This window comes from Phyllostomus discolor, chromosome 10 (assembly GCF_004126475.2).
Source record: "Phyllostomus discolor isolate MPI-MPIP mPhyDis1 chromosome 10, mPhyDis1.pri.v3, whole genome shotgun sequence".
Classification (NCBI taxonomy): Eukaryota; Metazoa; Chordata; class Mammalia; order Chiroptera; family Phyllostomidae; genus Phyllostomus; species Phyllostomus discolor.
In genome coordinates, this window is record NC_040912.2 from 94,778,999 (window position 1) to 94,913,363 (window position 134,365).

The 134,365-nt window shown below is 60.6% G+C and overlaps 1 protein-coding gene across 1 annotated transcript; it reads left to right on the top strand.

The window, feature by feature from the left end:
- Positions 1-42,882: 42,882 nt before the first annotated feature.
- UBE3C (ubiquitin protein ligase E3C) lies at positions 42,883-111,060 on the top strand. The gene is given in 24 exon segments (XM_028525670.2): positions 42,883-43,278; positions 54,250-54,303; positions 55,561-55,635; positions 56,318-56,464; positions 59,693-59,808; positions 62,203-62,360; positions 67,072-67,225; positions 67,700-67,872; positions 67,875-67,919; positions 68,340-68,494; positions 69,616-69,803; positions 75,230-75,316; positions 79,356-79,513; positions 79,650-79,882; positions 83,533-83,637; positions 85,612-85,699; positions 85,852-85,949; positions 86,969-87,101; positions 89,035-89,282; positions 99,746-99,958; positions 101,336-101,524; positions 101,611-101,677; positions 106,830-106,960; positions 109,566-111,060. Coding segments are annotated over 24 exon segments (3,252 nt in total). The 5' UTR covers positions 42,883-43,212; the 3' UTR covers positions 109,737-111,060.
- Positions 111,061-134,365: the final 23,305 nt, after the last annotated feature.

Consider the following 134,365-nt stretch of genomic DNA (forward strand, 5'->3'; position numbering starts at 1 on the left):
CGGACGGCCTGCCCACACGGGGACCCTCTGCTGGGCCTGGTAAAGGCCGGGGAGGCCACACGATTTCAATGAGTAAAAACCCAGCAACCCGACAGGCCGCCTATTTTTAGAAAATTACTCCAGATACGAAACGTTTTTGCTTTATGCTCAGCCCCTGGGCGGCCTGATCTCCCCGGAGTCTGGGCCTGGTGTGGGGGCCTCGCGGCCGGGCCCTGCAGGCAGGGAGCTGAGCTGGCGAGTTCCCGTCAGTTCATCCACAGCTTTCCTTCCGGCCTGGGACTCTCCGAGCCTCTCCAGCCGGGTTCCCCCCGGGGTGGGGGGAACACCCCCCTGCCCCCACCCGCAAGGACTCAGGCAGCAAGGGGCCGCTTGTCCGAACCCCTTCAAGCACGTTGTGGGGCAACCGCCCTCAACGGGGAGAGAGGACACCTCTGGGAGAAGACGGTCACTTTGTTGGAGGGGTTCGATGGCATTTCATTTCGTTCCTGCAGGTCCGTCCTGTCATCCAAACGAGGTTTACAACGCCCGGCCCAGGCCGGCTTCTTCCGCAGCTGCAGCCCGAGGGCCGTCTGGGAACCGGAACCAGCCCGGCTGTGACCTGCGGTTCCCGGTGAGTGAGACTCCCCCCCGCCCCCAGCCGAGGTGGTGGGGGGGTCTTATTTTAAGGCCGAGGCCCCTGCACAGCGGGACGTGTCTCCTCATCCAGGGGGGCTCTCTTTCTAAGGGCTCCGCGTAGCTGGGCAGGTGGGCGGCTTCGGCCGAGGCTGCGCGGGCCCCTTCTCGGCCCCCTCCCCCACCCCGGCAGGGGGCGGCGAGGGCCACCTGGCCGCTGGCCCCAGCTGGGGCGGGTCCTCGGGGAACGGACACAAATAACAACAGACACGGCGCCGACGCCTCCGCGCTCCGCCGCGTGAACTTTTTAGTGCCGTCGGCCGCGAAATTATGGCTGGATAGTCGCGCTAATGTACAACTCCACGGCGGGTAATGGCAGGAAGTCGTCACTAATTGGTCTATTTAGCAGTTGCTGAGGTGGCAGAAGCTGTGGCTGCGGAGGGGAGGGGGGTGGGGGAGGGGGAGAGAGACAGAGAGAGGACGAGAACGCCCGAGAGTGGTCTGCGTCTCCTCCCGAGGCGGCAAACCGTGCCTGCGGTCAAGTTCACCTCTTCCAAGCCCGCCCCCGCCTCCTCCCGCAGGTGCGTGTTGGAGGCCCAGGGACAGAGCGCAGGCTTGGGGCAGGCTTGGGGCTGGGGTCCTGTGTGCACATTTCGTCTGTTTTGCGGGGGGGGGGCCTTGCTCCCCCTGGGGCTGGTGGGGGTGGGGTCTGCGGGAGAGAGGGCGGCAGCTGCGTTAGGAGCCCCGCCCACCCTGCCCACCGTTTGAACTGCGGGGGCTCCTCCCTTCCTCCCGCGGGAAGAGGGGACCCTGCGCGCCCACCCTGACACTCACAGCAGCCCCAGGGACCCCCAGGCTGCCCCAAGCCGGTCCCCGTGTTCGGTCGCCCTTCCGTGCAGGGCCGTGCCGCGGCCCTGTCGGCCGTGAGCGGCACACTGGTGTCCCCTCCCGCAGACGCACCCTACACCCGGGCCCTGAGGAACCCAGGCCCTGTGCCCGCGACCCCTCCGCCGAAGGCCCGCAGGCTCCGGCTCAGGTCCGCTGCTGCTGAGCCCCAGTCCCCTCCACGGCCCTTGACCCTGCCGGGCTCCTCCCCGCGGAGCCACAGGTGGCGGGGAGGCGGGCGCCGAGATTGCGGCGTCTGGGGCTCCCTCTCCTGCCTGACACCCTTTTCCTGCAGGCGGCCCCTCCGGGGTTGGGGGCTGAGAGAGCGGAGGGGGAGGGGGAGGGGGGCAGGGAGGACCCCGTCGCCCGCCCTGCCCCCTCCTTCTCCAGGCCCGCGGCCTCGGGCAGTATCATTTGGCTAATGAACTCATCAGAGGGCCCCTGGTGACCCGCCGGGCCTCCCCTCAGCCCGTCTGGGAAATCCCCCTGAAAGGCCGGACGGGCTGCGGCCTCCGCCGTCTGTCGTGCAACAGGGCGCGGACCGGCGGCGGGGCCCTTCCATTACACTGATTACGGAGGAACAGGTGGCCGGCTCCCAGCAGCCGCGCGCATCTGGGCCTCGGAGCCCCGGCCACCAGGGGAGGACGGCGGCTGCCCAGGAGAGGGAAGGTCAGGCCTCCCACCCTCGGAGCCGCGGAGGGTGGAGAGAGGCCCTCTGGGAGGCGGGCTATCCCGGGAGGCCTGGACGGCGCCCAGCGAGACCGCGTGCCCCGCGAGGAGTGCAGCTGAGTGGACTGCGGCTGCCCGAGCTCCTGGGCGGGGGCGGGGGAGGGGTGCAGGGCAGATCCTCGAACTCCCAACCGGCAGGCTCCGAGGTCCGAGCGAACCCTGACACTGGGCCTCTGGCCAGGGCCACACGAGGGAGGGAGGGAGCTGGGGCGTGAGCGCCAGTGTGACCGGCCGTGAGAGTCTTGCGTGTGTGCATGCGTGTGGGCGTGTGGCGGCTCCCAACCGTCCCGGCTGGCCACCCGGGAAGCGTCCCCCAGCTCCGGTCCTCAGCTGCCCCCATGCCCGGGCCGGGGGCCGGGGTGGGGGGCGAGGGAGGCGGGAGGCCCCCGCTGGGCCGCGACAAAGAGCCGCAGCCCAGGCGCCGGGCCAAGCCTATTGCCAAAAACACGCATTACGCTGCGACATTCTGTAAATGGGATTATGATACATAAACCCGGGTGACAGATGTGACACGCCCGGTGTCTTCTCTAAATGAGCTGCTCGCACCGACTGCTAATAATGGGGAGTTTATGAAAGCAATTTCAGGGCAGGACGCGAGAGGGTCTTCCCACTCCAATCAGCCTGCCGCGCTTAATGGATGAGCGGGTCGGGCCGGGAATTATTGACACGCCCGCGCCCTTAACCTGTTTCCCAATAAAGCTGATTAGTTTTTGTCAATTCATCAGCTAACCACTCCGGCTGGAACTGCATCAAAGCCTTATTTGCTCAGGGGAAATCAACAAGTCACAAGATCAGCTCCATTAAGGGGCTGCGGGGCCGGGATGATCCTGGGGCCTGGGGGTCCCCCAGGGACGCCCCAGGGACCTCGTGCGCCCCCCCAAACTGCAACAGGATTGGATATGGCAAAGCTCCTGGGTCTGAAGACATCCCCCCCTTTCTCTGAGGACCGAGGAGTGGCCTCGGGAGCCCAGGCTTTGGGGTGATGGTCCGGGGCCCTGGTGGTCCCGGGCTGTTCCCGGCCACCTTCAAGGTGAACTCAGGACGGAGAGCCCAGCGGGGTGTTGCAGGGGCAGACGGAGGGGGCAGCGAGGGCCCTGGGGCCCCACGAAGTGTCCGTCCAAGAACACCTGTTCTGCACATGTCCCCGCCAGGCCCCGAGGGGAGAGGGACACAGGCCCTGACCCTCCCCAGGCAGCTGGGGCCTGAGCGGTGACCGGAGGCAGCACCGCACCTGCGCCCAGGTGGCCTGACCTTGAGTGACCTCAGCCGGCGTGGGAGAGGGCACGGGCAGCCCTGGGCTGGGGCTCTGGAGTCGCCGCCCCCACGGGCCGGCCGGGCCTTGGGCTCCCGAAGGCGGGAGCTGCGGCGGGCGGGCGGGCGGGCGGTGGAGGTGACCTGGCTGCGGGCCCTCCCCGGGGTGCGGTGGGGGGAGGACTGTGGGCACCGTCCCTTTAAGCCCCGGCCACCGCCACCTCCCGGCCCCATCCCCCCTCAATTTAATTTCATTAAAACAGAGCATGAATATTTCTATTAAACCTAAAATGAAATATGAAGCCATTTAGACTCTGCCTGCACCAATCACCCAGATTTATGACTTTTATTCATCACATCAAGAGCTTGGAAAAATGAATTTTCTTCACCCAGGAAGGAAATAAAACCTCAGGCTTGGTCATTTCCAGAAAGCTGTTAATTTGACCGTGTGGTAATTACTTTCACAATTAACTAAAATACAAATCAAATTGACAAATCGGGCTAGTTTATATATTAATTAGCCCGCTTAAATTTATTCATTATGAAAAGACAATTTAAGGGGACCTGCGGTGTCTGTTTTATTGCAATAAATTATTGTTAGGAAATGGGTCTAATAAAATATCTTAATATTTAAGGATATTGTATCTGCGGGGGGGGGCTACTTTATTGACAATTTCATTTTCCAATTAGTGATTTTTGTTGTAATGTATCTGCGAAACCCGGGGAGGCCGGGACTCAGCGACGGGGCACCCTGGGGCCTGGGGCGCGGGCCTTGGCCGGCCTGAGCGGTGGGCAGGGGGACAGCCAGTCCTGGGGACCCCCGAGGGACTGGCTGGTGGAGGGGCAACCCCCCCCCCCCCCCCGGGCCGGCGGACGCTGGGCCTGCCTCCTCCTCCCCCCTCCGGGGCCCGGGGGCTGATTTAATAGCATGTCGATAGAATCATTCGATGCCTTTTAGCTTGTGATCTTTATAAATGTCCCTCTATTAAATTAGAAAATGATTCTGTTCTCGTTTAATTGTATTCTTTCGTTTCTTATTTCCAATTAATTAGTCCCATCGACGTTGCCATATTTTAAGTGACTCCAGTCCGTTTCCAGATAGAATATATGGGTCAGCACATGCAATTTTATACCCGGCAGAACTGTATAATGTGGGTTTTAACTACTGGTTCTCATCCGTCTTCAACTTCGGGCGGGATGCGCGCCGGCCGCCCCTCCGGGAGCGTGCGGGGGCGCCACCGGGGCCCTGTCCGCGGGGCCCTCCCACCGCCCCGGCCTGTGTTTACGGAGCTTCCTTCTGTTTAAAGTCGTGCCCCCGCAGGGGGCTCTGGGTCAGGAGGCCCCTCTGAGGAGCCCCGCGAGGTGCTGCCCCGCGAGGCCAGGGGGTGGGGCCCTCGAGTTTCCAGCTGGGCATCACTGTCCGTCCCCCCTCAGGTGGGGCGCAGGGGCGCAGGGGGCGCAGGGGAGGGAGGGCGGTCCGCAGCGCCTGTCCACTCGCCTGCCCCCGGCCTCGCCCCTTCGCCGCCGTTCAGTCACGTCTAGGGAAGGTGGCTTCCACCCAGTGTCCCCCTCCCCCTGCGCTTTGGGGTCCTCGGGGTGGACACCGGTTTCCCCATAACCCCGGGCCCGGAGTCCAGCTTAACCCGGGGCTGGGCCCTCTTTTCCCTGATTAATGGGCCCGTTAGCTAATCCCTTCCCGGAAGATTTATAGGGCTGCTGCTTGGGCCAGCGCCCCCACCCCCTTGGGGGAGCCCGCCCCGCCCCTCCCCCGCCTGTGGGCCCCACCCCCTGCTCGCCCCGCCCCCAGCCTGTCGTGGTCCCGCCCCTGCCCCAGCCCCCCTCCACCTGCAGAGCAACAGGTTGGGGCGGGGGGAGGTGGGGATGGGGGCGGGGTCCACGCCCTTTCCAACCCCGGGTCCCCGGTCCCTGCTCCTCTGTCCGGCTCATTTGTCCCGAGGGCGAGTGGCTGGGCCCCGCTGACCAAGGTGGCAGGTGGACGGTCAGAACCTGACGGGTGATTCGCTTCTGACCCTTCCCTGCGTCTGGAGGCGTGAGCGGCGCCCTCCTGGCGCGCCCGCCCGCCCCTCGAGCCACCCACCGGGCTCACGGGTGGCTGTTCCAGAAGCCGGCAGGCCTCCCTTCCGCCCAGCGTCCCCGGAGCTCCTCCCTCCCAGGAACCGAAGGGGCGAACCTCTCCTGCGCGTCTCCGCGTCGCTGACCCTTCCCTCCCAGCGTCTCCCCCGCCCCCTGGTGGGAAAGCCTCCCCCCGAACAGGGACGGCTGAGGACCCGTGCGCGGCGCCCCCTCCCCCGGAAACCCGGCCCCCTCTCCTCCTCAGCCGGTCCCCTCGCTGATGCGGGCCCGAGGCTTGGGGAGGGAGGGCCGGGAAGCGTTAGCATTCCAAGTCCGGACCTTCGAGGCCGTGGGAAGCTGGGAAGCGAGGGAGGGCCTTGCCCAGGGCCGGGGGAGAGCCTGCTGGCCGGCTCCCAGCCAGGGCGCCTGTGTAAACGGCTTCTGCTCAGAGAACACCTGCGCGACACCTGCTCCCGGGAGAGCCGGCAGCTGGGCAGGTGGGGAGTCCGCGCAACGGCAGAGGCGAGCGGAGAGGATCTCGGGCCGATGCAGCGGGCAGCCCCTTCCCTCTGCACCGGCGCCGCCGGCCGTCGGAGGGGCGGCCAAGTGCGCTGAGTGATGCCGCGCCTCCTAAACGCCCCGCCGGCCCTGGCCGGGTGGCCCAGTGGGTGGGAGTGTCGTGCCTGCACAGAGAGGCTGTGGGTTCGATCCCCGGTCAGGGCACATACCTAGGGTGTGGGTTTGACCCTAGGTTGTGGCTCGTGCAGGAGGCAACCGGTCGATGTTTCTGTCTCTCTCTCAGCAATAAACATAACCTCGGGTGAAGATTAATAATAATAACAATACACACGTCTCTGAGACTGACCATAGCCCTTTGGGGGGGGCGGGTGTAAAGGACAGGCTGGCTCCTTCCTCGCCCGAGCCCCCTGCTGGGTCCAACCCAAGGGGTGCACCTCTTCTCTCCGGCCTGCCAGGCCAGGGCTGTCTGGAGGCAGGCGACGGGGGTGGGGAGGGTCCTGGGCAGTGCGCCCCCTGCGGCCAGGGCTCTGCCTGCGGGGACATGGGGGGGCTCTCTCTCCACCTCCAACGTGCAGCCTGCGTGTGCTCGGAGCGCCGGCCCGACACAGACTGGCCACGGCCGCCCCCCCCCCCCCCGGCCTCCCTCGGTGGGCCGTCGGCCAGACGCGTGAGTGGTGGAGCGGTGACGGGCCCCTGGAACACGGCGTGAGGGCGCGTCACCCGCGGCTGGCGAGGAGAACCCGGGGTCCCCTCCTCCACTCGGATGCACATCCTCTGGTCTCCTGGTCCGGAGCAGGCTGCCGTCTCTCGGGGTCCGAGTCCGCATGCACTCACTGAGCCGCTCTGCACCGTACGGAAGGGAAAGGGAGTTACTTAAAGGGCCGCTCAGTGCTCCTGGGTGTGAACTCCTGGGGTGGGGGCAGGCACACGTGGAGCAGAGCGCACAGTCGGGCCACGCACGCTCGGGCACGGGGAGGAGGGCGAGGCGGCTCTTCGTGGGGGTCGGATGTGCAGCCCAAGGTCGGTATGACGAGAACGGTTAGCGCCACATCAAATGTGACCCGGCAGCCGAGGAGCGTGCACTGGAATGCACATGTGTGAACCGTGACGACCTCACTGTACTGGTCAGTGGGGGCGGTAGACACTGTGGAGTGAGCGTGTGCACTGTGTGGCCGTCACATTCAAAGTGAGTGAGCAGAGCAACGAATCTGCATCCAATTTTGTGTTAAACTTGAACCTTCCTCCACAGAAACTATTTCCGTGACTCAGAAGGCCACAGCTGTGGGCAACTGGTGATGGGCAGCTTCCTCACAACAATGCACCAGCTCATGCATCACGTCTCGTGCAGAGTGTTTTGGAGAAAACACCAAATCGCCCGGTGATCAGCCCCACTACAGCCCAGATTCGGCTCCCCGAGATTTCTGGCTTTTCCCCAAACTAAATTCACCTGTGAAAGGGAAGCGATTTCAGACAGTTGATGAGATTCAGGAAAATATGACGGGGCAGCTGATGGCGACTGGGAGGACTGTGTGAGGCCTCAAGGTGCCTCCTTTGAAGGGGACTGAGGTGTCATTGTCCTGTGTGCAGTGTTTCTTGTATCTTCTTCAATAAACGTCTCTGTTTTTCATAGCACATGGCTGGATGCCTTCTGGACAGACTTCATATGTTAGCCATAAAGACAATTAAAGATAACATTTAAAAAGCTAAAATGAAAACTACACACATGTGACCCGAGGAAAATCATAGCCAACCACGGGGAAAAGACAGGTGCAATGAGATCTTCGAAGTCCTCCTCTGGCCACGCCTCAGGTGGACCCCAAGTGGGGGCCGGCGGCTGTGGGCCCCAGCCTGTCTGTTCCCCACTCGGGCATTCCCCCTCCAGGGCCCCTCCAAGCTTGGGGGAGGTCGTCCCCCCCCCTACCGCGGTGAGAGGGGTGCTCACAGAGGAACGGACTTAGACAAGAGCTAGTGAAACCTGAGAGGGGGAGGGGGTTGGCTGTCCAGCAGCGGGGGGAGGGGCCCGGGGAGGCGGGGCCTGGGGAATTGTGGAATGCTGCCCCAGGCAGGAGGAGGAGCGGCCACGTTCGCCTGGTGGATGTTACCACGCTGTGAATCATTGACGAGAAGCCAAACAGTGCAGGATCTATACGGCAATTTGAACCCATATTGCTCCGAGTAAAATCAAATTAGAAGCCTTGCCTCAATTAGATTATGCAAACGCGGACACGGCGTGCAGACCGCTCGGGTGCCGACCCGCCCCGGGGCTGTGTCAACACCGTCCCCGTAGATAATGAACAGGACTCGCCCAGCGCCCCGCTTTTAATTGCGTCGATAATCCGGGATTAACCCCCAAGCCAGCCTCCACTGTTGCAATTAAATGTCCTCAAATAAATGGTTTCCTCAATAAACAAATGGAAGGAGCTCTGTTTGCCCTGGATAATAACAGGTGTAATATTTTACCGGCTACAGTTAACTATTAAGTGGAATCCCTCGCCGGCCCTGATTTATTTGGTGAGATCGGAAAGTCATTTTTCATCCGTCGCCGCCGTCCTGTGTAAACAGCTGCCCGTGCACGAAGCCAGCCTGGCGTGACCTTGCCTTTCGCCCAAGGCCACCAGGCCTCCCCAGCCCGGCCTGGAGGCTTCGGGAGCGAGCCAGGGACTCAGAGCTGCGCTGGAGACTCGTCTCCAGCGTCTAGGACTCCAAGCCCCGAGTCGTGTGAGAGCCCACGGGGCCACGAAACAGTCCAGTGGCTCGCTCCATCCAGTAGCTCCCTGTGGACCCACGCTCATTTAGATTTCTGGTTGTCGCAGAATGAGCTAGAAGGTTTATTCAGGGGCGGTAATCACGGGCCGATGGCCTTGGCGTCTGTGCCGAGGGGGACCGCCTCCCACAGCCCGGCCCCCTCACAGGTGAAACTGCACAGAAAGTTCTGGAAGCTGGCCCTAGCCAGGTAGCTCAGCTGGTTAGAGCGTTGTCCTGATATACCAAGGTTGTGGGTTCGATTCCTGATCAGGGCACATATAAGAAGCAATCAATGAATGCATCAATCAGTGGAACAATAGATCAGCCTCTCTCTCTCTCTGTGCCTTCCTCTCTCTCTCTTTAAAAATCAGTAAATTAAAAAAAAAAGTTCTGGAAGCTGCTCTGTCTCCTTCGTCACAGAACGCCCAGCTCATTCCTGACCTGCCGGTGGACCAGCGGAAAGCGGGAAGGCGGATGCCCCTCTCTCTGTGTCTCCTCCTACTTTTAAGGCAGCCAGGAAGGTGGGGGACGGCCACACGTCTGGGAGGCTGGGGGTGAGATTCCACTGGCCCCCAGTGCCAGGAGCCCGCCCGTCTTCTAGGACAGAGCGGCTGCCTTCTCCATGACGGAACGGCAAGAGATGCTTCGTTAGAACAGGGACCACCCCGCTGGACCAGCTGCTGGCCACCCCTGGTGTCTGGTCCTTGGGAATGTGTGTGCTCCTCTCCTCTGGTTCCCTAACCAAATCCCTACCTACGAGAATTTGTAATCTGAGTGTTTGGGTGGTGTTCATTAGCAATCTGGTTTCACGGATTTATGTGTACATAATCTTCCTGTGATTTATTTAATCTCTTGCTTCTTCTTCTTTCTTCTTCTTCTTCTTTTTTAAATTCTCACCCATGGATATGTTTATTGATGTCCAGGGACTGAACCCACATTGTAGGCATGTGCTCTGACTGGGATTTGAACCTGTAACCTTTTGGCATACAGGAAGAGGCTCCAACCAACTGAGCCACCTGGCCAGGACTGGTCTCTTGCTTCTTGAACTTTGCCACGTGAGAACTCCCGCTCATCTCTCCCTGCAAACCTCATCCTTGCACACCACACTGTATTTAAAACAGCACCCTGCTTTTTATTCCAGTTCGTCAAGTGCGTAGTGAGCTTCTGGGCCACAGGAGCATGAAAATGAGCTGAGAAAATCAGCTCCAACCAGAGTGTACAAGCCCTCCCTTGAGGCAGCCACATGGGGAGGAAAGGCAAGATTTCTGCCCAACTCTCACTGCGGCGAAAGGGTCAGAAAGGCATGCCCTCGTCTCCCTGCGGCTCCCTCCTTAGTGCCTGGACACCCGGAGATTCTAGGCTGGGGTTTACTGACTTCGTTCGTTCGAGAGCAATCGAAGGCTCATCGTGTTGATGGTCTCATCATCCCAGTGCCATCACCCTGACCTTTTCCACTTTCCCCACATCCTTCGAAATGATCAGCCAGCCACACTCACGCCCTGGCGGGAGCACAGGGACAAATGCCTGCTTGGGCTCCTGCACAGAGGAAACGTGCACAGGAACGTTGGCCTACCTTAAATACATGAATATGGCCACCCTGGCTGGTGTGGCTCAGTGGGTTGAGCACCAGCCTGCGAAGCAGAGGGTCACCGGTTCGATTCCCAGTCAGGGCACTTGCCTGGGTTGTGGGCCAGGTCCCCAGTAGGGGGCGCACGGGAGGCAACCACACATTGATGTTTCTCTCCTCCTCTTTCTCCCTCCCTTTGCCTCTCTCTCTAAAAATAAATAAATAAAATCTTTAATAAAAAATAAAATATACATGTTATTCTGCCGAACCAGAGCCCTGTGGCTAAGAGCTAAAGAGAATACGGTCTTCCCAAATGGCTATAAAACCCCTTTCAGAGACGGAGGCTCTCGGATGCAGAGGATGAATCACGCAGCACCATGCAGCACCCAGGACCTCACTCAGAACACGGATCTACCTGCGGATGATTGCGGGCTCCCAGGAAGACGTGATGGGGAATATATTGATAATGCAATTTTTCTCTTGAAAGGGGTTGTAATGATTGCAAAGCTGGTTAAATAATTAAATGAAGAAGGACGATCTGATTCAAACGTGGGCCTTTTAACGATATACGTCTTATGATAATATCGGCTAATAGTACCTGCCTCGCCAAGTAAAGAGGTTTTAAGAGACCGTGTGGGGCCGTGCCTACCCACCCTGTATTAGTGTGGCGGTGACCTTTGGATTCGAATGCATTTAGACGTCGTCTCAAGACACTGAACACACAACGAGTGGGAAACAGTCCCTGGCAGGGTCCTTGTGCTACCGTTGTAGACGAACCCTGTCATGTAACTAACCGGCTGGGGAAGAGGGTTTTTCACGTTTCAGGCGTCCGTGGCGCAATCGAGAGGCGAGCCCCAGATCTGCGATAAAGCATCTCAGAGTCCGGTGTCCCGGCCAGCGACACGTACGTTGGGGAGTCGGGTCTGAAAACCTCCCGTGTGAGGAGTGTGCGTGGCCGTCGGTGCCCGGGAGGCGGGCGGTCCCTGAGGAGGGGCCTGGCTTCGGGGTGCCCCCCGCCCTGAGCATTGCATTGTGGGAGCGTCACTCCCGCTCAGCCACAGCTCCCCGAGCTTGTCGGCAACCTGGGGCCGAGGACACCTGTGCGTCCTGGCGAGGACACTGGGACTGTCGGTGATGGGACCCCGAGAGGCTGCGGCGCACAGTAGGCCCTGCGTGGCCCGTGCGGGCCCCCTGGGACATGTGATGTTTGACGCTGACCACTGTGGCCCGTGGTGCCGGGGGGGGGGGTGGGCGAGGCTGCGAGCACCTGTCGTGGGCGGGGTGCCCTGTGCCCCCGACACCCGTGCTGAGGCCCTGGCCCTGGTGTGAGGTGGTGGAGGGAGCCCGTGGGAGGTCAAGCCTCCCAGGGCAGCGTCCTTCAGAGGTTCGGGCTGACTTTGGACGGTAGCAGGTGCCCTGGGGGAGCTGGGGGGAGGGGACAGCTCTGGGGGCAGGGCTGAGCCTCCCCTTCCTTGCTGTGGCCACTCCCGTGCGACCTCAAGGTGACCCTGTGTCTCTGTCCTCATTGGGGTCTTAGGGGTTCTTTCAGGCACTCCAGGTGCCAGGGCGGCGTCTCTTCAGGAAGTGAACCACGGGTCATGACCTTTCACCCCAAAGGAGTGGCATGGGGGGCTGACTGGTCCAGGCCACAAGGGCTGCTGAGTGGCAGAGCTGGGACGAGAGAGGGTGTGTACGCAGCACGGCCTTCCCGGTCCCAGGCCGGGCCCGGGTCCCCAGGGCGGCGTGGGGAGCGAGTGCTGGATCCGGGTGTCCAAGCCCCGGCTGGAAGGACGGCCGACGCCAGCGGGGGCTCACTGTCCGGGAGCTGGTGCCAAACGCCTGACAACATCCCCGGTGCCCACATCCACGTGGGACTCAGCGTCTTCCTATCCCTGCTTTCGAGAAGCGCAAACGGAGAACCCACCCCAAGAGCAGAGTCAGCAGGCGGCCCAGCGGGGTCCCCCCCCCACGCGGGTCCCACCGGTGAGGGCCCGGCTCTGACCCCCGCTGATCCGGGCTGGGGACCCGTGATGTGGCTGGGGTGGCCGTGACCCTCGGGGTCCCCGGGGCTCAGGCAGGGGCTGGGTTTAGGGCAGCAAGGCCTGCTCCAGGTCCCGCTGGCCAGGGCAGGGCTTCAGGTGTCCTCTGATGGTGTCACTCTGGCCCGGCCAGCCGGAATCTTCAGGTTAACAGATGCAGGGCGTGTCAACCACGAACCAAGGCTCCGGGAGCTCTGAGCAGGGGCCTCCCTCAGTGCGCCTGCTGGGGTCCCACCCTCCCTCCGCCTGCTTGCCCAGGGTGACCCCAGGTGTGAGCCCGGTGCTCTCTGCACTTGTCCAGGGATGTGCCACCCCGCGCTGAGGTGACGAGGACTGGACAGCGGGGTACGGCTGTGCGCAGCCGTGGCCGTGGGGAGTCAGGCCAGGAGGGCGTTTGACAGAGGGGGACAGAGCCAGGATCTGGGAGCCCGGCCAAGGAGGGGCCAGCAGGGGGCCCACGTGTGCGGGTCCAGTTGTTTCTTCCCCGGGGCTCCGGTCCCCGGGGCTCTGAGGAGCGGCCAGAGGACTTTCCGGGCACCTGCTGACACCCGGGGCTCAGCCTGGGCTGGGAGAACCCCTGAGGGTCGTCTGAAGGGGGCCACACCTTGTGTGTTTTGCAGCAACCAGAGGGGGCCGTGTGGCTCAGGGAGGGGTGGCAACCTCCCAGGTGTCGTGACTCTGTCCCGGGGCCCTGCCACCTTTAGAGGACTTCCTAACACTAAATGCAATTTATTAAAAAGCGTTTTGTAAGAATATTAATTTCCCAAGAGGCTTCCCTATATTACTCTAATTACTTTCCCTCGACTGGCTAATTTTTTAAGTCGCCGTTTCACGAGGCAAAGCCCCGGCAGCCCCAGACGAGAAGCTCGTCCGGGGGAGCCCGGCGTTCCGAGACGTCGGTGATCCCTCCGTCTGGGCTTATATATATATATAACCCTGCTATTGACACGGGTTTTTGATTAATATTGTGTGTAACATTCCTTAATGCATCAGCAGAATTAATTATGCAGAAACATTCAGGCCGCGCAGACGCAATATTGATGAAATGACGTTTTATTGACAAAATGACAGTTTAATACCGAGCTTTCCCGAAGCCACGGAGCTGATCGATGGCCTCGCTTCTGTGAGTGAACCTTCCCCGCCGCCCCCATGAGAGTGAGGTCCGTCTGTCTGGCCCTGGGCCGTCCTCAGGGGTCGGCCGGGGTCCGAGGCCCCTGCCCAGCACATTTCTGGACAACGGGGAGTCGGGTTAGCCTTCGTGTGACACTGTAGCCTGTTCCAGCCCAGCGTGAAAAGCGTCTGGGTCGTAGGTGTTGTGTGTCTTCTGTAAAAGTCTGCAGTTTGCACCATAGCCTGGCTCAGGCGTGCTCTGCTCTGGTTTGTGGTTTGCACTGGCTCCGATAAAAAGGAGTATGTTACAACCCTAGCCCCCAGGCCCTCAGCGTGTGACCTTCCTTAGAAAGTGGGCCCTGGCTGGTGCGGCTCTATGGATTGAGCACCGGCCTGAGAACAAAAGGGTCACCGGTTCGATTCCCAGTCAGGGCACATGCCTGGGTTGCAGGCCAGGTCCCCAGTAGGGGGCGCATGGGAGGCAACCACACACTGATGTTTCTCTCCCTCTCTCTCTCCCTTCCTTTCACTCTGTCTAAAAATAAATAAAATCTTTGAGAAAAAGAAAAAGGAAGCGGGATTTACAGCCGGTCAAGGGAAGATCAGTCAATAGGGAGGGTCCCGAATGACCCCTGTGACTGGTGTCCTCCTGGAAAGGGGACATCTGGGCACCGCCACGCCCACAGGGGGCAGCCACTCCAGGACTGGGGTCCTGCTGCCACAGATGAAGGGGCCGCTGGACGTCGGGGGAGAGGCTGGAGGTGGCCCGGCCCCTGGCTGACCCCGTGACCTTGCACCTGTGGCCCCAGAGGTGCGAAGCAATAAACGTTTGGGCTGAAGCCACTCAGTCTGGGGTGGTTGATCCCAGCAGCCCCGGAAGACGACCACCCCAGGTTCCAGAGCACCAGGTTTCCTCTGGGGGTGTGCACTTGGAGACCCGGAGCCCAGGGCTGTGTGGGAGGGGCGGCCGTGTGGGCTTCGCTGTGGTGGGTGCCCTGTGACCCCGGTGGCTCCGGTGTTTGTGGGCTGAAGCTGGTGGTTCGACGCGGGGGGTGGGGGTCTGGGGCTGAAGGGTCGCACCCCCGCCAGCACAGGAGACCCCTTCCCCCGTGTCCCCGTGACGTCTGAGGCCGTGGGGGCCAGGCCTGGGCCTTCCCAGGAGGCCCCAGTTGCACGCCCGCCCCTGCCCCGGGGGCACGTCCTCGCACACTCGCAGCGTGCACAGTGCTCGGAGGGAGGCTGGGGCCGGTGACTGCCGGGTGCCGAAGTGCCCGCCCCGCCGCCCGCGAGGCCGGGCCAGCGTGGACGCGAGCGAGCCTGGCAGTCCCGGCGCAGCCCCGCGCTGCTCCTCGGGGTCAGGAGCCGGTCAGGAGCTGCTGCGCGTGGGCATCTGGCAGGACACGCCGGTTCCCGGCCTCGCTGGGAGCACTCTGCTGATTGGCAATCTCGGCGGAGAGGCCTCGGAGCCAGTGAGGGCCGGTCTGCACTCCGGCCGCGGCCGCCCTGGGCCACAAGCATCCATTACACGGGCCACACGCGTGTTCACCGTCACTGGTGAGGCTGCCCACGGCCCCCTGCCATTTCCCCGTTGTCCGGGTCGACGGCCGTGCTGGCGGGTCATCGCTGCCGTGGCCTCCGTCCCCGCTTCTCCCAGCTCCCAGCTGAGCTCCCAGCCTGGCACCCGCCCTGGTGGGGGGAGGGGTGGGCCCTCCAGGGGCCACTGTGCCCCTCTGCTCCCACAGGTGTGCCCTGGGCCCTCCGGGCAGGGCCAGACCTGCTGCCTGGGGTAGCTCCAGTCCTGGGAAAACCGCCCGGCCGGGCCGGGGCCTCGTCTCAATGCCCTCGCGACCCGGAACGGCGGCCGCGCCTGCGCTGGGGTGGCTGTTCTTCTGGGACGTCGTTGCGTGACGGGGGGTGCTGCTGCCCACGGCGTCCTCGCTGCTTCCTGGACGGTGGCGGGGAGGTGCCAGGCGGCGGCGACCTTTCGTTCCTCGCTTCAGCGCGGGCTGCTGGCCTGACGGTGGTCGGCGTCCCCCTCAGATGCCCTCGCTCCGCGTCTGGGGTTCCTGACCCGATGCCGGAGCCCCCCAGGGCGGCCTCGGTGCCTGCCCCTGGGGCGGGCCACCGTGCAGCCCCCTCCCCTCCCGGCCCCCGGGCCCAGGCTGCCGCGGTGGCCGAGCTGAGCCTCGTGCAGGCGGCACAGTGACAAGGGACGGGCCCCAGTGCAGTCACAGAGCCGCATGCGAGGTGGGGTGACAGGCAGCCCAGCCTGCCCCTGCCCCTCCCACTTCCTGCCCGTCTCTGCGCCCACCTGGGGCCCCCGCTTGTCCCACCAGCCGTCTGACAAGTTACTTCCCATGAGCTCCCTTCCCGCTCTGCTAGCCAAAGCCCCTGTCTCTCGTGGCCAGAGCCTCCAGGTGCCTGGCTGCTGTGTGAGGGAGCGACGAGAGGCGGCCAAGGACTGCAGAGAAGAGGAGCTGTGTCGTTTTTGTAAATGTTCATTTGTAGTTTTCTATTGATCTCTTTTGTGTCTTTAATTTTTTTCTTAATCCTCACCCAAGGACATTTTTTTTCATGCCTCTTAGAGAAAGAGGGAGGGAGAGGGGGGGAGGGAGAGAGAGAGAGAGACGGAGAGACAGAGGGAGAGAGAGAGAGAGGAAGGGAAACATCGATGTGAGAGAGAAACATGGACTGGCTGCCTCCTGCACGTGCCCCAGCCGGGAATCAAACCTGTGACGTTTTGGTCCACAGGACGTTGTTCCAACCCACTGAGCCACACCAGCCAGGGCGAGCTGTGCGTTTAAGGAGCCCAGTGACCCTCGGCAGCTGGACACTTCGAGCAGTGTCCCTGGGCCAAGGCTGGTAGGGCACACGGGGACCCTGGACCCTGCTCTCTCTCGGTCGGCAGGTGGCAGGGCTTGCCCAGGGCCACCCAGCGAGGGACAGTGTCGTCAGGTCCCCCCGCTCTCTGCTTTGACCCCTTCCCCTGCCCGACGGCCTCCATGACGAGACTGCAGAAGCCGCACGTCTGTCGAGGGCCTGCCTGAGGCCAGGCGGGCGAGGAGCCCTGGACCAAGAAGCAGCTGGCAGTAGAGCTGGATGGACACCCGGGTTGGGGGACGGACAGACACCCCCAGGGGGGCGTCTCGGCCCGTGGCCACAGGACCTCTGCAGAGGGTCCCTGGATCGGGGGGCATGCCCATCGAGAGTGTTGGAATCTGATCATTCCAAACGGCACTCAGAGGAAACTCCCCGGTTCATGCTGCAGCATCGGCCGAGGGTGAAGGGCTCGTTTCTCAGGGGGACCCCCGCCCCGCTCTGCCCGCCCCCCCCGATGGCGTCTTCACCAGCAGGCAGGTGGGACGCAGCATCTCGGTTCACGAGGAAGCTGCACTTACATTTCTTGAACCCGGGAGGCGGGGGTCTTCTCACCGGCGTGGAGCCCTGCGGGCCTCCTCGGGCAGGTGGCCCGATCCCTGGGCTTCGCTCTTTCACCCGTGAAGCGGTGACAGCGACAGCTCAGTCAGGACACTCAGCGCACGTCGCTTGCCTGGGGTCTGACTGCGGACTGTTCAGAGGCCGGGGGTCCCTGAAACTGGCCCGGGAGAAGGCCGGAAGACGCAGAGTGTCCCTGCAGGGGCGGGGCCGGAAGCTCTGGTGGGTGGGAGAGGGCAGGCCCGTGCGTCCCCCTGAGGACCGCGAGGCAGTGGACGAGCTAAGGGGCCTTTCTCTTAGACCGGGGGAACCTGAGGGTCCACCCTGGAGAACCCAGCAGTCGTGTGCTTCTTGTGAGGGTCCCCACTGGGCACAGGTGGGCCGTCTCCCCCGGGGCCCCATCACCATCCCTGCTGCCCCTGGATGCTGGGACACCTGATGCTGTTGCCGCTCCTGTCCACAACTCTTTCTCTGCTTGAGCACCCACCTGTCTCCCTGCATCTCTTACCTGTCTCCCTGCATCTCTCACCTGTCTCCCTGCATCTCTCACCTGTCTCCCTGCAGGGCTCACCTGTCTCCCTGCATCTCTTACCTGTCTCCCTGCATCTCTTACCTGTCTCCCTGCAGGGCTCACCTGTCTCCCTGCATCTCTCACCTGTTTCCCTGCATCTCTCACCTGTCTCCCTGCATCTCTCACCTGTCTCCCTGCGTCTCTCACCTGTCTCCCTGCAGGGCTCACCTGTCTCCCTGCATCTCTCACCTGTCTCCCTGCGTCTCTTACCTGCCTCCCTGCGTCTCTCACCTGTCTCCCTGCAGGGCTCACCTGTCTCCCTGCAGGGCTCACCTGTCTCCCTGCGTCTCTCACCTGTCTCCCTGCAGGGCTCACCTGTCTCCCTGCATCTCTCACCTGTCTCCCTACGTCTCTTACCTGCCTCCCTGCGTCTCTCACCTGTCTCCCTGCGTCTCTCACCTGTCTCCCTGCGTCTCTCACCTGTCTCCCTGCAGGGCTCACTTGTCTCCCTGCATCTCTTATTTGTCTCCCTGCATCTCTCACCTGTCTCCCTGCATCTCTCACCTGCCTCCCTGTGTCTCTCACCTGTCTCCCTGCAGGGCTCACCTGTCTCCCTGCATCTCTCACCTGTCTCCCTGCATCTCTCACCTGCCTCCCTGTGTCTCTCACCTGTCTCCCTGCAGGGCTCACCTGTCTCCCTGCATCTCTTATCTGTCTCCCTGCAGGGCTCACCTGTCTCCCTGCAGCTTCCTTCCCACAACCCCCCGAGACTCCTCAGAACCAGGGAGCCCAGCCAGCCCCTCTGCCCCTCCCATGCACCCTCTGTGTCCAGGCTCCACCTTCGGAAAGAAGCAGGTTCCTTCCGGTCCCACCTGCAAGGCAGCACTTGGGTTAGGCTGAGACTGTTTAGGACAGCCACTCCTCGGGCGACTAGGGCAAGGCCACTTCTGGGGAGGGGGGGCCGTGGGGCACCTGCTGCACGGGGGGTTCCCTCCTGTGACGGCCGGCCGGCCGGAGCTCAGTGCCAGCTCCTGTGTCTTCCTCCGCATGGGTCTCCGGGACCCATGGGGAAAGCGCCCCACAAGACGCAAGGACCCCTCCGGAGCTGTCGCTGCGTCTCCTGGGCTCTCCGGGGAAGGCACTCTGCCTGCTTGGAGCCTCCCGTCCGGTCCCCTGGAACAGGCTCTCCGTCCCTTCCTCCTCGGCGTGTGGGGCCACCCACGGCCTCTCATCCGAGGTCGTTTACCTGCCCGGACGGCAGTAACCTCCCTGGACAATGAGGGGGGCGGGGGGGGGGGGGTTGCTTATCAGAGGCCAGATCTGCCTCCGCCGCAGCCACCGGCAGGTGCTTCACAAGGAGGCGGCCGGGCGCACAAAGACGGCCATAAATCACGGGGGCTCAGCCGCCAGCGCGCCGGGAGAGATTCATGACACGTCTCGGCTGAGGGGCTGCTGTCTCCGGGCCGGGGGCTCCCACCTTGGGGGGCATCAAACGTCGTGTCAACACCCGGCCTGTCCGTAGGGAGCACTGCACCTGTGGGGGGCCCCGGGGAAGAGCCCAGCCCACCCCCAACAGGGAAGAGTGTTCTTGTAAGATTTCCTGGGGCCACCGGTGCAGGAAGGAGACTTTATACACATCTTTCAACCCTTGGCAAGACTTCAGCGTAATTCGCTGGGGCTCCTTCTGCAAGGGGGGTGTGTCCCCAAGTCTCTGCGGAGTGACAAAGAAGAAAGGAGAGGCCGCCTGTAGGCACACACGAATCCACGGCCCCCCTCCACATGCCACTCTCCACACGAACCAGCGGGTCTGCCCCCCAGACCGGCCGGTGCGCGGGGCTGGGGGTCTGGAGAGGCCGCAGCTCGCTCGCTCCCAGCCGCCCCAGGCCTCCCGGGCGCCCAAGGTCAGCCGCCTTGCTGAAACCCTTCCCTCTGGAAAGGAAAACGCTGATGCATCCAGGCTCAGCCCTCATTTGATTTCCATTTGCAAATGAACGGGAATGATTCCTTCCACTTACCCTTGGTGATTAACCGCTGGCCGTCAACCCGCACAAACAAATGAGCCTGCCCCAGTTTCCCACTCCATAAATCGGGCACTTGGCCGTGCCGCCCCCGGGGCTCCGGGCCGCAGGGGACACGCTCAGGTAGTTAAACCTCGGGGGTGGGGTCCAGGCTGGTTGTCACCGCGAGTCTCTTCCACGGTTAGACCTGTCTGGGTTCTTCCAAGTGGGGAGTCGCTATGCAGAGTGGTTTTTGCAAAGGATGTGGTGGGCCGGCCTGGGGGTGGGGGGGAGTTGGGGTACCCCACGTCTGTGCCAGAATCAGGACACCTCACAGACCATCCGGGAAGCTGGCCCTCCCCTGCTGACCTCGGAATTGTCGGGGCAGTTTCTGGCTGGTCTCAGGGTGGCCCCCCTCCCCGGAAGCACCTCTGGGCTGCTCCCCACTTCTCTCAGAGCTTCCTCGGGCTCCAGCTGAGCACCCCAGGGACATGTGTCTGTGAGAGAGAAAGGGACACCCACCTCCAGGTCCACGTAGTCCACATTCTCCACGAATGTGACCTTGGGAAGGCCATTAGCAATGTTCAGGCTGGTCCCCCAAGGGACAAGGGGAGGGCTGGGGGCAGACGTGAGGTCGGCGGGAGAGGGTCAGAGAAAGGGAGGTCCCCAGACTGTATTCCACAGGGCTGTGCCAGTTCCCAGGGGTGAGGGCGGTTGGGGACGGGACAGCAGGTGTCCAAGTGCCACATACCCATTTTCACACAATCTGTCCGAGCAATACAGAGGCGGCCCGCAAGTAGTCACAGCTGCTTCGTTTGTAGCAGCAGCCGGACTCCGGAACCTCCCCAGAGCCCCTTCTGCTGGGGAACCGCCACTCTGCTGGTGGTGGGTCCCAAGCAACAGCATTTAGTAACAAAGAGAAACAAAGTATCGATACACAGGAGGACCTGGGCGGACCTCAGGAAACTATGTTGCAAGCAGCGGACACACTGTGAGGCGACATACCCAACGGATTCGTGCTTTCCAAGGGCTGGGGAGGGGGAGGGGTCCTGCAGTGAGGATGCTGCTAAATACTCGATGGTGGTGGTTGCGGGAAGCTCCACGCGTGATCAAATCACAGACACATGTGTGCAGACACGCGAGTGCAGGTGTGACTGGTGGAATCTGAGTAAGCCCCGTGGGTTGTGCCACCGCCCGGGTCCTGGCTCCGATACTGTGCTGCAGCGAGCCATGTAAGCTGTTCACACGGGGGGCGCTGGGCGGGGGCGCTGGGACCCCCGTACACTTGTGTGCCCTCCGTCTCATCGGGCTGAGCCCGGGGGCGAGCACGAGCGTGGTGCTGTGCGCCGCTGTGGGTGCTGAGGGGCAGGGCGGGCGGGGGCCCCGCAGACCCGGAGGAGGGGGCGGGAGCCGGCCTGGCTCCGGCTCCGGCCTGAGGTCACCCCTGCCCGGTCCTGCCAAGACTGGGCTTCTGCCTCTGCCGCTAGCCCACCTCTTACCTCATTGTCATTGTGCTAAATCTGACCCCGCTCTTTTTATTTTTTGAAAATCGTAGTTCTGTGTCTAGACAGAGGAGGCCACGGGGAACGGAGGTTAGAGGTTAGGGGGCACACGAAGGCCCGTGAACCAGAAAGTCAGAGTGCCGTTGAAAGAAGGCGGAATGTCTCCAGGAGCATTGCTTTTGGGGGAAAGTCGGTCACTCAGTTGGGGACCGGGTGGTGTTACTGGGACCCCTGAGTGCCAGTGTCCAGCAGACCCGGAGGCCGAGCCCGGGAAAGTCAGTCTGGAAGCATCTGGAGGCATCCTCAGGCCCTGCCCCCGCTCCCCCACCCCCGGTCAAGCCCCCCCTGCCCGGCCACCCCCTGGGGGCCAGCCCCAACACCTGGTGCCCCCCCCCCCCCCCCCCCCCCCCGTGCGGGGCACACAGGAGGCGCCGCAGGAGCGCTGCTGCAGAGGGACCGGGACTGCACCCAGGATGCGCCCACAGGCGGGAGTGTGAAGTTGCTGAAAGTAGGGCCTGGCAGCATTCTCGTGCTTTTTTTCCAGGCCGGTGGGAAGAAGAGGCTGAGGGCTTCCAACGTGCCAGAGTGGCCGGGGCTTCTTGGCACCTAGGGCATGCCTGAGCCGCGGCGCCCTGCGGTCCCCGGGGCGGTGGGGGGGGCCCACGGGGAGGGGGGGCCTCAGCACCGTCCTGAGCAGCCTCAGTCCCGGGGGGGGGCGGGGTGTGGGTTGGTGCAGGGCTACACCCCACACCCCCCCTCCAGCCTCCTGTTAATTAACTGTGGTCTGGCAACCCTAAATAGCCCGGTAATTGGCTTGGTGTCAGGGCACGTTTTTTGCTGAGGGAGGCGCAGCCCAGAGGAAATGAGGCTTGGAGGTGGCGAGTCCCTTCTTCAGGGCCACGGGGCGGGTCCAGGGCGCTGCGGCGGGGGGGACACCTTTGCGCCTTGGGTCCTGAAGTGGGGGCCCCTGAGCACCCCGGCGTCTGAGCACCGGCCCTGCCGGGACGCGTGCCCCGTCCCTGCGCCGTGCCCTCGCCAGACAAGATTGACTGAAGTCGAGTGAACCTTGGTTCAACCTTGTCCTCGGGTTCCAGGCGGTCGTTTCATTTAAGACATTTAACTAAAAGCCCTTTCCAGAGAGCCGACTCCTGCCGGCAGGCTGCCAGCAATTAATGAAAGATGATAAAATAATAAAAGAAGTAATACATTAACTATATTATCCTTGCACATTTGGGCCGTCCTTTTCATTATATCCTCCTTATGGACCGCCTCCAGAAGCATTTGAGCGGCTGCTTTATTGCTGTTCTGCCGTTGCTTCCAGACATCAGCCGGCCGCCGAAATGCTAATGCAGCCCCCTGGGGGGGCGGCTTTGCTGCAGATGCTGAGGGTGGGGGGTGGGTTGGGGGGGGATGTGACACCCATGCTTTTCCCTCTTTGCACGGGGAGTAAGCTGAGAGAGAACTTGGCGTGACAGATGTCACTTCTGGACTCTTAGCCTCTGCAAGAGATTGGTTTGCTAATTAAGAAAAATGATGCAATTGGGCCTCCATCTCTAATTTGCTTAAGGAACAATTTGATCCAGAAGCGAAGCGTCCCCGTGGAGACTCGTGATTTCCAGGTCACGGTCCACCCTGGGCACGGGGGAGGCTCTCACATGCTGAGCAGCAGGCCTGAGGGGACAGCGGGGGGCCTCCCCTCTCCCCTCTGCTCCGTCATGGCCCTCGTGCCTCCCCCTCTGGCTTTAACCGGACTCTTGAATACCAGTCAGACCTCAACAGCTGCGCCAGGCCCTTCCTCAGGGGAAGACCTCTGATTTTGGAGGAGGGGCGGTGTGCCCAATGCAAACGGCAGCTCTCCACTGCCTCTCTTGCAGCTATGGTGGCCATGTGACACAGTACTGACCAATGGGATTTGAGTAGAAGTATAGAGGAGGCCCCTGGGAAAGTTTATGGGACCATGTGACACAATTCTGACCAATGAGGTGCAAGGAGAACTGTAGGTGTGATCCCTGGGAAAGTCCATCTCTCCTCCCTTCCTTCTTTCCTTTCCCTCTCCCCGCTCCCTTCCCCCTGCCTGGCAGGAGGGTGGATGCACCCCAGAGAGGCCCCTGTGCTGGGCGAGAGGCCCGAGCCTGGAACCCCCTGCATCAGGGAGGAAGGAGCAAAGAGGCAGAGGAGCGGGCCTCTCTCTGGTGCCAGTTTGGAGCTGCTGGGCCTGCGCACGCCCCCCAGACCCTGTGGCGTGAGAGAGTCCCCAGGCGCCGGAGACGCTGCTGGGCAGGTTTTCCGATCTCGCCAGGGAGAGACTGCCCACATGAGCAGGGGGACACTTTTCAAGACCGGGTGGGACGTGGGACTGGGTGTCGGCCAGGGCCACTCTGCTAGGAACCTGGACACGCTTGTGGCCTCCGTCCCTCCTGCCCGGTCGCCCCTGTCCCAAGCTTGCCTGGCGATAAGTGACCTCTGGAGCCCGGGACCCTGACTCCTGCGGGGGCCCTTCTCCTTTCCCAGCATCTCGTCCTGGGTTGCTACCTCAGCCCTGCATCCAGCCCGGTCCAGCTGTTAAGGGCGGTGCAGCTCCCCAGCGGCTGCCCCTATGGAAGGCAGAGCTGCAGACTGAGCAACGGCGAGGGAGAGGGCAGAGCTGTGGTGCACGTTCAGACCCGGGGTGGGCCGGCCTGCAGGGGGCGCTGCGGACTGAGCGGACGGCCAGGGAGAGGGCAGAGCTGCTGTGAACATTCAGACCCGAGGCGGGCCCGCCTGCAGGGGGCGCTGCAGCAGCCTTCCAGCGGCTCCCTTCCTCACTGAGCCCTCAGACGGGGGAATGAGGCTTAAAAATCACAGAGGGGCCCTGGCTGGTGTGGCTCAGGGGATTGAGTGCTTGCTCGTGAACTGAAGGTCACTGGTTCGATTCCCAGTCAGGGCACTTGCCTGGGCTGTGGGCCAGGTCCCCAGTAGGGGGCGAGAGAGAGGCAACCACACAGGGATGTTTCTCTCCCTCCCTGTCTCCCTCCCCTCCCCTCTCTAAAAGCGAACAAATTAAATCTTTAAGAAGGCACACACCCAGACACCCAGACGCACAGACGGCCGTGGGGCAGGAAGGGCTGCTGGACCTCGGTGGCCATGGCATCACCGGGGGCCTCGGGCCGACGCCGTGGGAACCGGAGCAGGGCCGTGTGAGCTGCAAGCACGCGTCTCAAAACGTCTCTCTCCATTTCACTCCCTGCTATTTTCACCGAGAACTTAACTTCCCCTGCAGTGGGGTTACTCACCCCTCCGCCTGAATGTACCTCAGCTTCTTGGAAGCTGAGTGTCACTTCGGCTGTGTCTCCGGTGTCGCAGGCTTCTGGGGCAAGGCCTGGCTGGGCCGCGCTCCGCGCCTCCTGCCCGTGCCCTCGCCGGCCTGGCGGCTCTCCGGGGGCGGCCCCAGCCCCCACCACCCCCCTGCGTCTCCTCCCCAGGGCTCCGGGCCTCGGCTCTTCCGGGTAAAGGGCGGAAGGGAGTCTGGGCTGAGGTGGGGGATGCGGGGTCCAGACGTGGCAGCCAAGGGGCTCCCAGCGCACATCCCAGTCGGGGAGTCCAGCAGCCGGAGAGGAGGGCGAAGGTCTTCCCAAACTCCAGGGCCTTCCCTGCCCTGCCCTCCCCCCCACCGTGACCCCGACCTCTGAGACACGGTCTTCCTGTCTACCGAGGAGGCTCCGGGGGTGTCGTGGGTCCTTCGGCTCTGACCCTTCGCTGAGACCTTGCTGAGCCCCCAGACAGCCCCTGCCCCTGCCGGCTGCAGACCAGCCACCCTCGTCGCTCTGGGGAGCCCCATGCTCTGGGCGGGGCTGCTGGAATGCGGCTGTCCTGACCTTGCCCGCCGTGACTCCGCCCCGAGGGGTCCCCAGAGAGAGCGAGCCGTGTCCGTTTCCTGCCGTTTCCGTACCCGGCTCCGCAGCTGTTCCAGGCCCCAGTCTCGGATCCTGGGTTTTCCCTGGGCAAAGGCCCCCGTCTGGGAGTGAAGGCGCCCAGCCCGCCCCCAGACGGCTGGTCTCGGGGGTCTAAGCCGGCTCTGTGAGCCCCTCAGAGAGCCCTTGTCCCCAGAGCAGTGGGGGTGGGGTTGGGGTTGGGGTTGGGGTTCGAGCCCAGCGCCGGGGCTGGTGCCCAAAGCACGCCCCGGGACACACGCAGGGTGCAACACGGGGAGGTCCCCGTTGTCACCCTGCTTAGGTGGACGCGTGCAGGGACATCGATTTGCCTGCTGGTAACGCAGGGTGGCACGTTTCACACGTGAAGACTTTGTGAGCGGTAGGTAATTCTTACGGCTCCTCGCTTACTCCTTTCCGCTTTGATCTCGGAAGGAACCCTCCTCACCTTTCAGCTGAGAGATTTTATATGATTCACTACGGAAACCAAAAGCTTTGCCAGATGGGAACTGGAATGTCAATTAATTGTCAATTCATCACCTTGAGTAATTGATTAATTGGCACGTATTAATCTCTAAATCAGTGGTAATAAATGGCTGGGGTTTTAATCTCGACCTTCAGAGTGCTAAAACTCTTCAAACTGCCGCTGTTCTTGCGGGAAGATGACGGATGAAGCTTCGTTCCTCCCATAATTTTTGTCGCTCCTAAAAGTTCTGGCTGACGGGGGGCCGCGGGCGTGCTTGGGAGCCGGCCCCGCCCAGACCGCAGGTGGGGGCTCGGGGGGAGCCCGGGTGCTGCGTGGGGGCGGGGGCCGGCCACACATGTCAGCTGGTGTTGTCTCTTTTGGTTGGTGGTGGTGTTTTGCAAACCTGATGACGCTACATCACGTAAAATTAATTTACTAGGTCCCCACTTTATCACGAAATTCAGAGCTAAACTACTGGGACCGTGTTCTTCGCTCTTTTCTCATCGATGAGGTGGAACTCCCGGCGCGCGGTGTCTGTTCCCTGCGGGTTCTGTGCCATCCGAGGTCACGGTCTCAGATCCCGGGCTCCCCCAGAGCGGGGGACCCCGTCTGTGAGTGAAGGCACTCTGCCTGCCCCCCCCACCACGCTGTCGGCTGGTGAAGTTAGTATTTTCATAACCTGGAGAGCGTTGGTTGGGAGTGGGCCCTTTGATTTTTCTTTCCAGAGCCACGGCAGGGGGGGGCGCAGGCTGGGGGTGAGAGTGGGAGGCGGGTCCACACTTCCGGGCTGTTCTGTTCTGCCCCCCAGCCCCACCGCCTGCTCCTCCCTCCGGCCCCCATGTTCTCTCCGTCCCGGAAAGGCGAACAGGTAGGTCAGGTGTGGGCACGCTGCCGTTCAGGGCTGCCGAGAGGTGGCCGGTCCTCCTGCAGAGCCCGGCAGCAGCCCTCCTGCGGGCTGCCCTGGCCCCTGACCCCGGCCCCCGGCCCCTGGCCCCAGCCGCGGCACTGCCCGAGCCCTTTGTCCCACGTGGCCTTCGTCCCAGGGCTGTCCCGGGGCTGGATGTGGCCCTCTGAGTGAGCAGCACACGGCCAGACGGAGCTCCGATCTGGAAACCTCTCCCTCCTGCCTGCGCGGGGCGGTCACAGGACGCTGCCCACTGTCCTCGCGGCTCCGGTCTCACGGCCTCGGGGAGGTGACAGCCTTTCCGTCTTTGGGGAGTCGCCTGGGTCTCCCCGAGGGTTTTCCCAACTGTGACACGAGACCAATGTTGTTTGCGCCACGGGACGGCTTTGAGATTCCGTGTGGGAACGCATGTTCAGGACACGGAGCGTTGTATGCGAGCGCGTGTCGATGAGGTCATGGTGTCACTTGCTTGACGTTTCTGGGGGCTCTGGCAGAACTCGTGGCTTTGCCGGGAACCCTCAGAGGGGGTTTGTCCTCCAGAGGGGTCAGCGTGGCGCTGCGGGCCGGGCCCGGCCCCCAGCAGCGTGAGATTAAGCACCGGGCTGCCGTGTGTCCCCTGCCAGGCCGGCCGCAGCGCCTGATGGCCGCCTTCCCGGACCCGGGCGAGGTCCGGGCTGGCCAGGGGAAGGGGGCAGAGGCCGGCCCACTCACAGACGCACAGACACGCACCCACAGAGACACACACACTCAGATGCACACAACCGCCGTACCTGCACACACACACACACACACACACGTGTACCAGGAGAGAGAGCAGATGTGGCAAGGCGTTAGCAGTCAGTGAATCCAGGTGTTTGCTGTGGCGTTGGCTTGGTCTTCTGTGGTCTGGGTGGCGACACGGGAGCAAGGGGGCGACGAGACGCTGCACAGGTCACAGCAGACACGCCTGTGGCCCGGGCGTGGCCCGCTGCTCGCCGCAGGGACACCTGGGACCAGACCGGCACTCACGCTTCTGATTGAATTCTTCGCTGGTCTCTTCTCGGCTGCTGTAAGACACTCTCTCTATATATACATACATGTACATGCATGTGTGTATGTTTGAGAATATGCAGGGTGTGGCACAAATAACGCCCCTTTTTCTTACAACCTCGTTTGTTGCGCGAATCCCTAAGCATGTCGTTCTGCAACATAACAACATCACACCCAGGAACACCTTGTCCTTCTGGGTGAAACGTGCACATTAAAGCTGTGAATTATCACACCCACCTGGTTCCAGGACCCACCACGCGCAAGCAGGCCTTCCTTCTGCTGGGCCCTGGGCCTCTGAGAACACGCGTGTTGGGGACTATGCTCACATATGTATACACATGTGCATATACACACATGTGTGCGCACACATATACATACATATATATTTGAGGATGAGCAGAGACGAGGCACATACATGTGCCCTGGCCCTTCACTTCCTCCCTCAGGCGCCGGGACCCTCAGCTCCCGGGGCACGGCCGGTGCCGGGCGCTTTCTGGCGCCGACGGCGGGCAGGACCGCGGAGCGGGGGCTGCAAATGAGAAGGTGCTCTTGGACCATCGCGTCGCCTCTGTGGCCCAGCTCGGCAGGTCACGTGGCGTGACGTCCCCCTCTGTGCCGTGGGCCGGCTGTGTGGACGGCGAGCAGTCAGTTCCCCGACCTGACTGAAAAGCAGGGCCCTTCCCCGGGCCGCCCGGCGCGGGGTGTCGGCTGGTGTCGGACTGTTGGCGGCTCCCGGGGCCCAGCTGGTGGGGCTCCGCCCCTGGGACTCCGCCTTCTCAGAGACGTCCTCCTGCAGCCGTGTGACCCGAGGTGCCGAGGGCGCCTGAACGTCCCGGAACGTCGTCAGTTCGGTTCTCCCCGAGGCTGAGCAGTCTCGGTGTCTCGGGCAGCCCTCTGCGACCCCGTTCCGGAAGCATTTTGTATTTTAACCGAGAGCCTGGGGAGACTGTCCCCATAGTCACGGGCATCACGGGCCTCCTGGCCACTTGTGCCGACGTGACCAGGGAGCAGGGGCAGAAGCGCACACTGCACACCCTCACACACGCCCCCCGGCTCGGGTCCGAGAGGCGAGAGCACTCACATCCCAGCACCTCTTCCTCACGGGGCCTTCTGCCTGAGGGACACATGAACGTCCTCCCATCCGTGTCCTCTGCCCAGCACACACAGCGGCAGGGGAACTCGGTTCCTTCGAGAGGGTCCTTTCGCTCTCCGTGTTCGCATCCCCGCCCGTCTGTCCACAGGGACAGGACATGGTAGCCCCCGCCGGTCTGGCCGCGCGGGCAGGAGACAGCAGCGCCGACAAACGGTGCCCGCTCAGCCTGCGCTTTCTGCAGGAGAGAAGATGAATGTTTGTGGGCCTTTGCCCGGTTGTGAGTTGTCCTGTTCGGCTCCCTCCCCTCTCCCCGAGTCCCGTTCAGACTACAGGAGAGCGTCCAGCCCCCCCGAGAGAGACAGCCAGCTGTGTCAGGCTCACAGCTCGGACGGATGTCCTCTCCAGGCCTCAGCATGAGCCGTGCGGGGCGAGGACGGGGGTCCTGCGCGGGTGGGGGGCGCTCTGCCCACGCCACAGCCCCCTCCCCTGGGGCACCCCACCTTGACTTCATGGCCCTGCACCAAGGCTGCCTGGCTGGTCCCGGAGAGAAAGGGAAGACACGGGAACAGAACCACCACCCGCGTCCCATGGGCGGGTGACAGGCCCTGGCAGGCAGGGGCCCCCGATAATGTTGACACCCCCATCTGCAGAGGGGGACGGCTGTCCCCTGCCCCCATGCAGAAGTGGCCCCAGGTACGTCCGCTGAGCTGCTTTACGTCGGAGATGGGGGCACGTCAGGTGGGGAGGGGGTGCCCCCTTGGAGCACGGGGCTGCTGGTTCCCAGCCGTGCCCTCCCCCTTGGACAAACACACTTCAGGACTGAGACCGTTGTCCCTGGGGTTGGGGGGCTTCCCCGGGGCCGTGAGAAGGGGTGCAGGGGAAGACAAGCTGCCCGCCTGTCTGGGAGGGAAAGGGCTACAGGTCGGTACTGGGGGAGCGGGGGGAGGGGGGCGCCAAGGGCAGGGGTGGGAACGAGGGGCCACGGGGGCTGGCGGCTGGGGGCTGCAGCCGTAGGGACGGGACAGGAAGCATTTAAAAGGAAATCCCACTTTTTACGCCTAAAAATATAAAGCTGTCAGTGTTCATTAAGGATGAAGTGAATGAAAGCTCCGTGGTGCCAAATAATTAACGACTTTAATAACCCTAATAAATTTGGGTTTCATCAAAACCATGTTGCCCATCACAGACGCTCCCCAGCAAGTTGGGGCGGCGGGCGGCGGGGGGGGGGGGGGGGGGGGGGGGCGCAGCTAACACCTGTGTAAAACACGGACGCCGCTGACCTCCCTCCCAGGCACATCAGTTATAATTAAAGAGCAATCAGAACGCCGGAGTGGACTTCTCCAGCACGTGGGTGCGGAGGCCCTTGCTCTGAAAACTGAGCCCACCAGTTGTGGCTGCTCTGCTTTCGCAGCCCTGCAGGTAGCACACGCACGGGCCCCTGGCTCTGGCGTTCCTGCCCGTCTGCGCTCATCAAGGACCTGATTGATTCACGCCGGGACAGCGGCTCGGGGGCGCCCCAAGTTGCACCGGTCACCGGTCCTTAGATCACGCTGCTGCCGACGGTTCGGCCTCTGAGGGTGAAAACATGCACTTGGGGCTGGGCCCAGAACCGCCAGGAGGAGGCAGGGTTTCCTCTGGCTTGTTTGAAAACTTGTTTGACGATAAAGGGTTTTCAGTGGCACCTGGCATCTCTTCTGGGCGTGGCAGGTGGCAGGCACTGGGCTCAGGGTGTTGGCCCTGGCTGCGCCCCACACCGGGGTCGTCGGCAGGAGCAGGCCCTGGCAGGGCTGCTGTGAGGGAAGGCGCTCCTTGGGGGACGGGGGGGGGGCTCCGGTGGCCAGGATCAGCTCCCACAGGTGCCACCGCCCGAGCTCCAAGGCCCCGGAAAGGGGTGGGGGCCCCCAGCAGGTACGCAGCTGTGTCTGGAGCTCAGAGACCCCTGAGCTGGACAAGCAGGTGGCGGCTGTCCAGTGTGGAGGCCGGAAAGGGGTGCCAGTGTCCTGGGGAACTGGGGGTGGGGTCCAAGGGACTGATGTCTCCCCACTCACCGTCTGGCTCCTGCTGTCCCTCTGGCTGTCCTGGGTCCCCACCGGGGCCGTCCCTTCTGACCTCACACCCCGGGCTGGCTGGCTAGGGTTCTCAGGACACTGTGTGCCCTTGGACCAGACAGTGAGCATCTTCAGGACAGGGCGTCCCCCAATCACCGCACACAGTAGGTGCTCAGATAACGCTGTGCTCATTGACTCCAGCTGAATTGTGCCATTCCTGGTCTGAGACCCTTATGGGGTGTGTGTGTGTGCTCGTGAGTGTGTGTGTGAGAGAGAGAGAGAGAGAGAGATCACTCTGAAACAACCTGCACGAGTCTCAGGCGGAATCACTGGCCAGCGTGAGGGGCGGCCAGTGTCAGTGACGTGTCCTTACAGGGTGTCACCCGGCCTTTACTCTGCTCGGGTGCTGAATTCTGCCCCTCAGGAGCCCCTCAGAGAGCTTTCTCCCTCTTCAAGGGCACAGCCCCCCGGATGCTTTAAATAAGAAGTACACTTGTGGTGGGCGGCGTGAGGGCCCCCGGCAATGCACACATCCTCGGAACCTGTGACTGCATCACTCCACGGCGCAAAGGGGACTTGGTGGATGTGACTGTGTGAAGGGTGCTGATGTGGGGAGATGGTCCTGGATTATCTGGGTGCGCCTGCGGTAACCAGGGGTCCTGACTAGAGGGAGCCGGGAGGGTCAAGGTCAGCAACGGAGCTGTGAGGATGGTGGGACGGGTGCGGCTCCCAGAGGAGGCCTCCAGCTGGAAGAGGCAGGAGAGGAAGGGCTCCCCTGGACCCTCAGGGGGACACCGTTGGGGGGGACCCACCCTGCCGACCTCTCACTGGAGCCCTGTGAGACCCGAGTTCGACTTCTGAGCTTCGGAACGGTAACGTAACACATCTGTGTGGTTTTAGGGACCTGGATTGGCGGTCATTTTTGCGGCCGCCCTAGGAAACTGCTACAACACACCCCCCTCTCCTACAGTGGGACATGCAAGCCTCCCTCGCTCCCCGGGAGCCAGGTTTGATAGAATCAGGAAAGTTCTCCCAGAATCCCCGGGACGCCATGGCGTGCTGCTCGGGCAGCAGAGCACCCAGGGGGCTCCGTGGCGCCCGTGGGGCAGGCGGGGTGAGGACCCCAACCTGTCACCTTGTAGGGTTGCCTTTTAGCCACTTCAGCACGACTCCAGCGCTGGAGGAAACCCCAACTGGCTTCCGTGGGTTTTACTCAATTCATTTTCGAAGACGGAAGCAGCTCACAAACCAGTTCGAGTCCCACTGCGGACAGAACCGACCATGCATCCTTATTCCAATATCGGAGCCATTGGGACGGCGTAGAGGGGCCAGGCCCTGCTCTTGGGTTTGCACGGCGTCTGCTCTCGTTTTCCGTGCCGTGTGCCCCTGCCGCACACTCGGCAGTCTCGCTCGGCCGCGTAGTCTGACGTTCGTGCTGGAAGTCAAAGAGAGTGAACATTTTTGTGTGTAATCCTGAGAATTTTCCCAGCCCGTGTTCCCAGACTCTGAAATCTTTGGGGTAGTTCCGGGGTTTCCCACCCGCAGGCCCGTCAGGTACAGGCAGGTGTCCGTCCACCTGTGGCACAGGGGGGCTGTCGCCACACACCTGACTTGTCAGCTGTCACGCTCGGGCCCTCCTGGACCGGAGAACAGCACCGTGTCAGGCTGCAGTGCCGCCCCTGATCAAGGCGGCAGGGACACATCTCCAATGTGGACTGCTCCGGTGATGCAGCCCGTTCACAGGGCTCCCGGGCAGGTCTGGATGAATCCTTGGCATCGTGTGAAGAAGAAATGAGATGGGACCCGCTCTGTGGCGGGACATGTCACGCGTGCAGTGGGCAGCCGCGTCCCAGAGAGCAGGGGCGGGTTGAGAGGTGTCAGAAATGAGGATTTCTAGAGTGGAAATTGTCAACCGGTGTGCCGCAAGAATTCATAAAACTTGCAATATTTGACTGTTCAGTCAGGGGCACTGACCTCCTTTCCCTTAGACTGTCAAATTTAGAAAATGATCACAGCCAACACAACCATGGCCGCTGGGTGTGAATGAATCGAAATCATGCATATTTTTTGTCAGGTCAGCAAAACATACAATTTTTTGGCGTGCCACAGACTTTTAGTAATCAGTTTACGTGTGTGCCATGAGGCGAAGAAGGTTGGGAATCGCTGCTCTGGAGGGAAAAACCAGGTGAGGGTGTTCCCGGGTCACGAGTCGCTCGTCTAGAAGGGCAGCGCCCGGCGGTGGCCCCTGTCCCAGCCAGGAAGCGCCCTAGTGACCGTAGAGATTAGGTTTGTCTTGATTGCATTTCACCTCGCAGGCTGAATATATTTTATGGGTTTTCACGAAAGGTGTGATTTATGCTTCGAGACTCCTGGAAAAGCTCATGGCTTTTAAAAAGAATTTCTGAAAATGAAATTCTTTGTAGGGTCGGTGACTTGCCCACGTAGTTCAGGCAGACTCGGGCCTTGCCAAAAACAGAGTTTGAGAGGTTTCCTTCTTCCTTCCACACGCTGTGAACGCTGTTTGAATCCCGGCTCCAAAAGATTTTTCACAATCAGGGAACCTGGACACAAACGAGGTATTTGATGAATTGAGTACTTGTTCTAACCTCTTTTTTTCTTTTTAGATCTTTTTTTTTTTAAAGATTTTATTTATTTATTTTAGAGAGGGAAGGGAGGGAGATAGAGAGAGAGAGAGAAACATCAATGTGCGGTTGCTGGGGGACATGGCCTGCAACCCAGGCATGTACCCTGGCTGGGAATCGAACCTGCGGCACTTTGGTTCCCAGCCCGAGCTCAGTCCACTGAGCTACGCCAGCCAGGGCTTTTTTTAGATCATTTTTAAAATTAATGTTCGAGTACAGTTGTCTCCATGTTCCCCCCACCACTTTCCCCCTCCCCACCCACCCCCACCTCCTGCCCTCACTCCTACCCCCCCTTGGCTTGTGCCTGGGTCCTTTACACATGCTCCTTGATGACCCTTCCCCCTTTCCCCCCGTTATCCCCCTCCCCCTCCCCTCTGGTTCCTGTCAGATTGTTCTCTATTTCCATGTCTCTGGTTATATTTGCTTGTTTGTTTGTTTTGTTGATTGGGTTCCTGTTAAAGGTGAGATCACATGGTATTTGCCCCTCACCACCTGGCTTGTTTCACTGAGCATCATGCTCTCCAGCTCCATCCATGCTGCCACAGAGGGTAGGAGCTCCTTTCTTTCTGCTGCACAGAATTCCACTGTGTGAATGGACCACAGTTTTCTGATCCACTCATTGACTGATGGGCACCTAGGTTGCTTCCAGCACTTGGCTGTTGTGAATTGTGCTGCTGTGAACATTCGTTTTATCTTCTTTGGGTGCGATCATGGAACTATGGTTGTGGTTTAGGAAAAACGCTGTCCTTATCTTTTCTGTTCTTACTGGGGGATATGTTTATTGATTTGAGAGAGAGAGAGAGGGAAGCATCCATGTGAGAGAGAAACATCCATCAATTGCCTCCTGTATGCGCCTTGACTGGGGATCGAACCCGCAACCAGCGGAGCCACCTGGCCAGGCCATCCTTGTCTTTTTAAAACACGTCCTGAAATACCTAGGGAAACAATGACGCAGCAGTTGGGGTGAGCTGCGCCGGTACCTGGGGCTGGGAAGAAGCTGGTGCCGGGGGAGACAGAAGGTGAGCGATGACAGGGAAAACGAGACGAGGTTCTAGGGGCGGGTTGGTGAGAATCCGTGATACGCGTCTCGCTGCTGTTGCACGTGTTTAAAATCGTCTCCAATAAGAAGCTTTAAAAAATTCCATGATGTAAGCCCTGGCTGGCGTAGCTCAGTGGATTGAGCGCGGGCTGCGAACCAAAGTGTCGCAGTTCGATTCCCAGTCAGGGCACATGCCTGGGTTGCAGGCCATGACTCTCAGCAACCGCACATTGATGTTTCTCTCTCTCTCTATCTCCCTCCCTTCTCTCTCTAAAAATAAATAAATAAAATCTTAAAAAAAATTCCATGATGTTACCAGGGCAGATGAAACAGGAGGTCACTGCCACTGGTTTCCAGATCTGCAGCCGAGGGGTGGAGGGCCCAGGAACCGGGCTGTAGGGCAGGTGCCTTTCACTGACGGGACTCAGCTGGTGTTTCGGAACAGAGGCAGACCCGGCCAGGGGTGGGGAGGTGGTTGGGGGGTCATCGAGGTCCGGGAAGAGGCCCTGGGGAGAGGGGGCAATGGTGAGGGAGGGAGCGGCTGGCGGCTTGTCCTGGCTGTTCTGTGCCCAATGTCCTCCCGGTCCTGAAATGTCAAGAAAAAGCCTCTTTGGAACACAGTTGGGATAATTTTAGGATAATAAACAAGGCATCACGATGTTAATGTAAAAAATGAGAATTGGAAATTCTCACCCACTTGCGTAATTTTCCCGACCTCTCCAAGTTCCGATTTTCCAATCTGTAAAATGAGAGCCTGGGCAGCATCCACGGCCATCGATCTTTGTTCTACCTACTGTTGCTCTATTTAATATCCGTACGTCAGTCTTTGCAGCTCAGAAATACATAAAATATGTTAAAGCAATCACATTCCCTCCGGAAAAAAATATACTCATAAACCTACTCGCCGGATTTAACGTGGAGGGTGAGCGGCAGGTGGGTGAGGGAGGCGGGCTTTCCAGGCGGGTTCGACGGTCAGACCTCCGTCCTCCGCCCGCGGCTCTGCGCTGGTTTACCACTGAACTCTGGTTTTCGTGGAGATGCGCTCTACCGTTCCATCGCTGGTTGCTGACAACCTTCTTGCTTTTGAGTTAGATTGTAATAGCGGGAGAAGTTAGGACAGAATCCCTTACTGTGAAGGAGACTCTTGTCCACCAGTTACCTACCTGCCGTCTACTAGCCGTCTGCTGGTTGAGAATGTGTTGTCTGCATCGAGTAGGCTGCTGACCTAACTCATCAACCGGACAGTCAGGGGCACTGCTTCCATTTTTCAGGCTTCATGGAGATGAGGAAGGCTCCATGTCCCTAAACGAGGGGACCACTGAGGGGACGAGAGAGAACCCCAATAACCGAGCCCTGTGACAACCATGTCATGGGCTTCGGGACAGACACAGGGTGCTAGGGGGCGAATGGAGAGAAGGCAGGATGGGACAGCTTGGCGGTGGGCCCCCAGAGAGGTGCCACTCAGGAGGGTGAACGTGCCAGACCCCACGGACAGTGGAGCCACGTCATTCATACCCGGAATGCGTCTCTGTGCCAGGTCCGAGTTCCGAGGACAGGCAGGGGCCCGGTTTGCATGCTGTTCCCAGGACGGTTTCTCTCCCTGGAAATGCACAGTCACAGCGAGGCCTGTTCCCTGCCCGGCCCCTGCAACCCCCACAGCGACCCCCACCCCCACACGCAGTCCCCCTTCCTGCCCGAGCTGGAATCCGGAGGACTCTGGCTACCACGGTGCTGAGGGCGAACTTTTATCCTGAGCCTAGACACTGTCTCCAGGGAAAGAGCTGTCCTCAAAACATGGGCCACGCGGCTTCACCTTAATTTTGACAGCAAGCAAAACAGCGAAGGGAGGATCAGACAGTCAGGACGAGCCAGCGACAACACACAGGTGTGTGCACCTTACAAAGGCCAACAGCCCAGGTAGAGCCCCCCACCCCCACCCATTACCTTCTCTGTGGGCCCTCACTCCAGGCCACTCACCCCACAAGGGCCAGCTCCCAACAACGAGGGCGGCTCCTTAGGCCTGCTCCCCGTGCCTGGCCCATCCCTTCCTGTGGAAACCACAATAAACGGTCCCCCCCCACCGGTGCCCACCACCACGTGCCAGCCCCTCTTCTTGGACCTGCGAGTAATACCACCTTTTCAGGGGCCCGCGCCCCAGGTGTGTGGGCCTCTCTCTGCCTGAACAGTAAGACCTGCCCCTGCAAAGGCTCACGGCCCGGGAGCTGCAGACACCTGTGACCTGCCGGGGACCTGTCAGTAAGGTCTTGCACAACTTAGGTCTTGTCCCAGTCGCGGTGACCGTCGTGGGGCCCGGCCTGGCGGGGACAGCTCCGAAGGGGCCAGCGTGTGCCTGGGTTTCCCTTCCCGCTCCAGCCGCCTGGGACCTTGGCTCTCGAGTGAACTCCTTGTGCCGGAGGAGACTGACCACCCTACCTGTGTCTGTGTCCGTGTTTAATGAGACTGTTAGGGATACTTTTATGGTCTTCGCTGGTGGAATATTAGATAAAACATCTCCATCCTCTGGCGGCAGCCGCCACCCTGCTGTTTCACGGGTGGGCGGGAAGTGCCGGCCGGCAAGGGGTGAGGGCGGCTCCCTCTGATCACGAAACCCTGGTGGACTGTGGATCCCAAAGCAGTGGGTCTCGGGGAAGCTCAGGCTTTGGTTACTCGGCAGCCCTGGGGTTGGTCCTCGCTGTGACGCTTGCTTGCTGGCTTCCCAAGCCCCTGGTCCTGCATCTGCAAAACTCAGGGGGTGAAGTGTACCGGGCGGGTCTGCCGGGAGAAGTGAGAGGCTGCACGGTGTGCAGCACATGCTGGATGGAAAGGGAGCGCTCAGTAGACGGAAGCGTTCATTGCCCGTGGCCGAGGGTCTACAGCCCGGCACTTAATTACCGTCCGGAGACGTAGAACAGAAGCCCGAGTGTGTCTTTCCCAAAGTGCTCGCGGACGGGGCGTGGCAGGGGCGCCCTTGACCCCGGGCAGCTTGTGCCGGACCCTGGCAACTGGGGACACTTTCCGTTTGGCCTCAGGCTCCCCGCACGCTGACTGGCGGCCAACGCACTCTTAATTGTCTAACCTTTTTAAATGATTAAAACCAAGAGGAGGATGCTGACGCATAAAAATAGGATCAGCAGGATGTTAACAGCCTATTATCGTCAGTGCTTGGTTTTTTCAGGTTGGTTATTGTTGACCTTCTTTCCTGAGGGTGCTGACAGGCTGGAACGGGGAGGCTGACTCCGTGTGGGTCCATCCCCGAAATTCAGGGCTCCGGAGCCGCAGGGCCTTCCACCCACGTTCCACGCAGCGTTCCACTCAGCAGGCGGACAGGGTGCACCAGGCAAGACGACTCACCCCAGGTCACCCTGGTGGGAGGGCTGGGGTTGCTGGTTACCACCAGGAAGCTCTTGCAGGGAGCTTCCCCGGTACCGGCAACATTGTTTCTCAGCCTGTGCAGTCTTTCCTGGCCTGCTCTTCAAAATGTAGATACCCGTTTCCTGCCCTCTCTGAGTGTATCATTTGACTGATACTTCTTTTTCTAAAAGAAATGCGTGTCTCTAATAAGTTCAGGCCACTACAACACAGCGCAGACTCGGTGGCTTACAGACGACAGACCTTTATTTCTCGCCCTTCCACAGGCTGAAGGATTCAGGCGCCGGCGGGCTGGGTGTCCAGCGAGGGCCTGCGCCCTGGCTCGTGGAAGACGCCGTGCAGTCCTGCCCTCCTGCGGCGGACAGCGTGAGGAAGCTGTGCAGGGCCCTTCCCAGGGCTCTGGTCCCGCCTGCGGGGCTCCACCTGCATGACCTCATCGGCTCTCAAAGACCCCACGTCCTAGCACCATCCCCCTGGTGGTTAGGGTTCCACATGTGAACCGGGGGGCGGAAGGCATGGTCTGTGGCATCTGTTAATGAGACGTCGACAGTAAAATGCCCTACATTTGAGCGCACACTCCTCTCCCGTCAGCATTTGCCAGGAGAAGGTGAAGTACAAAAATTAGAGTGCTTTCCAAGGTTCAAGTCCAAAGGCATTCAAGTGCACAGACACTGGGAGAAATGCAGGCATGAAGAGACATCCCGACAGAAATGGCTGTGGGCGTCAGTCCCCATTCTGAGCAACGGGTAGGCCCTGTGGGCAGAGGTCCACAGCAGGGAGACGACTCCTGCCGGACTCTGAACCGGCCCCGCCGGCGCCGCCAGGGAATGTCCCAGCAGGTGCACACGGAACCTTCTCCAGGGGAGCCCAGGTGCGAGGCCGTGAAACAAACCTCAGTGCATTGAAAAGGACAGACACCATTCAAAGTATGCTCTCGGACCACACAGGATCATGCCCTGCCCCAAAGGTGCCCACGTTCCCAAGCCCGGAGCCTGTGAGTGGGTCACCTTCCCTGGCAGGGGGACTTGGCGGGTGTGAGCACGTGAAGGCTCTTGGGAGGCAGCAGGTACCCCTGCTCACCTGCGTGGCCCCGTGTCATCACAGCATCCTTGCAAGAGGAGACAGGAGGGTTGGAGTGAGAGGGCAGACGCAGAGGACGGCCGGGAGGCCATGGCGGGAAGGGGCCGTGTGCTGCGGAGCTCAGGAAGCCTCTAGAAGCTGGAAATGGATTCCAGCCCCTGCCCTTGATCCTTTGGGAGCTCTGCAGGCACCCTTCTTTTACTGCAGGGAGCCCTCCGAGGGCCGCAGTGGCGAGAGGATGGACTTGTGTTGTCTAAGCCACCGAGTCTGTGGTTCTCGTTACAGTGGTGAGAGAACACTAGGATAGATGAATGATGGATAGACGATTGGTAGACAGTAAACAGATAGATGATGGACAGATGGTAGATAGACAGACGTACAGGTGATTGTCTATAGATAGTCTTAGATAGATCGCTGATGATAAACAGATACAGAGAGATGATAAACAGATATATTTTGAACAGAGGATAAATAGATGATAGATGATTGGATAGAGGAGGGGAATACACAGCAGATGGAAAGTTTCTCTTACACTTTGCTTGGGCTAGTAGTGTTTTCATTTTTCTTAGTAATTAACATGCGTCACTATTCTAAATAATACGTTCTTTTTAAAAAGATTTTATTTACTTATTTTCAGAGAGGGAAGGGAGGGAGATAGAGATAGAGATAGAGAGAGAGAGAGAAACATCAATGTGCAGTTGCTGGGGGTCATGGCCTGCAACCCAGGCATGTGCCCTGGCTGGGAATCGAACCTGGGACACTCTAGTTCCCAGCCCGCACTCAATCCACTGAGCTACGCCAGCCAGGGCTAAATAATACATTCTTACAATAAAAATATAACTTCCCTGGCCGGTGTGGCTCAGCTGATTGGAGCTTCGTCCCATGGACCAAAAGGTCGTCGGCCTGGTCCCTGGTCAAGGGTGCGTGTGGGAGGGACATTTGTCTCTGTCTCCATTCCTCTCCATCTCTTTTGCTTTAAGATTTTATTCATTTACTCTTAGAGGGAGAAGGGGGGAGAAAGAGAGGCAGAGAAACTTTGATGTGTGGGAAGTTTACATCGATCAGTTGCCTCTGACACAGCCCCAGCTGGGGACCCGGCCTGCAACCCAGGCCTGTGCCCTGACCGGGAATCGAACTGGCAACCTTTTGCTTTGAGGGATAATGTCCAACCAATTGAGCCACACCTGTTGGGGCTCCCCCTTTCTTAAAAAGCAATGAAAAAAAAGTCCTTGGGTAATATATTATGCATATAAAATTTGGCCTTTCCAGAAAGTATCCAATCATGTAATATGAAAAATAGACATTTATTGAACAAGATACAAGATACAAGAAACATTGTACACAGGACAATGACATCTCAGTCCCCCTTCAAAGTGGGCTCCTTGGGGCCTCACACAGTTCTCCCAGTCTCCATCAGCTGCCCTATTGTATTTTCCTGAATCTCACCAAAGGTCTGAAATTTCTTCCCTTTCACAGGTGATTTTAGTTTTCGGAAAAAAAACACAAGTCACAGGGCACCAAATCTAGGCTGTAGTGGGGCTGAGTCACCTGGGTGATTTGATATTTCACCAAAAACTCTGCAGGAGACGTGATGCATGAGTGGGCACATTGTTGTGAGGAAGCTGCCCATCACCAGTTGCCCACAGCTGTGTTCTTCTGAATCATCCAAATAGTTTCCACAGAGGAACGTTCAAGCTTAATGTAAAATCTGATGCAGATTCGTTGCTCTACTCACTCAGTCACTTTGAATGTGACAGCCACACAGTACACACGCTCACTCAACAGTGTCTACCGCCCCCACTGACCAGTACAGTGAAGTCGTCATTGTTCACACATGCACATTCCAGTCCACGCTCCTTGGCTGCCAGGTCACACTGATGTCACACAAACTGTTCTCGTCGTATCACCAGTGGCTGGACTTTTTCCAGACAGACCTCATAGTATGTACATTCTCCAATTATCACCAAATATTCGAATTGTGAGGTAACTCAGACAAGAGAGTGTGTAAGCGAGAAGAAAATGAACAAATGGTTTTCCTGGTGGAAGTAGCTCCTTTTCTCTCCTGCACAGCGCGGAGGAAATTCTGAAACAACTCCTGACTTTCAGCTAGAATCTTCAGGTAAAATGAGAAGGTCTCGCAAGCTTCCAAAAACAATGCCTTAAGAATATAATGTATTGCTTATTTTACATTGCATTCAATGTAAACAACTCCTTAGGGCAAAGGAGTGGGAATAGTGAGTGGGTGGGCTACACGTTTCAGAAAGCTGGCCGTGGAAGCTCCGTGATGCATCATGGGGACAGATCACACTATTTATTATTCCTGAATGACTGGGCTGGAAGTGTCCCGTTAAAAATATTTTTTAGCCCTGGCTGGCGTAGCTCAGTGGATTGAGCACGGGCTGGGAACCAAAGTGTCCCAGGTTCGATTCCCAGCCAGGGTACATTCCTGAGTTGCAGGCCATAACCCCCAGCAACCACACATCGATGTTTCTCTCTCTCTCTCTCTCTCTCTCCCCCCCTTCCCTCCCTAAAAATAAATAAATTAAATTAAAAAATATATTTTTTAAACTTCCCAAAAATCTCTCAGGGGGAATCATGCTAGAAACAAATAAACGCTTTTTGGCTCAGCCAGCTTCCCCCACAGCCTGAGGGCAGGCCATTAGTTCCTCGGTGGAGTGAGTACTGAGGGAAGTGCCTGCAGCACAAGCACTGAATTAGCACAGGGGACTGAAGGCCAGAGGAGGGGACAGCAGTGCGGGAGTTTCAGAGGCCAGTACATAGACCCCTCTTTCCTGTCCATGCTCCTGCCAGTGAGAGACTTTGAGTGACACCCAGCAGATGGAGACAGCTCGCCTTATTACCAGCAGAGCGGATGCTGGAGAGCTGGGCTTGGGGCCCCAGCCGGTCTGGCTCCCCCGAGCCCCACTCCTAGTCTGGCCCTCTGGGGGGTGTGAGGCAAAGTCAGAGACCTCAGGGCTGAATCAGTTACTGAGAGTAGTACATCACGGACATTACCAATATTTTATTTTTTAGATTTTAGATTGTAATTATTTTTAGAGAGAGGGGAAGGGAGGAAGAGAGGGAGAGAAACATCAATGTGTGGTTGCCTCTTGCACATCTCCAGATGGGGGCCTGGGCTGCAACTCAGGCATGTGCCCTGACTGAGAAACAAACCAGTGACTGTTCCGTTCACAGGCCGGTGCTCAGTCCACTGAGCCACACCAGCCATGGCTGGACATTACCAATATTTTCATCTTTGTGCATCTGCTGGGTTTAAAAAAAAGTGTGATATTTGTCACAATCTGTAAGATTTCAAAATTGGTGAAGTCTGGGCATTTTTGGTGAGTTAAGGATTTCTTGACATATCCGAGTAGATGGATATAGTAATCCGGAATCAGCCCACTAATCCAGTGGCTTTCAAAGTTGTTTTGACCTTGATTTATCGTAAAAAATATACTCTATATTGTGACTTAATTCAGATATGTATACGTGTGTGTGTGGCAAAACTTTTCTGAGATTGAAGCCCATTTGTGGGTTGTGAGATGTACTTAGCAATTTGCAAGTAGCATTAAAAGAAAAACACATCCCTGCATCCCACACTGTAGTGATAAATAACAGTTTTTAAAGTTTTGGTTTCAGTCGTGTGCATATGACATATTTTCGTCTATGACATACATCTTTGTGCATTCATGTGATATCTCTGTGTACGGTATATTTATGCATATATGCGCGTCCATGATATAATGCACGTGTTTGTGACACACTTATTTATAGACACATGTGCACGTGACATGTATGGTTATGCATGTGTGTGCACATGATACACACTTCCGGATGCGTGTGTGCATGTGATACACAGCATGCGTATGGGCATGAAGTACACATGCAAGCCAGTTCGCGATGGGATACGTACGCACTCCCTCACGGAACTAAGTATCTGATCCTTTTCTTCCCTGATGAATCGTTTGGCTTCTAGTCCCAGGAAGGTGCGGAACCCACAACCAAGTCCCGCTTGGCAGCGTGGGCGCCTCTGACCGAGACCCCGCCCACCAGGTAGCCCCGCCCTCGGCCCCGCCCTTAGCCTCGGCCCCGCCCCCAGCCTCAGACCTCTGGTAACCGCGGCACGTTCCCACGCTCCAACGCAGAGTTCCTGGCCGGCACGCGCACGTCAGCGGGCCGCCGGGAGGAGCGCCGCGGGGTCAGCGGCAGGCACGCGCACACTGGCGGGGAGCCCGGAGGAGCGCCGCTGCGTCGATGGCGGGCGCGCGCACGGCGTCCCGGCGTCCGAAGGAGTGCCGCGCCGTCGATGGCGGGCGCGCGCACGGCGGCGGCGGCCGGCGGCCATCTTTTTTCCCCCCCGGCAGCTGTTCCCGGCGCTAGTGTGGGTCCGCTTGGCTGTGGCGCCCTCGGCCTCCGCGGGATCTGTGGGGAGGCGTGGATGAGGGGGGAGGTGAGGAGGAGCCGCCCCCCACTGTTGCCGCGCCCCCACCTGAGGGCAGGCCCGGGCGGGCAGAGTCCCCCGGGCGGGCTCGGGGTCGCTCCGCGGCTCACCCTCGTCCTCCCCGCCGGGACCGTCCCCCGGGCCCTGCCCGCCCGCCCGCCCGCCCGCCCGCCGCTCTCAGGGTCCGGGGCTCCTCCCAGATGGGATAAGCTGTAAAGATGTTCAGCTTTGAAGGCGATTTCAAGACGAGGCCCAAGGTGTCCCTCGGAGGCGCGAGCCGGAAGGTAAGCGCGGCTCCGGGCCTCGGCAGCGGGCGACGGGCGGGAGCGACCGGGCCGGCGCTGGGTCCACGCCCGGGGCCCGAGCAGGTGCGCGGGGCGGGGGTCGCGGCGCCCCGGGCCCCGGGGGAGGCAGGAGGCGCGCAGCCCTCTCGGTGTACGTAGCGAAGGGCACTGTGTTCCTCCTTGGAGACGGGCCGCGCTACTTTGTTACGCCCGAGCCGGCGTAGCGCTTCCTGGAGGGCGCTCCCCGAGGGGTCCCTGTTGCGGGAAGTAAACAGGACGCGTGCGCCCGCGTCCGCAGCCTCCGACATGCGGGCGGGCGGCACCGCCGATCGGCCGCGCCTTGGAGGCCGACACTGTGAACGGGATTCTTCCCCGGCCTCGGCTAACGCGTTTCTGGGGACTTCTCCCCTCCTGCGACTCTTAGGTTTGTTCAGGAGAGGGCTGGACGAGTCGTAGTAAGTCCGCACAGACGCGGCCGGCCGGCGGCGGGTCCCCGCCCCGGAGCCGCGACCCTCGCTCGCCAGGGGCCTGGAGACCCGGCGCGCCCCTGACAGGTGTGCTCCGGGCGTCCCGCTGGCGGCCGAGCCGGCGCTGTCACCCGGGGACATCTCCCTCCGAGGAAGGGAGCTCTTTGATCGGCATCTCAAGGGCGGTCGCGCGTCTTTCTTTTTCGCTGTGCGAACGGTTGTCCTTTTCTCCCGCTTCTCACTGAGGGGCAGACCCTGCATCACTCGGGGTCACACAAACTCCCCCCCCCCGTGCTGGGGGGGCCAGAGGAGAGGAGGGGAGGGGGCAAGGAAGGGGTCTTACCGGGAGGGCCCCCGGAACTCTGGAGCAAGGCTGGCGGCACGGTTGTCCCTTCTGGAGCGAGCAGGGGCTGGCATCTCGTACCTCCTGGAAGTCAGTGCCTACCTGCAGGCTCCGCCCAGGTGAGGCCGTCTCTCCGCGGGACCCGCCAAGGGGCCGGTCTCCGGAGCAGGTGGCTGTGGCACTGGCGCGGGGGGCAGGGGGGACTGCACTGAAGGATCTTACCTGCGAACACACCCCTGTGACCCTCCCGTCGTCCGTGTTCCCAGGCTCCGCCCCTCCCGCCCCCTCCCGGCCACTCTCCCAGCCGGAGATCCCCACCCTCTGCATGCAGGTCCGTTTTCCCCGCGGAACGTCGCGCGAAGGGAGTCGCAGACCCTTTCTCCTGTTTTGGATCTGGCGTCCCGACTCACTCCGAGTACGTCTGGGAGGCGGAATCCACCCGCCTGGGTTCGCTGCCCTGTGTGAACACACCGCCGGGGACCCGCCGTTCCTTGTGGGTGTTTGTGTGTTCCTCTGTCCCTCTGCCAGGGACACACTCGGAAGCTGGGTCGCAATACACTCAGATTCACCCCAGGTGTGCTAGCTCCGCCTTCCCTGCGGGGCTCCCTGCAGGGCCTGAGCGTGTCTGTGCCTCCACTCCCTCACCAGCACCTAGTGGTGTCAGTCTTTTACTTCGGGCAGCTCCGGCGAGGGTGCGGCTTCATTGTAGTTTGAATTCTGCTGCCTGACAACTGCGATGTTGAACACCTGCACACACACTTACTGTCCTGAATTCTGTGTTCTTTCCCTTAACTTTGTTTTTGTAATTTTTTTTTTTTTTTAGAGAGGGGGAAAGGAGGGAGAAAGGGAGAGAAACATCATTCGGCTGCCTCTCATACACACTCTACTGCCCTCAACCCAGGCATGTACCCTGACTGGGAATCGAACCGGCGACCTTTCGGTTTGCACACCAGCGCTCAGTCCACCGAGCCACACCAGCCAGGGCCCTTATTTAAAAGACACAGTAATGATCTCTCCTCCATGTCCTAAATTATTTGAAACCTTCCCTTCTTCTGTGACCTTAGTGGAAATATGAATAGTTGCCACCTTTTGCATAAATACATCCTTTTTCCCCACAGTAAACACATATTTTTAGTGTTTATTTCTGAAGATTCTGTGTAGGACCTGAACATTGTAAGGAAACATCCGTGCCCTCATTACAGTCTTGTTGGAGACGTGAGACTTAAACCATTACAGGTTAGACTACAATAGAGGGTGACTGTGACATCTTGCTTTCTTGTGGGGGTGGTCTAGGAAAGGGTGGTGCTGGCTGGGGCTTGGTCTCGGAGGACGGGTGGCCCTGGGGCAGGTGAGGGACAGGCAGGGCGCCCAGCGGGTGGGAGGGTGCACAGAGTTAGTGCTCGCTGGGTGCCACTGACCCTGGGTCACACCAGCTTCCACTCCGAGGCGTCTCTGAAATCCGGACACGTGGTGGTGGCGTGGTGGCGTTTATTGGCATGTCTTTTTTTCCTTTTTTGGGAGTGCCCAGAAAAGTGTCTCGGGGAGTCATTCGATTAGAGTGAGGGAATCCACTGAAACCGACTTAGTGGCAGGACAGAAGTGCGTGGGCAGGAGAGGCAGGAGCTCACAGCACAGAGGGGCAGCGGCCTGTCCCCACAGCAAGGCATCTGCACCCAGGCGGCTCCCCGCTCCCGGGGGCCTGTCTGCTGCGGTCTTGGCCCTCTGCAGGCTGACTTTCTCCCTTCACCTGCAGTTGGTCCTGGCCGAGTGTGATCTCCTAGTTCAGGTGTCCTGCAGAGACAGTTGGGTCTCGGTTGTAATTATTTTTTTTTAAGAGAGAGGGGAAGGGAGGGAGAAGGAGAGGGGGAAAACATCAGTGTGTAGTTGCCTCTCACGTGCCCCGTAGTGGGGACCTGGCCCGCAACCCAGGCATGTGTCCTCACTGGGAATCGAACCAGTGACCCTTTGGTTTGCAGGCTGGTGCTCAATCCACTGGCCAGGGCTCAATTTTAATTCGTAAAAGAGGGAATCTGAGCCCAGGAGGTTTTCACCCGATGAGTTCAGTGTGGGCAGGAGCGGAGCTGGAGCCTGTGCTGCAGACAGAGACCTGTAGGCGTGCAGGGTCCACGCTGTGGGGGGGGGTACTTGCCAAATGAAGGGTCCGGGTTCGTGTGGACGTGGGGTAGACGTGCGGGTTTGGGACCTCACAGCAGGTGGAGGCTTGGCATGAAGCCGCCTAGTGAGAAGCACAGTTTCTGACTGGGGGGAACTTGCGGGACATTGCAACACTCAGTAAGTGGGAGGAGTGCTTAGGAAGGGTGCTGCGGGGTGAGGGCAGGGCGCCCACAAGGCCAAGGGCGGCAGGGGTGCGGTGCGGAGAGACTAACTGCTAGGAGGGCCTGGTGGCTTTAGAGGGAGTGGGTGGCAGGGCAGTAGGGGCCGGAAGTCCGTGCAGCACGCGGGTCGTGATCGGGGAGTCACTGCAAGGGACCTGAAGGGGGTTGTTGTGCTTGGGGTCCAGGAAGGCTTTTGGGGTTTTTGGATGGGAGAAACTTCAGCAAGTTCAGAGGAGGGAGGGTTGCAGGCTCCTGGGGGCCTGGCGGAGGCAGCAGTGAGGAGAAGCTGGTGGGCAGAAGAGGGAAGTATTTTGAGATTCAAAGGAGAGAAATGGAGGTGGATACAGAAGAGTTTATAGAGAGGAAGGGAGATAAATACCTTTTCAAACTTTTCATGATAATTGAGGTAAAAGTGGTGGTAGAATTAATATTTCTTTAATGTTTATCTGTTGCTTTTTTTTAGTAGGCTTTTTAGAGCTTTTTTTAGTTGACAGAAAATTAAGAGACGGTGCAGAGTTCCCTTTTCCTCCCTCTCCTCCGCCGGACATTGCTCCTGTTACCAGCATCTGGCAGGGGTGGGTTCACTTGTCACGGTGCGAGGACCAGTGTGGGTCCAGTAAGGTCCCCTCTTTGCGCTGTGATTTCTGTGGGTTTTGATGCGTGCGGAACGACGCGTGTCCACTGGTTCAGTGTCGTGCACGATCCTTGGTTGCCATTTGCTTCCTTGCGAGCACACCCTCCCCTTTCCCTGCCCCGGCTCAGCGCAGAGGGAGGTGGGCTCCTGGAGCGTTTTGGATCGTGCGGGACTGTTGGTGCCCCGTCAGTGCCGGGGGGCGGGAGAGACCAACCTCACACACACGTGGGCCTGATCGTTCTGCTCACGGTGGTAAGTGGAGGAAATTGCTAATGGAAATACCCAAATGGATGAAACAGTAGGAACCTCATAACTGTTTTTAAATCAAGATATCGATAAACAGGCCAAAGTTCTTTTTAAAAAATGGTTAGCAGTCAATTTGAGCATTTGATTTTTTTTAAAGATTTTTATTTATTTATTTATTTGTTTTTAGAGAGGGAAGGGAGGGAGACAGAGAGAGAGACAGAAAGAGAAACATCAATGTGCGGTTGCTGGGGGTTCTGACCTGCAACCCAGGAATGTACCCTGGCTGGGAATCGAACCTGGGACACTTTGGTTCCCAGCCTGTGCTCAATCCACTGAGCTATGCCAGCCAGTAGAGCATTTGAATTTTTTTGGAAATTGTCATGTTATATAAATTTTCTTTGACATATATTCATTTCTTACCATAATTTTTTATTTGAATGGGTAATTAAATTAATATAAACTACACATGACTTTCTTTTTAAAAAACTTCATTTTCTTATCACTAAGGTTATTTACATGAAGAAACTATTTTTTCCCATTTAAAAACACATCTGTTAAGCATTTGTGAAGTCTGGTCATACCTAACGTTCAGAGGAGATAAGGTGACGGCCCGCAGCTCCGAGATCAGATGGAGGAGCCTGCCGCCCTTCACTGCGGCTCACCCGTGGGCGGCTCACCCGTGGGCGGCCAGGGCTGGAGCCGCAGCCGCGGGGGCGGAGGGCGCGGGGAGCGGCGGTCTAGTCACCCAGGAACATGTGGTGAGCGCGCTCGTTGGGGTGGCCTCCAGCTGCTGCCAGGAGCCCCTGGCCTCCCTGCGCCCGTGGGACGGAAGGGGAAGGTGTTCTCAGGCACGAGTGTGATGAACTGGACCCACGTGCTCGTTCGTACGCGTCGGTCTGAATGTGCCCTGTGCCGGCCCCTCGGTGCCCCTCCCCTGCCACTCAGTCACGGGCTCGCTCGTGGTCACGCCGAGCTGTGTGTAGAGTCCACACGCGTGTGTGGCTCCGCGAGTTCTTTATTCTGGAGGGTGGGGAAGTGTTCTGTGTGCAGAGACAGTGGTCCAAGCGGGAGAAGAGTCAGGTCCCCCACCTTTCCCCGCCATGCTTGTCCCCAGCCCCTGGTGCCTCCAGTCACCGTCCCCGGGTTCTTTTCTGTGTATATGAGGGGGGCCCCAAAATGGAATTTTCTCATAAAACGTGTATTTATTCTGACACGTGTAAACTTCAGTCACCTTGGAAGTCCTCTGTGGATGCAGTGCGCCTATTAAGAGTTTTTCCGCTGCTCAAAACAGTTTTCAAACCGTCCATTTTGATGCCTTTTGGTGCTTCTGCCTTTTTCTGTTTCTCTCCTCTCCCACATCAGTGAAATATTTCTGTTGGAGGACTTTTTTTTCACCTGGAAACAAACAAAAATAAAAGTCAGCTCAGTGAATAGGGAATGTGGGGCCCGGCGGTCTTGCCCTTTTTGGTCAGCAGCTGCTGGAACGCAGCGCGGTGTGGGCAGGTGTGCTCAGCGCGCTCCTCACTCACCTTCAGGGCCTGGGCAAGCACGTGGAAAGGGTCTCCCGGAAAACTCACTGCAGCTGGGTGCAGCCTGTCACCGCACCAGCTGGTCCACTGGTCCAGATGGGGCCCTAGGTCATGTGCTCAGCGGGGGAAGCCTGTCCTGTAAGGGGCCCGCCCTCCGGGAGATAATTCTGGGGTCCCTCCAGACCCACCAAGGTGTGTGCGTTCCTCTTGTTCAGACACGCAGTGGAGCGCGCTGAATGGGCCCGGTGAGACCCGCGGGAAGCAGCTCCAGGTGCGCACCCCCACGCCGGCCAAGTCCTCCTGAGGAGCTGGTGGCGCCAAGCCGCACGGCCCACAGCTGGTGCGGCCGCCACGTCGTCGGTGGCCTTTGAGATGGTTTCTGTTTCTGCTGATGCAGACAACTTGCAGCGTGTGTGCCTGGCATGTGCCTGTGATGTGCGGAGGTTCCGTGCTAGAGGCTCCAGGTCAGAGCTGGGTGCACCCTGAGTTCCAGCAGGGATTTCCGGATCGCCCTCTGAGGGGCTGTTGGCGCAGGCGGGTCCTCCCAGCCCGTCCGGAGTTGTCGGGGGTTGCCAGTCGAGTCCTCGTCGGGGGTTGCGAGGAGGCGGCTTCAAAAGCGCCTTTCACTGTGCTCCGAGGCCTTTTCCCCAGGCCAGTAAGGATGGAGTTCTGTGTTTAAAAGATGTTTTTGTTTATTTCTCTATGTACTTTAGACCTTTTTCCTGTTGTTGAATGTCTTAAAAGTATTATTGAGTGTTTTTACATACAGTTTTGCAGTGTTACAAATATTTACTACTATTTTCTTGTTTAAACTTTGGTTATGATATTCTTCTATGTAAAAAGTTTTAATTTTTATGCAGCCAATTTTGGCATTCTTAATTAGAGGTCGAAATAACCTAATGGCAAAAAATAACATAGATCTAATGTGTGTTATCTTTCTTAGAACGTCGTCCTCCTCGATATTTATTTTTGAATACATTTTATTGATGCTATTACAGTTGTCCCAGTTTCCCCCTTTGCCGCCTTCTACCCGGTACCCCCCTCCCACCAGCATTCCTCCCCTTAGTTCATGTCCATGGGTCGTACATATGACTTCTTTAGCTTTTCCATTTCCCATACTGTTCTTAACCTCCCCCTGTCTATTTTCTACCTACCATTTATATTTTCTTTTTAAAGATTTGTATTCTTTAGAGAGAAGGAGAAATGGGGGAGAAACACCAGTGTGTGGTTGCCTTATATGCGCCCCCTACTGGGGACCTGGCCTGCAACCCAGGCCTGTGCCCTGACTGGGAAGCGAACCAGTGACATTTTGGTTCACAGTCCGGCACTCAATTCACTGAGCCACACTAGCCAGGGCCTATTTATACTTCTTAATTCCTGTGCCTCTTTCCCGTTTTTCTCCCTCCTCACTGATAACCCTCCAGGTGATCTCCATTTCTGTGATTCTGTTCCTGTTCTGCTTGTTTGCTAAGTTTCTTATTTGCATAGAATTATTGATGTGTAGTGCCACTTTACTGTTCATAGTTTTGATCTTCTTTTTCTTAGATGAAGCCCTTTAACATCTCATATCATAAGGGCTTGGTGAAGATGAACTCCTTTAACTTGACCTTATCTGGGAAGCACTTTATCTGCCCTTCCATTCTAAATGAAAGCTTTGCTGGATAGAGTCGTCTTGGATGTAGGTCCTTGCCTTTCATGACTTCAAATACTTCTTTCCAGCCCCTTCTTTGGGCAAGGTCTCTTTTGAGAAATCAGCTGACAGACAGTCTTATGGACATTCTTTTGTAGGTAACTTTTTTTGTCTTGCTGCTTTTAAGATCCTCTCTTTATCTTTAATCTTTGGCATTTTAATTATGATGTGTCTTGGTGTGTTCCTTTTTGGGTCCAATCTCTTTGGGGCTCTTCAGTGCTTCCTGGACTTGTAGTTCTGTTTCCTTCACCAAAATAAAGACATTTTCTTTAATTATTTTTTCAAGTACGTTTTGAATTTCTTGCTCTTCCTCTTCTTCTTCTAGTGCCCCTGTGATTCGGATGTTGCTATGTTTGGAGATGTCCCAGGGAGTCCTCAGAGTATCCTTGTTTTTTAAATTCTTTTTTTCTTCCTGCTGTTCTGACAATCTTTTTCCTTCCTTGTGTTCCGAATCGTTGACTTGATTCATCCCCTCCACTGTTGGTTCCCCGTAGCTTTGTCTTTATTTCGCTTAATGTGATCTTTGTTTCTGCCTGGGTGTTTCTTATCCTGTGGCCGTCCTCAGTGAGATCCTGGAGCATCCCGATCGCCAGTGCTTTGCACTCTGAGACTGATAGGTTGGTCGTCTCCGTTTCATTTAGTTGTTTCTCTGGAATTTTGATCTGTTCTTTCACTGGGGCCATGTCTCCTTGTCACCTCGTTCTGGCGGCCTCCGTGTGTGTGTTTCTGCCTGTTCCGTGGGGCTGCTTTGACTCCCTGTCTCTGTGCACCTGTGAAGTTGTGTGGGGCGGAGCCTTAGGTGATTGCCAGGGTGAGGCAATCTGTGTCGCTGCCCTGTGGCTCTGTGTGGCGGGAGGGCTCGCAGGGGACAGTCTGCTGCCTGGCCCTCGGAGTTTTGCCCAGGGGGAAGCTGTCTCCCCACTTCACATTCTCCCCATATGCCACTGGTGCCCTTCCGGCAGTGACAGCTGCTGCTCTGGTGCTGACCCCAGAGCCGGTGGGTCTGTGAGTTTCAAGTCACTGTGGGCCCTTTAAGAGGACATGGTTTTTCCTGCTGCCCCAACCCGCACTGGTCTTTGCAGCCAGAACTTACTGGGACTTACCTTCTGGGTGCTGGGACCCTGGGCCGTGTGGTCTGGCCGGGAGCCAGGATCCCTCCCCTCCGAGGTGTCCCTTCCAGTCTTTGTCTGCCACACAGGGATGTGGGACCGCCCATCCACGCCTCTCTGCACCGCTCCTCCGCGCCTCTAGAGGGGAGAGGTGGCTTCTGGATGAATGTGGCTTCCCCAAATCCTTGGTTGTCGGACTTCCACACAGCTCAGTTTTCTGACAGTTCTGGGTGATACTTGGTTCGTAGTGTAGCTACGTTTTTTGCTATAGTTGTGCATGGAAGCGAGGCCTGTTCACCCACGCCTCCATCTTGACGGGAAGTTGAGATTTAGTTTATTCTCATGCCGTGTGCACGTGTTTGTTAGTGCTGTGTGTGTAAATAAACGTTAGGTTGACCGGGAGTCTGTTTCGATGTGACGACTAGGGAAACGATGTTATTTGTCTAGCCCACTCAGCCGTTCAGCACGGTGTATTTCTCTGTAGCCGTCTCCCCGGGGACCCCTGATCCCTTCATTGGTCTAGGTCAGTGTGTGTCCCAAAGTCCTGTGTGTGATGACTTGAGCGATGTGTGGAGGAACTTCTCCAGGGCCTGGGAGCGTTTGCTTCAGTGTCCGGTGGGAACATGACCTGGATGTCAGGTCTGTCACGTCCCCGAGCTGCTTGTTCGTGGCGAGGCTGGCCCGGGGAGTTGTCTGGCGAGCCAGGCGCTCAGGCTTGTGTCAGCTCCCAGGGCCGCCGGCCGGGCGTGCACGCACAGCGTGGGCCCTCTGTGGGCCTGGCCTGTCTCCCTGGGGTGTATCCCTGTGCACGGGCCCTCCCGGGTGCCGCTCTGGGTCTGTCTCTCGGTCGGCCACTGCCCGGAGCTGACCGTGCTCGCTCATGTGAGCCGCGTGTGGGTGTTGGTGATTCTGAACTAGGGTCGCCCACTGGACTGCTGGCTGGTGTGGGTTGGGGTAAAGAAGCACGGTGTCGTTTTTGAAGGCTGCCTTGTACATTCAGGCGCAAGGGGCAGTCACGGTCACCGTCACTTGTCTGCATGTCCAACGAGGACCGCAGCGACGGCCCACTGGGACGTGCTTGCAGTCCTGGACTCGTAACGAGCTGTGCGGGAAACGGAGCAGGTTTTGAAATCTGGTCTAGAAGGGCTGTGTGAGTGAGCGAAGGGAGCCCGTGTGGACAAGGTCCCGGTGAGAAGCCATCGCCCAGGCTTCAGGCGGCAGTGACAAGGCACACGTCACCCAGACCCTGCTGCACTGTCGGGAACAGCAGGAAGGACGTCTCCACAGCCTGAAAGCACGCCCACGCAGTGGTGGCGACTGCCGGTGCTGAGCGTGGGACGTGTGAGGGCTGCGGAGGGAGCTGAGGGCCCAGGGCGTGGCGGGCGCGGTCCCGGTGTCGCTCAGGGCCCGGCCAGGGAGGGCAGCCTCTGGGCTCATGCGGGCCTTTGCTGTGGGTCAGCCGGCACGGCAGCCGAGTGAACCAGCCGTGAGAGTGTGTTCCAACTCATCAGCTCGCGGAGATCTTTTAAAGTCCGCGGGTGGCTGCCCGACACTCAATGACGCAGGCACACGTGTCACGTCGTAGGAGCAGCAGACGTGGTTCGGATCGCCACAGAGGTTCCATGAGGGGGTTCGATCCGGCGTGCCCCCGCACCAGAACTTCACCTTCTGGACCCACAGGCAGTCCATAAACTGCACAAGTGCAGGACTGGTGAGGCGGGGTCAGCGCCCAATCGGGTGTCAGTGCTTCATCGCCCCCGTTGAAGGCGGTGGCTTCATCCTGTGGTTCTGTGACACTGGTGCCCCTCCCCCCCATGTGGGAAGCGGAGGGCGTCCCCTTGGCTGTGACTACAGAGGGGTCATCAGGTCTCTGTGGGCTAAACCTCTCTCCTGGAGCCGCCGGACACATGCCTTGATGGTGGGAGAGAGCCGTGAAGAACTCGAAAGTGTTCTGCACACTGCGTTCGCCAAGTTAGGAGAGAGGTGTGTGTGAGTGTGGTGACTGGGTGGAGGCCCTTCCGCCGCCCCCCGCAGAGACCGGGGTGCCAACATCGCTGAGTGAGAGGGCGTGCCCTCCGACAGAGGGGGGTTGGACCAAACGCACAGGTGGTGTTTTTATTGGCAGTTCACTTTCAGAATCCAATTCCCATTTTTATTTAGTTCCTTCTACATGCCACATACCTTTTCTCAAAATTTAGTTTTACTAATCATGTAAAAAATTTTGGTGAATACATTTAAAAATTTGGCAGCAATAGATAAATGGACTCTTCATGGAAGTTTCTGTCGGATGGTCGCAGACACCCCTGGCAGCCCTTAGAGCTGATGCGGGAGGAGGACCAGCTGCTCGGGGCGCCTGGTGCCCGGGGCTGCCCTGTCCTCACCGGCAGGGTGTCAGCCGCGCTCCAGCCTCCTTCTCTCTCCCCTGGCGCTTGGAGTTGCTTTGTGCACAAGAAATCTGGTTTTACTCTCAAAAATAACTGCCGAAGTACTGACTTCCACCAGGCCAGGGCCGTTCGTGCCTCAGAGATCTCGTGAAGTCGGACAGACTGATCGGATGATCCGTGGGATCTGTTTGGGGTCCGAGCATTCCATAACGTCTGTGTCTCTTTGTGTTTAGGAAGAAAAGGCTTCTCTTCTGCACCGAACTCAGGAAGAAAGAAGAAAGAGAGAGGTAAACACAGTGTGGGGGTGGTCTGCACACGAGGGCTGTCCCCCCCCGCCCCTCCCCGCCCCCGCTGCAGTCAGCCTGGGTCTCGCTGTTTCCTGTGGGTGTGAGTGTGGGTGCGGGTGTGGTGCACGCTGTGCGTGTGCATGAACACAGGTATATTGGGCTTCGGGAGCGCCTCTGGGTTTGTTGTCTCCTGCAGCGAGCCATGCGGCCTGGAACCAGTGCAGATGGGCGGAATGGGTGGTCTCTGGAGCAGGGGGCGCTCACAGATGCAGGGCTGTGTCACCTGTCGGACGGAGGGCCTATCTTACTGTCACAGCAGAGTGTGACCTCTGACCTCTTCATTTGCCTGCTCTATTTAATCTGTATGGAAATCTCGGCCTCTGCATCTTCAAAACGAGTAACCCGTGGAAGGTTATTTACAGGGGCATGGAAGTGTGCCTCTCAGCACGTGGTAGGCTCTCAGATGTGGTACCTGCAGGGTGTTAATGATGGTGAAGAACCCCGACTTTTGCTTGGTCACTGAGGACAGTCTCAGGTCAATAAAAAATGGAATTTTCTGCTTTGAAACAAGAATGACTCTTAAAATAGATGTTTGTGTTGTCTGTATTCTTTTACTATTTAAAAACTTTTTAAAAAGTCTCCCCATGCTGGTGGGATTGCAACATGATGTAAGCCATCTTGGAAAACAGTCTGGCGGTCCCCCGGGTGCTGGTCTCACGCCTGTGCTCACCCACGAGGAATGACCGCCGCTTGTCCGTGCAAACACCTGGTCACGCATGGCCGCGGGGTCCGGAGTAGGAACAGTGCGCATGCCCATCAGCTGACCCCCAGAGGGCGGCCCAGCGCGGGGCGCCCGTGCAGCGGGTGTGGATGGGCCGGGAGAAGGGCTGAAGCACTGACAGGTGGCGCCACGAGGGCGAGCCTTCGAAACGCCGTGCCCGGTGGAAACCAGCTGTCAGCCACCTGCTCTGTGACTCCGCTCTCTGCAGTGGGCAGAGTAGGCTGCTGCCTGTGGACAGCGCATTCCAGGGGTCGCCAGGGTGTGGCGGGGGGGGGGTGACTGCTGATGGGGAGTGGGCGACATGAGGGTCTCGAACTCAGACAGTGGCCATGTGTGTGAGAGACTGTCGGTGGTGCACTCGAAAGGGGGTTTCCTGGTGTGCGGATTGTTCAGCTGTGATTTGTTTTTAGTATTTAAGCCTGTGCTAGCTGCATGCCATTTCACTGGTTCTCACCGATTGTTCTCTCTCTATTCAGGAAGAAAGGCGAAGACTGAAAAATGCAATAATTATCCAGTCATTTATTCGAGGCTATCGAGACAGAAAACAGCAAGTAAGTCTGTGTATGAACTGAGAAAAAGTTAGAAAGACACATGAGAGCTGATTTTAAGTAATGACCTGGGATTCTTAGAAGTGGAATTCATTTTGTATGGTTTTTATAAAGATTTATTTTTAGAGAGGGGAGGGGAAGGAGAAGGAGAGAGAGAGAAACATCAAAGTGTGGTTGCTTCTCACACGCCACCAACCAGGGACCCGGCCCACCACCCAGCCATGTGCCCTGACTGGGAATCGAACCGGCAGCCCTTTGGTTCCCAGGCCAATGCTCAATCCATTGAGCCATGCCAGTCAAGGTTATTTTGTATGTTTTTTTGTATACCCATTTAATGAAAGTTTATGTTGATAATAGTATTTCCCCCAATAACTGATTTTGTTAGTTTAGATTTACAGAAAGACTTGCATGTAGGGGTGATGTTGTTTTTAAATAGTGATATACAGGCAGGCCAAGCTGCAGCTGGAGAGCTGAGCAGGGGGCAGTGTTGGCAGCTAGTCCCAGTGGGGGCTGGGGGGCCGCCGTGCCTTCCCAGGGCTTGGCTTGTGTTTGACCTGCGGCCCGTGGCACCCGAGGTCGAGGTGTCCCCGCGGTCAGCGTGCCCCACCCCCGTGACAGCGTCCCGAGGCGCTCAGACCAAGGCAGGCGCCGCCCCCGCGCTGACCCGTGGTTGCTATGTCTGCAGTACTCCCTCCAAAGGAGCGCATTTGACCGCTGCGCCGACTCGTCGCAGTCCGGCGGCACTTTCTCCATCGCCAGCGGTCCCAGTCTGACCCTTCTGGTGAGGCAGCTTCTGTTTTTTTACAAGCAGAACGAAGACTCCAAACGCCTGGTGAGTATCAACTGCACTTTCACTTGCCCGAGTTTACACGATCTCCCGCTTTTAAAACACGCGGGGTAACCCCCGCGGTCCCATCTTCGTGACCTCCTCAGCCAGTGGCAGTGGGACGTCTCTATGCCAGTGGGTGGGACCTTCATAAAAATCGGTGCAAATTTCCAGGAGGTTTGTTCATTTTTTATTGTGGGAAATTTCAAATACAAGACACAGCAGAGTACAGCGGAGCGATCCGCTGTGGGCCCAAGACCGTCACGGACAGCTGGCTTCACGCCAGACCTTCCTCACCTGTGCCTTGGAGGTCTGCACATGCTTCAGTATAAGTCCTCGAAGCATAGGGTCGGTCTCTCTCTCTCTCTCGCATCCTCACCTGAGCACATGCTAATTGATTTTAGAGAGAGGGGGAAGGAGGAAGAGAGAGCAAGAGAAACGTCAATCGGTTGCCTCTCATATGTGCCCCAACCAGGGACCGAACCCACAGCCCAGGCAGGTGCCCTGACTGGAATGCAACCGCAAACTTCTGGTTCACCGGACAATGCCCAACCAGCTGAGCCGCGTCAGCCAGGGCAGGGCCTCTTTCTTAAAACGTCCAGAATGTACTTGGGTTACTTAAGTGTCATAGGCATCCAGTGCCGTCAGTGGGGGGCACACAGGAGTGCAGGTGAGTAGCGGGTGCCGAGGATGAAGGAGTACCAGGTCGCCATCGGGGTTCAGGCCCAGGTCCCAGCGCTGCTTCCTAAGTGAGCAAGGCTGGACTGCAGGGAGAGCGTCCGCACACTGGGCCCATCCGGAGAGGCTGCCCGGGCTTCCCCGAGGGCAGGCTCCTCCCGCCTCCATCTGGGGTCTGGGGAAGGGTCAGGAAAGCACGCCAGCCTGCCATCTGCTTCCTCGCCGGGCAGTCCCTTCCAGTTTGCTGTGCTCCGACCTCAGTGGCGTGAGAGGGGCGGTGTCTCCCAGGGCCTCTCTCTGCGGAGCAGGGCTGCCGCCCTGTCTGGGCCCCAGCAGGGCCCTGCAGGCACTGCCCTCAGCCTCCCCTGGGCGCAGCCCGACGGCAGAGCCTGCAGCAGGTCCGAGGCAGGTCCTGCCATCCGGGGTCTCACACGGGATGGAACTGGTGCCGGCGAGCCTGGCTGACAGGACAGAGGTGGGCCCGAGCGTTCAGCGAGCAGATGGACGTGCCAGTGCAGGCACGCATGTGCGGGCGCCTCCCGCCCAGTCTTCGGTCCCCGCGCTCCACCCGGGGGGGGGGTGACGCCGCTCCTGGTAGCTTTCCCCGGGCGCCCTGTGCGGGGCTGAGCACATGCTGCCCCAGCCTCACTCACGCCTCCTGCGTCTGCCTTGGTGGCGTCGCACGTGCCTTCTGCTGGGACAGCGTGCCACGGTCACGTTCCTCCTGGGTGCAGTCCCTTTTACAGACTGTTCCGGGTTGACAACGGCCTTGCTTCTGCGTGGTTTGCGTGGACTCTGGCGCTGAAGTCTCCCTCCACCGGCACTGTCGAACGCCTCTCAGTGCGGTCTGCCGTGACCCAAGAGGCCAGGCCACCTGGCTCTGTCTCCCTGGCAGTTCCCAGGGTTGGGCCGCTGCCCCGGCGTCCTGCACGGTCGGCTGGTTGCTCCCCAGGCCTTCCTCCTGCGAAGGCCTCTGGCCCTGCGTCCCTGCCAGGCGCTCCTCCCCCATCCTGTCTCGGTGCTCCCTTGGCTGACTCCCTCGTCCTGTTGGCCCACGTCCTCCGTCGACCTCCCAGGAGAGGGGGAGGGGGAGGGGAAGTTTTAAAGCTGCCCACCTGAGTGTAGTCCGTGGCAGAGAGTTGAGCCAGAGGTCCCCCGTGGTGTCTGCGGCTCCTCTGGCCTGTGGGGGTGCGTCTGTCAGGCCGGGACCAGGGTGTCTGCGGCCAGTCCAGAAAGGGCGCAGGGGGTGTCGGCCTGCTGTGGGTTCCCTTTGTGTCGGGACAGCCTGAAGCCTGGCACCCGGTTAGTGAGCTCGTGACCTCACTCTGGAGTCCCTGGCGTCGCCCTGCGGACCGTCACAGTGTCGAGGTGCGGTGTGTCCTGTGTTTTCCGTGTGTCGGTGGACAGCACGCGCTGTGGAGCGCAGCACAGGGCGGGCAGGGCGTCTCCGCGTCCCTCTGGCCCCTGAGGCGTGCGGGCGGGTGGCTGGGAGCCCTCGGGCTGAACGTGCACGTGTGCAGGTTGGTGTCGGGGGTGGGGGGGCACAGTCGCTCCACCCAGCTCAGGGCACGCTCCGACCCGGGAGGCAGACGCTTTCGCTGCAGTGGTTGGACGGGGACACATGCAGTGTCACGCAGGTGTGACTCTCGGAGAGAAGCCCCTGAGAGGTGACGAGGGAGAGGCGATGTGGCACGTCCGTGACGGGCTGCGTTCAGGAGGCCGTCTTCACGCTCCCTGGTCCTGGACGAGTTTCATGAATGGGACGGAAACCTCTTCCACAGTCGGAGTGGAGTGGAGTGGAGTGGAGGAGGTTCCCGGGTAGGGGCCGGGCTTTGGAAATCACGTGTTGCAGCTGCACCCACATACACAGGCCTCCTGGGTGCAGGTTCCGTGGGACTCTGGCCGGTGTTCACGGCACTTCTAGCCGCTGGCCCCACCGCTGACCCTTCCCCAGCTGTGCTGGGCACACTGGCAGAACCGGGAGATGTGCGAAGTGTGCGCCCTGGTGCGAGTGTGCCGGTGAACGCTGCGGGAGCGTCCCCCCGCTGGCTGGGTGCCCAGTGTCACCTCACGTCTTGACGCCTGGCCTGCTGCTGGGGACAGTGGGGCCAGGAGCGCCTCTCCTGCCAGGATTTCGAGGGGCCGGGGCAGTGGAGGGCTGTCGGGGAAGGGCGCTGGAGGCGCGGGAGGGGGAGCCCGGTGCCCTGTGTGGCGTGAGGCTGGCGTCGAGTTCCTCCCAGAGCCGGCTGTGGACCGCCGGTGTGTCAGAGGGACGGCTTTGTTCCGGGCCTGCCCGGCTTCTGAGGGCCCGGGGTTTGGCGGTAGACTCCGTCCCCGGGCCAGAGGCCGAGAGCCGCTGTGAGGAGGACACCTGGCAACGTGGGGGGGGGTGGTGCCACGCGTAAAGCCACCCTGGAGGACGCGCCTCTCGCCAGGCCCCACCGGCGCTGACCGCCTGCCCGTTCACCCCCCGGGGGCGTGGGAGGCGTCACCGGATGTGGTGAGCCGCTGGCCGTGCGGGCCGAGGGCTGTAACGTGCGTGTTTTGCTGTTTCAGATCTGGGTGTGTCAGAACCTCATTAAGCACAGCGCTCTGTTTGTCCAGCAGCTGGACGGGTCGGACAGACTCACGTGCTTGTTCCAGATCAAGAGGCTGCTGAGCCTCTGTTGCAGGTGAGTCCCCTCGCCGTCGGCAGCGTGCGTGAGCACAGCGGCCACTCTGGCCACTCTGAACGTCTGGGCGCGCCGGGCGCCGCCGGCTCCTGTCCGAGGCAGCGGGGCGTCGTCTGTCTGCGCTGCCTGGGGGCACTGTGTGCGCTGCCGTTCCCCCCTGGGGAGCCCGGCCCGTGGGCGTGGAAGTGGGGGTGCAGGCGCCACGCGGGTGGGGTGTGCCGGCGCGCGACCGGTGGGCCAAGCGGGAGGCTTCCTTGGGCCGCATGCCGTGGGCCTGCCGCCCGGCTCTGCTGCGCCCGCTGGGGACTCGAAGTCAGCCGCTCCCGGGGCCTCCCCGGGGTCAGTCTGGGAAGTGGCTCGTCCGTCCGAGTGGCGGGAGCTCTCGCGCCTGAACGAGCGAGCGGCTGACGGCCCCGCTGTCGCTTCGAACCGCTGCCCCCCGGCTGAGCAGCAGCAGCACAGTTTCCAGGTGGATCCGAGCCTTCGCTGCCCTCCAGCTCCTTTCCTGGAGGCGGCGTGCAGTGGAGTTCACTCGGGACTGCCGTCGGGCTCGGCCTCTCCAACCCACTCGCCCGGCCCGTGGGGCTGGCCTGGGAAGCAGAGGCCCCGACGGAGGGAGGGAACCCGGAGGGTCTCAAGTCCCGAGAATTTTTCCCGTGACCCCTGTGTGTCGGGGGAAACTTGACTTTGAGAAACACGCTGTATACGCTGCACGCTGACTTTCGGCCCCTGCGCCACCGGCATGGCTAAACCCTGCCACACCTGGCTGTTGGTCCCGGACTCGGGCCTCTCTCCCCGTAGACTGCCAGGTTACAGAGTGGCAGCGGCCAGCACAGCAATAGCCGCCTGGTGTGAATGAGTCCAAGTCACACCTGCTTTTCGTCAGATTGGCAAAGACCTGCTCTTTGGTGTGCTGCAGAGTGTTGGTGATTAGTCCGTGGGAGCCGTGAGCTGACGGAGGCTGGAACTCGCCTCCCTGGAGCAGGTGCCCGCAGACTGCTCCATGCACGTCCAGATGGGGGTGTCTTCGTCCGGGGCCGCCTCTGCCCTCAGGTGCCTTCCCCTCCCACGGCCCCATGAGGGCGGGGCGCCTCCTCACCCGGGCCACACTGCCTGTGGCCCTCGCGGGCCCAGGCTGTCGTTTCCAGGCACCTGATGTGCTTTGGAAAGGTAATCACTTCGCCGGTGATTTTCACAGATGATGTTTCATTATGTAATTTCTCCTTCCTCCCACCTTTTTGTGTTGGGAAATCTTTAGCACCCCAGAAGCTGAAAGAACACCTTTACGTTCTCCACCTGGAGTCACAGGGTCACACCCGGCCCCGTCCGCTCGTCCGCTGCCTCTGCGCTCGGGGGCCGTGTTTTCTGAAGCATCCGGAAGGGCGTCGCAGACGTCGCGACCCGAGAGCGATGACACACGGCCCCACGAGGCTTGCCCTTCGTGGCCACCGCTGCTCCTTCACGCAGTGCAGGGCTGGGCGGCTGGCAGCCGTCAGCCGGTGCGTGAGGACCAGGGTGGTGGGCCGGGCGGTGGCACTCTCCGGAAGGAGGGCCTCGGGTGGACTTGGGGTGCATCTCGGAGAGGGCCTGCCCGTGAGCGCGCTCACCTCGGGGTTCCTTCCACGGGAAGCAGCAGGGGGCGAGGACTAGTCTTCGGTGGCAGAGGGCTGGCTGGGGCGGGGGCCGGAGGGAGGGTTGACCTGAGGGGCCCGGGGGGCCCTCGGGGACGGGCTGTTGCTGTGCTGTCTGTGGGGACGCGCCGTCGCGCCTGCGTCGGTGTGTGTGCGTGGTTGTGTGGGACCTGTGTGTGTGGAAAGTTGGTTTTAAGAAAAGGTGTGGTCTGTCTTTAAGACTTAATCGTGACAGCTAACCCTTCCCTTCCACCTACAGTTTTCACGTAGTTCTCCTCAGTGAAAATGACGGTGACGTAGGGCCAGGAAGCTGTGTCAGCTGTCCAGCAGAGGGGCGGGGCAGGGATGGGAGGTCCTGAAGGCGCCTTGAAGGGGCGAGCAGGGGCCCTTCAGAGAGGAGAGGCCACGTCTGAGCCGGGCCAGGCGCAGCCCCCGGGCCTCAGCTGCCTGCAGCCGCACTGTGGTCCTCACGCTTCCCCACCCTGCTGCCTCAGCGGTCTTGTGCTGTGTCCCCTCTCGGTGCCCCCGGTGCTGGCGTGCCCCTGGTGCCGGCACACCTCCGGGCTCGCAGCAAGCACTGGCGGTGTGTGCACGGAAGTCTTCTGTGCGCTCGTCTGTCTGGGTCGGGCCCGTGTTCAGGGATCTTGCGGTATGAGGACGAAGTGGCTCGGACACTCGCCGTAGCGGGTGCTGGTGACCCGAGGGAACTTGGGGTGGCGTGTGCTGTCCAGTAAGTGTGCGACGCGCCTTCTCATCTCCACAGGTTGCTGCAGAGCTGTAACGACGACAGTTTGAATGTTGCACTTCCCATGAGGATGCTCGAGGTGTTTTCGTCCGAGAACACGTACTTGCCTGTTCTGCAAGACGCCAGCTCCGTGGTGTCGGTCATCGAACAGATTTTGCACTACATGGTTCAGAATGGTGAGTGGGGGCGGGCTGGGGCCGGGGCTGGCCTGGGGGGTGAGCGTGGCCCTCGTGCAGGCGTGGCTTCTCACTGTCTCTGAGCACCACGTGACTTGGCACAGACGCACGGTGCACAGCTGGGGGAGCGCCTGCTGGGGTCACCCATCTGACATCTGCCCTCACTCCCACCCAGCCTGACCTTTGAAACATGGTCAGGCTCTTCACTCACGTGCGTCTCTCGCTTGTAAACGAAGCGAGGGCATCTGCTACCAGCAGTTGTCCCGGGCGTGCCGGGCGCACCCTGTGTCTGCAGGGCAGTGGCCCGGAGGCGCCTGCCAGGACCTGTCCCGGGAAGGCAGCGTGGAGTCGTCACCGCCTGTGTTCACGGAGGACAGGGACACACCGGGCTGGCCGGAAGGTCCCTGTGGCTCTTCCCGTAAATAAAGACACGTCTCTCGTGTTCACCATAACTTGATTGATTGGGGGTACTCTGATGTCCGGCTGTCTCCTGCGTGGTAGGGCGTTGATAGTTCTCAGTGAATGTCCCGCCTTGATCGCTGTCGACTTCACCCGGCCTTGCTGACCGTGGAGGAGCACCGTCCGGTGAGGAATCTCCGCAGACCACTCTGACACGCTCGGTCAGTCACAGCACCTTCTCCACACACCACGGATGTCTCTTTTCATGTTTGAGTTGCATTTTTACCTTTCTTGAAACAATGAAGCATGATATGCTGGAAAAGTTTAGTATTTTCTTCCATCTTCCGTATTAAAATAACTACACAAAATTCCAATTTTGATAAGATTTTTTTTTAATGCACGCTGACAGGGCAGCTGTCAGCCTAACAGAATTGTTTGAAGTCAGAGACAGCCAAGCGCAACTAGAGCCGTCGTACGGAACCAACCACACAGATTTCTCGGCCGCCCAGCACCCCGTCCACGGGACTTCCCTCCCTCGCCCTGCGTCAGAGCTTCTGCGCAGGGGCCTCCTCGCCAGGGGCTGCGCTGCGCAGCCACGGTCGCCTGGGTCTGAGACACCTGAGAGGACACGCCAGTGGCTCTGTTTGGAGAAGGACGGGGGATCCACGGGACTCTAAAGCGTTCGTGATGAATTCAGATAAAACGCTCGGGACGCTGACCCCCAGTGTTCTCGCAGGGAGGAAGTCAGAGCCTTCGGGGCTTGCGGGGTGTCAGTCACGCGAGAAACCAGCGTCGTCGGGCGGGCACAGAGGGAATCCGGGAGAAGCAGGAGTGGGGGTGCCTTTGTTTTCTCAGAGGGACGGGCTGGTCTAGGGACGTCTAGCCAGGTGAACCCTCCGGGCTTGTCCGGCTTGAGTGAAAGAAGCTCTGCTTAGCGTGATGAAAGACTAGGGACTCAATTAAAGATAAATTGAAATTTGTGGGATTTGGTCTTTTAAAAACAAATTAGTGATCACAGAACTGGCTTAGTGTGTTAATTGATGTACCAAGTGTATTGATTTAAGGCTAACTGTTCGATTAGAATTTTTACTTTCCTCGTTTTCTAGAAGTAGAAAGATAACTGGAATACGCATCAGTTTGAAACGTGCCCGGGAGCTGGAAGTGCTCCGGGAGCTGCTGCTGCTCCCGGCGCGCTCCGGGCGGCAGCCGTGTGTGAGCTGGTTTGGCGAGGGCCCCCGGCGGCCTCCGTCTGCGGGAGTGCCCCAGTCAGTCTACTCCGCTCCTGCTGCGGGCGGGCCGTGAGGGCCGCGGCCTCCGGGACACGCCGTCGCACCCGCCGCGGGGCCCGGCGCCCTGGTCACGCTCCACTTGGTCTGCTTCACGCGTGCCTCTTCACGTGACTGTGCATGTTTTCTTAATGCACATTTAGAAAACTCACTTTGTACTTAGTCTTTTTAGTTTGACGGCAAAGGGGCTTGCAGGCTCCCCTGTTGCGTTCCACTGCTCGTCTCTGTGCAGGTCAGAGGTGGGCGGCCAGCAGTGGGCCTCCCGGCGGAGGGTGCAGTGGGCACCACGTGGTGGTGGAGACGCCAGTGCACAGCAGGTCCTCAGCAGCAAAGCAGGCAGGGGGTGGGGGCTCGCGGCCCCAGCGGTGTGTCTGGACAGTCTCGGGGCTTGCGTGAACATGGGGCCGCCCGCAGGATTCCAGCAGCCACCTCAGGTCGCTCGCTGCGCGGAGAGAGGACGCAGTGCCATGGGTCGGGCACCGCTGGGTGCAGGAGGCCAAGTCAGCACAAACCACCGAACAGTTACTTGGGGGATGCTTCAGAGACGAGTTTTTACAATCCCTGCATATGGGCCATGTTGGGATCCTGACTCAAGCTAACCAGTTTGTTAATGAAGCTTGTAACGTGAGACGATGGGAGACTGGAACACTGGCTACATATGTATGACGTTAAGGAGTTACTGTTAATGTATTTTAGCCACGATAACGGGGTTTTTAAGAAAAAGTTCTGGAGACCCCCGGTCAGGATGGAGGCACAGGTAAACAAACACACCTCGCCTCCCTGCACGGCCACAGGAAAAAAGTTACAGCTGGACTTCAGAACAAGCAGTGCCCAGAACCGCCAGAAAATCAAGCTCTGTGGGGGTCGGACAACCGAGGATTTAAAGACTCCACGTTCGCCCAGATGGGTGGGGGGGCGGGGACAGGCAGAGCAGCTCAGAGACGCGGCGTGGCACCAGGAGGGGGCGGGACGGGCGGCCCCATGTTCACGGGTGGTGGCTGTAGCTCAGGGGACATAGCTCAGGAGCAAAGGATCCCAGGTCAGACTCCGCAGTCCTGGGTTCCAGGTCCAGGAGGACAAATCCCATAACTTCTGGCTATAAAAACCAGTGGGGGTTGGGGCGGTGGAAGAAAACTGCCAGGTTGTTAGGAGGCTCCATGGAAAGGGCCCACCCAGACTTAGGACTCGTGCAGACCCACATCCTCTGGACTCAGCACCAGCACAACAGCTAGGGGGACGCCAGTCACACACGGGGAGACAGTGAAGTGACTAGCAACAGGGCAAGTGCCAGGCACACCTCCAGAAGCCAGGCAGCAGCATTGTGCCCTCTCAGAGCCCTCCCACCACACAGCCACAGAGTGGTGAAGTAGGTTGCCCTGCCCTGGTGATCACCTGAGGCTCTGCCCCACACAATTTACAGATCCGCTCTTCTGTAATGATAGACCTCCCTACTAAGATGGGGAGTCAGAGCAGCCCCCCCCACCCCAACACATAGAAACACACACAGGGAGGCTGTCAAATTGCGGAGGCAGAGAAACATGGCCCAAATGAAGGAACAGATCAAAATTCCAGAGAAGCAACTAAACAAAACAGGCAACCGACCTATCAGACGCAGAGTTCAAAGCACTGGTGCGCAGGCTGCTCCAGGATCTCACTGGGCACGGCAACACCACAGGAGAAGCCTGGGCACAAACGAGGGTCACGTGAAGTGAGATGAAGACAAAGCCACGGGGAACCAACAGTGGAGGGGATGAATCAAGTCAACGATTCAGAACACAAGGAAGGAAAAAGATTCGGTCAGAACAGCAGGAAGAAAAAAGTACTAAAAAAAACAAGGATACTGTGAGGACCCCCTGGGACATCTCCAAACATCCGAACATACCAACATCCGAGGGGCGCCAGAAGGAGAAGAGGAAGAGCAAGAAATTCAAAACTTACCTGAAAGAAGAATGAGAGGAAACTTCCCTAATTTGGTGAAGAAAACAGACTTATAAGTCCAGGAAACACAGAGTCCTAAAGAAGCTGGACCCAAACAGGATCACCCCAAGCCACACCATAATTAAAATGCCAAAGATTAAAGATAAAGAGAATCTTAAAGCGAGAGGAAAGGAGACAGTTACCTACAAGGAGTTCCCATTAGACTTGTCAGATGAGTTCTCAGAAGAAACCTTACAGGCCAGAAGGGGCTGGAGAGAAGTATTCCAAGTCAGGAAAGGCAGGGACCTACATCTGAGATGATTCTATTCAGCAAAGCTTTCATGTAGAATGGAAGGGCAGATAAAGTGCTTCCCAGATAAGGCCAAGTTAAAGGAGTTCATCTTCACCAAGTTCTTACTATATGAAATGTTAAAGGGACTTGTTTAGGAAAAAGAAGATCAAAACCATGAACATTAAAATGGCAATCTATACATAACTATCAACAGTTGAATCTAAAAAACTTTGCAGATGACTGGAACAGGAACAGAATCGTAGATAAGGAGATCACATGGAGGGTTATCAGCAGGGGAAGGAAGAAGGTGCAGAGAATAAGCAGCACAAATGGTAGATAGAAAACAGACGGGGAGGTTAAGAACAGTGCGGGAAATGGAGAAGCCAGAGAGCTCACATGCACGACCCGTGGGCATGAACTAAGGGGAAGGGGGAATGCTGGTGGGAGGGCCGTACTGGGTAGGAGGGGGCAAAGGGGGAAAATTGGGACAACTGTAATAACATCAATAAAATATGTTTTTTAAAAAGTAAAGTTGTCTTTGACAGTGCACTGAGATAGTGAAGTCTGGGATTCCTCCCCCGTGGGTGGGGGGAGCCGACCGGCTGTGGCTCATGATGGTGGCGGGCACGTGGGGTTTACCGACCATTTCAGGCTGCTTTGTATTTGTGCCGTTTTTTAATAAAAATCTGAAGAACTCACTTAAACTGGGGCAGATAAGAGTTGTATAAAAAGCATCTTAAAGCATTTTAAAACGGACGTGTCTTGTGCCTCGTTGTAAGAAAAGGCGCCGACTTCCGTGTGTGTTTCCTTTCCTCAGGGTATCACCGATCTCTCTACTTGTTAATCAACAGCAGGCTTCCGTCGAGTATTGAGTATTCGGACTTATCTCGAGTTCCTCTTGCAAAAGCGTTGCTAGAGAATGTTCTGAAACCACTGCACTTTACTTACAACTCCTGTCCAGAAGGTGCAAGGTGAGAGGGGGTAACTGCTTTGTTTGTGGTTTCACGAGGTCTGTATGTATCTCACAGTGACTTTGATGCAGGGTGCCATCTTAAATGATAGGCGTGAACGTCGAATTTTTAATGTACTAATGTGACTCGGTTTAAAGAAAAATGTGCTTTCTCCGTCTGGCCTGCACCCTACCGCAGATGACAATTCTGAAGACCTGGAGGTTTTCCCGCTTCCTGGCGGCTGGCAGGGGCGCGGGGACGGGGCTGTGTTCCCTCACAGTGACCTGCAGCCCGCTCTGCGCGGTGCGGGCGGTCTGCTCGGGGCTGGGTGCGGCGCGCCCTGCCTGCGGGAGGCTGGTGCTGGGGAGTCACCGTGGCCGCGGGCCGTGCGGGGGGGGGGGGGGGGGGGGGGGGGGAGTCACCGTGGCCGCGGGCCGTGCGGGGGGGAGTCACTGTGGCCGCGGGCCGTGTGAAGAGCGCGTGTGTCCCTTCCAGGCGGCAGGTGTTCGCGGCCTTCACCGAAGAGCTCCTGGCGGCGCCCTTCACGGAGCAGGTTTTCCACTTCGTGCTGCCTGCACTGGCCGACGCCCAGGCCGCCTTCCCCTTCGAGCCCTTCCTGGAGGCGCTGCTGGCGGCGGAGCGCGGGCGGTCCGGGCCCTGCGGGGGCGCGCCTGGCTCCTCTATGTGGTCCTGACTGTCGGGGAAAGCTACCTGGGTACGAGCGCCAGACGGGTCCTCCGGAGCCCCGAGTGGGTCACGCCCCCGTGGGTCACGGCGCAGGTCCGTCGGGAGGGGCCGTGCCCAGGGGGCAAGGTCACAGGGTCGCGGTCCCCGGGGTTTCCTGGGAGGGTGCCGAGGCTGCAGGGCTGTGCTGGACGGGCCCCGTGGAGAGTGCTGACCTGCACCGGGTCAGGGGTACACACCTGTCCTCAGGTCACACGGGCTCCGGACTTCAGCGCCGAGTGGGGGAGCAGGTGCGTGTGCGCGGGTGTCTCCCCTGTGCGCCCAAGGTCAGCTGCTCTGGGTCACGGTCGGTGCCGGCCAGCCACGCCCGTCCGCGTGCAGGATGGGGCGGCGGCTCTCCAGTGGGACGGACCGCCCCCGGTGACCTGCTGTCACCCACTGTCTCCCGCAGGGACGCTCTCGGAGGAGGGCCTGCTGGTGTACCTGCGCGTGCTGCAGGCCTTCCTGTCCCAGCTGCCCGTGTCGCCCGCCCGGCCCAGCTGCCCGGACTCCGCCAGCGACTCCGAGGACGACAGCGCCGAGGCCGACCAGCAGAGGGGCGCGCCGGTAAGCTCCGGGCCGCCGCGGAGCTGCACCAGCAGCACCCTTGGGCTCCCAGTGGTCTCTGGCTCTGGGTCTGTAAGAGATGCGGGAGGGCGTGATGGCCGTGAAGCCTTCCTGAGGGTCTGTGGTGTTGCAGGTGCTTTCAGTCCGCATGTTCTTGGTGTCCGTGTGAAGAACAGGCTGTGGCAGAGACCGGGGCCCTCCCCCCAGGGGACACAGATGGGGTGCGGACTGTGACGCCAGACGGCAGAGCTTGGCCCCCTGTTGTGCTCGCACCCGTGGTGTTTGGCTGGGGGGGGGGGGGGCGGTGTTGTCAGCGTCCGCGGGAGTTGTACTCTGGAGAGCGCCCTGCGGAGCAGCTCTGACTGCGGTCCCGACGGGTCCTGCCTCACGCGGTGCATCTCGTCGGTGCGGGGGTCCAGGGGTCCGCAGAGTCCAGTTTGCCTGCGTCAGTCTCTAGTGCAGTGTCCCGTTGGGCGGGGGGTTGTGAGTTACACGAGCGTGTCGTCCCAGTTTTCAAACAGCGTGGTTTTGTGTGTATGCTTGTATTTATCTGCGTGCACGTGCACACATCCACACGTGAAAAACACGTGTGTCTTTGCCTAAGCCCCAAGTCAGTACACTCTGTAGAGCGTGAGCTCAGGTTTTATTCAGTGAATCAGATCTTCTAGAGAATTAGGATGTAAAATAACAGATTTATGTATTCCATTTAATTGTTTTTAAGTGTTCTTTAATAGCCTACTCTGCTTCAGCCCACTCTGCTTAAATCACTCAGTTTCCAGTGGAAACCCTTCCGTGGTGAGGTGTTCTCACAGACAGACGTTTAGTGCGGCACACTCTAAAAGTGGGGGACGAGTGTCCCTCAAAGTGGGCACGCTGCACTCACTGTCCGTTCAGTAGCACCCCTGGGTGCGCGCGGTCCCCACGCTGCCACGCTGGACCCCACTGCCGCCCGCCCCAGACCTCAGGTTTCTGTGCGGGACACTGCGCTGTGGCCTGGGGGGTTTGGGGTGGTGCCTGCCCTGCGTTTTGACTGGAAGAAAAACAGGACCCCCTGTGGGCGTGGCGGAGAGGGGGCGCCCACGGAGCACCGCTGACCTGCGCCCCTCCCCGGTGTGTTCCAGGCGGACGGACGGCTGTCGGTGCCGCACATCACGGAGGAGTGTCTGAGGAAGCTGGACACGAAGCAGCAGACGAACACGCTGCTCAGCCTGGTGTGGCGGGACTCGGCCAGCGAGGAGGCCTTCACGCTGATGGCCTGCATCTGCCACACGCTCCTGGTGCAGCAGCGCATGATGGTGCCCCGAGTCAGGCACGTGCCCGGGCGCGGCCCCGTCCCCCGTCCCCCGTCCCCGCTCTGCTCTCACTCTGGGTCGGGCGGCCGCTGGTTTCCAGGGGGGCGGGACATGGGGCGCTTCTGCCTGAGCGTTCCGTGGGAAACGAGAGCCAGGGAGAGTCCTTCCCCGGACCTGCCAGCCCTGCGGGCACCCTTCCCTGGCCATTGAGCTCTGCGGTGCTCTGGGCTGCGCCCGGTCAGCCTCTGCCTCGTCTCGGGCGCCGGCCTGAGCAGCGCGCCACTCCAGGCTTGTTCCCGCTGCTCCTTCGCCGGAGCACCTGGGCCGCTTACCCCGGCTGTCCCCAGCTGTGCTTTTCAGACACTCTAAAACTAGGTTTTAACAGCAACAGAATAGCAAGTGAAAAGGGCTAGTTTGTGCTCGAGTGCCTGAGGTCACCTTCAGCTTTTTTCCCTCTGTTTTAAGTAATAGTTTAGCAGTTTCTTAGGAGTCTGGCAGAAAAACCAGTGATGGAGCACAGCCCAGAACGACTGCAGGTCTGCCGGGAACGGAGGGCCGGGGAGGGCTGCCGGACGGCCCCGGCGGCCGCGGCGGGCCCTGCACTGTGCCGGGTGGCTGAGGCCGCTTCTGAGCACTGCTCGCCCACAGCAGGACGAGGGCTGCTGCTTGGTCCTGGATGGCGCCCTCTGACGAGAGCTGTGGGGGGGGGGGCGTCGGTGGCAGAAGCTGCCTTGTCACTGGGAAGGCGGCCCTTACGAGGTGCCGTCCCAGCCACCGGTGTTGACCACCGTGGAGGAGGTCGGGTGCTGAGGCCGAGACCCTCCTGGGCGGGGAGCTCTCGGGCCATTCATTGCGTGAGAGTGGCTGGAGACCCGAGGGCGCCTGGTCCCTGCTGTGGGCTGCCAGGCACTGCTCCCGCACGGCTTCCCCCGTGGCCGCTGTGCAGGCCTGGCGCCTGCTCCCTGCTGCAGGACGCGCTCTGGGGGCCTCGCTCCGCGGCGGTGGACACGTGGGGGTTTAGGGGTCCAGAGTGTGCTCTCAGAGCTCCCGGCAGAGCAGGTGGGCCTCCTTTAGTCGTTAATGGGTTCCGATCGCTTCCAGGTCTTTTGAAAAGGTGGCTGGAACAGAGTTCGTCCGTCTGGCCCAGCCCCTCGCCCTGCAGTCCAGCCGGGCCCCGCCCAGCCCCTCAGGTCCCCGTGGGGTGGGGCTTTGCAGTGCGGTCTCCGCCCCAGGTGCCTGTTTCAGCAAGGGAAGGACGAGCGCGGGGAACAGTGACCACTCCCCAGTGGGGAGCAGGGAGGAGTGAGAACGCATGTTGGTTACTGATCCCTTTTACGCTGAAAGGCCTGCCTGCCTGTCTGTCTGCAGAGACGCCCCCAGGCCACCGGCAACTCGGTGCCGCTCACCGCTCACCGCAGGCCCCCAGGTCCCCGCGCTCCCTCTCGTACACCCACTGGGCACCTCCACAGACCTGGTGCCCGCGGCGACTCGGGGCTTCTCAGCTCCCTGTCTGGGAGCCTCGTGAGCCAGTTAGACCTCCCTTCCTGCTCACTTTCCCCGTGCCTTCCTACCCGTGGGCGCTCTGGGCAGTCTCTCTCCCAGCAGGGGCTCCGCCCCCGGCCCTGGCCCAGCGGCCGTTGGGCCTGTCCTCAGACCCTGCACCTGCCCGGGTCAGGCTGGCCTCCTCCCCCAGCTGGGGCCCTGCTGGCCGTCTCTCAGGAAGTCACCAGCACACCAGAGCTGCTGCCCTCCTGTGAGGTTGGAGTGCGCGTCCTGTTCCTCGGTCCCGCTCGCCACGCCCCAAGTGCCCAGCGGTCCGTGTGGCGGTGGCAGGGCCCACCTTGTCCCCCTGCCTTTGGGCGCCAGGACACAGGCGCTGCACAGTGTGTGTTGTGGTTTGCCAGGCTGAAGTGTCAGAGTGTCGCAGTGTCACCCTGGTTGTGTCCCTGTCTCACTTGAACATGGCCCAGGCGAGCCCCTGGCACTTGGGGGATGTCCACGCGCCTTAGCTCCCCGGCCCACGGAGCAGCTTCCTGGCCGGCACCGGGGCGCTGGGGCCTTCGCAGTCCCCAATGCCACCTCCCGCCTCCCTCCTTCCTCCTGCTCTAGTCTCCGCCCAAGACGCACCCTCCTTCTCGTGCCGCCCCTTCTTGGCTGAGCCGTCCGTAGGTCCGTGCTGTGGCCGCTGCCTTCCGGAAGCCTTCCCGAGGGTGTGGGCCGAGGCTTCTCCGCACGGCCCCTGCAGTGCCGCTGGGCGGGGGGCGCTCACGCTTAGGGGCAGGCGGGCCTGCACTTCCAGGCTCGGCCCTCTTGTCCTAGCGTCTGAGGACTCGGGGGCAGAATTTGAAAGGCAGTGTTTCAGGGACCAGAGCGGTTGACGTTGTCATGTGCCTGCAGTCTCCAGCTTTATCACCACACACTTGGTTCTCCTCCCCGAAGTGAGCGGGACGAGGCAGCCTGCTCGGGTGCGCCCTCTGCTGACCCCGGAGAGGCAGACGGGTGTGCACCTCCGCCCACCCTCGCGCCCTCACCCTGCAAGTCCCATCTTCAGGCGTTGGGGTGGAAGGGCCGTGCAGGTGACTTCATGGGGAGAAGTGCAGCATGCTTCAGAGTTACTTCTAAGCGTTCATGGTTTTGTAAACAAGTTTCATAGTATTCCAGAAAAATATCGAGGAGGTACCTAACTAGAGATAAATATTGGGTTTTTGTCTGGTTTTGTTTGCTTTTATTATCAGTGATGTTTTTGCTACAATCAATAGGTTTAATGGGCTACTGATCCATGTTAAAAGTGGCATTCTCTCGCCCTGGTCGGTGTGGCTCAGTGGGTTGGAGCATCGACCCGTAAACTGAAAGGTTGTGGGGTTTGACCCCCGACCAGCTCACACCTGGGTTGTGGTCTGATCCCCAGTCAGGGTGTGTCTGGGAGACGACCGGTCCAACCCCCATCCTCTCGCTCTTGAAAGAGCAATGAGAAAACGTGCTCAAGTGAGGATGAAAGTTCTCTAGCGTTCCCACATGCAGCCGTGTCACTGCGGAGTCTGTTCCGAGGTGAGTGGGGGGGGGGGGGGAGCTGGCGCAGTCGCCGGGTGCAGCCCATTCCGCTCAGCACCGCCCCTGGTGGTGGGCCTTCAAACCTCTCAGAGCCTCGTGAGCGTGGGTGGGGGGTGGTTTCCGAGGAGACGCAGGGGTCCCAGGAAAGGCCGGCGTGAGGGCTGTCGAGGGCTGTTGGAAACTTCCGCCATCGGTGTGCGTGCACACCAGCGTTCAGAACTAGCAGGGGAAGGCGGCCGCGGGGAAGCCTCCGTAGGCCGGCGCTGCCTCCCGCCGGCTGACCCCGTGGCCTGAGCGGAGGCCTGTCCACCAGGGGTGGGCAGCTGGCTCCGGAGGCCGGGCCCTGGGGTGCTTGTTGAACACAGCTGTGTGTCTGAAGCCCCGCTGCCGGCCTGGGTCCCGGCTGGCGAGGAAAACGTGTCTGTGGGTAGCGCGTGGCCTCCAGCTGGAACGTGTCTCAGGGTTTTCGTGGTCACGAAGGGAGTTCAGAATCTGCTTTTCCCTCATGGGGTGCTGTGAGGGCTGCTTTCGCTGCAGAGCGGCCGTGGCGGCGGGGCCTCCGGTAGCTGGCGGGTGCCCAAGACGCCTTCTGTGCGGGGTGGCCTCGGCCGGGGGTGGGGTGGGGGGTGACCGGCTTCTCCGGGGCAGCTTCCCACGCGTCCCGGCAACTTGCGTGCAGGTGTGAGGCCTTGCTCACTGCTCTGCTGAGGGACTCGCTTGGGGAGTGTCGCTGCTTCCAAGCACAGCTCGGGGGGGGGCTGTGCAGTGGAGTGCAGCGGCCCCTGGAGGGGTGTGAGGCAGCGTCAGTCGTCCCTGGGAGGAGGCGTGCCGGGGCCCTGCGGGGGAGTCATGTGGTCGCTCAGATTCTCGAGGCGCTGAGTTCAGTGTTCACATGGAAAACATGCAGTTTTCTTTTTAAGGTTTTTTTTTTTTAAGATTTTATTTATTGTTTTTAGAGAGGGAAGGGAGGGAAAAAGAGAGAGAGAGAGAGAGAAACGTCAATGTGCAGTTGCTGGGAACCGTGGCCTGCAACCCAGGCATGTGCCCTGACTGGGAATCGAACCTGCAATGCTTTGGTTCGCAGCCCGAGCTCAATCCACTGAGCTGCACCAGCCAGGGCTGATGATACACTTTTAAGAGAACTTCTCAACTGAAGAGAAAGGAGGCAAGAAATGTTACCTTTCAGAATTCTCTTTCATTGAAAGTTCATATTTTTCATTCATTTTTTTCTCACTCTTTTTTCTGCGTAGCTGTTTGTCACCCTCCTAGCATGTAAAACCTGGGAAAGGCAGGAAAACCGACACTGGAGCCCACTCCCGTGTCGGGTGGGCAGGGTCTCTCCCCACGGGGTCTCGGGTAGGGGTTTGCCCGCCGCTCGCCACAGGGTGCCAGGGTTCTTCAGGGCTTGTTTCCTTCATCTCCAGCAACTTACTGTGTCATTTGTTACTCTTTAAAATTATGCCAGTGACTTCAAGAAGTCTGGTTTTCTTCATCCTGGTTTTGAGACCTGCCCGGCTGGTGCCCCTGTGGGCTGCGTGGTGGAGTTGCCACTTTGTCCCGGGGTGTGCGTGGGGCAGACACACCCCCCCCACAGGGCCGCCCCTCACGTGTCGGAGCCAGGGAGGCCTTAGAAGTGAAGGGGTTCCACCTCCTCTTTCCCCGGGAAGTGTCGCGGCCTGGCCTTCGGAGGGCAGGGAAGCCGGGGACCTCACAGGCTCTCCCCAGCCTGAGGCTTCGGGGCTGTCGTTGAGGAACTGAGAGCAGGAGAGGTCAGCCCCCCTCGGACCCCGCCTCCCGCCCGCCCTGGCCCTGGCCCTCGCGCCTCACCGACACCCGCACCTCTGACAACGCCCCCGCACGCCGCTCCTCTGACGGTGGCACCGGGGCTGCAGAGCACAGGGGCTGGCCGGGCGGGAGCCCCGCAGCCCCTCGGGGCCCGTGGAAGAGGCGCTCCCCAGAGGCGTGTGCTGCCTTCAGGACGGCGTTCACGGCGTGTCTGGTGGGCTTGAGTTGACATCGAAATCGTTTTTATGTGCGTGTTTCCAGCATCGTGACTTAAAAACAGGTGCTAAATGGCACGGGTTTTGAAAGTGTGTGTTAGTAGTGGCAGCGTTAGCACGCCTCCTCGCACAGTGCGTGTGTAAGTGTCGTGCAGCACGTGCTCGGGAGCGGGCGAGCTCTGCTCTTTCTCCCGGGAGCTCTCTGGCCACGGCGCGAGGCCCGCGGCGCTCGGGAAGGGCGTGGCGTCCGCGCACCTGCGGCGGGTGGCGGGCGTCGGGCGTCGGTGGTGCGGGGCGGGGTCTCCCACGCAGTGGTGCGTCCTCAGCCCGTGCTCTGCTGAGGCGACGTGTCGACGAGTATTTGCTGACTCTTCTCTCCCCTTCCTTTCCAGGCTTCTCTACAGCTTAGCCTTTAATGCCAGGTTTCTGAGGCACCTTTGGGTTCTCATATCGTCAATGACAACACGGATGATCACAGGGTATGTGGTGCGCGTGGACTTACACATTGAGCTTAAGGACGTGGGACGTGGCGGCCTCATTAGAAACCCTGTAAGGTATTCTTCAGCACTGCTCCTCTGGTGACTGCTGCCCGTTAGAAGTGGCGTTTACACGGCCTCAGGGTCACAGGAGGGAAGGGTCACTGCCCATTTTACAGGTGTTTGTGTGCAGTGTGAAGAGTGTGGCTGTATCTGAGGGTAAACTTGGTTTTAAAGTTCTAGTCATTTTTGGAAATTACGGACGTGAACATTTCTTTGCTCCACATGACTTTATTGGGCTTTTGATAAAGAAAATGTAGAATTGAAGCAAATTTAACACATCACACAGACAGTAAAAGGTATCGGATGTTGTAGAAGTAGGTTTTTTAAAACCTTGTGTTGAGATAGTTGGATCTTTCTCATGTGAGTTGCTGTGAGACGCAGAGGTGAGAGCCCTTACCGTGCTCACTCTAGTCAAGTGCTAAGTGGAGCACTGCGTCCCCGGGGTGACTGCCCTCAGCCCGTTCCCGTGGCGTGCGCCCCTCTGCCGGAGTCTGAACTGACCCCCGCACACCGTCGCGCGGAGGGAGGCGGCGTGGGACTCGGCTCCCCGGGGACTGAGCCCGAGAACACGGCTGTGCGCGCGGCACCACCGTGCCCTGGCGGGGCCGCTTGCGGGGAGCCCGCTCAGCCGGGACTGGGAGTTTTAGGGCAAGACTTTGGAAAGAAGACTTTCTTTTTGTTTTTTGGCTGTTTTCTTTTTGGGAGACAAGAAGTTGGGAAAAGGCGGTTTTGGTGGGTGAGGGTGGGGTCTGCTGTGTGAGTGGGAGTGCGGCGTGTAGGGCGGTGCGGGAAGTCCAGGCGCCTCGCCGCTCCCGGCGTGGAGTGCTGAGGGGGGCGGCCCCGGGTCTGCGCCTGGGCGTCGGTGACGGCCGGCCCCGCAGTGACGGGGGCACTGTGTCCAGGTCAGCTGCGCAGGCCGCAGTCACCGCCGGGGCCTGCCGTGCATACGGCCTGGCTCTGGGGTCCGGGGCTGGCCGGAGGAGCCGCAGCCGTTCTCCGCGCCGCGGCTCCGGTGGCGCTCCGCCGTCTTTCGCTTCCCGCGGCACAGGGGGGCTCGATGGCGCTGCGGCGGCTGTCCCGTCGGCGTGCTGTGTTGGAAACCTCACCAGGACTCGTGAAGGTTGTGCAGCCATTTTAATACTGAGGCTGGAAGAAAACACGCAACGTGTTTACTTCAAGAGAAGCAAACGTGCAGGAAAAGGTGCGCGCAGTGCACGGAGGAGGTGCCGTGGCTGAGCGGACATGTCCCAGGGGTCTGCGAAGGTTCTCGGTGCCGGGGAGGTTTTGTCCAGCTAGTCCTCGGCCGGGGGCTGTCCTGCGCTCGGGCAGGGGTGCAGCGGCCCCGCGGCCCCTCTCTGCTGTAAGTCAGCAGTGGGAGGGAGCTGGGCGCTCACAGGGTCCACGTCGGCGAAGGCATCGGTGCAGACGGGAAGTGTGTCTCTCACCTTTCGGAGCACGTTTATCTGAACGGGCATTTGGGCCGGCCGCGGCTCTCACGGAGCGAGGAGCGGAGGCTCCAGTGACCCGGCTGCCGCTGAGGAGCCGCCCGCAGCCCCGGGGCAGGGACCCAGGGGAGGCCTGGGGGGTCTTCCTTTCCTGCCCCTCGTTGCCAGGGGAGGGGCAGCTTCAGGCTGTGTGGTGCTCTCGGTGCCCGCCTGGGCTTTCCCAGGGGACAGGCTGTCTGAGGCGGGCGCAGGCTGGGGACCGTCGGGACGGGCGTCGGCCGCGGAGGCCGGCCGTCGGTGTGTTGGAGGCGCCGCCCCGTGCTGAGGGAGCGGAGCCCCGAGTGCGGGGGAGCCGAGGCCGGGTGGGGGGCCAGCGGCCCGAGGTCACGCTGCTGCTCCTCACCGGCCAGCTCTCTGGTGGCCCGCCAGTGTCTTCCCGCTGCGGTCCGTCCGAGTGGGCTCTCTCCTGGCTCCAGAGGGCCGGGGGGTCCATGTCTGTGGCAGAGCCCGCGGTCAGCAGGACGCGAGAGGCCTCACTCTGTCCCAGCCGCCTGAGGACGCAGGCGCATCGCTGGCCCTTCTTCCCGGCCACAGCTCCTGTCGTCGGAGCGGACACGACTCCCTTCTGGGCTCCCGACAGGGAGTTAGGGAGGGCGGGTGGCAGAAGAGGCGTCCGTCTGTCCTTCCAGGGAGCCAGTCTGAGCGTTGTGTGCGCGCTGGCAGGTGCGTGGGTGGCCCGCTGCGGGGGCGAGGGGGCGCGGTGCGGGCGGCGTTGGGAGGACGGGGACGCGGGTGAGGGTGGGGAGTTTTGAGTGCGAGGCGTGCGGACTGCAGTGACTGCAGTGACAGCTGACGCGGGCCTGTGGCTTGTTTACGTTCAGGGATTGTTTTCTCGTCCTCACCAACGGGCGTGCCTGCTGACTTTAGGGGGAGGGGAGGGGAGGGGAGGGGAGGGCAGGGGGAGAATCGTCGCCTGGCCACCCCTCGCCTGCGCCCCGACTGGGGACCCGGCCCGCAGCCCAGGCCTGCGCCCTCCCGGAAATGGGAGCCGGCACCGTCCGCTGTGCGGAGCAACCCCCCGAGCCACGACGTGGTTCGGGAAACGGTTTTTGTGTTGACTCAACCTGCACCGTGTTCCCTCCCTCGAGTGTTTCCTGTTCATCAGCGTCAGGTACGTTTGCGGTCCTGCACGTAGTGGCAAAGCAAGTAAAGGGTGCAAGCCATTGTTTTTACTGATACCAACAAAACCTCGGACGTTGAGATCCTGCCTTCCGTCTGTTAGCAGCACGTGACCCCAGGTGGCCCAGTGGGCTCAGGGGACAGGACCCTGCGGGTGAAGGGTCCACCTCTGGGCGGCGAGGCAGCCCCCCGCCCCTGTTCTGCGCACACACAACCTCTTTCTGTCCCCACGGCCCTGCCCATGAGATGGGGCAGTTGTCCTGTGTCCTTCTCAGCGTCCTCCCCACGGTCCTGTTCTGGACTGGTTCCTCTGGTCGGTGAGACCACCCAGCACAGGGTTCAGTGCTGTGGCTGAGTGTGGGAGGCGGGGTGTCTGGGATGGGGCGGTGGCCAGAGCCTTTCTTCTCCTGGGGACGTTGCTCATCCAGGTCCCCATCCTCAGCCCTGCTGACGGGGCTGCTGGCCCCTGAGAGGTGCACCGTGGAGACCCAGAAGCTCCTGGGCTCAGGCCCAGCCCCACCAAACCCCCAGGGGTAACCGGCCATCCACCGGGCCGTGCCTCCTGCCCTGCTCTCCCACAGACCTTTGGGCTGCCTGGGGCAGCCGGCTGGTCGTGTCCTGGGTCCTGGTCACATCTCGTCTAATGTGTGCCTGCCTGTGGTTTGTGGAGATGTGTGCGAGGTGCCCACAGGACTGGCTGGACGTGCCGCGAGGGGCTGTGAGGCCTGGTGGTCTGGGAAGGGCTCACAGGTGACTGCGTCAGCTCCGAGTTCAGTAACACAAGGCACCACATTGGTGGGGGAAGCGAGTGTAGCCCACGCCAGCTCTTTATGGGTGCGGAGCCCCCAAGGCACTCTCGGGACCACTCACCTCAGACTGCCCTACTCTGGGCGGCCCGTGGCGCCTGGCACAGGCAGGGGCAGCCACCAAGCCGGGATGGGAGCTGGGCTCCGAGAGGCAAGGCCCAGGGCGGAGGGGGGAGGCCCGACCCCTGAGCTCCTGTCCAGGTCAGTGGACCCTGTGGGCATGCCCCTGAGTGCTGAGCAGCTGGCAGACTTCCCGGGGCCAGGGCGCTCGGCCTCTGTGGGACGTGTCCGACGGGAAGGGGGGCTTTGACCACGGAAGCAAAGTGTGCGTCCACGAGAGGGGGGTGACGGACACCGCTGTCCTCCGGGGGCGTCCTCAGGCCGGGCGCACTCCGCGCCACTCAGGACGTGGCGCAGTGGCGGGCGGCCCCTGGGTGTCCGTGCGCTGTTCACTGCCCACGGCCGGTGGGAGGAGCCTTGCCTGCTCGTGGGCGTGCTCTCTCCCCGGGCCTGCCCGCCTGACGCCCCGTCCCCTGTCCCCGCGCCCAGGTCCGCGGTGCCGCTGCTCCAGGTGATCTCGAGGGGCTCGCCCATGTCCCTCGAGGACTCCGGCCGCATCATCCCGCTCTTCTACCTGTTCAGCTCCCTGTTCAGCCACTCGCTGATTTCCATCCACGACAACGAGTTCTTCGGCGACCCCATGGAAGGTGAGGCTTTCGCGGGCCCTTCCGTCGCCAGCCCTCGGCCCCTCCCTCCGGCGGAGGGGAGAGACCCCCCTCCTCTTCGGCCCCTGGGTGCAGGGAGCAGCCCCGTGAAGACCGGGGTGGGCGGGCTGTTTTCCAGGCGCCGGCCAGAGGCCGTCCTCCCTGATGCCCTTCACCCTGGAGGAGCTGGTGGTGCTGTCGCGGTGCCTGCGGGACGCCTGCCTGGGCATCATCAAGCTGGCCTACCCGGAGACGCGGCCCGAGGTGCGGGAGGAGTACGCCACCGCCTTCCAGAGCGTCGGGGTGCGCACGAGCGCCGAGGTGCAGCAGTGCGTCCAGGCCGAGCAGAAGCGCTGGGTCCAGCTGTTCAAGGTCAGGGCCGCGGGCTCTTCCTCGCAGGCCCACAAGTGAGCACAGTCGCTCTGCGTTCGCCGCTGTTTTCCCTTTCTCCTTCCTCCCTTCCTTCCTTCCTTCCTTCCTTTCTTTCTCCCTTTCTTTCTGTTTTCACTTTAGATGTCATTTCGGGATTTGGGGTTTTTTTCCTCTTTTGAAAAAATTCGATTTGTTGCGGTGAGGTTGTAGTAAGATGACATAGGTAGGTTGCAAGTGTGCGTGTCTGTGACGCGTGGTCTGCGTGCTGCACGTGGGTTCGGCGCCCAGAGCCAGGTCCTCTCCCGTCCCCGTGTTCATCCCCTTCACCCTCTGCACCCTGGACGCCTGCCCTCCGTGAAACCCGTTGGCGCATGGCAGAACGCATCTGCTGGAGCCCCCGCCAGTGCTCCCGGCGACACGGTGGGGTGCACATGGGGTTCTTGATGTTTGTGTCTCCATCTTTCCCTGCGAAACTGCTGCAGACTTTATTTCTGTAGCCTTACAAGGAGTTAACGCAGGAGGGGTGGGGCCGTCAGTTTCCTGACTCCGGGATATGGATTATCTCCAAAGAGCCCTGTCGGCCACCACGCAGGCGGGGCAGTGGGGAGTTGCCGGGGCTGCGGTGTCGGCAGGAAACCGCCTCCACGGAGGGAGACCGGCTGTCGGGGCAGAGAAAGGAGGGGAGAGGGCGCTTGGCTGCCCGTGCAGTCTCTGCGGCAGACGCACCCAGTCAGCTGAAACCGCTCGTTAGAGGGGCGAGAGCAGAGAAGCGCACTCACTCTCCAAATGGAGCGAGAGATTTACCGTCCGGGGAGGCGGGTGACCTCTCGCACACTAATGTTCCGTGCGAGTCATCAGCTGTCCCTCCAGGCCTTTTATCACCGCTGTTGTCACGCTATCTATTTAATTGAAAGAAGTTAATTGAATGAAAATGATCAACTAAGCTTGTATTAATATTGCTAATGGAACCTTCTTCTTGGCCGTGTTTGGAGGAAGATGTCAGGCCAGACTTTAGGAAAGGCCCATTAGCGCTTGCACTTAACCTGATGGGCCAATTAAGGGCTGCTTGCTCATCCGAGGGGCGCGGCGGGCTCCGCGCGGCCCCTTCCGCTGGCCTCACAGCGCGGCCCCCGCGGCCAGGCACCGGAGGCCGCGGGGCTGACGGACGGACGACGTGGCGATGGCATCACGCAGAGCACAGTCCTAACGCGCCGTTGAGTTTGCGGCTCGTGCCCACGGGTGTGGGGGGGTCTGCGGTTCGCGTGGTCACCCGCCTGCAGGTGCCCGAGTGAGGGCGGAGGTCACGTGTCAGCCCTCCACGCTCCCTCTCTTCCTCTCTCAGAGAGCGGCCGTTTTCTGACTTTTCCGAGTTAAAAGTACACTGACAACCCGTTTAAAACCCGTACTTAGGTAAGCGTCCCTGGATGTGCGGATTATGGTGGCATATGTGTTTCTTTCTAAGTATTTAATTAAACTCTGGGGCCTTTGTTAATAAAGCTTTCCATTATGTAGATAACAGGTACTGTGCGCAGTATCAGGTAATTTCATCGTTTTATAGCACCTATTGAGAATTTAATAATTTTCCTTTGACAGGCTTATCTTTTGAACCTGGAAATCTCTGGATTTAATAATGCTATAGGTTTCCCCCCCCGGCCCTACTTTATTTTGCTTAAGCATTAACTGGAAATTTTGTAAATGGGCTTCTTTCTTATCCCTCAAAATGACTCGTTTTCACGTTATAGGGATTGGGGGTTTTGAGAGTTAGGGTGAGAGTTCACTTTTTTGGTAAAGGATTGATTTGGGTTTGAAACCAGTTGTTAGGAAGACCTTCTGAGTTTAGAGCAGAGTTGTTGGAAGACAGTCACTTTGCACAGCATCTCTGCCTCCTGTTGGTTGAGCCGAGGCCTGACCATGGCCGCAAGGGACAGTCCCTGTGAGCAGAGGAGGCCCAGCTGCCCCCAGGGTCCCTGCACAGAGGGAACGCTCTGTGCCACGAAGTGGGGAGAGTGTCCCCCACGGGCACCGTGTCCAGACAGCGTTCTAAGAGCTTGGGTGTGCTGCTTGCTTTAAGGCCACGGCACTGTGGGGCAGATGCTGTGACACAGGTGGTGGGGTCACGAGGTCGTGGGTGGGGAGAACCAGAGTAAACTGTTAGCATTTTTTTAAAGTGTGTTTTATTGATTATGCCACTGCATTCGTCCCAAGTTTCCCCCCTTTGCCCATCTCCGTCTGTGGGTCGTGCCTGTGGGTTCTTTGGCTTCTCCATTTCCTACACTGTTCTTACCCACCCCTACCCCCCCCCCGTCTGTTTTCTACCTACCATTTGTGCTGCTTTTCCTGCATTCTCCTCCTCCTCCTCCCCTCCCCACTGATAACCTCCATGTGATCTCCATTTCTGTGATTCTGTTCCTGTTCTAGTTGTTTGCTTGTTTGTTCTTGTGTTTTTAGGTTCAGTTGTTGATAGTTGTGAGTTTGTTGTCATCTTACAGTTCATAGTTGAACTGTGCACTCGGGTCTCCGGGGAAACTGCCGTTGACTGGTATCGCAGCAAACGAACGAGATAGAAACCGGTGGTGGTGGCCCTGTGTGGGCGTTTACGTCTCAGGTCCTCTTCGTGGCTGGAACTTTGCGAGTCTCCAGTTCGGGTGGAGACCTCTTTCGGGGCCCTCCCTAGGCCAGAACCTGTGGTCACGTTCACTGAGGGAGGTGGCTTCTGACCTCAGCGCGGGCTCTCCTGGTCCGGTCAGCACTGGCACTCTGCTTCCTCTCACCTCCGGCAGTCTCCGGCCCGGCGCCTGCGGCCAGCAGGGGTCCTCTCGCAGATGGCCCTTTTCGTCTCGGGGTCTCCGCCGCGGCTGAGCATGCGGTGCTGGACACAGGTGCGGGGGGAGGGACGTGTTCAGAGGCGTCTTGACATCATGAAAGGGACCCAGCCAATGTTCATGGTTTCTTAAAACTCGCACTTTCCTGTAAAACTCAGAGGAAAAGACCATTTGAAGGAAGACGGCAGTGTTCTCAGTGGAAGTTAAGGTGAGGGTTCTGGCGGCTTGAGAAAGCGCTGTGGACTGGGCGCGGAGCTGGCCTTGCCGGTGGCGCGGGCCGGGGTGACACCCAGCTGAAGTCGAGCATCCGGTAGCTGGTGCTCTTTCACGCATAGACGTGCCCCGTGCGGTGCCCTGGGGACACTTACACTGTTAACAGAAGCTTCGTTTGGGACATGCTTACATTTGGAACAAAGCAGCATCTGGGGCAGACGGTGAAAAGTTACTGGGCATCTCTGAAGTCCAGACTTGCTGCGAGGTTTATAGAATTGCTGTATTGGAGATCTTTCATTGTAGTTCAGATGAGCCAGGTGCATTTCCAAGTCTGCTTCCGAATGCCACGCCTGCCCTGTGTGGTGTTTGGGAAACAGCCTGAGCGTGTGCATCTGTGCTGGCTTCACTGTCTGTCGGCAGGTGGCTGGCTGCTCTGGACCAAAAACCCATTCCTGCGATCGCAGGAGACCCTTCCCTGTCAACCACCTGAGTGGGGGGTGGGCTGCCAGGCCAGGGCATAAACACCAAAGCGCACGCGCTCTCGTTGGGCCGCCGGACTGCGGCTGGTGGGGGTCCCGGGCCCGTGGGCGTGACGTGGCCCTGCTCTCCCCGCAGGTCATCACCACCCTGGTGAAGATGCTGAAGTCCAGGGACACGAGGAGGAGCTTCTGTCCCCCGAACCACTGGCTGTCGGAGCAGGAAGACATCCGAGCAGATAAGGTGTTACTGCAGACCCACGGGTGTCCTTCTCTAGACCTGTGTTTTCCGCTTTTGTCTTTCTGGGGAGAAGAATAAATCCTTCATAATTGTTTATTACTTATTACAGGACTGAATGGTAACGGTAAACTTGTAAGTTTTAACTCTTAGGTCACATGATACAGTGTCACGCATCTTGAGTCTATTGATTTTATTTTTTTTTAAAGATTTTACTCATTTATGTTTAGAGAGAGGGGAAGGGAGGGAGAAAGAGAGGGAGAGAAACATCAGTGTGTGGTTGCCTCTTGCACACCCTCTGCTGGGGACCTGGCCCACAAACTCAGGCATGTGCCCTGGCTGGGAATTGAACCAGTGCCCCTTTGGTTTGCAGGCTGGGGCTCAGTCCACTGAGCCTCACCATCCAGGGCCTGAGTTTATTATTCACTTTAACTTGCTTTTTAAACCACAAATTATATTGAACCCTGATGATTCTCTGTTGGGTTTGAAGAAGACTTTGCTTCTGTTGGTGTCGTCAGTGTAGATTTGGCACTTAAAAGAAATGAAGCTTATCCTTGGTTTTCTAAAGGGACAGACAAGTCTGAATATTACTAACATTTAGAGCTGAAGTGTAGGCTCAACAGTATGTTTCTAAGAATTAAATGACATTAATGAAGGACACGAGACGTTTTCACTTTGTCAGAAAAAGGCACGACTCGACAGATTCTTCTGAGGTTCTTGGGGATGGAGCGGAGGGTGGGGGGTGGGAGACGCGGAGGCCGTGCAGAGAGCAGCGTTTGCTGCGGTTTCAGACGCATTCCGGTGCCAAGACGCCACCACAGGCCCCGCGTCAGAGAGCTTGGCAGGGCCCGGGGCGGGGCCTCTGAACAGCATCTCCCTCAGGGAAGAGTGGTCGTGGCACGGTGGCTGGTCCTGGGCCTGGGGAGGCTGGACCAGATGGGTAGTGGGAGAGAGCCAGGGGCCACCGAGGGGCAGCAGCCAGACAAGAGTGAACAGGCGCAGTGGGCCAGGCCTCAGGTGACCTTAGGGGCCGGGGTCATGAGCCTCAAACGAGCAGGTGCTTCCCGGGCTGCCGAGGGCCACACCCACCATTTCGGACACGGTTCGGAAGGAGCGGTCAGGCGTTCGGCCCGCCCTCCCTGTGCGAGTTCGTCCCAGGCTGACCAAGTAGTGGGCGATGGGAGGCCCCCCGAGGTGTAGACGTCTCCCTGCCGATGGCAGCAGGGATGGTCTCTGAGCTGGAGCCTTCCCCGCCACAGGCCGTGGGGCGGTGACAGGCCGGATTGGCTCTCGAGTGCTGTCTGCACCTCGGGCTGCAGGGCTGGGGGAGGCCCAGGCAGCGGGGCCAGGACACAGGTCCCGCTGCACTCCGGCCGCCCCAGGGTGCCCAGGGGCATTGGTGGCCCGAGTGCTGGCACACCCTCTCCCCCTCACCGCTGACCTGCAGCCACACTCACCCGGCGCTCTGGCCCGGCTCCTCCCTTCGGTGGGTGAGTGCTCGGGTGACTGCAGGTGTGCGGGAGACGGAGCAGGTGGCGACACCCCGAGGGTGCCGCACCGCAGATCCCAGGGGCGGCAGGCGAGAGAGAGTGGGAGTCGGGGGACCGAGTGCATGCGTTGGGACTCTGCACGCTGCAGGCAAATCGGCTGTTCAGAAAATCACCCGAAAGTGAAGGTCGAGTCTTCTTAGTAAGAGTTAGCTTTTGAAGCAGTACGTTTGCTTTGTGAAGCACTCGTCCTAAGGATGGTCACTGTGTCCCACATCGCACATCAGCACATGGACAGCGGAGGCTTCCTGGGGCGCCTTAGGGAGATCAGTCACACGGGCAGTGTGCCAGGCACAGCCAGGGCGCCCATAAGGGACACGAGGTCAGAGAGGGCCCGGCTACCCGCAGAGAAGCGTAACTGTCCCCAGCCCTCGGGGGCAGGGGAGCGTGGGCAGTTCACAGGCAGCACTGAGCAGGGTTGCTGGTCCTGCAGGTCCCCCAGCTGTACGTGCCAGCCGCCAGACACGCGTGGAGGTTCCGGCGGATGGGGCGGATCGGCCCCCTGCAGTCCACCCTGGACGGTGAGCGCGCTTGGGCCGCTGGGGCCCCTCCCAGGGGCGTGTCCCGGGAGTTTGCAGGAAGTGCACCGGGCTCCCTGGGTTTGGGCTGGTCCCTGGGGCTTGTCCGAGGGGTCTGGGAGGGCAGGCGCACCTGACGGAGGTCTGTGTTGCAGTGGGCGTGGAGTCGCCGCCGCTGTCCGTGTCCGAGGAGCGGCAGCTGGCCGTCCTGACGGAGCTGCCCTTCGTGGTGCCATTCGAGGAGCGGGTGAAGGTGGGCCCGGCCTTCTCCGCGGGGTGGGGGGGCACGGGGTGGGGGTGGGGCACCCCTCCGGCATCGCCCACCTGAGTTAGGCTGCCATCGTCAGCTGTGATTCGTGCGGGTGCGGTCCAGCCAGGTGGTGCAGGTGTGACCTGGAAACACTGTCCCTCCAGGTGTAACTACTTCAAAGGCCTGCTGTGCTGCCATTTTCTCATAGTGGGAGCCATACTGTGCTTTTTGCCTAGTAAGCTTTGCTTCAGTTTTGAAAGTACAATTTTTTAAAAATATGTCTTTATACGTTGTGTTAAAGATATTCATACTTTATTGGTAAAGCTACTTTACAAAAAGGAGAGGCGGACGGGTATCTTAATTTGTTGCCCAGTGATTTTTGACCAGCACACAGAACTTGTAACTTAGAGTGTCCTGTGTGTTCTCACCAACGGAGCGGATTTCCGTGGACCACGAGGCTCGGCTCCGGGGTCACAGTGAGACAGGGTGTTTTCCGGGCCTGCGCTTCCTTCTCCCCGGAGGAGCCGGGGCGTGCGCTCCTCCTAAAGCCGCTCCTGCCTCCCCTGGAGACCGCCCAGGGCACGTGGGCTGGCGCAGTCCCCGGGCGCCCTCTGCTGGAGGCCCACATCACAAAGACAAAGGGCGTGCACTGCCCCTGTGGAGTGGCTTGTCCTGACACGAGTGTGTGCACACAGCTGAGATAGCTGCCTCCGCTCTTCCCTCCAGCACCTGGGCTTTGTAAAGAGCTTACAGAAGGAAACACGGGGAAATCACTGTAGGTTAGGGTTTTTTTTTTAATTTGTTGTAAAACGGGGGAAAGGAGCAGTGCTACAAACGTATAAATGTCACACACTTACAGGTAATGTGTGAAATCAGCGTTTGATACCTTGGCCCTTAAAGCTGACTTTACAGCTCAGGAAGGTGTAAAAGTTAAGGTTTATTTGACAATTTTTTCTTTGGTTGCTTATGTTTGTAACAGAAAGTCTCTTGTGTTAAATAACCTCACGGCCCCTGTTCTTCAGATCTTTCAAAGACTGATCTATGCAGATAAGCAGGAAGTTCAAGGAGATGGTCCGTTTCTCGATGGGATCAACGTCACAATCAGGAGAAACTATATTTATGAAGATGCCTATGACAAGCTCTCCCCAGAAAACGGTACGTGTCACTCTGTGTGTGTGTGTGCGTGGGGCAGGGCCTGGGGGGGTGTAGGGAAGCTGGTGGTTAAACAGTGAGAGGCTGTCACCTGTTCTAGGGTGACTTGTTAAAACAGTACAGTGAGTCAGATTTGGGGTGTCTGTGTCATCAAATAAGGTTCCTGAAACTGACAGATCATTGCAGCACACACTTTTCAAATACTGAGTTTTTTAAGGCAAGAACCCCACCCACCCCAGGCGTACCCCCAGGGTCTGGTGTGAAACGGAGCTGGCAGCCTGTGACTCTGGCCGTGTGCCCGGGCAGCCGCCTCCTTCCGTGGGTCACAGAGGCCCGTCTGCTCACACAGATGCTGCGGGTCGTCGGCCACTGTGAAGGCACTAAAACAAACACTGCCCCCCAGACGCCCCTTGTCCACCGGGCAGCGTGCCTGGACGGCAGTGCGCTAGGTGGAAGGGACTCGTGCTGTAGCAGTTGTCAAGACAGCGCTTTCCGGGTGTGGGCGGGCGGAGCCCCGGGAGGCGTGGCGGCTTTCCTTCATCGGGGCGCCGGGCAGACGGGGACGCCCGCGGGCGGCCCCCAGCGCTCCAGCTCACTGCAGCCCTTTCCACGGTGACAGCACGGCCGGGGCCTCGTCTGTGTGGGGGCTGTGTGGGGGCTGTGGGGAGGGGCCCCCTTCTCCCATGACCGTTGTGAGGTTGGGGCGGCGCCCCAGTGAGCCCCTGGTGTCCGTCTTTGTCGTGGGCGACCGTGGCTGACCTGCATGAGTCCCCTCCCAAGGGCCTCACTGGCCAGCGTGTTTTGAGCATCACTGCTTTCAGGGGGCGAGACCTCTCCCGTTGTTTTCCTGCGGGAGCATGGGAGTCGGGTGAGGCTGAAGTAGCGGTCCCCTCGGCGTCCCCCCGGACCTCGCCGTGCGTGCAGACAGCCTCAGCGTCTCCTCAGAGCCGGGGGGGGGGGGGGCGGTCCTGGGGGCTGGGCTGCTCCTGAGGGCGCCTGGGGCTGCTGCATGGCGCTGTCTCCAGAGGGGCCCCGCCGCAGCCCCAGCCCGGGGGGAGGGTGGCTTGGTGACTGGCCACGGAGGCTCAGGGACGGAGACTGCCCAGAAGACGGCACTGCGGAGTGGGTGTCCGTCCCTCTGCGAACTCTGGCTCGGGGGTGAGCTGCAGCCAGGGGCGTGTGGGCCCCACCACAGCTCGCGTGGCCCACTTGGCACGGCTCTGGCCCCTGCCGGTGGCACGGCCAGGGGGCCCACTCAGTTCTGCCGTGCGCAGACTGTGAGGGAGGCGCTCTGTGGACTGCTCTCTCCGGGTTCTCTGGCTCGGGAAGAGCCGACCCCGAGGCAAGGCCCCTGGGGGACACTGGTGGGAAGAGGGAAGGACGGGGCTCCCACGGGGTCACCCTCGCCCCCTGACCGAGCCTGGCCACCAGACCCACGTGGGCCCACCTGGCCCGTGCCTGGCGCCGGGGTGGGAGGCTGCTGTGACTGTGCGGCTGTTGCACCCAGGTCTTACCCTCTCCTGCGGCCCCGTCCACGCGAGACCTGTGCGGGGTGCCTCCTCATCGCAGGGGCACGGTCGGTGACCCGGGAACGTCCCCCTTTCCAGCCAAGGAGCAGTCGGAAATGGCGGTGTGGACTCTGGGGTCCCGATTCTCCGTAGCATTCGCCTCCTTCAGGGGGTGTTCGCTTTGCTGACGTCTTCCTTCACTTGCTTCCTCACCTTCGTGGTGATAGTGCTGTGATCTGGGGCCATCCTGTGTCCTTCATCCCACTCGCCGCCCCTCCTGGTTCCAGCGTGCGTCGCCCTGGGGGACGTGCGGCTGACTGCTCCCCCCTGCCTCCCCGCCCCCTGGCCCGTGTTCACGCGTGGGTGCGGAGGGTCTCCTCGCCCCTCTGCTCACGGTGCCGCCTCCCTCTCTCGCCTCCCGCCCCCAGAGCCGGACCTGAAGAAGCGCATCCGCGTCCACCTGCTCAACGCGCACGGCCTGGACGAGGCCGGCATCGACGGCGGCGGCATCTTCCGGGAGTTCCTGAACGAGCTGCTGAAGTCGGGCTTCAACCCCAACCAGGGCTTCTTCAAGACCACCAACGAGGGGCTGCTGTACCCCAACCCCGCCGCGCGGATGCTCGTGGGGGACTCCTTCGCCAGGCACTACTACTTCCTGGGCCGGATGCTGGGAAAGGTGACAGTGTCGCGCAGAGGTGGCCTGGCCACGGCGGGCGGTGGGCTGTGTGTCTGCGGGCCCCCCCCCACCCCCCAACTTCGCTCGGGGGCCCTCGTTTGGAATCTCGGGCCTGGTTCTGGGGAGCCCCAGGGAGCACCACCTGCTTCCTGGCCCTGGCGCTTCACGTCCACAGCAGTCAGGCCCAGGGAGGCGCCGGGGGGTGCACAGGGCGGGGGACCCCCATGGCCACCCATGCAGACACCTCGCAGGGGCGAGCCGCCGCTGAGATGCCCGCGATGTGCCCAGAGTCTCCTCGCGGGCACCCACTGGGAGTCGGGGCTGTGAGGATCTCCGTGACACTGCTAGGCGGAAGACCGTGGGGCGCAGCGGGGCGTGCACACCCGTGCTGGGTGCGGGTCGGTGGGGTGGGCTGGGCTGGTGAGGCTGCTGCTGGGGCACTTCTGTCGAGGCCACCGCAGCACACCTGCCGGCCGACCACCCGTGCACGCACGGCCTGCCCGTCGCTGTAGACGGCGGGGTTGGGTGGCCTGGCGCAGACTGCCCACTGCTGTCGGGCCCTCCACACGCCGCCTCCCCTGCACTCAGGGCAGGACCAAGGACGCCCCGGGAGCCAACCCCTCATCACTGAGTGGTCGGTCCTCGCTGTGTCGGCCCGTCCAGGCTGCTGTGGCAAAGCTCCCTGAGCTGGGGCTCACACGCCGCGGGTGTCCTGTCGCACAGCTCCAGAGGGTGCCCCTCATGTCACCGGGTGGCTCCCAGGTGGGGGGTGCCCTGGGGCCTCGCCCACGGGGGCACCGATCCGTGCCCGTGTTTGTGTGAAGGGGCTTCCCGGGGAGCAGCCAGGCCTGAGTGCCCCAGCTGCCTGTGGCTGCTCCCCTACCTGTGCCAGCGTTGAGCAGCGGGGCCTGCCTGTGCTGCCCGGCCCGGCCCTCGGGCCTTCGTGTCCGTGGCGAGAGGCCGGGGGTGTGTGTCTCGGGTTGTGGCTGCGGTGGCAGGCCTAGAGTAATGTGACTGAGACGGTGGTACCGTGGGGACAGTCGGGGGTCTCGTCCTCGGTCGTGGAGGTCTAGACTGCGGTTGTGTGGTGTGGCCAGGCCGAGGGAGGACTGAGCAGTGACCGCTGGGCGGAGCCCCTAGGCCTCGTTTCTTGGCGTTTTTCTTGTAACGGTTTGTGGAGACGGACTCCGGGCCACGCAGCTCACCCGTGGCAGGGGCTCGTGCCCGCGCAGAGGAGCCACGTGCATGCGGGGGGCGTTCCCACCACCCCAGTCCGGCAGGTGGCTCCTGCGCTCCCAGGCCAGCGCCCGCCTCTCCCTGTCCCCTTGGAAGCCCAGCTTGGCCGCTGTGCCCTGCAGCGCGGGGTGGGGAGCCGCCCATCTGAGGAGCTGCGGGATTTGGAACCAGCACCTGCCCAGCAGATCTGCTCTTTGTGGCTTTCCAGAACAACGGCTGTCTTGAGATACAATTCACATTCGTAAAATCCAGCCTTGGAAGGGGACAATGCAGCGGTTTTCAGTAGAGGCCCTGAGCTGCGCCACCACCCCACTCCGATCCCAGGCGGCCCCTCGCCCACCCCGGGGTCTGCTGTGAGGGGGTCAGCGGCACATGGGTGCAGCTGACCGCCGCTCTGACTGAGCACACTGCAGTGTGGCGGGGGTCGGCTCGTCCTTCTCTGTGGTGGCAGCGTCTCGCTGGTGGTCCCTCCCACCTGCTAGCTGCTGTGGAGGGTGCTGCTAAGAACTTGGGGACAGTCACAGGCAAGCACCTGTGGGGGCGTAGGTGTCTGGGCACGTGCGGGCTTCTGGGAGCAGGTGCGGGCCCTTCGTTCGGTGCCTGGGCTGGGGTCTGTGGCCCCAGCCTCCACACCAGCGGGGGCCCCGGCGTGGGCGTCCGGTGGGCCACACTCTCCCTTTAACCCCCTGGAGACGGCGCGTCTCTCCCTCTCGGTCCCTCAGGACGCCCCTTTCCTGACGCGTGGTGTGGGGCCCTCTGAGATTGGACATGCCGCAGTTCTTCCTGCAGGGCAAGCCCGAGATCTCGCTCAATTAAGAATAACAGAAACAGCCTCGGCCGGTGCGGCTCAGTGGATTGAATGCCCGCCTGCGAGCCAAAGGGTTGCCAGTTCGAGTCCCAGTCAGGGCACGTGCCTGGGCTGGAAAACAGAGAATGGTGACAGGAGCCCCGTGGCGGGCGGCAGGGAGAGCCGCCCTGGTGGCTCGAGTTCGGTGTTTCAAGGTCAGGTATTCCTTCCCACCCTGAACGTGCAGGCTGTCCTGTCTTGACGTCTGCAGAGACAGGAGAGCCGGTGGCCCTGGCCCTCTGAGGTCGGGCGAGCTGCGGGTCACGCGGGCTGGCGCGGAGCGGCGCCCCCTGTTGGGTGGCAGCTGGGGCGGGGCCCAAGGCACCGTCTCCAGGTGCCGTAGACTCAGGGGCGGGGGGTGCCTCTCACCCCTTGGTTCTGTGTGCGTCTCTTCATCCAGGGTCTGGGCAGGGCGCTTGGGGTCTGGTTTTGGAAAGTTCTGTCTCCATGCAGCTGTTGGAAAGAACGGTGCTCAGGCAAACCTGTAAGGTGACCGAAGTCACCCGAGGGTGGCGGCTAACCGGTGGCGGGCCCACGTGTGGCAGGCCCACGCTCTGTGGACGGGCTGACCCCAGACGGCTGTGCTGGGTCCGGCAGGTCAGACCGTCGGGAGCGTGAGGTACGGCGCCGGCGGCTGGGCCTGCGCACTGGAGCCCGCGGGGGCGAGACCGTGCGCTGACGGATGGCGGTGTTTATCGGGTCGTAATGTATTTAAATCCCCCTAATGCATATGTTAGTGATTGTTTGCCGTGACAGAGTGCCGCCGCCCCGGGAGCAGTCCCGCCCGGGGAGAGTTCCCCGCGCCGGGCGCTCCCCAATTAGGAGTTCCATTAGCAGATGGCTCCTGCGGCCGGCGTGGCACTTACCGCCTGTAAATCAGGCCGCGCCGGGGTAAGTAAACAGCTCAAGGATGTGGTAATGTCATCTCCAGCGCTTTTATTCAGACAGAAGCACCTAGGCCCATTTGAGCCAATTAAGTGCAGAATATTTATTGAAGGAAATCTTTTATCATATTTGAATTCTACTTGAAAATGGCTCCTTTTTTCCCTTGCTTTAGAATATTGATTTAATTGGAACAGGATACCTATAAATCAGATTGTTTGATAAAATCTGGGTCGTATATTTCAAGTTTTAATTAGATTGTGAAATGCCCGTGTAGTGTATAATTTTGTACTTTAGTGTGCCCTTAACGTATCCTGGAGCGCAGTTAGCAGTTTGTCCTGAGACTTTCGAGAGTCGGGAACAGCTACTCCTCCGTGTCCTCAGAGTGCTCTTGCTCACCGCTCGCCGGCTTTGCCGGAGCTTTGAAACTGCAGAGCAAGGAGAGTGGGAGTGAGGCGAGCGAGTGACCTTGGCCCTCGGGTGGCAGAGCCGCCGCTCCTGGGGCCTGCTTCTGACCCGCAGACCCGTGGGGGCGCGGGGGCCGAGCGTCCTCGCCGCCTGCCCTCCGGCCAAGGGCTGCGACCGCGGGCACGTCCTGCCCGGAGGCTCTTCAGACGTGACCCCGGCAAACAGCGGCCCGTCCTGCGCCGGAAGGGCCCTCCTGGTGACTGGGACCAGCTCGCGGGGACGCCGGCAGGTCTCTCGCACGCGCTCTCCTAGCCGGACCACGGCGGTTCCTCCTAACCTTGCTCTCACCGACCGGCAGCGTGTTTCGCAGCAGAAAAGTCAAAGTCGTCATTTACAAACGTTACTGTTTTCACAGCTCACTCCTGAGAACCGTGCCTGTGTTTGCAGCTTCCTTGTAACCGTGATTTATGTTCTTTCCCGTTAAAGCAAAGCCATCACAGGTCTGGAGGTTGTACTTTCTCGTCAGCCAAGATCATAGTTTTCCATGCAGGTTTCTTTCTTTCTTTAAAACTAAACACAAAACAGCCCCGGCCGGTGTGGCTCAGTGGACTGAGCACTGGTCTACAAACGCGAAGGTCACCGGTTCGATTCCCAGGCAGGGCGCAGGCCTGGGTTGCGGGCCAGGTCCCCAGTGGAGGGCATGTGAGAGGCAACCAATCAATGTTCCTTTCCCTCCCTTTCTCCCTCTTTTCTCCTCTCTCTAAAAATAAATAAATAAAATTGTCAAAAGAATAAAAACACGAAATGAAAGTGGTTTCGATCATCCAGGGAAAACGACAGGTGTGCTGCAGAGTTCAGTTGACCCAGTACCTGGGCACAGCCTGACGGCGATGGCCACTCCAGGATTGTCACCAGACCTCCGTCTGTTCCTGGTAAAGGTCTTCTTTGCTCCTGGGAGATCACTCCTTTTTTTTTTTTTTTTTTTTTTTTTTTTTTGAGCGAGGGGAAGGGAAGGAGAAGGAGAGAAAAACATCTATTGGCTGCTTCCTGTGTGCACCCCACCTGGGGACCGACTGAGCCTGCAGCCCGGGCGCGGGCCCTGACTGGGAGGCGAACCCATGGCATTGCGGTTTTCGGGACGCCCCCCAGTCTGCTGAGCCACCGGGCCAGGGTGTGGCTGCCGTGCTTTTGAGCATGTGCAGACACGAGTGCTCGGGCCGGGGTCGCACGGAGGCCACCCTCCTCTGTGAACCGTGCTGCACTGTTGCCCTGAGACTTAGTGCAGGCCCTCGCTGTCCCTCCTCAAAGTCTGCTGCGCGGCCTCGCCTGGCCACCTGAAAATAAGGTGCGGCTCGTCCCGGTCACCTTAAACATCTAGCGCTCATTAGAAGCAGCGAGTGCAGCTTCCCACAGAGCAGGAGACCCTGGGGTGGACTTTGTTTGGGAGGCGGCAGGGCAGGCCACTGGGCCCCAGCCTCTGCGTGAGCGAGCCAGGCGCTCTCCGGGTCGCCTGGGGGAGCCCTGGTGGGAAGACAGGGCTCCCCGTGCCTCTGAGAGTGCATGCGCCTGTGGCAGCGGGGACTCAGGCGTTTGTCCCGGGAGGTCCTGGTGGGGAGGAGGGCTCGGGTGTGAGGGGACTGGGTTCTGCTCTGGGAACAAGGAGGATGGGGTGCCGCTGGCTGAGGGCGCGCCTGGGGAGGGCTGACGGTCTGCCTGGTGCTCTTTCAGAGCTCCTGTCAGACGTTCCTGCAGGGGGTGGGGGGTGCTTGAGGCTGGGCCCCGGGCGAGGGGCAGGTCAGGGCTGAGCCCCGAGCTCTGTTGTCGCCCCGAGGGCCTGCCCTGGACGGTGTCACCAGGGAGCACGTGCGGCTGCAGGTGGGCTGCGGGGCTGAGTGCCGGCCATCCCAGGGCTGGGGTTGGGAGTGCACCGGGAACTCGGCAACAGTGAGTCAGGAGAGGCAGAGAGAAAGGTGGGGAGAATCCCAGGGAGGGGCCTCACGCAAGAGGGAGAGGGGGCGGTGAGGAGGGTCAGGAACTGCTCGCAGGTCAGACAGACGGGACCGAGAAGGGGCCTCAGGGCCGGGCAGCGTCCGTGCCGCGTGGAGACTGGAGCTGCCAGAACAAGTCTCCGGTGCGTCTCAGGCCGTCCTGCTCCCTGCGCCCCCAGGGGTGTCCCAGCACCAGGAGGACGTGGGTGCCGTGGACGCCGACTCGGAGCAGACCACGGCTCTCCCAGCAGCGCGCCAGACCACTGGGCCCGTGTCCGTCGGGTCCAGAGTGGGCAGGGCCAGTTCGTGGTGGGCGTCAGGGTCGCTGGCCTGGGAGGGCAGTGACCGGGATGCAGTACCTTTTCTTCAAATTTGAGAGACGGAGAGAAGAGCATTACTGGTTTGTCGTCTCTCTCGTTCACACGCCGTCAGCTGAGTCCTCCGTGTGCCTGGACCGTGGGCCGCACCTGCAGGGTTGGTGCCTCGGGATGACACTTGGGTGCACTGCGCTGCCTGGCCAGGGCCACGCGAGCGGCGTTCTGACCCCTGGCCAAGTGCCCTCCTCTCTGGACTCACTCGGAGGGGGCTGCGCTGTGCTCCTGGCCTGTGTGGGCGGGGCTGAAGGAGTGAACCGTGGGGGTTGGGGGCCGCAGCTTTGCGACGAGTGCAGACGGACAGTGGTCTTCGTAACTCGAGATGTCCCAGAAGAGAGTGCACGCGGCTTTGAGCATGAATCCCAGGCACAGGATGCCAGGCTGCGGCGAAGTGGTCCCTGGCCCAGAGTGGGCGCCACGTGTGGACTGGGGGCGGGCGCGTAGAGGTTGGGTGGGCCTCCCGCCCCTGGGAGTCTGCCCACAGAGGCCGGAGGCCAGCGGCCACATGAGGCCAGCTGCTGCGCACGGAAGCGCACGGAAGCGCACGGAAGCAGGCTGCCGTCGGCGCACGTCCCTGCTTCACGCTCCGGTTCGTCTCTGAGACTCGGGCGTTGGCAGGGCCCGGAGTCAACTTTCTTCTCGCTCCGTCAGGGGCCTTTAAAAAAGACATTGCTAATACAGTTTTCAGATGAAGTTATAAATGTTCACTTTGCAGCCACCTGAAGATTGATAAAGATGCATTTGAAAAGCATTATTTTTTTTATCGATTCTTAATGCAGTAAATTACCAGTGCTGCTGGGCAGCGTGGAGCACGGCCCGGCGCGGCCGCACCTGCCCTCCCGGCGCAGCCGCAGCCTGCGGTAATTGCGCTCGGCTGCACTCACTTATATTAAAAGGCTCCTATGGTAATTAATCCTTTTTATTTCAGATCATTTTGGCACAATTTCCACCTATAAACACTCATAAAACACAGACAGTTGAAAAATCCCTTACAGGTTTCTTCCATATACCTACGGCCACTCTCCGTGACAGGCGGTTATTGATGTGGCTCGGGAACCAGCTGGTCAGCTGGCCAAGATGAAAAATGCTAAGTGGATTATTTTGCATAAAAAATAGGCAGTTTTTGAAGTTGTATAATTAACCTGTGTTTAGAAAATACCTTGATTTATGCTGACATTTGTATCTCGGTTGCATACATTATGGAAATTTAATTTATAATGCATTTAGCTGATGCAACCGTGGTTTTTAGTGCTGTCATTTATTAGTGCTCGCACATAAATGCTGCGGAGGGTGAAAGCTGCCTTCCGTAAAAGATTGCACCTTTGCGTTTGCACTCTGAGTCACAGTGGGTTCTGTTCGAAGTTCAGGGAGCTCGGGCTGGCATAGCCGGTTTCACTGGTTGGCTGTCACCAGTGCAGACCTGGCGGGCACAGGCGGTTGTCCTGCCTGCTGGCCCGTCTGGTCGCCTTTGCGAGTCCTCCGCGGCTCCGGCGCGCTGCGGGGCTGGCATCCCGGCCACTGCGACCCCTCGGCCTGTGGCTTCGCCTCAGCCCAGCTGCCCCCCACGGAGCCGGCAGCCTCGGCGTCACCCCCGTCGCTCGGGAGGAGGGCCTTCTCTGCCGGCTTCTCTGAAGTAACGGGGTCGACATGAGTCTCCAGATCAGAAGTGAGGGCGAGTGGTTTCTGTGTCCCTCAGGCGCCGGCTGGTGGGGACGCGGCGGAGTCCGCAGCGGATGGGAGCTCTGGGCTCGAGGCCACGCAGCCTTCCTGGAGCGAGAGGCCGCCGCTCCCTGGGTGTCACCCTCAGGGACCAGCCCGTTGGCCCTGCCTGTGGGCCTGCTGCTGGGGAGACGGACACACGGGCCGGCCTGCGTGTGAGCACCCTTGGGAGTGCGGGTGACAGATGCACTCTTGAGCATGTCACTCCTCAACTGCCCTGCCTCGCACCACGGTGGCCGCTGGGGTCGGCGGAGCCCAGTGCTTGCTCCTGACTCTCCACACCCGCCTTGCTGAGCCCTGGGGCGCACGGCACCCTTCCCTGGCTGAGGGCCCTCTCAGCCCACGCCGGTGCGGTCCCGGTGCAGTGCTGTGGCCTCGGGAGGTGTGCCTGTCACCACACGCCTCCCCCAGCAGGCCTTCCCCAGGCCGTTCCGAGGTGGGGCCCTCCCAGCCCTCACCACCCCACCCACTGCCCTTCTGAGGTCACCCCGTCTTGGCCAAGGGTCACAGGCTGTCCCCCAGATAGAGGGCCCGTGGCCACCGAGCGCGGGACCAGGCCTGCAGCTGCCTCGGACCTAGTGGGGCAGGGCCGCACCACTGCTCCTCTCACCTGGGGGGTGGGAGGGTCCCCACCGGGAGGGTCCATGCAGGAACCTGGACTGCGAGGCAGCCGGCAGTGGCCAGGCAGCAGGTGCCAAGTGCGTCCTGAACTCGGTGCCCCTCACTGGGCAGGCGCTTGGGAGGGGAACTGCTGACTTCGGCAGCAGGCTTTTGACCAGAAAGCTTTGCGGTGGCCCCAGCTGGTCCTCCCGAGGAGGGGAGACGGATGTGCCTGCCGCTCGGGCGCAGGCTGGCTCGTGGCCGCAGCCCGCAGCCACAGGCCCCCACCTGGGCTCCTGGGGCATTCGCTGTGTGGGGAAACTCGCAGCCCCCGCCCCCACCTGTGCCGGAGGTGGCACAGGGGTCCCACATGGAATGCCACCTCACACGCTGGTTGTCTGGGTGACACGAGACCAGGCGCGGTGACAACCCTGCGTCCCCAGTGGGGGTGGGCCGGGCACCTCCCACCCGCATGGCAGTCCTGGTGACACGGTCACTGCGTTCTGGAAAGCAGGCCCGCAGCCCAGCACTTCCCTGCCCACAGAGCCTCTCTGGGGGTCCCCAGGGGGGCAGGCCCACAGAAGGGCTCTCGGGGACCTGCACAGGGCGTGCGCACGGGAGCCACACTCGGGGAGCAGGCACAGACGGCAGCCTGGGTGAGTCCCAAGGGGCAGGCAGTGAGAAGTCCGGTGTGAAGGAGGGAGCAAGGCCTGTGTAACCGTGGTGGAAGTCTGCAGCCGGCGAGGCGTGCCCGTGGTGGCGGCAGAGTGCGGTGAGGGCCCGGCGTGCTGGGCGCCTGCGGGTGTTCTGCTCCCTGATTGGAGGAGGGTCATCTCACAGCCGTGGTCAGGCCAGTTAGGTGGTTCCTCCAGCCGCGCCTGACCGCGGTGTGCTCTCCCCTACCTGTGACGGACACTCGACTGTGAACAGGTGCAGAGGCAGGTGCGCTCTGAGGTCCTTCAGTGCAGAGGTGAGCAGGAACTCAGGAGGGGAGATGTACTGGCCTGGCGTCCGGGCGTGTGGGGTCTTGCCACCTGCTGACTCTTGCTGCCTGGACCACGCCCCCAGCCCCAGGGCCCGGCGGCTCCGTGCCAGAGGGGGCGTGGTCGGTCCGCGTGAGCGCCCCTCCCCCGTGGCTGCCGGGCAAGCGCAGAGAGCGGTGCTGCTTCTGTCGGGAGTCAGTGGGTGCAGCGCTGGCCGCAGCGGCCCTCTCTCGTCCTCCGAAGGCACAGTTGGGTGGAGGGTCTGAGACCGTGGGGTTGTGCCACCCCCCAAAAAAGCTTCAGTCCTCACACCCCATAGCTGAGGACACGGCCTTATTTCTAATAAGAGTGTTCACCCTGTGGTCACGCTCAGGTGAGGTCATACTGGCTCGCTGAGGGACCCGAGTCCAGTGTCGGTGTCGCTGTAAGAGGACAGGGGCTCAGACCCGGGACAACCACGGGTGGGAGGGAGTGGGCACAGGCCCAGTTCACTGGGCAGTCGGGCAGGGGCAGGAGAGGCCCGTCCCTGAGCCTTAGGGACGGGTGTGGCCCAGGACACCCTGACCGTGGACTCGTGGCCCCCAGAGCTGTGGCACGGTGCGTTTCTGCTGTTCCCGCCCCTCGGTTTGTGGCGTGTTGTGACGGCAGCGCCAGGAGCCCGGCCCAGCCAAAAAGCCCTTTGCAGGACGGGCTTACCAGCCGCTGTTGCAGTGTGGAGGGATTGGCTCTTTTTTTTGTTTTAAGGTTTTATTTATTTTTAGAGAGAGGGGAAGGCAGGGAGAAAGGGGGAGAAACAGCGTTTGCTCTAGAGCGTGCCCTGACCAGGAACCGAACCAGCAACCCAGGCCTGTGCCCTGGCTGGGTATCAAACCTGTGACCTTTTGCTCAGCGGGACCCACTGGGCCCCGCAATGGTCAGGGCAATGGTTTGGCTCTTAAAACTCCCCATTGGGCCGTGGCTGGTGTGGCTCAGTGGACTGAGCACCGGTCTGCAAACAGAAGGGTTTCTGGTTCAATTCCCATTCAGGGCACTTGCCTGGGTTTTAGGCTGGGTCCCCAGTGGGGGCCACGAGAGAGGCAACCACACACTGATGTTTCTCTTCCTCTCCATCTCCCTCTCTTCCCCTCTCTAAAAATAACTAAACAAAATCTTTTTAAAAATCTCCACCCATGCTAACATTCTGTGATTTCAGCCCCTGAAACACCGTGGTAGTCTGGTGCAGGGTCTCTGACACACTGACCGCCGCAGCTGTGGCTGGGCAGGTGGCGGACCCGGCGCCCACCGAGTCCACGCCCCGGCACCCCGGTCTCTGGCGCAGAGGGAGGCTGCCCTGTCCCCCACGGGGTGCACGCGCCTTCATCTCCCGGAGGTCAGAGGCCGGGGGACGGCCCGGGAAGCGCTGACCGCCGCCCGTGTCCCGCTGCAGGCCCTCTACGAGAACATGCTGGTGGAGCTGCCCTTCGCCGGCTTCTTCCTGTCCAAGCTGCTGGGCACCAGCGCCGACGTGGACATCCACCACCTGGCGTCCCTGGACCCCGAGGTGTACCGCAACCTGCTGTTCCTCAAGAGCTACGAGGGCGACGTGGAGGAGCTGGGGCTGAACTTCACTGTGGTGAACAACGACCTCGGGGAGGCGCAGGTGCGGCCCGGGGGCTCGTTCTGCCAGGCTGTAGCGGGGCTGCTGGGAGGGGGCGTCTCCTCCACGCTCACGTCGCTTGGCCCTCTTCTCGGCTTGGGGGTCGGGTTTCGCTGCAAACACACGGTTGTCTTTGACTGCGCTCGCGTCTCTGAGTGTCCTCTCCCTGGTCTCTGGCCCAGCTTTCCCAGGCCGGTGGCTCTGCCCGCTGCGGCGTCACCGCGTGTCGGGTGGGCCTGGAGTTCGGTGGGCTCACCGCGGAACGGCACCGCCCCCGGGCCCTCCCGGCCCTGCCCAGGTGAAGCATGCGCCCGGCGAGCTGCGCCAGTGCCGTTTGGGTGGTTCTGTCCCTCTCCCGTGGCCACCAGACCCAGCCTTCGTCTCCTTGACTCTCGGGACGTCCACCCACTCGCGGTGCTGGGCCGGGAGGGGGCCCAGCAGAGCACGCACGCACCCCCGGGGGAGGCAGGCCCCTGTGGGGTGAGACTCGGTCAGGTGGAAGGCACCACCCAGGGGGCTGTGCGGGGAGGCCTGCCCTGGGCAGCAGATCAGGCGTGGAAGGGGCCGAGGTTCAGAGGGCATGCAGGAGAGCAGACGGCACGAGCGGGCTTCAGCTCGTGGCCTGTGGAGCTCCGCTGGCCTGGGGCTTTAGGGAGGCTGACTGTGTGCTCAGGCAGGCCGGTCGGTCCGGGGAGCTGCAGCCTCCACCGGCGCCTTTCCGACCTGGCGGGAAGCGAGCTGCGAGGGAGCGGTGAGCTGCGGTCCCAGCAGCCGGGGCTCTGACTCCGGGGGCCGGGCGGCCGCTGGAGTCAGAGACGCCGCAACACCCTTGTCACCTTTGCTGGAACCGCCTCCTCGGGGCAGCGTCTGGAGCCCGCCCGCACTGTCGGGGCGGCGGGGTCGTGCCTTGGGGGCTGAGCGCTGCTTCACTGCACACGCGGGCCGGGGTTGTCGCCCGTTCTCGGGCGTCCTCACGCGTCGCCTTCCACTGCTGTCGGGGGGGCGGGGCAGATGCCGCACCAGTCCTCCTGCCACCGCAGCCTCAGTCCTGCGGCTGTGCTGGCCCCAGAGTGCCTTCCGCCCCCCGACTCAGGGGGCCTTTGGTTCGGGGCCTTTGGTTTGGAGCTTGGCCCTTCATGGTTCCTGGTGGTGTGAACAGAAGGGCCGTGGTGACGCTGCTGTGGCCCCTTCGTGCTGTGGTGACCGCAGGGCGGTCAGGGCCTGTGGGGAGGGCTGGGCGTGCCCGGTGCACCGCTCGCCGCCCAGGCGCCCCTTTGCAGAGCAGCTGCGCCCAGCTTCCAGAAGGTGGTCCTTCCGGGCTCTCACTCACCCTGTGGTCCTGCTCTGAGGGCTTTAAGACCCTTGTGTTAACACTCACAGGTCGTGGAGCTGAAGTCCGGTGGGAAAGACATCCCCGTCACCAGCGCGAACCGCATCGCGTACATCCACCTGGTGGCCGACTACAGGCTGAACCGGCAGATCCGCCAGCACTGCCTGGCCTTCCGCCAGGGCCTGGCCAACGTGGTCAACCTCGAGTGGCTGCGCATGTTCGACCAGCAGGAGATCCAGGTCTGCGGCCCGCCGCGCCCGGGGACGCCGTCGTGCTGACCGCTCCCTCGCCCCGCCGGCGGTTCCACAAGCTGTTCTTCTTTCAGGTGCTGATTTCCGGGGCCCAGGTGCCCATCAGTCTGGAGGACCTGAAATCCTTCACCAACTACTCAGGTGCGTTGCCGCTGCTGCGTGCCCCTTCTGCCCGGACACGTCGCCGGTGCCCGTTCTCACGTGGGCGGCGCGTTCCCAGCCCTGCGGTTCCACGGCAGTGGTGAGCCTGCAGCCGGAGGGCTGCGGGTTCGATCCCCGGTGCAGACGCGTCCGGGCGGAAGCCAGCAGGGGTGCCTCTCTCCCACATCCGTGTTTCTCTCTCCCCTCCTCCCCCCTTTCTCTGAGAGCAACAAAAACACGTCCTCGAGTGAGGGCTGAGAAAACGGCAGTTTTAAAACCTGTGGTGAGGCCACAGCCGCAGCCCTTCCTGGTCCTGGTCCTGGTCCTGTCTGATGTCTGTCTCTCCGCCGCCCCCCCCCCCTGCGAGTCCCTGTGCACATCTGCGCACAGACGCAGCTCCTGCGCACCCCGTGGGGTCTCCCTCTGCCTGGGGGTGCGGGCTGCTTCCAGGCTTTCCCTTTTAGAAGCAGCGCCAGCCCCCAGAAGCCCACTAACAAAAGAAAAACTGAAAGGAAAAACAAAGCAGCCTAAAAATTGGGCCTCATTGGAATCTTTATTTTTTGATTAAATTAAATGTGTCCGCTTTTCAAGAAAACGAAAGCCCAGAGCCGCACACGTGGCCGGTGAGCACATGGAGAGGCCCTCGGCCACGCCGGCCGTCACAGGAGCGGCAGGTGGAAGCCGCAGTGCGAGTGCCGCGGTCAGTGCGCCCCGGGCGTTTGTGAACCTTTAAATGAACCCCGTGGTGCGTGTGGGAGCAATGGAAAGAGAAAGAGAAACAGGCCCTGCCGCAGCCCCTGGCGACTCGGTCCGCCGCCCTCGCCCACTCTGCGGTCCCGGTCCCACCTGGCGTCTCCGCGCAGCTTGGGGCGGGGCTTCTGTTTGGTGAGCGTCGGGGCGTGAAGGGTTCCCCGCTGAGGTGCTTGAAGCAGGTGCGTGTGACTTGACTTCCCACTGTAATAAACAGCCTCATTTACGTTTCCACCTATGTGTAAAGTCTTTTATTTTAGAGAGACGGAAGGGAGGGAGAAAGGGAGAGAACCATCAGTGTGTGGTTGCCTCCCGCATGCCCACCACTAGGGACCTGGCCCGCAGCCCAGGCCTGTGTCCTGACTGGGAATCAAACCGGTGACCCTTTGGTTTGCAAGCTGGTGCTCAGTCCACTGAGCCACAGCAGCCGGGGCTAACGTCCTTTTTTTTAAAATGAGAAGCCCAGAAGTTAAATTACATGCTAAAGGATCTGAAGATTTTTGGGGTGAAATTAGAATGAATATGGCTCACAGGAAAGAGTCCAGACCTTTGAGTGTAGGTGAGGATACATTTACCCTTTGTTCTCTTCGCTCATCTGTGGAAACCTGTGCAGAGCCTTAAACACGTGCCGTGACAGTCATCTCGGTCGTGAGCCACTGCGTCTGTCTCCGTTATGTGCATGGGCACTGCAGAGCATGCCATGTGTCGGGGAGCGGCACGTGCCCTGCGACCCACATCTGGGTGTGAAAGCGAACTTGAACAAGGTAGAAGCGAAGTCGATAAGTGGTCCTGAGATTACAAGTCAGTTTTGCTTGTTTAAAATTTTGTTTTCTGTCCTGGCTGGCATGGGTCAGGGAATTAAGCACTGGCCTGCAAACTGAGAGGCTGCCGGTTCGATTCCCAGTCAGGGCACGTGCCTGGGTTGTGGGCCAGGTCCCCAGCAGGGGGTGTGTGAGGGACAACCACACAGTGATGTTTCTCTACCTCTCTTCCTCCCTCTCTTCCCCTCTCTCTAAACATAAACACATATTTTTTAAAATTTTGTTTCTCTACTGTGTGAATAGATACATTGTGCATAATTTACTTTCTAAGTCCAAGGATATTTAAAATCTACTCAAGTTTCAGAAGATGGTAGTAATCATTCATAATTAATGAAATAACAGGCAATTTTTTCCTTTATTTTTCTTCATTGTACCTGTTTTTAATCCTCCCCTGAAGGCGTGTTTGCTGGTTTTGTGGGGGAGTCGGGAGAGCAGCCTTGGTGGGAGAGAGACGTCGATCACGTGCACCTTGAATGGGGACAGAGCCTGCAGGCCCGGCCTGTGCCCTGACTGGGAATCGAACCGGCAACCCTTCGGTTCTCAGGCCAGCTCTCAATCCACTGAGCCACACCAGCCAGGGCAAATGCGCATTTCTTTTAATATGTAAGTCAGAAATGTGCATCCTGTGCAGGACGTCCAGCTGTGGCTGAGTGAGGGGAGGGCTCCTCTCCTCAAAAATCCGTAGTAGCCTGATGTCAAAGGCAGGAAAAAGTAACAAAGAAGAGGGAGTTGTAGGTTACTATTCCTCATGAACACAGAGGCAAAACTGAAAATTATTAAAATGTGGTCAGCAACACATAAAAATTGTTAAATCGAGGAGTGCTTCCCGAGACGATATCAGGTTCATGTCCACGTGAAACGCACTGGTGCGGAGCTCAGCGCTGGAGACGGGGAGCACAGAGCCCCCGTGACTGCCGCAGCAGCTGCAGAGGAGAGGGGCGCTCCGGGGCCGCCCCCGCCCGTGCAGGGTGACGCTCCTCGGCCGGCCAGGGCAGGGGTCTCCCTGAAGCGGACACAGGACGGACGCCCAGAGGAGTTCACAGCCGGTGGCGCACCGGCCGGCGGAGGGCCCTGTGCTCCCTGCTGAGCCAAAGGTGCCTGCTCTCGTCCTGCCCAGCACCGCACGGGGTCCGGCAGGGACAGTGAGGTGACACAGGCGGGGTGGGGGGGGCGGTGGGCAGGGGCGTCCCGCTCGGACGAGAGGAAGCGGAGGAAGTAAAGGTTTGCACAGACTACGTGAGCGCAGGGAGGGGAAGCACGCTGGGACTCACGAGTGGTCTCGGCAGACTGCACCGCCGGCCGGTGTGTGGGAGCCGGCTCCATCTCCGCGTGCCTGTGGAGAGCGGAGGTCGCGGAGCACCTCTGTGCAAAGCCGCATCGGGGAGGAGGGAGTGCGGGGTCGGCGCAGGGAGCGCAGGACTTGCTCGCGGTGCTCGGAAAACGCAGGTGGGAGAGGATCTGTCCAAGTCCCCGAGTCAACGTGCAGGCGTAATGCAGCCCTCACCCCGGGATCCGCGGGCCGACTGGAAGCCAGTGGGCCGGTTTTAAGTGGCGTCTGGAGACGTGAAGGGCCTGAGGGAGCCGCAGCGGTCCCGTGGGGCAGAGCCGCAGCGGCCAGGCTCTGCCCGGGACACCGTACGCCGACATGGCGGGTGCGCGCAGGGAGTTCAGAAGCAAGCCCCTCTGTCATGCTCACCGGCTTTCCGACCGGGCGCTGCTGCTGGGACGAGGCCCAGAGGGGAGTGTGAGTGTGGACCTTGTGGCACAGGGCCGAAGGCCTGTGGCTGTGACTCGAGGGAGGGGACCTTCGTGGCTCTTGGGTCGGGCAGAGTTCTGCCCGAAAGCGGGATCCGGAGAAGAGACCCTGATGGAACATCGGCCCTCCTCAACGTTAGAGACCTGGGCTTCCAGAGATGCCGGCGAGGAAGTGGCCGGACGAGCTGCAGACCGGGACAGGAAGCACCCGAAGTGACCCCCACACGCACGGGAAGTGCCTGGTTGGTGAGGACAGCAGGAACGGGCCCCCAACTGTGCTCTGGGGACCTGAAGCAGCCGCTGTGGCGGGTGGTCCGGTGGCTCCCGGAGGTCTGGGCGCAGCACTGCCTGGCGAGCCTGGCACAGGGAGCAGGGCAGGGGCCCGCCCGGGCGCCCGCGGGGGCTCACACCCGCGCCGCGTGCAGGAGGCGGGGCCGACCAGTGGGCAGGCGTGGCATGCGCGGCTCGGAGAAGTGAGGCTCACGCACGAGTCACCGCGAGGTGAGCCCTGGCGCCGCCCTGCCGAGGGACACGGGCTGTAGGACTCGGCCCGAGCGACCTGCAGCGGGCCTTCCTCCTGGGCGCTGACGTAGGCGGAGGGGGCCGGCGCGGGGAGGGCCCTGCTCGGCGAGTGTGGCCGACGCCACTGAGCAGTGGCCTCAGTGGCGGGTCGTGCGTTCCTTTACTGCAGTTCTTAAACGTCGGAACCAGCCTCCCTCCCGCCCTCTGTGCTGTGGGGTGCTGTTTCCCAGCCTGCCCTCCGCGGGGACTCCGACTCGGTTCCGGGCCGGGACAGCGTGGGAGTCTCCCGGCCCGTGAACAGGGCTCCGTGCGGGCGGGGCGTCTGCTCGGATGGACCGCAGGCGCCAGTGGCCTGCGGGCGGCCGTGGGTTTGCTGAGGGAATGGAGATATCCCGAAACTGCGTCGACGCGGGGCTTGCAAACTCCGTAAATTTGCTAAAGTCATGTATTCCTATAAACACGTGTGTGAGTGTGTGTGTGCATGTACCTGCCCTTTCTGTAATTAATCCGTGTTGCTCTAAACTTGAACTCTGGTGTTTATGCAAAGGCAAATAATCTGAGGTCACACTGTCCCCACTGTCAAGCCGTAAGTGTAGAGAAATGAGGTCAGCCCAGCCTGTCCTTTGCCAAGAAGTTGTCCTGGGTTGTTTGCATTCCCTGTCTGCACAGAGAGCCCTGCCTCTAGTGATCTTAGCTCTTCCAGTAAATAGTTCTAAAATATTATCATATTCATTTTGGTGCCAATTAATGCACTTAAGATATTTTATTGATGTTATTTCTGTAGTATATTAACAATGAGAGAACAATATAAGGCAATTATTTCAGTTTTAGGAAGCACTTAAGCAGATTAAAAGCTGTAAGGAGCAGAAGTTACACTCCAGAATAGTGGTCTAATCACCATGCTCCGGCCTGGCTGTCGGGACCGGGAGGGAGGGGATGCTGAGCCGGGAGGACGGGATACGCAGCTGTTCCGCACAGAGTCCCCAGTCTGCCCCCGCCCCCGCCCCCACCCCGTCAGGTGTGGGGCCCCTCCCGCTGCTCTGGCGCCGCTCCTCAGGTCGCCCTGTGCCCCCAGCATGCACCTGGGGCCCAGAGCCCGGCAGCCTCTCGTGCTGCGGGCTGTCCCCTGACTGCAGGTGCCCCGTCCTGGCCCCGGCAGAGGCTCTGTCCCCTTGGGGCTGCAGCGCCACCCCCAGAGACATGAGGGGGAGCTGGGAGGGGTGGCCGTGCTGCCCGTGCTCGGCCCGCAGGAGAGCCGGCCTCTGCACGTGGCCCGTGTGACGGGGACGCGCTTGTCTTGTCAGGGGGCTACTCTGCCGACCACCCTGTGATCCGGGTCTTCTGGCGCGTCGTGGAGGGGTTCACGGACGAGGAGAAGCGGAAGCTGCTCAAGTTCGTCACCAGCTGCTCCCGGCCCCCGCTCTTGGGGTTCAAGGTACGGCCCCTGCAGGTTTGCTCTGAAAGCCCCGGGCGGGGAGGCGGCGGGACAGCCCGTGGGCTCCAAGGCAGCGGGGTGCGGCGTGTCCAGGGCGGTGACGTGAGTGTGCCGCAGTTCGGTGGCGCCAGGCCATTGATTTGTACTGTGTCTGCAGCACTGCAGCCTCCGTGTCGCGGCCTGCAGCCTGGGGCCGGTCCATCCGCTGCCCTCCCGCACTCCCGGCGGCCGCCCGCGGCCGTGCTGCCCGGGAGCACACCCAGCGGGCCGCGCACCACTGGGACACGTGCTGGAAGTGGGCAGTGTGTTCGGGGAGGAGGGGCGTGAGCAGAAGTGCGTGTTTCCCGGTGGCTCACCGGTGTGCCTGGTTACCTGGCCTCACGGCACCTTCCAGACCTACAGAGGAGCTGCCGGGACTGGGCAGAGAACGCCGCAGCCTGCCCGGCCCCATTGCTCTGTCCGTCTGTCCCTTTTCGGGGCCTTTTGTGGGGGTCTGTGGAGGCACCGGTGTTCCTGCTGGTTCCCTAAAACGCAAACACCTCCTTAACCATGCCGAATCATCACAGAGGGGCATGCAGCAAGGCTGGCTCCCGCACCATGTCCTGGCCCCGCAGCCTCGGCAGCCCCGAGAACTACCAGGGGTCACGCTCGGCGGGAGGCGGGGAGGCAGAAACACACCCGATGTTCTAGCGCCCGCGAGAGCCCACGTCCCCGCCCGGCTCCCGCCCCCGGCTGCACGCCGTGTCACTGGCATCTCCCCGGGGCACGGGCCGGTCAGCCCGACTGACCCTCGGCGTGAGGGGGCGCAGCCGCTCCCGGGAATGCGCCTGACTCGGAAAGCGCAGTGGCTCCCTGCGGGGTGCCAGAGCCGCACTCCTTACGCTGCCACACACCGGGGACCGCCCGCACGTCCGTCCCGGGCGCTAGGCATCCCGGTGTCCACCCAGGGGTCCACCCAGGAGTTCAGAGGAACTCGGCGCCTCACACAGCCCCGCGCACACGTGAAGACATCGTGCCGGGGGGAGGAGAGGGACACGGGCAACACGTGTGACCGCTCCGGGTCCAGACTCGAGCAGGGCAGTGGTTGCCTGGGGCCGAGGGGAGCGGGCCCTTGGGGGTGATGGTGCCATCCCAGACCCCGACGGCCTGTGGGCGGCGGTGCAGCCCGTTCGTGTGGCGCGCGGGCCCATGCGTGCGGCGCGTGCGCACAGGCGGGCCGTGCGGGGCGGGCCGCCTCCCCTCTGACGTCAGCACTGCAGGCCTGCGCTGGGGGCGGCGCTCTCGGGGCCCTGGGGCGCTCTTCCTAGTTCAGGCTGTTTCCAGTGACCACCGGTGTTTTCCGCAGGGCGCCCCCGGTGCTCCGTTGGGTGAGGGCAGCTCCCCGTGCACCAGGGTTGTGGGTTCGATCCTGGTCAGGGCACAAAGACTCAACCAGTGATGATGCATCAGTGAGTGGAGCAACAAATCTCTCTCTCAAATCAGTACATAAAAACTAAAGTCTGTTAGGTGTGGAGCTGAGTTGTCATGAGTTGGACTTCACGTGTCCAACCCGCCTCAGTCTGCACGCTGTCCGGTGGGCAGGGTGCCGGCGGAGGGCGGAGGAGCCCGGCTCCCGCCGCAGCCCCGGGACAGCAGGCGGCGCACGCGTCAGCCCGAAACGCCGCAGTGCCGGGTTGTCGGAGCGGAAGAACACCTTCCGGAGCAAATCCGAGTTCAGTGCGTTTCGTGCACGTGATTGCTCCCGACAAAACCGTCGGTGTTCTGCCGCAGGAGGTCGTGACGCCGCCTTTGGGCCGCACCACGAAGGGCGGGTCTTTGTCACCCCGAACTAAGACAGATTCCCGCGGTGCCCGCTCTGTCCCGCCTGAGATGGCGCCCTGCCTCGGTGCGGGCAGAAGTGCGTTCTTGTACTCTCGGACTCCGAGTAGGGGTCCGTTAGCCTTAGGAAGAAACACTACAATGTGGCATTTGACTGCAAATACATTTCACGCCTTCGTTCCCCGGTTGCATGGCCGTCACCATGCTCACTGACCCTGCCGTTGCGGAGCCGGTGCTGGGTGCTTTTGTTTCACTTTATTTAAAGCAGCTGAGGAAAGCAGTGCTCCCGCTGTGCCCAGAGCACTAGATGATGATGATGATGGTGATGATGATGATAAAGATAACAGATGCGTTCCCTGTTTCTCTCCGGACTCCTGTCTGACGCTTTTGTGAGACGCTTGGGGTGGCCTGTGAACTGGAGGTAGATGGCGCGCCCTGGGGTCCGGCCCATGGTCTCTGCGTCCCGCACTGCGTGGCCGTCCACGCGGCCAACTTCCCTCAGTCAGAGAGCACATGCTGAACCCGACACGTGCGGGAGCCCGGGCGGCCGGTAGGCAGGGCAGCAGCTGTCCGGTTGCGTGCTGGCGGGCGGGGCGGGGTCTGCGCTCCCAGGCGTTTCCGTCAGAGCACAACGTGGCTCCTGTGTGCTCCCCACCTGCCCCGCCCTGGCTAGCAGGCCACCGTGTGGCTGGGCACGCGGTCACGTGGGTGTGCACCCCTTCCGGCGCTGTGCGCCCAGCTGTCTGGAAGCGGACTGACGGCCGTACTGGCGGGCGCTGTCTTCCAGGAGCTGTACCCGGCCTTCTGCATCCACCACGGCGGCTCCGACCTGGAGCGGCTGCCCACGGCCAGCACCTGCATGAACCTGCTGAAGCTCCCCGAGTTCCACGACGAGTCTCTGCTGCGCAGCAAGCTGCTGTACGCCATCGAGTGCGCGGCCGGCTTCGAGCTGAGCTGAGCCGGCCCAGGCGGGCCCACCCGCGCCCAGAAGCTGCGCGCCTCTGTCGTGAGTAGCTCCTCCCGGGCCGAAGCGCTCAGGCTGCACCCCCACGGCTCCCCTGCCCCTCTCTGTCACCCCCTCCAGTTTGTAAATGACTTAGGTCATGGTCCCTTGCTTAGGTTGACGTTGCTTTTCAGATAACTTACAATAACAAACGTTAGGTGCCACGCGGCTGATTTAGGAACACTGCCGAGAGGAGCACAGTTGTGAGGCTAGTGGCGACTCAGCGGAATTAACCAAAGATGCAGCTTTGGCTTTGCTGGTGGGTTCCGGGCCCTCCTCAGCCGGGGGGCCCTGGGTGGGGCCCCTGGGCGCAGCTGCTGGGGCAGGCGGGCTCTGGTCTGCGGGGCACAGGGTCTGGGAGGTGGGGGCTGACTCTCAGGGGCCGCGGCTTCCCGTGTGGCCGAACTGTTTACAAGCCTGACTGTTCAAACTGAAGGCATTTTTCCTGCTGCCTTTTCCCAAAGCGGCGAGGTTTGGAGGAGAGAGGCGTGGTGGTGTTTTACTTGTGCTCTTTAAGCCATCGCTCCCGGGGGGGCCGGCACGCTCACGTGGGGCGTTCCGTCGACCTGCATCCTGGCGGTCCGGTGTCGCGGCGCGGGGGTGTGCGCGGCGGGCACTTCGTTCCTTCCCCTGCCTGCACTCTGTGCCTGGGGAGCTTTCAGGAGAGGGGTCTCCGTCCAGCCCCCACGGCTCAGCACACGTGCGGCCTCCCGTGAACGGCGACGTGGGAGGAGAGACACTGAGATCGATCCAGTCACTTGAACCAAAGTGGCGGCCGCGCCTTCGCCCTGCGGCCCGCCCCCCTCGCCCCTGGGCCGCACGTTCTCTCCCTGGACGTCGGTGACTCGCCACCCTCCCGCCCCCTTCGCCCCCTCAACGGTGCTGCTTCGAAGGAAGACGGGACAGTCCCCCGACATGCATCCAGGGGAGGAGCGCTGTAATTCCCGCGAGATGGGCACTTTATCAGGACCGGACTTGGTGGTGGGCTACCCGGGTCTGTGGAAATGGGGCGGGGCCCTTGCCGACGCTGGGCGGGACCTCGGCGCGGCTCCAACCCCCGGCAGCGCGTCCCCGTGGGGGGCGCCGGGCTGCCCCCTGCGTTGACCAGATGAGCAATACACGTTTGGATGCGGGGACTGAGCGACACTTCCGAGACAATGACCGTTATCGAAACAAATGTGTAATTTCTTAATCTAAATAATAAATTAAGTGTTAAATGCTATTTGTAGTCTTGATACACAGAAATAAAATAATTAGGGTTTGTCCTTGGTTTTATTTTCATTTGAGGTTGGTTTTCATTGGATGTTCTGTATCTTCTTTACTTACCAGTTAGTTTGTGAATTTTATCATCAGTATTTTGGAAATACCAGGGACCGAAATGGGCAGTTACACTTAATTTGGGTTTTTTTCCCCCTTGGGTATTCTGAGCTTATTTACTTATCTCTACATTTTCCTGGGTAGGTTTTACTTAAATGTTTTCCCCCAAGGTTGTGTTGGGGTCACGCCCCAGTCCCTGCATTTGGTTCGTTCTGCCCTGGGGAAACCACAGCCACGAGGTGTTGACCAGGGCTGGCATGTTGGTGAAAGTCGAGTGTGCTCCCCCGGCACGCTGAGCGAGGCTCACCAGGCTGCCCCTGGCCCCCTGCCCGTGTGCTGGGAGGGGCCGGGCTGTGGTGGGGAGCCAGGGCCCCAGGACTCCCCTCTCCTTGGGGCGGGGTCTCCTTTCTGCACCCTTCTGTGCTGTCCTTTCCGCTGTCCTGGCAGCTCTGTGCTCAGTCCTGACGCAGAGTTACAGGGAGGGCGCGCCAGGTGTCTCTCCCAGGCTCTCGTCCGCACAGAGGCTCGGCTGGGTGTCCTGGGTCTACCTCACCGGCACTGTCGCCACCGCAGGGGCCGGTGCAGTGGCCGGTGCAGTGGCCCTGGCTCACACGCCGGGCACTGGGCCACGGGCAGGTAGGGCACCAAGAGGGCACGGAGGGGCGACCTCTGGGGGGCAGCTCAGAGAGCCCGGCGTGTGGGAGAGGCGGAGGGAGGCACGTGGTGACACAGACGCTCGGGGCCTGGGATAGGGCCTCAGGGAAGCTGACCACAGCCCACGGCTGGTTTCTTACAGCCAAGACTCCCCCCGCCCACACATACACACAAATAAACGACAAATATAAACTGTCAGCTTTTTGAACCAGTCTGCTCCGGGCCAGAGAGCGTGGGGCAGCGTGCATTCTGAGTTTGAGGTGGCAGCCGGCGGCGGGCAGCAGGCTCCGGGCAGCGGGCCCCGGGCCCGTCTCAGGGCGAGGCTGCCTCTGCTCCCCAAGCGGGTGTGCGGCGGGGCTGCTGGCCCCCAGAGGCCTTTCCCTGGCACGGCAGCGGGGGCCACAGGCGACCCGTCCCGGAGGCTGCAGGACCAGGGGGAAAATCCGGAGACAGCTGAGGGGCCAAGCGGGCTGCAGGTGTGGCTCTGGGCATCTCTGCTTTCAGAAGGCTCCGAGGGGTAGCCTGTGCAGCCCTAGCATCCGAGTCTTCGCTCCTGTGTCTGTGAGGTGGGGCCCCGGCTGTGTGGTGTCCTTTCCTGACGGCCACAGGGTGACTGGTGCTGTGTGGTCACTGTGCTGTCCTTCCCTCCCCCCGGGTGGGCAGGGGATTGTCCCCTTCAGCACTGCTCTCTGCACCCCCGGCCCGTCACTCGCAGGGCACTGGGGTAGCTCCCCCACAGGAGACGGCAGGCCCGAGGGAAGGCTGTGCCCCTCGCGTGGCCCAGGGTGCAGCTGTCCCTGCACTGACGTTCCGGGGGGGGGGGGGGTGCGGTGGAGGTGCAGAGGGAACGTGCTGAGAAATGGGGACTCTCCGTGTACTTCACATTCACCGTTCACGTCCCTGTGGTCAGACAGGGCAAGTGTCATATTCTGAAAGGTCACAGAGGAGGAGGGGCCCGGCTGTTTGGGTGGGCGGCGTCTGTGACCCCATAGACACATGGGCTGGCGCGCCCACCCCTGAGCACCTGCCCTGCTCCCCCAACTGCATTACCGCACTCACGGCTTGCTCCCCGACCCCATCTCCTGGGGACCCCAGCTCGCCCTGGGGCTCAGTGACCCCCCAGAAGGGCTCCGGCCTCGCTCAAGGCTGCTGCAGCAGAGGGAGCTGGTCAGCCTGATGGGGGGGGCCCTGTGCACAGCGTTTTGGTGGGGTCGGTGGTCAAGGGGCGCCGTGCCCAGGGCCAAACTGGCCTGCACACACTGCCGCTGGCGCAGGGCCCAGTCCCGGACCTGACCCTGAGTCGGCCCCCTCCCGCCCCAGGATCACAGGTGTGGTCTGGCCCCAGCCTCGGGCGTAAGGGTAATTAGCAGGATAGTCCAGGAGCTGCCAGGCTTTTCCGTCCCCAGGGCTCCGGGCGGAGGCTGCCAAACCCGGGTTGGGTCCTGGGGGAGGAGGATTCCCGGCTTGCCTGGAGCCAGCCCCGCCCATGTGGTGGGCATCCGCGTCCAGGAGGGACCCTGATCGGCTCCCACTGTGGTACCTTTCCTGCCGGCCCGGTGGGGTGGCCGCTCCTGTCCTCCGTGAGGACGGGCACCTGCGAGGGTATGTGGTAGCTAAGCTGCGGGGACCTGGGCGCGCGGGGCAGCTCCTGGTGGTGGAGCACGGGGCACGTACAGGGCCCCCTTCGCTGCCGTGTGGCCGGAGGTCGGGTCACACCCGGGAAAAATGCTGCCGGAGCCGCCTCTGGGTCGTGCCCTGGGCGCGTGGGGCCCCTGGAGCCCTGCCTGGAGGGGCAAGTGGGCAGCCGCGGCCTGGGTGGTGGGACCAGGCTGGCCCTCCCCCGGCTCTGCGGCTTCACAGGGCCGGGAGGAGGTGGCAACGGTGGGGGTTTGGGACCCTGCAGGGGGCTTTCTGCCGGAGAGTTCGAGGGCCCCGAGGGGGGTAGGTGGTGGGGGGCGGCTGCACCCCCAGTCCTAGCTGGGAGCCCCGGGGTTTACTAGGGTGGATGGGACTCGGCGACAAAGCTGGGGGGCAATATGCTGGGCTCCGTTCCCGGGAAGGGGGGAGGGGTGCCGTCGCCCGGGCTCTGCGGATCACAGGGGCCTTGCCGGCGGCGGGCGGCGGTGGGCGGGGGGACCTGCGTACTGTCGGTCCCTGCGGTCCCCAGTGTGGCCAGCAGAGGGCGTTGCGGCTGCACAGCACGCGCGCGCGTGCACACACAGGTGCGGGCGCATGCACACGGCACACGCAGACCTGCTGCCTGCGCAGGCGGACAGGCCCTCCGTGGGGTCTGCACTGAGTCCACCTGGTGTCAGAAGGGGGGAGCCGGGAGGGGGCAAGGGGGCGGGGACGACAGGGGCTTTCTGCGCAGGCACCGGACCGCCTACCTAACCGGGGCCACGGCCGCAGGTGGAGGCTGGGCCGGGTTCAGTCTCCGGTCCCCAACCAGCCTGGGGGCGTGCAGGAACTCCAGTCTCGGGGAGGTCCCACCAGGGCCCCACGTGGGGAGGAACAGTATGGGGCGCGAAGGCCGGGGCAGCGCCGCCCAGACATCCAAGTTCAGCCTGTAACCGGGGCCCAACGGGCCAAGTCGCCCCGGTCTCTGGAAGGGAGGGCGGATCTGCAGGACCCAAGAGAGAGTCCTCCCCACAACCTTGAGCCGCGGCCCCACCACAGGCGGCTGAGTCCGGTGAGGTCCACAAAGGGGGCTGGCAGGGCCGTGAGCGCCCAGCACGGGGAACTGGGCGCAGGGTCCCCAGGCCGCCGAAGGTCCCAGCTGCCTGTCCGCTGCGGCCTCACTGTCCCTGCCCAGAGCCCTCGCGTGCTTCTGTGCCGCCAGCCACGGATGGGGCGGCGGAGACCACGGAGTGTGACCTCCCCCACTCTGGGGACGAGACTCGCCGTCCTCGGGGTGCTGCTCCCTCCAGGGGATGGGCAGAACTCAGGCCTCCAGCCCGGGGCCCCTCCCCACCCTGTGCCTCTGTCCCCAAGCCCTGGGCCCCGTCAGGACCCGCACCCTCTGGGTCCGGTCACAGGCTCCAGGCCGACGCCGTCCCGGCCCCCTGCCGGCGCGCCGCGCCCCTGGAGTTACTCTGCTGTCACCACACTCTCCGGGCGACCTCGGTTTCCAAACCATCTTTTCAGCTCTGTGGGCCTCAGTTTCCCCGGTTGTCAAAGGTGCTTCCCAAACCAACACTCTGGGAGGGGCCTGGGTGCAGGGCCCCCTGGCTGGGCCACGCCGGACTCCCGCTCGGCCTGGACACCAGGTGGGCACTGAGCAAGCGCCGAGTGAGAGTCACACACGGCGTTTGGGAAATATTCCCACTGCCAGGCGGTTTGTTTGCTGCTCCTCGAGGGTTCCTGCTTCGCCAGGCGTCCTCACCGGACGGGGTGCTTGACGTCCGGGCACTTCTGCTGATGGGGCTTCTGGAGCCCCAAGAACGCAGGCGACCTACCACCGGAGACGAAGCTGGGACTGGATCTTGGGCGCCGCTGGGACCTCAAGGGCCTTTTTGCCCCGTGGGTCACTAGCTCTGAGTCCTCCGGGTGCCCCCACATGGCACGCCCTGCTCCAGGGTGCGTGCACCTGACCCACACGTTTCCCGGCTCGTGCATCTGTTAAGGACGAGCACACAAGGGCATCTGGCCAGCCAGGCTCCAGGTGCCGAGCTCCTGCGGTGAGCTAAACAGACGCAGGGGGTGGGGGAGGCAAGCCCCGGGAGGGAACAGAAAGGGCAGCCTGGTGTCCTGTCCTGGGTCCCGAAGCGTCTGGTGAAGGTTGAGCTGGAGTCTGAGACCTGGGTGGCAGCTGGTGCTGCCGGGGGGGGGGGGGGGGGGGGGGGGAGGCCCGAGCCGTGAAGGGCAGCAGAGTTGTGGGGGGGCACAGGCGGCTGAGAAGGCTGGGCAGCCACCCGGGGGGGGGGGGGTGTCCGGGACCAGCTCCTCGTGGGCAGCCTCACGCTGGCTCAGCGGGTGGGGGAGGCAGGAGGCGAGGACTCAGGGGTCAGCCCTCCGCCTGAGGGCATCAAGGTTGGCGCTGACCCGTGAGCAGGCCGAGACACGGAGAGCTGAGTGCCGGGCGAGGCCTCCCGGGCCTGGGAGCTCCTTGGTGACCACACTCAGCAGAGCCACTGCCTCAGGCTGTGGGCGAGGCCGGGTCTCCCAGAAACACCCAAGCCAGGCAGGGGTGGGGCTGTGCCACCTCCCGAGCGTGCGGACGGAGGACGGGAGGGCGTTCCTCACGGGGCCGCTCCTGGGGGGCAGCCACCTGCTCTGAGTCTGGTTCTCAGACCCACCTCACCTCACGCTCCCCCAAGGCCCAGCGGGGCCCCAGGCACTGAGCCCACGATGTCCCAATCTGCTGTCTCTCCAGACCTCAGTTCTGACCAGGGGTGGCCCCTGGGAGACGTTCCTGGTCGTCATACAGGAGAGAGGGGCTACGCCTCTTGGCCTTGATAGGTGGAAGCTAGGGGTGCTATGAGCCCCCCACCAAGCACAGACAGAGGCCCCCAGGGCCTGCCCTGGGCCGGAAGGATGGGTGACCGAGTAGGGACAGGTGACTGTCTCCCCAGAGTCACTGGCTCCCCGGCCTCACCCCTCTCCCTCCCTGTCCAGAGGTGTTTTCCCCTGGGATGCCAGCGGCAGCACCGGCGTCCGGGAACCGGCAGCCCGGGCCCTGCGGGGTTGCAAAACACACCAAATCCTTCTGGTAATCTAAGACACAGCTTCAATTATTTACACCTCTAGAAAACCACCAGGTCCTGTTACGTCACCTGCCATCTCCACAACAAGTCCACGGCCCGGGCGGCTAGGCCCCACGTCTCTGCATGGGGGCCCCGGGGGCCTGTGAGGCTGGGCTCCCCCCGAGGGCCCGGCTGTGGGTGGGGGCGTGTGCACGGGCCGCTGCACCGGCCACCGTGGGCGTCACGGCCGCCCAGGCCCAGGGGAGCCGGGTGCCCGGCCGGAGGGGAGTTCCGGCCAACTGCTGCCCGTTGGCCCCAGCGTGCCCACACCGTCCACCTGGAACTCTCTCCTCGCCGGCGCCCTCTCGTTCACCCGCACAGCTCTCCACACTCCCAGGGTCCCGGCCTGCACCCGAGGCCAGTCCAGTGGCCAGCACGAGTGGACAGGGCGGCTGGGGTGGCAGCCAGGACAACTGCCCACTGCAGGCCTGGCAGGGCCACCTGGCCAGAGGCCCTCCTGGGGGTCGTGCGGGGGCCAGGAGACAGACCTGACTCGGAGGACAGTGGCCGCTGTCCCCGCTGTCCCCACACACTCGGGGCGGCCACACAGCGTCCTGGCCCGTGTACCGAGCACCGGGTCTGGGACATGCCCCGCAAAGCCGCTCCTTGGTGGCGGGGGGGCCAGGGGGGGACGTGTCACCCCTGGGAGCAGACGCCACAGTCAGAGGTGGCTTTCTACGGGGTCCCTGGGGACAAGGCCATGCCCTTGGGGGCTTCCTAGGGTTGCTGGGGCTGGTGTCTCAAGTCCAGCAGCTCCAGGCTGCAGGCAGAGACGCTCAGGCCCTGAGTGGGAGGAGGTCAAGGTGAGGGGTGGCCACCGGGACGGGGCGAAGCTGCGGACACCAGGAGGAGGGGCCGTTCCACCGAGAAGAGGGGCTGTGAGCCCACCTTTGGCTGCTGGAGCGAGGGCGCCCCCACCTGAGCCCACAGCCCTGTCCCAGGCCCAAGGCAGGGGGGCTTCCTGGAGGAGGAGGAGGAGACTGGAGGTGTGAGTGAGACAACCCGCCTGCTCGAGCCACCGCGTCGCCGTCACCCTCGCTGGAGGACCCGGCCCACGGCCACCACCCCAGGCCTCACCTGCCCCGACGTGGTTGGAGTTCAAGAAACGCTTGTTGAATGAACCAGGGGCCTGTTCCGGCGGGGGGCGGGGCCGGAGGCTGCCGTGGCGCGGGTGGGGCCGCCGGTGATCCTTAGTCACCAGCCCCTGACAGGGATTCACCTGCAGGACTCGGGGAGGAGCCATGAGCAGTCGGAATTCCCGAGACCCCTTGGGTCCTGACGTCACCAGCAGGTGTGTTGTTTTCCGCATGAATTCACATTCCTGTCTTGTCACACTGACCGCCCGTGGGAGAGGCTGAGTCGGTGCTCTGTGACAGTCGGGGGCTCTCCTGCCTTAAAGAGACAAGATGAGCCCTGGCTGGAGTGGCTCAGCGGACAGAGCGCCAGCCTGTGAATTGAAAGGCTGCCAGTTCGATCCCCAGTCAGGGCACAGGCCTGGGTTGCAGGCCAGGTCCCCAGTAGGGGGCGCATGAGAGGCAACCACACACTGATGTGTCTCTCCCCGTTCCTCCCTCCATTCCCCTCTCTCTAAAAACATAAATAAAATCTAACAAAAACAAGTAATAACATGTTTTTAAAAAGACAAAATAACTGCATGGTTCACTAGGATCAAAACAGTTTTGGCCACAAGTTGGTTGGTTTTGTTTCCTAAAATATTTCTATGCCCTGGGTGGTGTGGCTCAGTGGATTGAGCACCGGCCTGCAAACCTAAGGGTCACCAGTTTGATTCCCAGTCAGGGCACTTGCCTGGCTTGTGGGCCAGGTCCCCAGTAGGGGGCGCATGAGAGGCAGCCACACATTGGCCCCCCTGGCTCTAAAAATAAATAAATAAAATCTTTACCAAAAATATACTTGCAACATTTCTCAGACTCTGTACTTCAGGACTATGAAGAGACCTCCTTTCAGAAGGAATATTCCGTTCAGTCGCGTTTACTCGGCTGCTCAGCCCAGGGAGCCCCTAATGTGACTGGGCACCACGCACAAACTGTGATGCCCGCCGGCCACCAGCCCGGTCAGCGCCCAGCACAGACCCCAGCGGAGGCCCACGGCGTCCCCACGGGAACTCGGGTCAGGTCTGGAGGGCGTGCAGGTGAGCACTGGTTCTCCGTGCAGAGCTGACTCACTGGCGGTGGCAGACAGTCCGTCACCCACCTGCAGCTGCCAGCAAGGTGTCCACGCCCCGGCCAGCTCTCTGACTGTCCCAGTTCCCCCACAGCATCCCTCCCCCCTTCCCCCTTCCTTCCCAGCTTCTGTCGGACACCCGGCTGTTCCTGGCCGGGAAGATCTTCATCCCAGAAATGACGTTCTGACTCTGGCCCAAAAAACTCCAATGATCTCTCGGGACTTGGAACAACACAGGTTTCCCAAGACCTGCTCGGCTCATCCTGTCCAGGCATTTCTCTGGGTGATCGGGGAGCTCTGGCCACACCCCACCCCACCCCAAGGACAAGCCTCTCCCCTGAATGGGTCCCTCTGTCTCGGGCAAAACCGGCTTGTTCTTGCTAATGTGTAAATGACTGACAGCCTTCAGGGGCACTTGGGAGACATTTCTCCGGAGATGGGGTAAGCCGCCCCTCCCGCCCTGGCCAGGAGGGCCTGTGGGGCTCAGCTCAGGTGAGTCAGAGGCAGGCCCAGCAGCTCCCGTTTGTGGGTGGCGGGGTGGGGGGGTGCAGGGGCCAGCCGCTGGCAGTGAGTCAGGGCCAGAGGGCTGACAGGTTTGCCTGCGTGTGGCCCGCAGTGTAGGCACAGGGGCATGTGGCTCGGCAGAGTCAGGAAACCGGGGTGGCCGTGTGTCCCCGCTGTGGCCCCTTCCGCGGGCTCTGAGCAGGAAACCCCAGTTGGGCAGGTTGGCCTGAGGCTAACAGGCTTCAGGTGAGAAGATGCAGGCGTGTTCTCGGAAAAGCAGCACGGGCTGACCTGGCCCAGCCGGTTCCCCCCCTCGGCCTTGGCCTTGGCCTCGGCCTCAGCCAGAGGTCGTCTGTGGGGGAGGAGGTCAGGGCGGCTGCAGGCTGACGGGGCCCCAGAGCCCTTGTGGAGGAGGGGGCAGGGCAGGTGACAGGCGGGGACCTTCAGGACCTCCGTGCTGCGAGGGGCCGGGGCTCTAACCGCAAAGCTGATGGAGTCTGGGAGGGAGGCCGCTGACCGGTGGGGCAGGGAGGGGAGGAGACAGGAGCCAGGCAGGGTCAGAGGAGGACACGGGCGGAGGCTCAGCAGGGGTCCCCAAGGGACCCAGCCCTGAGGAGGACAGGCCCCCTGACACCTGCTCAGACAAGGGTGAGCCCCGAGGACCCGGGGCTCAGTGGGTGTGGGCTCCCCGAGACGCAGCTGCGGAGCAGGGGCTTCGAGGAGCCTCCGAGGGGCCCTGGCCACCCCCAGGCGGCCGCCGAGGGAGGGCACCTCAGGCCGCGTCCCTGAAGCTCCTGTGACTCCCAGGGGTCAGCCCCCCACCCCACGCCGCTGCACGTGTGCACCCTCGTCCTGCAGAAATTCAAGCTCTCCGGCCCACGGCCGCCCACTGTGACCCCCGGGGCCCTGTGCAGGCAGTCCCTCCCGAGCAGCTTCTGTAAAGGGCCATGAAACACAAAGGCAGGAAGGACATGCGACCCGGACCCTGTGCGGGTCCCAAAGGCCCTGCCAGGCTGCTCCGGAGTCCCACGTGGAGGCAGGTCTTCCCGTCACACCGTGAGGTTAGCAGAGGACCGACGGAACTCGAAGGGGCAGGAGACACCCACTTGCAGTGGGGTCGGAGTGAAGCCGAGGTGGGCGTCTGAAGACAGACATTTAGCAGCTGTGGGGGGCGCGTGGGGAGCCCCGAAACCGCGGGGCAGACACGAGCGGTAACAGGTGATCGCCCACCCACAGCTGCAGCTGCGTGCGCCTGTGAACCACGGGCTGCGCGCGGGGCGGCTGCAACGCGCAGGCGCAGGGACCGGAGGCCCTTCTCTCTGCCCCGGGAGCCCGGCCCGGCGGCTCCGTGGGCAGGCGACGGACTCGCGGTTCTGGCGGCCGGGCCCCCGGCTGGGCGCACAGGGCCTGCTCCTGCCGAGGCTGAGGGGAGAGGGGGCCGGGCCCCTCTGCTCGGCCACCGCCGCCCTGTGCCTTCTCGCCGGCTCCCCGGCTTGGTCTCTGGGTCCGAATTTCCCCTGTCACCAGGACCCCCCCCCCCCCCCCCATCGCTGTAGGGTTAGTTAGGGCCACCCCGGAGACCCAAGGACCCTGGCGAGACCCCTTCGCAGGTCTCCGAGTTCGGTCCCAGCCCGAGGTCCGGGGGTGGGGGGGTCCAACACGTGGCAGCGCGGGGAGGGGGGGGCAGAGGCCAGCCCCTCACCCAGTTCGGGAGGGGCGTTTGAGACTCGGCCTTGGGAGAAAGGGTGGGGGGATGATCTCCGAGTCCGGGGAAGTGGGGGCCGGGAGAGCAAGCCTTGTGGCGTGCCCTGGGCCTCGGCCCGAGGAGCGTGGGAGGGCCCAGGTGGGCTCCGCGTGAGGCGGAAACCAAACAAACTCCAGTGGAACAGTCAACAGAGCCGGCACTTCCGTTTGCCCGGGGCGGCCCTGGCAACGGCGACCGCGCGCCGCCGGCACCAGGAAGTGGTCGGGCTCTGCGTGCGGAGCCGGGGTCCCGGCTGCTCGGAGGAGAGCACGTGCGCGCCGCGGTGCTGGCTGCACGTCCCGTGTGGTTTTCCCCACGCTCGGCTGTGGGTCTCTGTTTCCTGGTGTTTCCTTCGATACTTCTCTTTTTTTTTCCTTTGCGTTGGGGTGACACTGGTTAACGAAAGTTACGCAGGTTCCAGGCGCACAATTCCACAGCCACGTGTGAACAACGCTGCACTGTGTGTGCACCACCCCGTCAGCCTTCCGCCCACCACGCTTTATGCCCCCGCGCCCCTCCCCCCCTCCACACACGCTCGGTTTCCCTCTCTAGGTTTTAGGGTCTGTTTCTGTGGCCCTGACTGGTGTGGCTCAATGGCCGGGGCCTTGCCCTGCAAACTCAAAGGTCGCTGGCTCAAGTCCCAACTGGGGCACGTGCTTGGGCTGCAGGCAAGGTCCCTGGTTGAGGCTGTGGGAGAGGCAACCACACGTGGACGTTTCTCTCCCTCTCTTCCCCTCCCTCTGAAAATAAATAAATAAAATCTTGTTTTAGAAATGCTCCTACAACATAACAAAAAACGGAGAACCTTCCGAGTGTAACCTTTTTCGCGGCAGGTCAGTGCCCTGCCAGGCGGCTGCACCCACGCTCACCCCACCAGCTCTCTGCCAGGAGCGTGCGAGTCCCGCCCATCCAGCTGCTGTCTCAGCAGGTGTGCAACCAACGGGTGTGACTTCGCCCCTTGTGCAAATGCGCCTGACGAATAACTTCCTCTTGGTGGAACTGCTGGGCCCAAGGTCACCTCTTTGTCTCTGAGTGCTGGTTAGCTACGACATCTCACACTGACACGTGCCTCCGGTTCAAGTGCGTGTGGGTGCTGCCGTGTCGGACAAAATGCAGAGTAGTTTAAAAGGAACGAAAAGGAAAAGAAACAAGGATCCCCCCCCCAAAGAGCTGTCCCCAGGAGGCCGGTGTGCAGACACGGAAAGCAGAGGAATGGTCCCGGGGTGGGGGTGGAAGGAGGGCGGGAAGACGTGGTGAGATTGTTCCGGAATGGGGCTCTGTGACGGCTGCTCGGCTCCGGGAATCTGCTAAGAACCACGTCATTGTGCATGTCGAGGGGGTGAATCTTACAGGTTGTGGATTTGCTCTCGATGGTCCAGGGGTGTCCAACTTCGTGGCATCTCTGGGCCACCCTGGAAGAAGAATTGTTCTGGGCCACACATTCAATACATTGTGACACATACTCACCAAAAAAAAAAAAATCTCGTTTTAAGTAAGTTTACGGTTTTGTGTTGGGCCACATGCACAGCCATCCTGGGTCACATGTGGTCCGCAGGCCACGGGTTGAACACCCTGAAACAGGTCTGCAACCTCTCCCTGCCCTTAGGAAGCCCGTGCAGCCCCAACCCCCGCCCCCAGTCTCTCAGGACCAGGTCTCCTCAGGACTCGTGAGCCGTGCTGTGCATTCGGCGAAAATATCTTGGACCCACTGGCATGTCTCTGAGCAAGAATGCAGCCCTGGCTGGTGTGGCTCAGTGGATTGAGCGCCAGCCTGCGAACCAAAGGGTTGCTGGTTTGATTCCCAGTCAGGGCACATGCCTGGGTTTCAGGTCAGGTCCCCAGTAGGGGGCGTGCAAGAGGCAACCAGACATTGATGTTTCTCTCCCTCTCTTTCTCCCTCCCTTCCCCTTTGTCTAAAATAAGTAAATAGAAAAGTCTTTTAACAAAAAAAAAAAAAATAGGAGGAGGGAAGAGAGGGAGAGAAACATTGATATGAGAGAGAGACATCGACCGGTTGCCTCCGTACGCGCCCCAACTGGTGACTGAACAGGCAACCCAGGTACGTGTCCTGACCAGGGATCGGACTGCAAACTTTTTGGCGCACAGGAGGACACTCCAACCAACCTGAGCCACCTGGCCAGGGCAGTTCTCCATTTCCAAACACCAGTAAAATAATCCAGACACCACCAACAGCAATAAAAATAACTTAGGCCAAGTGTTCCAGCTAAGTGGTAATTTTTGCCCATCAGGTTGCCAGAGATTTCAGATAAACTCCAGTTGGGTCTTGCTGAGACCAGGAAGAAGTGGGGTTCTCAGGCCTTGTTTGGTGAGATGGTAAATTAGATATGTATCCAAATGCAAAAAAAGTTTCTGTTTTCCCTCCTGGCCATTCTATTTCAGGAAGTTATCCTTAGGGGAGAGTAAAAGGTAGTTTTTGAAAGAGGAGAGAACCCTGACTCATGCACATCCACTGAGTTTGTGTCCAGGTCTCGCTGAACCCACTCGGGCGTCGCGCCCCCAAGGCAGAGGCCTGATTGGAGCCCTGGGGTGGAGGTGGGGGGGTTGGAGGGACCGGGGAGCCCCTGGAATTATGTGCCAGCAAGGAGATCTAAAGTGAAAGAAGAGCCCTGGCCGGGTGCTCAGTGGGTTGGAGCGTCATCCTCATACGCCACGGTTGAGGGTCCGGTCCCTGGCCCGGACACACAGAAGAATCGACGAGTGACCGCTTGACGAAGCGGAACAAGAAATCAATGTTTCTCTCTCTCCCTCTCCTCCCTTCCTCTCTCTCCATCCTCTCTCGTTAAAATCAATCAATAAAAAATTTTTTCTAAATAAAATGAAGGGTTCTTGGGCCAGCTCACTGGCTCTCTCTTCTTCCTCCGGGATGCCTGGAGCTGCCGCCGCCTGCCTCTCCCAACGGGCAGCGTTTTGGGGGCGAAGGAGCTCGGGGTGCAGCCTGGGGCCAGGCCGGGCTGGCAGAGGGCGGAGGGGCGTTCATCCTGGGGTGTGCTGGAGAGGACAGGCTCCAGGGCAGAAGCCTGCCGTCCTTCCGAATTGTGCAGCTTTTGTATTGTAAGTTGTTTCCATTGGTGAACTGACCCTACTGGGAGAAGAGAGTTAAAAACCAACAGGGGAAGTGCGAGGAGAACTCAGGTGTTCCCGTTTCCCCGTGATTGACAGGCTTAAGTGACAGGCTGGAGTGAATGCGAGCGGGAAGCCGTCATTCCAAAATGGTGCAACTCTGGAATAAGTACCCCTTTCCTTTATCGCCACACCTTTGCCTCTGGAAGTTTGCCCAGCCCAGCGAGGGCCGGCGGGCATCGGGAATCCCAAGTGCTGTTGGGTAACACTCCCTCCGAGGGGACTTCCAGGAACCAGACCGGCCGGCGGGAGGGAGGGGTTCGGATCGGACTGACGGGTTTATCCCTGAGAGAGGCACTCACCGAACCCCACGGGGCAGCGCTGCCCTGCGCCTCTGTGGGTGCAAGTCCTTCGCGCTGTGCGTTCCCCACAACTACAGGGTCACCCAACCTCGGAGGCAAACACCTGACGGGTGAGCTTCGGGGCCCCTGCAGCCCCTCCCCCACTTCAGCATCTTTTACAGCATTTTCCGGGGGCGGTGAGCTCGCAGACCTGAGGAGGCCGATGGGCAACGCATCACGAGGGCGGACCTGGAAACCACGGAAAAGTCCGTCAACAGAAAACTGGCGCGTCCCTGCCCATCCCCCACGGCTCCTCCGGCGGGGGGCGGGGCTGGGCTCGCCCGCTCGGCGTCCCGGGACCCTATGAGCTCGAGCTCTGGATGGGTGTGTGCCTGTCTCTCCCTGACCCTGTGCTCACAATCTCAACTACAAGCAGCTGCTAAAAGCATGGTTCTCCCCGACAGGCTGGGAGACCCGAATTGACCGGGAAGGCTTGTCCACGCCCCGGCTGGGGATCGAACCCAAGACCTGGGCGCCCAGGTCGAGGCTCCAGCCCACTGAGCGCCCCAACCAGGGGAGGCTGTTTTCAATCCCGTCCCACAGCACTTGCCCCTGGCGCCCGGCCTCCTCCTGGGTTTGCATCGCTGTCATTTCTGGGATTCCAAGGCACGTCCCACGGGAATCCCCAGGCTGGAGTTGGGGACCCACGGGACAGGCAGCACACAGCTCGTAATCCTGAGTCGCACGGAGGTCGGCGGGAGGCCTGTTCCCGAGTCTTCAGGCTACGTCATAAAGAAAACCCCCTCCGGATGGGCGCCCCACGACTCGTAGCCTTGTCCCCCCACCTGAGCACGGCTGCGGGCCGGCTGGGTGCAGACCTCGCTCTGATCGGCCCACAAGCCAGGACTCGGGGCCTATTATTCTCGGGAGCGAAGGGAAGGCGGGGCTGGGGACGGATTCCGTTTGGAAACAACTCTCTCCCACTCAACGGGGCTGAGGCCTCCCTCCAGGGGCGCTGGGTTCAGAGGCCGCTGTCAGGGCAGAGGCGCGGCCACCCGCCAGCCGCCGAGAACACAGAGGAGGCCCTGTCCCTGGGCTGGCGGCCCGGTGCCTGCAGGCCTCCGCTCGCCGCCCTGCCGCCCTGCACGGCCGCTTGTGCATCTGCCCGCTGGCTCGGCCGGTATTTCGGTGTCCGCCTTCCAGCCGGGTCTTGCTCCTGTGACTCAGCCCGACCCGCCTGACCCGCCAGCCCCATCGGCCCCACCGACACTGCCCGGGAGCGGAGGGGGCTGCCGGCCGGGGGAGATGGGGCCGGCGCGGCAGCTGGAGTGAGTCCCAGAGAAATAGGCAAGGAGAGGGAGGTGGCCCGAGCCCGCAGCCTCAGGGCGGCTGGGTGTCGGGGCCTGGGAGGGCCCGGCTGCCTGCCCACCAGGTAACAGCGGCCGTGGTGCTGGCCTGACCCAGGGAGAAAGACAACCATTGTTCGGTCTCCCTTACCGGGCAGGAGCCGCGGGGCCCCGGGGGCAGACTGGCAATGAGAACATGGCATGATGTCATTTCTCATGAATGCGGGACATGATGGCCGTGATTTTCCAACTTCCAGACTATTTTTACTCTGAAGAGAGAAAAACCGCCCCAGCGGAGACCGGGCCCTTGGCTATTTTCAGGGCCGAAGCGCGTGGCGCTGTCCTGGACGGGACTTCTTCCCGCCCGACCGGCGTCGGCTCCTCCCCCAGCCACGGTCCGGACGCTGCTGTGCCGGGTCCCCTCGAAGGCCCGCACCAGCTGGACGGTGTTCCCGGTGAGGACGCCGCAGACGCGTGCGGCCCCTGCCCTGTGCCGCGTCCAGAAATCCCAAGGCCCGCGCCAGCGGGTGACACTGACACGCAGAGGTGCACAAGCACATGTGACCGGCCCCACCGTGGGGGATGGGCCCCCTCTGGCAGGCTTTGGGGACCAATCGTCGGAGTCCCTGGGGCTCCTGCGACCCCAGGCAAAAACGCTGGATCTCTGAGCCTCTTAAACAATGAGAAGCCAAGAAGCCAAGGTCTGCCTGCTTCCCCCTCACCCCGCCCCCCGCAGAGGGCAGCTGCTCCTTCCGGGAGGTGACCCAGCGGAGGGGCGCAGGCAGGGTGGCCGTGCTAGCCCCAGGCCTCTGAAGCGGAGGGTGAGCTGGCTGCGAGGACACCGAGGACCCAGACTAGCCCCGGAAGTGGTGGTCTGGGTGCTCCGTCTGCGGCCGAGGGCCCCCCACCCGGGGCACTGGTGCAGGCCAGGGTTGCTGGGCCCCCACCCCACATTCCCCGCAAGGGCAGCCTGGGACCTTCTGGTGCCAGCTCCGCCCCCACGGCCCCAAGGGACCCGGGCCTTCAGCTCCCTCTCAGCAGGCGGCCCTTGCACACTGGAAGCTTCCCTGCATCCCCCCCCCCCCTCCTGCCTGCTGTCCCGAACTGCTTTCCCCTGGGTTGCTCCCCAGGGCCCATCTGGCTGTCAGTGTTTCTGACACTCGGGCCTCCCCGGGCCTTGGACCCTGCACACCAATCACCAGCCTCTCCCAGGTGCCCCAGGTGACAGAGCCACTGTCTGAAAGTATAGTCACCCGCTCATCCACCTGTGCAGTGCACGTGTGTCCGCTGAGCACCTACTACGTGTCCTGCTGCGGAGCAGATGGGTCTGGAGGAGCCACAGCCCTGTGGAGTTCAGGGACAGGAAGCAGAAGGACAGGCCGACTGCGTCACTGTCCCCGGAGGGTTCATTTACAAAGGGACCGAAGACCTGGTGTGCACAGACACCGCCAGGCTGGGCAGCACGCCGCCGGCCTGCAGCCTGAGTGGACACGGGGCACCCAGGGAGCCGGGCTCCACGGGCAGGAGGGGACACCCCGAGGCACTGTCCCTGCGGGAACTCTGGGATTCACTAACCAGGGACTTCGCTCAGCAAAGGAGTGCGGATGAACTGCTTATCAAGACGAACTGTAATAAGGGAACTTGGCCCTGGCTGGTGTGGCTCGGTGCATTGAGCGCCAGCCTGCGAACCAAAGGGTCGCCGGTTCAATTCCCAGTCAGTTGTGGGCCAGGTCCCCAGTAGGGGGCGCACAAGAGGCAACCACACACTGATGTTTCTCTCCCTCTCTTTCTCTCTCCCCTCCCCTCCCCTCTGTTAAAAAATAAAGAAATAATTAAAGAAAGAAAGAAAGAAACCTGGAAGGGTATTCTCATCGTGGAAGTGATCAGTGCATCGTTGGTGCTAGGAAGGCCGAGGCACTGGGCCGCCCCGCAGGGGTCAAAGGGAAGCGAAGGGAACCGCTGGCCTGGAGCTGCTCTCCCGGTCTGGGTCTGGAGGTGGTTTGTGTGTCTGAGGCCCGGTGACTGACAGGCTGAGGCCTTGTGGGCGGGGTCGCAGGGAGCTGTCAGTGAGGGACTCCCTCCCACTGTTCCTGTGGGGGGTCACTGTGTCTCCTCTCGGGTCTGGCGCCCAGCAGCGGCCCTTCCCTCGTTAGGTACGGGCCCACCTCTCGTGCGCTGTATTTTAAAATGAATTCTGAAATAGTGTCATTTCGGAACACAGTTGAAAATGCTACTCAGATCCAAGTCTCATTTTCGCCCCTGCCCACCCCCCATCTGTATCCCTTCCCCCAGGCCCCGTCGTCTGGGGCGGAATGCAGGAGTTGCTGCAGCAAACCCAAATAGTGCCATTCCCGCCCCGCCCCCTGTTTCACACAAAAGGCCGCAGGGGGTGCACACTGCCCCCCATGCCCCACGCCCCACGCCCCACGCCGCGGCCTCCCCACTTAGCGCTGTGCTTTCGGGTTGGCCATGAAAAGCGGTTTCTGAGGCTGTAGGAGTAGGTGGGGCGGGAACACAGGGCGAGTTTCTCTCCCGTGGGTCGGCCTTATCGGGAATTCTGGGGCGCGTTCCACCAGACGCGTTCCCCCAGGCCATCAGCTGTGAGAGCAGGAAATCTGAAATGTGGGCTTGTATTTACAGGCGTGGGGTTCTCTCAGCTCTTGGGCTCCCTTTGAGGGTGTGACGGCCGTGTCCCTCGGAGGCTGGGCGGGCAGGGTTTCCGCTGGGGACGCGGACCTTCACTGCGGATGGGAACGCGCTGTTTCCCACAGCGCATGCGCTTTCACCCCTTTGATCTGGGAATCTCAAAGCGCCAGTGGTTCCCGGTGCCCAGGTCAGACGCAGCAGCCCTCACCGTCGCTAGTTTACGCAGGGAAAGGGGGGCACGGGCGTGACGTTGGGGCGCCTTACTGGGCGGTCAGGGGTCACAGGGCGCAAAGGGGTGTTCCTGCCCAGGGCAGCATGTGGTCGCCGCGTCGAAGTGGCTGCCTTGCCCCCCGTGGCCCCTGAGCGTTGCCTCGCTCCCTGAGGGACCGGCTGTCCCAGGGGCCTGGTGCGGTGACACCTGAGACCACAGAGTTGCTCTCTGTTCCCGTTTTTGCCAAGAAGATTAGGGACCTTCTCTGCGGCGTGACCTTTGCTGGCGTTAACCGAGTGTCCTGTCCCAAATGTCCCCACGGGTGCCCCAAATGCGCGCGTGCACCAGGCCCCTCCTGTGCTGAGGTCAGGACGACAGGGGACAGAGTGTCACACCCAAACTCGATCTCCTTTTTCCTCCTGTCTGCTTGGAGAGAGGGTGTGCAAGCCCCTCTTTTTCCAAGTTAGTTCCTCTCTCTTTGCTCTCGGCCCCAAACCTCCAGCCCGCCCCCCCCCGGCCCCCCCCCCCCGCAGCACCTCAGTCCACTTTCTGTCTGCTGGCTCCTTGGTGAGAACTGCGCCGAGCGAGCGTCTCCGGGTCACAAGCCAAAACAGCAAAGTGAAACCAGCTCAGCCCAAGCCTTCGCTTTCCCTTCATTCCTTCCCGTCCCCACCTCCAATGTTGCTGACTTTGCACAGGCCAGGTGCCTTGCTTCTCCAGCAAACAGGTTTATTGGGGAGCCACGAAGAATTGCAGTTCTGGACCTGCGGTCTGATGGCGAACCACACCCAAGGCCAGGGGACAAAGGGTATGTTTCTTTGGACTGCTTTCTTTAATTGATTTTAGAGAGGGACAGAAACAGAAACAGAAACAGAAACATCAGTTTGTTGTCACACTTATTTATGCGTTCGCCGGTTGACACGTGTATGTACCTGGACCGGGGATCAGGGATCGAACCTGCCACTTTAACCTAGGGAGAGGACGCTCTAACTAATGGGAATGCCGGCCAGGAAACAGCTGTTGTAAACAAGAAGCCTATTGGCGGCAACTGGGAGTTGGAGGTGTCGCACCTTTTCATTGGCTGAGCTGCACCGGCCTCTCATTGGTCGAGTGGTTGTTGGGTACCAGAAGGCTCTTCGTTTTCTCGCTGGTATAGCAGAGGCAGAAAAACTGCTTCCTGGTGGGGACGGAGGGGAGTCGCTCCCGGTTGGGGTCCTTGCTGGGGGACAGGAGTGGGTGTGCTCTGCCTGCAGGTCCTGCCAGCTCCAACTTATTTATTTTTACAATATTTTATTTATTTATTTTTACAAAGAGGGAGAGAGAGGAAGGAAGAGAAGCATTGATCGCTTGCCTCCCGTGTGCCCCCAACTGGGGACCTGACCCGCAACCCAGGCCTGTGCTCTGATGCGGAGTCGAACCCGGGATCTTTAACTTTGCAGGACCATGCCCAGCCCACTGAACCACGCCTGTCAGGGCCCAGCTCTCATTTAAACGGGGGTTTCTGGTCAGGGCCCTTCACTTGTGAACTCTCTTCTCCCACCCACCCCACCCACCTGCCTCTTCCTCTCTGTTACCCTGCGTCTATAAGGCAGCCTCTCCTGGCTACACACCTCAACATTGTGGAATGGAGTTTCACTTTTTCATTTCCTTGACCCCAGCGACTCCTACGGTGCACGGATCTTCAGCCTTGTCCTTTACCCCTCAAGTCAGTCACCCTTTCCTTTCCTCTGGTCGTCCGATAAAATAATTTGTGTCTCGTAAATAAAGTGCCAGCGATAAGTGCAGCTCCCTCCCCTTCACCACGCCCTGCCCCTAAGGTCCCCACGTGGTCCCTGGTCCCGGGGTTGTTCCCCTCTCAGCTGCCCCAGCCTGGATCCGAAACTGAAACCCCATCCCACCATTCACTCCTAGGTAAGGCTGGGTCTCAAAGGTTGATAGGCGTGCCGGAAGACTGGAGACGTCAGGAAAGGAATGAGAAAGCATGGGAAGGGCACTTGCTGATGTCAGCTCCCTGCTCCTGCGGTGCCTGGACTTCTGGCCCTCCTGCCCACTCAGGCTCTGCTCCTCCACCCCAGGCCTTGGCTCCTGACACCTCCTTTGGGCAGAACTGAAGTAACATTGGCAGAGATTCTCTTCCCCAGAGCGAAGTCCATAACCTTATCACACAGCCTCCATCTCTCCCCTCTAGGCCTTGTAGACGGCCTCACCTTCGGCGAACAGAAAATATTTTTTCTTCTGAAATAAGAATTAGGTTGCGCCCTGGGTGGCATAGCTCAGTGGATTGAGCGCGGGCTGCGAACCAAAGTGTCGCAGGTTCGATTCCCAGTCAGGGCACATGCCTGGGTTGCAGGTCACAGCCCCCAGCAACCGCACATTGATGTTTCTCTCTCTCTCTTTCTCCCTCCCTTTCCTCTCTAAAAATAAATGAATAAAATCTTAAAAAAAAAAAAGAATTAGGTTGCCACTCCTAGAATGTGGAAAAAGTTTAAGTTTTAAAAATAGATACCTTTATCTTTTTTCTTTTTTGTTGCCCTGGCCACCTTTGGAAATGTTTTGTCCGTCTGGAATTCGCTGCATCCACACAGGGCCTCGACTGTTCACCCATTATTTTCCAAAACACAGGTAAGATTGGCCTCCTGTGGGATACCTTCCTTCACCCAGGCCCCCTCCAGTACTGTAACCTCAGTCAGTCCTCCTCCCTCGACCCTGAGGTCCCTCTGGGGGAAGGAGTCCCATTGGGACCCCTGCAGGGTGATGGTGCAGGACAGGTGTTCAATACACGTGGGGTTTTGTTTTTTTTTTTAAGGTTTTACTTACTTATTTTTTAGAGAGGAGAAACATCAATGTGTGGTTGCTTCTCACGCGCCCCCTGTTGGGGACCTAGCCAGCAACCCAGACATGTGCTCTAGTCTGGGAATCGAACCTGCAACCCTTTGATTCACAGACCAGCACTCAAGCACTGAGCCACACCAGCCAGGGCTCAATACATCTTCAATAAATAGATAAATGGAAGCCCTGGCTGGCGTAGCTCAGTGGATTGAGCTCGGGCTAGGAACCAAAGTGTCCCAGGTTCGATTCCCAGCCAGGATACATTCCTGGGTTGCAGGCCATAACCCCCAGCAACCGCACATTAATGTTTCTCTCTCTCTCTCTCTCTCTATCTCCCTCCCTTCCCTCCCTAAAAATAAAATAAATAAAATCTTAAAAAAAAACAATAGGGACAAAATGTCAAAGAACAAAATCAGTAATTTTAAAAAAAATAGATAAATGGAGGTATGCCTGTCATGCTTTGACCCCTGATCCTTCACACCACACCGCTACAAAGTTCTGAAGAGGCTGCGTGCCATTCATTCATGGTTTCCACTTCATAAAAATGATTTCCCTGGTTTTGAAAAGAATATATACATAACAGGAATGTCTTTTATATGTAATGCAGAGGTTCAAACAATCCATGAAACCAGAGAGAAGAAAATAAGCAGCACAGGGAATCCGTCTCGACGAGGCAAGTGCCACTCCAACAATGTACCGACCGGGCCCCAGGTGTCCCTGAGGATGAGGCGAAGGGGCAGGACAAGCTTCTTGGATTTAAGGACTGTTTTGTGCAGATTATTTTGGAGAAACTGCAGATGCCAGCATCACTCTGGTAGCGGAAGTGGCCCCTTGTTGGGGAAATTTACATCCCTAAGGGAAATCTCCCTGGTAGTGGTCCCCCTCTGGGCCGGAAGAGGGGGGAGGATGCTGAGCCTCAGGAATCTCTTATCAGGGCGAAGGCAGCCCTTGCATTATTTATGTTAGACACACCCAAACCTGCCAACATTTTTATGAGTTTATTTGACCCAAATGGATGACAATGGCCAGGAAGCAAAATAATCTCAACGGACTGAGAAAATGCTCCGGAGAACAGCCTTTCGGTTTTTGTTTGACAGGTGACCTTGGGCGGAGGAGGGGCAGCGTGAGGGGTCAGTAAAAAATAAAAACGGATAGACCCAGAGTTCTTTCCCAGGTCGCACTGGGAGAGTTAAGGATCAAAGGTTAACACAGTAACGAGATCACAATAACAATGAGGACCTCTGCGGTCTCTGCTCTGGCAGAGTCGGTGCCCTGAGGGGCCCTGGAAAAAAAGGAAGTTGCCCTGGCATTCCACAGGTGAGTTGTCACAGGTGTGGAAAGGACAATAGACAGGCTCTGTTCGGGCGAAGGCGGAGGGCCTTTGTGAGGGAAGGTACGGGCCTACGGCTGGCCGGCCCGGCTAAGCTTCCCTCGGCTGGAAGGTTTCCATTTCAGACGGTCCCACGGGGTTCCTGCCCGTCTCCCAGTGTGTGAGGCCGCCGCGCAGGCCGGCCCTGAGCGGGTCAGGTGGAGTGCCTGGCTCCCTTGTCGTCCACTTGTGCTTTGCTTTTCCTGGTAAGAGAGCTCCCCGAAACCAGCGTGCTTCTTTTGTCTGCGCTGGGAGTTCCCTGCGTTTCCACGGGCGCCTCCGGTGCACGAGGTGTTCTCGCTAATAAACCAGTGCTCGTCCTCCTTCATCGGGAGGGCGACGGGAAAAACTCTTCCCTCCATAGGGTGCGTGTGTGTGTGTGTGTGTGTGTGTGTGTTTCCATATACTTACACACACACGCATACAGTTTTACAAAAACGGGGGTCCCATGATACCCACTAGCTCCATAACGTGGCTTGGCTCTATTCGATGTCAATAAAACGAGAAGAAAAGAAACTATGTCCATCGTCACATTCCTGACCTGTGCGTGACATTTCCTGGCAAGGAGGAGCTGGTTATCAGCAGAACGGTGATCCAGAACCTCTTATCTTGTCCTTTCTTTCTTAGTTCCTGCTGTTAAAAACCAAAACTGCATGGAATACATTTGAAAAAGATCTGATTGGCTTTATTTTAAGCAATTCACGAATCAGGCTGAATCCCATCCAGCAAGCTGAAGGGTGTTCGGAGGGGCCACCCAAAGTGGAAAATTTTGATCGAGATTTAATCTGTCGAAGAGTGGAGCCAGGAAGGAAAAGAAAAGAGAGGAAAGGAAAGGGTTATTTTCAGACCAGGGCATCATCTCTTGGGGCAAAGAGTAGAGCAAGGGTTCTATCACCCAGCTGGTCCTCATGACGGATTACTTCCTCGGTGTTGGCCGGAAAGTCCCAGATTAAGAGCTTGATTAAGAGCACGTTCCTGGGAGAGGCTGAAGCAGCACCTACTCAGGTCAGGTGTCATGTCTAGGTTTGGTAACAGGGGCGTTGGCACAAGTGAGGCCATTTTGGGTCTGAGGTTTTCTGTCTCACGCAGCATTTATTGTCTTGGGGCAAACTTCTAGAAACGTCATCCTCGGATCAAAAGTGAATTTCACAGTCTGATAAAAACTGCCGGACGGCTGCCAAGGAAGGACCTTCGCCCGAGCTTCTTGGCCTTGTGGACGGGCGTGGCAGGGTGCGTGCACGTGCCTGCCCTGCCCGTTCTCTGCACGCTCCACTGGAGAGAAGCTAGGCCTTTTATCAGTTTCCCAGAGGGGCACTGACACAGAAAAGCTCTTATATCCTGAGTCGGTGCCAGGCACCAAGCGAAGCACATCCAGTCAACCTTCCCTCCGGGGAAGGTTAGTCTCCCTGCTCTGTGCTCTTCCACTACCTGTCCCACAGCTCTCCCCGGGGTCAGTGCCTGGCTTCCCCAGCGACCAGGGAACCTGGGAAAGTCCTTGGCCCGACCTCCTGTCTATCTTTGTCTCTCTAATCATGGCTCAAAATTTCTGTCCTTTTCAACTGACACACTCACCTTCCCTAGATGGACTTTGATGATCCCTGCAATTTTAATCGTTGTCG